Source organism: Xenia sp. Carnegie-2017, unplaced genomic scaffold (genome assembly GCF_021976095.1).
Source record: "Xenia sp. Carnegie-2017 unplaced genomic scaffold, XeniaSp_v1 HiC_scaffold_24, whole genome shotgun sequence".
NCBI lineage: Eukaryota > Metazoa > Cnidaria > Anthozoa > Malacalcyonacea > Xeniidae > Xenia > Xenia sp. Carnegie-2017.
The window spans coordinates 7627364-7771542 of NW_025813487.1; the positions used below are offsets into that span (position 1 = coordinate 7627364).

Consider the following 144179-nt stretch of genomic DNA (forward strand, 5'->3'; position numbering starts at 1 on the left):
TGTTTATTATAACATGTGATTTGAGTCTTTTCTAATCCATGAAGCTTTTTATTTTGACAATTTGACTGGAATGGTATTAAACCTGAGTATTTCACATACATGAAATGTTGTCCCATGTCACGTATTGTTCCCTTTTCTAACTGAACACCTCATGTAGAGATGTCAAGGTGTGTTGATCTACAGCTCATACCAGATTGTTTGCAATAAATTCCAAAGGGCTATTGATGTATGAAAAGCATTTTCTATAAAGTAAAAATGTGTTTCTATGTATGCAGATAAACCTTGAAATTTGGCAAAACAACAAAGTATTTTTCTTGATCACTAGGTAATTTTTCTGATGATCATTATAATTTCTAAGCTAAATTATTTCAGATTTACCTTTAAGCAAGCTTTTATCATACGAAAAGATATTTATCATAACCAGTAAGCATGACACATGAACCAATTTTAACATTCATGTAATTATATAATTATATACATGTTGGTTACATTCTTTTTGTATTTGAAAATACAATGCTACTAGTGATTGCTCTATAGCACACCTTGCATATACTTAGAGAAGATAATAGTCTAGTGAAATGCCTAATAAACATTAATGGCATTAAGCTGTCCTTAATTGCAAATTTTCACTCTGATAATTTTTGCTTAACCCTTGGCAAAAAAAATATTTGAGTTTTCTCTAGAAAGGTGAATTTGCTGGCACTGTATGTGGAGATGGATAAAAGGTTACAATAAACTTGCATGTTTTGAAGTCTGAGCTTTTCTATATCTATGAACTGTCACTTGTAGTACCAAATTTCTAACTTAACTTATTACATAGAGGTTTGAATGGAGGTCTCTAGGGGGTCTATGCCTGGTAACTTGGTAGAAATTTTTAAAGACATGTCCTTTTCGGAATAGTAATATTGTAAAATGAATTTTGCGTTCCTAGGCATGCTAATGGGCCATATATTTGGCAAAACATTCAAGTATTGTCCACTTCATTTATTTTTGAAAAAAAAACGTAAGCAAAATGTGTTGTATTTACGCAAAAACGATGCCCACAAAATACATTTTGTATTGATCTAAAACGCTGAATAAGGCATTTTCAAAGCTCTTAAATTCAAAATTTCTCAGGGGAGAATACCTCAGACCCCCAGGTGAGAAGCGCCTACGTCGTTTCATGACTGATGTTTGAAAAATCCTAGATCTGCCCCTGAGTATTCTGGTTAGTTATTGCTTTTGTTAATGCTGCTGTTATGTTTATATCGTTGAGATTAGACTATATACGCTTAATATTTATAATTGTGTATGTGGGGGCTATTGTTATTTTATTCCTGTTCGTCATTATGTTAACTCAACAGCCTAATAAAGTAAACTCTCAAGATTACTCACATTTTTTACAAGTAGGATTATTTGTTATATTACTATTTTATATTTCACTAACCAATATCCCTAAATATATCAGCAATCCTGTGATAGGATCAAGAACTAACATTGGGGCAATTTGAAGTCATCGTTATACTACTTATTATGAATTAGTAATAATTGCTAGCTTCGTGCTACCAGTCGCTATGATAGGGGCTATATTATTAGCTAAACAGCCCAATTCACCTTTTTTATATAATTCCCACAAGGAATCATCTCGTAGTAGGCAAGATCTTTTCCTACAAATCAGCAGAAGCCCCTTCAGGTGCTGTCTGGTAAAGTGCTAATGCACGTCTCCGCTTAGGAATATGGAGAGGAACATGGAATTCAAAGGAATAATAATACTATTTATCATTAGTGGGGCATTATCAATTGTAGTTTTAGGAGCATCTTATCTATTACGATATAAACAACCCGACTTGGAAAAAGTGTCAGTTTATATATGTGGATTTGACCCTTTTGATAATCCGGGAAATCCCTCCTCCGTTAGATTTTTCTTAATTGGTATCTTGTGCTTAATATTTGATCTAGAGTTATCTTTTTTATTTCCTTGGGCTGTTACATATATGGGTTTACATTTATTTGGATATTGGGTTGTTATGTTATTTTTATTTGTCTTAACTTTAGAGTTAATTTATGAATGGATAGAAGGAGGTTTAGAGTGGGAAAACTAGCTTCTAATTAGTATTGGCGCATAAATTATTTAATGTTATCAATTATCATCTTATTAATCGGAATGATTACCTTTGACTCTGAAGATGACTACCGCTAAGGTTGTCGAAACGTCAGTCAACAACAACAAAAACAGTCCTTCTCAGGACTATATCAACCTGGACGATCTACATTTACAAACATGTAGAAGTAATTTAATTATTATGTTAATGTGTGTAGAGCTAGTTTTACTGGCTTCTACTATTTTACTTCTATTTGAATCTCGTGTGCTCTATACGCTTTTTGGTCAAATTTTTGCGTGGTGCAATTGCTGTTCGAGCCTAAATTTATTGAGAGGTTAACCCTAAATTAAAACGAATCAAATACCTATGCAATATTTTCACTTAGCAGAGGAGAATTGTTCTAAGTATGGATTATCAGTCATCCAGCTTATTCAAATTGGTAAGTTCTATGAACTTTTGCATGAGCCTGACACCCCCAGTAGAAAACAAGCATACTCTCAAGCCGAGTTATTAATTGAGTCCTTCATGCGGAGTAAGCCTTTAGAGGTGATACCTTCTATTAAACAAGTTGCCTCTTTACTTGATATGAAAATCATTAGAAGATCTTTACTTCAAATGGGGTTTCCAACTTATTCCCTTACTTCTCAGTTTTAAGTACTTTATTGAATAAGGATTGGACTGCTATAGTTATTGATGAATTAGTTACTGGTAAATCGGGGCCAAAACAACGTGCAGTATCTCAGGTTTATTCTCCTAGTTGTAACTTAGAGGATTGTTCGGAATTACCATATGTATTATCAATCTATTTTTCTCAGGACGACTTATTGGGTATTACTTTATTTCAGCCATGAATGGTCATAGTATAATGTTTCTTGTCTCTTGGATGGACAGAGATAAAGTAGTTCGGTTATTAATTAATTATCGTATTAGAGAAATAGTAATTTGGGCAAATTCAGATGGTGATTCAGAAATTTTGATAAATAAAGTTATTTATTTTGAGTTATTTTCGCTTTTAGAAAATATGATTTCTAGAATAGATATTGCATTAAGCGGAGCTATCGCGGCTATTAAATTTAATTATACTAAACCTTTTTTGGAACCAACAAAATCCCAACAATCCAAGGGTCTAATTGAAGTAATTAATTTACGACATCCATCAGTAGAATAGTTAAACACTCAAGAAGAATGTGTGGCTCATATTATAAGTCTAGAAGATAAAGGAATGTTAATATTCTCAGTAAATGGTGCAGGTAAATCCACTTTACTTAAAGCAATTGGAGTCAACGTAATATTAGCTCAAGCAGGAATGTATGTAGCTGCAGATTCATTTAGGTTAAGACCTTATCATTATTTAATTACTCGTATTTTAGGGGGAGATGATCTTCATAAAGGCCAAGGTACTTTTGAGGTCGAAATGAGAGATCTTTCAACTATATTAAAGCTAGCTAATTATAACAGTTTAATTTTAGGTGATGAAATTTGTCATGGAACAGAAGTTAGTTCAGGAACAGCGATATTAGCTGCAACAATTGAAAGATTAACAACTGCACAAACTAGTTTTGCTCTTTCTACTCATTTACACCAAGTTTATTCTTTAATTGATTTACCAGTTCGGTTCTATTATTCCGAAAATTGATCTCCGTCCCAATATCTTCGGAACACGAAGAATAATCACAATTACAACTTTGGTTTCTTAAACAATTTTTATTATTACTCCTCAAAAGTGGCGTAGCTAGCGGTCCCGCTACTCCCGCCCGGCGGGAGTAGAAATTTCCCAAAAAAATAATAAATATTCTATTTGGACATAAGATATACATTATTTCACGAACAATTTGTAATATTATGTTTTATTCGTTCATATTTACGCTTTTATTAGGTGGTTCGTAATCGTAATACAACAAAATCTCAAGATTTGTTATGTAACCTAGCAACCGCCTTTTCTCGCACATTGCATACTCGCGCGATTCTCCACGTATTCCGCCCATCTTCAGAGGGCGGAACATACAATATAATTCTATATAAGAAGTTTTGAATTCTGGTTGGCTAAGGGACTTGACGCATGCTTAAATCTGCTGTTTTTATAGTCGAACTCCCGCTATTTTAAATTGGCGGAGGTTGTAATTATTCGACCTTTTAATACGAGTACAGCGATTAGTGATCATCAAATTACGTGTCATTGTCGGTATTAATTTTCCATTGTGTTTACTCTCAAATTGCTATTTTGTGTTTGTGTATGACACAATGGCTTCAAGTGCGACTGCGATTTGCTCAACTGATGTTGATTTAGTAAATAGCTTATTAGCTAAACCGTTCTCTGCTCGATCGTCGGTCGAACAGAATGTTATCGTTCATGAACGGCCTACTTCTGATTTAACTATCCAAAATAAGGGAAGAGCATTTCAGAGAGATTGGTATGAGGCGAAGGACTGGCTGTGTGGCAGTACAACCTTGCAGAAAGTGTTTTGTTGGCCATGTCTAATGTTTTCCCAAAACATCGCCATCGTGGACTAAGAATGGCTACAACGATATGCGGAGAATTATGTCTGATGCTAAGAAGCATGAAAATCTAAATCGCATTTGACTGCATTTAAGACATGGAAAACGTATGGAGCTAGTGAACGAATTGATTGTCTTATGTCCCTCGCTAGAAGAAATGGATTCAGCGTCACAATGAGGAGGTAAGACAAAATCGAGAAATTTTAAAACTGTTACTGAGGCCGTGCTGTATTTGTCAAAGCAAGAGTTGCCATTTAGAGGTCACAATGAGTCCGAAGGTAGCTTGAACAAAGGTAATTATAGAGAGTTGCTCGAATGTTTTGCTAAGTTTGATTCTGTATTTGAGCGTCGACTGCACAGTAGACTAGCAGAATCTGATATAGTTGGTGACAGAAGATTTACTGGAGTCTCCCAGAAATTCAAAATGGTCTTATCAGCTGTCTTGATTCAATTATTGAAGATGAAATCAGAAAGGAAATAAATGATTGCACATTTATGAGTATTCAGGTTGATGAAGCATCTGATGTCTCCACCAAAGAGCAGCTAAGTGTTATTGCTCGGTTTGACAAAGCAAGTGAAATTATGGAGAGGCAATTAGGATTTGTGGATGTATGTATGAACAGAAATGCCACAGCAATATCACAAGTTGTCAAAGATAAACTTGGTGAGTATTCTAATATAAAAGAAAAACTGGTTTTACAAACATATGATGGTGCTTCTGTCATGTCTGGCCATATCAATGGTGTTCAAGCATTGGCTCGACAAGAGTATCCTTTGCTCATTTTGTTCATTGTGCAGCTCATAGATTGAACCTGGTCCTATGCCAGTCAGCCTCATCAATTTCTCCTGTTAAAATCTTTTTATTAATATAGCTACATTCAGCACATTTACAAACAATGCCCCAAAAGAAAAGCTTTTCTCACATCTAACAACCTTGAGTTTCCTGCCCTGGTGAAACAAGATGGTATTATCGCTCTAGATTAATCAATGTATTGCACAAAACTATGAAAAACTTTTAGATATTTTTGAGGGGTACTTGAACAACCAGCTGGGTGGGATGATGAGTCATTAAGTAAAATAAGTGGCTTACTGCATTATCTTGATAGCTTTCTCTTTTGTTTTCTAGTGTGTGTTTTTTACAGGATTTTAGAACAGTCCACAATTTTGTATTCCATTCTTCAAAATAGGAAACCCATTTTAACTATGGCATAAGCAAGATTGACAATTTCAAGCAGTTTATTGTGTCACTTCGCACAGATCAAGCTTTCACCGAGTTTTACCAAACTGCACTAGAAAAAGTAGGCCCACCAGCAACCAGAGCAGATAGTAGATACAATTACAAACAGCTTTATTTTGAGATTATTGATTCCATTAAAGGCATGTTAAGTGAACGATTTCAAGATATTAATCAGTTCGAGTTTTTAGACCTTGTAAATCCTAAACTATTTACTACATGGAAGGGCATAGTTCCACAGGAGAAGATCAATCTTCTCAAAGATAAGTATAGTCCTCTTTTGACATCCAAACTTTGGAGAGTCAACTTTCCTTCATTTACAACGACAAGGACTTTCACAAAGAGTGCAGTAATGAGGTTCTTAAATACATCTTCAAATTTAATCTCCAGTCGAGTTTAGGTCAAGTGGTAAATTTGTTAAAATTGAATGGTGTGTTGGCAGTGGCAAGTGCTTCAGTAAAGAGGTCGTTTTCTTGCTTAAAAAGGGTAAAAAGTTATTTAAGAAATAGAATGGATCAAGGTCGGCTTAGCTCTTTGTGTAGAATATCTATTCACAAAGATATCATTGAAAAGAAAGAGGAATCAGAGGTGTTGCATAACGAGGTGGTTGAAAATTTGTAGAAAACCCAGGAGGCTGGCCTTTCTTTATAAATGATGAGTATAGTATGTGTTTTGATATTTGTTCGTATAATACATGGTACTTCATTGAGAAAATTAAGCATAACTTTAAAGAATAAAGCCATCCCTGTCTACTTGCCCCAATCTAAACAAGTTTAAACTAACAAGTAGAATGCTAAGAAAAATCTCTCTATGCACTTTAGAAGTGTCGTATACTATATTATTTTTGTGCTAATACAAATTTCTTCTGTTTATGCAGGGCAGTGATGAGTAATTTATGTTTTAGGGGACAATTGTCTCCTGCGTAACGTTTCTCTGAGCCACCTTTAGTACCTTTTAACTAGTTGCAGTTTCAACGATTGCCACATTAAGAATGCAGCTAACAAAATGGGTTTTTATAAATTATTGTACAACAAATAATTCGCCCTCGAAATGGCAGGAAATGCTGTTTCCAAGGCTCTGGATTTCAAAATTTTCCGGGGAGCATGCCCCCGGACCCCCCTAGTGGGGTCGCGCCTCAGGCGCGACATGGATTGGCGGGAGTGACTATTTTTCCTAGCTACGCCACTGCTCCTCAAAGTATCTCGCTTCTCTCGCTTCTCTCGCTTCTCTCATTCGTCTCACTTGTATCACTTGTCTCACTTCCGTTCTCTGCTCTCTCTACTTCCGTTCCACTCATGTTTTCTATATTGTTCCTTATCGTCCCCGACGTACTCGAATGTACAATTGAAACCCAACACATCTTTAACATAATTTGCAACACTATCATTTATCTGTTATTCACCACGAAGATTTGGGCCTAATTTATGAACGTAAATTAAAACTTGGCCCAGGACCTTCGCAAAATGGCATTGACGTTATCGGCCACAAAATTAATGACAAAAAATTTTATAATAGTGCTTTAAAATATCGTAAGCTTATTAAATGGAAACCACCATCCCGAAGTGAAGCAAGCTCTTTAGCAATATTCCGCCTTCTAAATATAATCCTCAAGTTTTTATTGATTCATGTGAATTATGCGGAGCTTCAGCGGAGGGTATCCACCACATTCAACCTAAGAAATTAGGTAGTAGAAGATTAAATCGAAGGTCAAACTTAGTGCCAGTTTCCTCAAGCTGTCATTTAGACATACATAGAAATAAAATTTCTATTTTATGTTGGAAGGAAACCCCAGGACATAAGAAATTATATTGGGTTTATCTTATTGAGCCTTAGTGGAACTGAGTAAAGTCTAGGGTCTATCGATAAGGACGTAAACACGAAATAACAAGGGAGAGAGTCTGAACTTGTTTATCCTAACTGAAAATGGTAAATTGAATAGTTATTTGAAACATCTTATTAGACTATGAGGAATACATCAACTGAGATTCCGTGCGTAGCGGCGAGCGATAGCGGAGGAATTGTCTCAAACAGATAATTAAGATGATTGGACATCTAGACTTAACACCGATAGACACCTATAGAGAAAGTACCGTGAGGAAAAGACTCAGAATTGGTTCTAAAAGGCACCTTTTGCATAATGGCCTGCAAGACAAAATTTGGCAAGCTTAAGTATTAATGAAGGCATAGTGAAAGCAAGAGAAAAAATCTCTTAAGTCAAATTTCCCGAAACCAAGTGATCTAACCATGGCCAGGTAGCTATTTGCTGACCGAACCAGTGATTGTGGCAAAAATCTTGGATGAGCTGTGGTTAGCGGTGAAATACTAGTCGAACTTGGATATATCTGGTTCTCTACGAAACTTATCTTAGTAAGGCGCCCCAAGCTGATTCGCCCCCAAAGCCGGGGGCTTGAATTACTGGTGCAGTAAGACTATAGCGATAAGGCTTCTAGTCAAAAGGGGTAAGCCCTAACCAGAAATTAAAGTCACTAATACAGATTAAGTGTATAAAGAGGGTTCAACTTAGACAAACAGGAAGTAGGCTTGGAAAGAGCCATCTGTACAGGAAAACGTAAAAGTTCACTGAATGAGCTAGAAAACTCTAAAAATTAAGGCGGCTAAATCTGTAACTAAAATTCTAGAAGTCAGACCATAAGGAAGCAACTGGCATGGTAGTAGAGCGTTCTGTAAGCACGATATGTGCATACTTCATGAGACAGAAGTGATAATGCAGGCATGAGTAGTACAAGATTCACTCCCAAATAAATCTATATACAGCTTCTAGGGGTATTACCCTCGATGAATTATAATTCTTGTACTTGTTCAGGAAAATATTATGGTATTTTGCACCTGCAACTGTTATTATGGGACTTTGATCAAGGCATAATTTCTCTTAAGGAACTCGGGAAAATAACATCTCGATTGTTTACCAAAAACATAGCTCTCTGCTAAAGGTTACTGATGTATAGAGGGTGAATTCTGCCCAATGGTTGTATAGTAAAACTAAGCACTAACCTCTAAAGCGAAACCCAACTGAATGGCCGGGGAAACTCTGACCGTGATAATGTAGCGCAATAAATAGCCAATTAATTGTTGGCGGGTATGATGGGTCCACGAGGGTATTACTGTCTCAAGAGGAAAGCCGATGAAATTATAGTTGTAGTGAAGATACTACATAATCATTGTAAGGCGAAAAGACCCTATCGAGCTTTACTGGATACCAATAACGATGACTAAAAATGATCGATACAAGTATCCTAATTTTGAGTTAGTAATTTTGTTGGTAAGACAGTTTAGTTGGGGCAACTACCTTTGAATAAGAAACGAAGGAGAGCTTATTGGTGTAAAAGCTAATCTCATTAGCCTGACAGTGAGGGGGAAACCCCTAGCTAGCACAAGGACATAGTCCTATGTGGGCGATAATGACCAGATATCATAGTCCAAAATAAATATCGAAAGCTGATAAAAGCTACCGTAGGGATAACAGCGTAATATTGTCGGAGAGTTCTTATCGAGGACAATGTTTGCGATCTCGATGTTGAATTGCGGTGCCCTGGTGCTGTAGAAGGTACCTTAGGTTGGTCTGTTCGACCATGAAAACCTTACATGATTTGAGTTCAGAGCGTGGTGACACAGCTCGGTTTCTATCTAAAATGATCAATCCCAACTTTTCTGAGTCCAAGTACGCAAGGAATGGTCTCAGTGATGCTCGACTATATTGGCCATATCGACGTAATCAACTTCTGGCTGCTGCAAAGAAGGAAAACAAAAGGTTTAGGGATTAACAAGGCATATGCCATGTGGGTGCATAGCCCCTGGCATATTATGGAATTAACACTAGGGCTCATTATACTAATAGTGTTGACATATGGATTAAAAGCCCCGACTTTAAGATTAACTATACTACTTGCGGGCGGGGGTTGTGGGGGCTACTGAGTTATTAACTGAGCCCCATTTACTATGTTGGATACAGGCTATTAAAATGTTGGTGATGATAAGTGGATTAGCTGTACTATGTATGCTGGACCATCAAACATCGCATTGATCAAGCTCTTTATTGATTTTATTAGTGATCTTAGGTAGTTTATTAATTAAAGGCTCAACAAATTTAATTTCTATATATTTAGCATTAAAGATGCAAACATTATGTATGTTTATCTTAGTGGCTTATAAAAAAAGCTCATTGTTATCGGCAGAAGCTGGACTGAAATACTTTGTGTTAAGGGCACTATCTTCGGGGTTGTTTCTGTTCGGTTGTGCTTTAATTTATGGCTCCACAGGAGAACTTTAATTTCAATTTATTCGTATGAGTTTAGAGTCTTATGGTGTATTAGCTGGTAAGTGTCTTATTACTATCTCATTGTTATTTAAAGTGTCTGCAGCCCCATTTCATATGTGGGACCCCGATGTATACGAAGGTGCTCCAACTTGGGTAGCTGCGCTCTTATTTATTGTACCTAAATTAAGAGTACTAGCTATTATAGTACAAATAGGCTTAAATGAAATTGGCTATTAGTAGCTGGGTTAATCTCATTGATTGTTGGAGCTATAGGAGCTTTGAATCAAACTCGAATAAAAAGACTACTAGCTTATAGCGGAATAGGCCATATGAGGTTTGTGTTACTTGGAATAGCTATTGGGTCTATAGAAAGTCTTAGGCGAGTTTAATGTATGTAGGTGCTTACATAATAACTCAAGTATTACTTTGGTCTGGAGTCCTAATTATATCCCCTAAAAGAAACATGCTTATTGAATTTAGTGGTGTTTCAAGATTAAACCCAATGTTAGCATTAGCATTAGCTACGGTTTTATTGTCTACTGCAGGAATTCCTCCTTTAATTGGGTTTCTAACTAAATGGTATCTAATTTTAGCAGTTGTTGGTCAAGGTTACTATCTCAGCGCTTGACTGGCTTTAGTTTGTTCTGTGATAGCTGGAGTTTATTACATTAGATTAGAAAAAATTATGTTCTATCAACCTTTGTCTACGCCTTTATTAATAACAAACATCTTAAATTCTCCATGTGGCAATGTAACATCAGAGGAAACAAGTTTAGGCAAGGCAATATTAAAGGAGGCAAGTTTATATTTAGTGTTAAAAATTATAATATGTCCTAGTTCATTCTTTCAATTAGCACACTTGATTATCTTAGATTTGTTCCCATGTATCTTCTAGTTATATTAATACCATTACTAAGTGCAGTCGGAAGCGGATTAGGGGGTCGATTAAATTTTCAAACAAATAAAAAACCTTTTTACTAATTTCTATAATTTCTGACAGAGGAATCAAATCAAGTTGATGATGCCAATTTACTCCAGGAAACAAATCAAGATGAACTAAATGAACTTAATAGACCTTCAGGTCAGCAATCTCTTTGAGGACAGCAGGCAGAATATGGACTGTCATCTTGATTTTATGTCGGTTCCTCCATAACTTTGATGACTGTTATATGTTATGGCATGTCGAAATACAATTTGTCTTTTTACAACCATTGAATTTGTTAAAATGATCATAAATATTACATCCATATGCAATTGTTTAGCAACCTCAATAATTGGGGAGAACGTATTCATACATGCAAGTGCTGCAGAATTAAATTCTTTTTAAAATCCATTTTTTTCTATAGATTAAGACATGCATTCATAAATTTGAACCCTCCCCTCTTCCTCATCAACGAGTTTGCTACGCAAACTCGTTGATGAGGAAGCAGGGGAGGGTTCAAAGCAGTTTGAAATGTTCTATTTATGTTCTAATTTACTCTGTCTATTCCTGTTATGGAATAGACAGAGTAAATTAGAACATAAATAGAACATTTTTATCATTAGTCCATAGTAAAATGTAGACTTACTCAAGTAAGTTAATTGATATTCAAATATTGTCACGTCCAATATAATGCAAATGTCATTAATAGGAAAGTACATACAGGTTAGAGATATTATGGGGAAAAACAACGTGATATTTTTTTGTATCAAATAATTTCTAGTCAAATAAGGAGAGGCATCCTATCTGTTGTAACCAAATAAGTTTTTTGTTGTCAATAAGTTATTGGAACTGTCAAGGGTAGCCGAGAAGTTCATTAAGAATTCAAAAAGTAACAAATTCAATAACCATTGGGAATAATCAAGCATTGTAACCGTATCAAGCGTTGTATCGACAGTGTCTTTATTGGTCATAAGTAATTATAATTGCGTGCAGTTGATGTTTGCCACGTATTCATAAATTACAATGGTTTATTCAATAACAAAGGTTTTTTATAATATGAACTGACTTATGCAAGAATATACAAGTATGGAATTTTGGATTAATGAAGGGAAAAAATCCATTCACAGTTTTGAAAAGCGTGTCTTAATCATTGGTATTTAAATCCCATCTTAGATAGGTGATTCACTATTCCTAAGTTAAAACTTGTGAAACTTTATAAGATTTAGCATTAGTCCTTTAAAATTTGACTAATCTCAATGTTATAATGTACTCTGCATGAGGTCCTTATTTATGTATTTTTATTTCTATAACAATTGTTTTTAGTCAGTGATGCATACTTAGTTATATAACTAGAATGTTCTACATAGATGTCATCAATGTTTTATTACACTGTTTGTTAAAGGAGGCTCTGATTCAATCTTCATTTTCGTTCGCTATTTAAATGTGTTTATGTAACAAAACTTATATGGATGAAAGATTGATGTAACAATAAGGTATGAATAATGATCACCATTTTTTAAGTAATATGTATGTGGTCGCGTTGTTTATAATAAATCTCTCATCCGTTTGTTGATTATGTGACATGTAAAGATCTAAAGCAGGCATAATTTTGTTCACACGGTCGTCTTACTTCTAAAACGATGGTAATTTTAGAAAAATTAAGCGATATTTTAGAACTACATTACCGACATAACAAATTAGCTAAAGCAGCATCTCGATAAAGTATGACTAAACATGCATGAGCAATCATATCGAAAATGATATACCAACTTCTAACTATTGACAATAAGCTGAATGGTAAATGAAAGCAAAACCTGTTCAAAGGTATGGGAGAGGTGAAATAGCATACTTGTCTATGGAAAAAATGGGAATCTGTGAAAATTTATGTAGGGGGTTAGCATGTCCAATCATGCATCACCTCCCTTTTATACCAACGCCACTTTTGACTAATCCCTGTGTGTCTAACAAAATGTTGTTAATTGTATTGAACAAACCATTCATTTTAAAAGTAAGAACATTTTTAAAATGAGCAAATGTTAAACATAGGAAGAATGTTTTTACACGTAGAAAGGACGCAACCGAATCTATTTTTGTGAAATGTTGATTCATGCAACACTGTGAACTTCTAAAATTATACTTGTGACGATGTTTGTTTAACAGTTTAAAGGTTTACTTTCATTGCAACCTTTACTGTTGTATCTACAGTGTCTTCAATGATCATACGTAAATATAATTGCGTGCAGTTGATGTTTGCCTCGTATTCATAATTTACGATGGTTTATTCAATAACAAAGGTTTTTTATATTATGAACGACTTATGCAAGAATATACACATATGCAATTCTTGATTAATGAGGGGAAAAAATCCCTTCACAGTTTCGATAATCGTGTCTTAACCATTGGCATTCAAACCCGTCTTAGATAGGTGATTCTCTATTCCCGAGTTAAAACTTGTGAAACTTTATAAGATTTAGCATTAGTCCTTTGGAATGTTATTATGTACTCTGCATGAGATTTTTATTTATGTATTTTTATTTCTGTAACAATTGTTTTTAGTCAGTGATGTATACTTAGTAATATAACTAGAATGTTCTACAGAGATGTCATTAATGTTTTATTAGACTATTTGTTGAAGGAGATCCTGATTCACTCTTCATTTTCGTTCGCTATTTAAATGTGTTTATGTAACAAAAGTTACATGGATAAAAGATTGATGTAACATTAAAGTATGAATTATGATTATGATTTTTAAACTGATATGTATGTAGTCATGTACTAATTCAATTTATTTCAGTAATTTTCAGTATAATGTGCTATATATATATATGTACCAGGACACTTAATTTAGCAAAGATGAGCATTTATACACATTCAACTTTCACCCATACACATTCAAATCTATGTAATTTGACTAATCAGTTTTCTTTGATCTTGTTTGATGAAACTGGAACAAGCTCTATTTTCATACATTTTGTAGATGGACGAATCAGACTCACTTTTTTGTGTTCACAGGATCCGTTTCTAAAATCCGAAAATTTGTCAGTAAATATGTAATAAACTAACAGTTCCACCGAATTTAATCGTTTTCAAGTAACAAACAATAACACCGATTTCATTAAAGTTAAAATACATAAACGCTTCTTCTCTCTTGTCATTGTCAATATAATAAGCATGCGAGTGAATTATATTAGTAAATATGAAACATGGCAGTACATTTTACACTCTTTGAACATACCTTATTGTTCATTTTGTATGAGTGTAAACATACAATACATTAAAGGAAAAAACACACTCCAAAAAACACCATCTTGTAAACTCAAGATTCGAGTTATAAAAGCAAGAGACAAGATTCAAAGCAATATTTTGACTTTAGTTCAAAGTCATTATCAAGCTAAGTCATTGTTTACAAGTATGCGTAATCTTAAATAGTTGTTACAAAGAAATGACGTAAGCAATGTAAAGAAAAAAAGGCGATGAAAGGAGGTGTTACTGTCTAGAATTACATCAATGGAATTAAAATATAGCAAGTTCTTTAGAAGCCTTTGGTCCAGAAATTAGCACAGGCTTTTTGAGACGTATATATATCGCCTCAAGAAAAGGAGATGAGCTAGGCCCTTAATGTTGAAGTTAAACTTGCCTGAGGATCATTCTCTATGGCGTTGTGAAATACAATTTTGTTTCTATTGGAGAAGTACTTTGCTTTTTGAAGTTGTCAATAGTATAGAAATTTTCGATGAAGTCAGTTGACACTGGATCCGTCTAGTCACGAGCAGCTTTAGAAGTTATTGAACCGTATGAATTATTATTCGTGGAACTAAGGAATATGATTATAATTCAAACGTGATTGAAATATAGATGTAACTTATATACAGGTATAAAGCATTATCTCTAAACTAAAAAGATCACTATGAATGTGCGAGCTGTTTTCAGATTGAGCCATTAATAGCTGCAGAAAACTACATTTGGCAAACTAATTTCACAATTTGATCAACTGAAACTCAGAATTCAAGAACTTCGAATTGAGAGAGGTGATAAGGATGACAAAATCGAAAAATGGGTAAATGAAATCAACTTAGAGTTGGAAGGATTTGATTGTAAAAAATTGACAATCAATGTAAAGCAGACCAACGGAGCTAGAGAGGAAGAAGAATAAAAAGAACAAGAATTGCTAGAAGAAAAGAGAGCAACAAAACTACGTCATGACATACTCTAAGAGCAACTGAAGCGCGAAAGTTGCCACAAGAACCACGGTTGAAATATGAGTTGAAAATGGAATCCTTGCGAAAAGACCATGAGAAAGCGAAGAACACCAGACCAAAGTTACCCAAGCACATGTGGTCACCAAATTTGATTGTACAGCAACAGATTAGATGCCATTTTGGAATCAATTTGAAGTTGGCATTGATTAAGCGGATGTCCCTGCGGTGACAAAGTTTTCTCACTTGAAAAAAATACTGTCTCCCAAGCAGTGGCGGATCTAGGGTTAGTCAAAATAAATTACTGTCTCCCAAGCAGTGGTGGATGTAGGGTTAGTCAAAATAAATTACTGTCTCCAATGCAGTGGCGGATCTAGGGTTAATCAAAATAAATTACTGTCTCCAAGCAGTGGCGGATCTATGGTTAGTCAAAATAAATTACTGCTTCCCCATTCCTTTTGGTAGGAGACTACATACGCAAAACAACAATTGGGAGCGAAAACAGGCGAAGAAACAATTCCTGGGTCATCATGGACAAAAAGAAAAATCTTCTCAAAGTTCAGATACCTAAGGACATGTCTCACAACACGAAGCGTGAGATGTTAGCTAAGACAGCGAAGATTTATGACCCACTGAGTTTGGTGTCTTCCTTCACGTTGTTGGTCAAGCTCCACCATCGGGACTGCCGTGATGCTTAGTTATCGTGGAACGAGAAATTAACACAACAAATCAAAGATAAATGGTCATCCTGAGAAATATGTTTTCCACAATCTTTCAAACTTCCACGAAGCATCGTGTGTTTCCAGGAAATCATTCAAAAAATTGAGCTGCATACCTTTGTTGATGCTTGCAGTCATGGAGTTGGGGCAATGGTGATGGCCATTGTCCATCAAAAGAGTGGTACGTTCAAGGACCTGGTGGCTGCCAAATCTTGTCTTGGTAAGAAGGACCTGACAATACCACGCTTAGAACTTATATCTGCACATAAGGCAACAACTCTTTTTTTTAACGTCAAGGAAGCGCTGGACGGGTTTTCAATTGGCAATGTTTTTGCATTTCTGGACAGCAGAGTAGCTCTCTATTAGATACGGAATGGTGGAAGTGAGGATCTAAAGTAATTCGTAAGGAATCGAGTGAGGAAGATACAGGAAAAGAGCTACATCTAGTAGAGACGCAATCCTGAACAAGATAATCCTGCAGACCTAGCGAGCAGAGGTCGTAAAGTGAGTAAAGGAAACGATCGGTGGTGAATGGATCCAAATTGGTTGACAACGAAAGACAATTGATTAGAAAAGATGACAACTATAGTAACGGATGAAAGTCTGGACAAAATAAAACCTGTAACACAAATATTTAAAACTGCAACCCTGCTACATAAAAAGTTCAAAGAATTCCTTAAGAAATACGATCACTGGAAACCTTGAAAATTTGTGAATGGATCTCAAGATTTATCCAGAACAGTAGAAACAAGGACAAAGGAAGAGTGGTCCATTGACAACAAAGAAAATCAACAATCAAAGAAATTGGTGGATAAAACGAGTCCAACATAGGTCTCAAAAAACCTATCATAGGCTTTGAAAGACCGGCACAGGTATTGAGAAACATTTGCTATGACAAGCCCTTAAAGCATTCTCGTTTTTCATATGCATTGTAAAATGGTAGTAAATTCATTCGTTATTATTGCGTCCTATTTTTGTCGTGTTTTACTATTTACATATGAGACATTTTAATGAACGGTTGGTGAAAGTGTTTGAGTTAACGGTTGGTCATATTGTGGTGAGAGTTGCCCAAAGTATAAAATCTTTGACTATACATACGTGGAGGTCACGCGAGATCACACGCGTAACACATTGCACATAAATAAGGAGCGTTAGCCTGCTGTGAGAGTATTTAAAAGTCTTTATGTTATCAAATATCATCCACGTCAACGTAAGTTGGAGATATTTTTCTGGCAATATATGATCATGATATCAAGAAATATTCCTTCCATCTAATAAAACGGTAATATAAACATTTTGCTTCTCTAGATGGCGACTCGAATTAATTTTAATTTACGTATCTATCTAAGTGGAACAAAGACAGTTTTTTATTTAAATTTTACTTAAGACTTTGACTAATGTAGGTAAGATTCGACGTTAAAACAAGTTTGCTTTGTTATTCTTGATAAGTATTTAAACATGGTTATTGTTAAACCATAAAATACAACAAACATAAACAAGATATTCAAGTTAGATTTCAAACATTGTACAGGAAATGAATATAAGTGAAGCAGAACATTAAATCACTGTATTTAAGATGATTTGTTCCTGTTCGAAAGTAATTTTTGTCATCGTTTAATCTTAAAATGATCGTTGTAGAGGGTTTTCATCACTTAGTTACGTACATCAACATATTTTGAACTTTTGATATGATAAAACTTGTTTGTTGATATGTGTTGATTTGCTACTGAAATAACATACTAAAGTCAATATTTTATATGTGCCTTTATCTTTTATAAATGATCAATGATTGTGGACAATGTGTGGTCGCTAAATATATTTTTGTTACAAGATTTATCTATTTATTTGGATTCATTCATGTACAGGAAGATCAATAATTGTTGGGTGGTGGCTCATATTAATTTATGTATACCTTAATATACATATTAATACTTTATGTATATCCTAAAACTTGCATTGTTCTGCATGACTGTTAGGGTAATAGGAATCTCCAAGACTCCTTGTGGTAATGGGGATCGACGAAATTTGATGTCACACACACATGCTTCTATATTGCCCCCATATTCAAAAAATAACTTGCAAAATCGGGAAATCTCTCGAGGCAAATGTCCGACCAGTGACAATGGTTCAATCTTACCTCTGATTTTAGTAAACAGACCAATAGCATGTGGGTCGAATAGGTTTCCTGATTCTGGTTTTATTATTAACTGCTGGTTGATTCTTGGAGCCCAGATTTTTCTGTATTCATGAAAACCTCGTGATGCGCAAGACAGAGAAAACGATGTCCCTTTGGGGCTCAGTTTCACTGAATTAGAATCATCCGTTCCTGAATCGTGGGTTTCCTGAAGCAAGCAATCAGATGCGTAATTTTTTTTCGCGTCGCACGCTTCACATAAAGCAACACTCGAACCACTTTTCCATCCAGGATAGTTTTCAGATGCAGGGATTGAACACATGATTCCTCGGTTACAAACAAATGATTTACATTTTAGACAAGTGTATTTTTGTCAAATCATTGCACACGATGCAAATGCTTTCCATTTCTTCAACACAATAGTCAATGATGAGTCGCGTTTCTCTAGGTGTTAGATATGATGTTCTATTATTATTTTACTGACTGATTTTACTTCCTTATTAACTAATTGCCGAATACGTCAAACGTTTCCGCAACACATATTCTACCGTTCAATCGCGGGAAATCAACGCACATGGCTCTGTTAAAGTATTTCAAAAAGGTTTCCCAAGACGATATTTCGGTCGCGTCGTCTGACAGCAAATTAAATGCTGCCGAAGAAAATGCAGTAAAACAGCAATTATTTCTTGACGCTCCAGAACCAAAGAAAAGGAGGGTCAAATATGGAGCATATGATGCTTTTCAACGAGCAGAAATTGCAAAATGGGGAATTGTGCATGGAATAAGACCGGCGGCAAGAAAGTATTCCGTACCAGAGTCAACTGTTCGTGGACTTGTCAAATCGTACAATAAGGAACGAAAAGAGCGCACTGAACTCGAACAATTGCCAAGAAAACATCGTGGAGCAAAAACTTTGTTACCCGAGAACATCGATGAGAAAGTTATCGCCATGATCAAGAGCATGAGAACGGCCGGTTGTGTTGTCAATTACAACATTGCTATTTCCATAGCGAAGGGGATAGTACTGGCTAATGATCGGTCTTTGTTGAAAGAAAACGGAGGAACCCTAGAATTCCACTGTACATGGTGCCAGTCAATTTTCAGAAGATTGGGTTTCAGTAAACGTAGAGCAACAACTGCAAAACAACCCGTATCACCTGGCTTCTTAAAAGAAATTCGCTTCACATTTCATCGTTCTATTAAGGAAGTGGTTACCGCTTAGGACGTTCCCGACGATCTCATTATAAACATTGACCAGACCCCTCTCCCGTTTGTCCTCATCAGCAAGTATACAATGGACAAAACTAACGAGAAGTTTGTGCCGATCAGTGATAGCGCCGATTATCGCCAAATTACTGGAACATTCTCAGTCACCGCGTCGGGAAAGTTTCTGCCAATTCAACTAATCTACCAGGGGAAAACAGACCAGTGTCACCCTAAATTCAGATTTCCAAAAGAATTCCGCGTTACCCACACGGAAAATCATTGGTCAAATGAAACGAAAGCAATTGAATTAGTCAATCGCATTCTTATCCCCTATGTTAAGCAAATTAGAGAAGAGCTTGGTTTTCGCGCAACAAAACAATGGGTTTTGATCGCCGATGTTTTTAAAGCACATTGGACGGATGACGTAAAGAAGATCATTTCCGACAAAAATGGGAAGATGATACCTGTTCCCAATAATATGACATCATACCTGCAGCCCTTAGATTAAACGGTCAAACGCCTTGCAAAGCTTTCCTTCGAAACCAGGCGCAAACATGGTACTAAGAGCAAGTCCAAGCCCAAATAGAGAAAGGTATTCAACCTGATAAAGTGTCTGTTGATTTGAGAATTAGCGTGCTCAAACCACTTCACGCAAAATGGATAGTGCAGTTCTATGATTACATGCAATCGAACAAGGACATTGTCGTCAAAGGTTGGCAACGATCAGGTGTAAGGGCCTCATTAGAGGAACCACGACGAAAAGAGGATCCATTTGAACTGTAGCTAAACTTTTGTTTGACTTATAAAGTATGTTGTTAGGCAATATCATTTATTACATTTTTTAGTTCTTGTTGGGATAGTGAACTCACGCTTTATTTTGAAGCCATTTTTAAGGCCACCCAATCGCTTTTTTGATGAATGTTGAGGTATTTCTTAATAAAGAAAGCTCAATATAAATGGGTTAATTATTAGTAGTTCTTTTGAAAAAACCAAAAAGAACGAGCACATAAAACTACTTGCGCGAATTTAAAGCTGCGCGAATAATTGTCAACAAAGTGCGCGAAATTAAATCGCGCGAATTTAAAGCTGAGCGAAAATGAGTACGACTCGAATTTTAATACAAGTAAGGTATGAATGTTTTTAATCTTCAGTTCCTTGCTATTTCATGTAGTTTGCATATTTTTTTAGATTAATAATCTAACCAATGAAAAATGGTTTTGGTCATAGGCGTACAGATTCTTACATCTTTTACACAATTTTGAGTCAACTCTAATAAAAATTATGCCAACTAATTTTCCATTGATTTTCTTATTAAAATGTTTTGTTGACCATTTTTACATCTTTCATCGTAATTGAGCTTTCCTGTGCTTCAACACTTTTTGTTCGGCTCGATTAAAACCAGAGGATTTGGAGCGTCAGTTTAGTAGTTTGCCGAATCAAACGAACGCTAATTTTCCAGGGCTAAAAAAAGATGAGATTATAATTTGTGTCTTTCCGACCATCCATGCTTTGGAGTCAAAATCCAAATCATTATCGCTCAAGTTTCATTGCTTTCAGAGTTTTCTGTCACATATCCCGGTAAAATATTTTTGTTAGAATTATCTGACTGAACACTTAATTCTGATTTTGATTCATCGCTTTCTTGGCAAGACATATTTTCTCAAATATTATAATAAAACAGCGTGAAAGAACGTATATGTTTAATATAAGCTAAATATGCCCGAATGCTGACTATGTTGGATAACGTCAAAATACCTTGTAGCGCCATTTTCGGCGTGGGCAAAAAAAGCGCAATTTAAGATGCCATAAATGCTTGTTGAGTTAACCAAATTTCCAAAAATTTTTCTCAGAAAGGCTTAAAATCATAGAAAGATTTCATATTGCTAAAATATTTTGGTGGAAATACTGAAACGTGTCTGAGTGAGGCAGTGTCTGTCTCTCCGTCGTGATATCTTCGGCTGAAGAGATTTATAAGATTTATGAGATTAATAAGGACATGGCAACTATATTGTTTTTTGCATGCTTCCTTGCACGATGTTAGCACGTGAACACCTGCACACATAACATGCTCTGAGCGTAGGAGAGCAATAAAAAGGAAAGATGATGATAATTACTGTGCATTTTTATTAAACATTGAGCACAGAGAACGTTTTGTACCAAAGAGAAGTGACAAAGAAAGGAATTATTTCATTTTGTGGCATTTTGACATGAAAATATTTTTTGTTATTTTACATATGTTATTATTACGGAATGACCTTTGGACTTGACTTTGTGAATGGCCTTGGGACTTCACTTAATTTAATGAAAAATACAACACTAAGCAGTTGGACTACTGACTACTGTTCCATGTACAGTAACTCTCGTCAAGGCTACCGACATGTACACACTCGTACCTATTTTTTATGTACCTGGTACATCTGAGGACAGTTGCAGGAAGCCTGGATAGCATTGTTTGTCGGATAGTAAAATTTTCAACCTTGTAGAAAAAGGTGTTTATATTTTAGAAGCAATATTTATAAGAGTTATAATCTTAGAAGCAATATTTTATTTTTGTGATTGCTCAGTTCAAATCACATATTATTCCCTCGTAAGAGTTTTTGTTAAAGTTCAAAACAATTTGCCATTTAATGGATAAAACTATTCTGCCATCTTATAACCAACGCCAGGATTCCATTATAATCACAATAAATTTGCACCATGGAAGTCTTACCTACTTTTTTATTAAAGGTAGCGACATGGGGTCTTTCTGGAGCTCAGACAAGAAAACTAATGGTTTTAAGTTGATGAGATTAATTGTTGATGTTGGTGGAGAAGCTTTAAGAATAACATTAAGGAAACAACTGTCAGGTACTGATTTATTTAATGTTTTGAATAAGACAGAAAATTATGATAAGCTTTTGTTGCTAAAAGATAAGCAAATAAAGCAACATCAATGGGATCTACTGTATCCTCCTCCTCCAAAATTACAAAATGAAAATAAGTTTGACATTACTTTACTTTGTATTCTCCTGCGTAATATTTGTGGTTTAAAACCACCTCATGATCCAATATGGACGTCAGTAAATGACCCCACTGATTATTCAACTGAAGCAGATATTACCCGTATCAGGTTATTTCGTAATGATCATTTTGCTCACTTACCTGACACTTCAGTAAGCTCTGATGACTTTAAAAATCATTGGCTGGAAATAAGCAAACCATTAGTTCGTTTAGGAATAAGTCAGGAAGAAATAGATAGATTGAAAAATGAGTTGTTTGGTAATGAAGAAATTGAAAGAATTTTGAGAGAATGGGATGGATTTAAGAGCGATTTAACTGACATTAAAACTGATCAGAGAGGTATTAAGAAAACAATGGAGGGTGTAGAGAAAGATTTACAACAGGTAAAAGATAGTGTCACAGTAATTAAAGACGAAGTACATGAAATAAGACATCACCCTCACTTAGGTCCAGAAGAAGATATTTTGACAAAAAACCTTGTTAGCTGTAACTTTGAAAGTGAAATTAGGTATCATTTTAAAAAATATTTGCCTGGAACACGGGAATGGGTTTTTAAAGAGTTTTTAGATTGGTTTAAAGACGAAAATTCTCAAAATCGTGCATTTATCATTTCTGCTGTTGCTGGTATGGGTAAGTCTGTAATTGCAGCTACTTTATGTGAACGTTATCCACAGTATTTGACTGCAATTCATTTCTTTCAACACAACAACAGTCGTTACAATAAAGCCAATGTACTTCTTCAATCTTTAGCAATGCAAGTTAGTCGTAATTTTCCTGCTTACAAACAACTTCTTGTGAAAAAACTTTCAGGTCAACTCTCTGATCCTCTGAATGACATGAATGTTAAAGGATTATTTTCCCTTCTTTTTACTGAGTTATTTGTTAAAATTTCGGAGTTTCCTAATCGAATTCTAGTGTTGTTGGATGCTCTTGATGAATGTAGTTATCCAGAAAGAGATGACCTTGCTAATTTGATTGCTAATCACTTACACGAACTTCCGCCTTGTTTTCGCTTTGTAATTACAACCAGACCTAACGAAGTTGCTTTGAATAAGTTCGAAAAATTAAATCCACTGTTCATTAATTGTAGCGATAAACGCAATTTAGAGGATATTAAATTTTTGATTGAAAAAAGAATTGGCTCTACTAAAAGCTCTAATTTTAAAAGTATTTTGGCAAAAATAGCTGACGGACTTATGTTGCTTGCATGTCTTCTTACCAGTGCTGTTAAAAATCAGGAACTATTGATTGGATCCTTGCCAAAGGATATTAACGAGTATTATGAAACTTGCTTAAAAAGGTTGGGCGATGAATTAAAGCGTTTCGATATCAATGACGAAAAATTTCTGTCAGTTTTGGATGTTTTAGTTGTTGCTAAGGAACCTCTTCCTTTGGAAATAATTTTAGATGTGCTTTGTTTAAAACGCACCTCATATAGGGTTGAAAAAATTATCTCATGCTTGTTTGTTATTAATGGAGAAGGATGTGTTTCGTTTTTTCACAAATCTTTAAGCGATTGGCTGGTTTCTAATCATAAACATGATTACTCAGTAAAAACTTCTTGTGGTCATCGACTTGTTTTAGAATTTTGTTTAAAATCTTTGGATAATCTCAAAGCTGGAGGTGTAAACTATGACGTCATCAAACATGCGTCAGTGAGATATTCAGTCAAGTATTGGTTGCATCATTTACTTGCTATTTCTGGTAATGATTATATCGTTGAAAATGTTGTTAAATATCTTGTTGACTTGAAAGTTTTAGTTGCTTCTTTCTTTATTGATGAAAATCTTATTTTGAGAAACTTCCGCTTAATCGAGTCACATGATGTATTCACTAATCATCCTGAAGACACTCGTTTTTTATTTAATGAGGTTTCCTGTGTTCTTTCGTGGAAATTTTCAAATATGAAAGGATTTCTGGCACTTCTTGTCAGTGGAAGGTCCCAAGCTTCCGCAATGTTTCAAACAAGTGTGAAAAACCGCTATTTTAGAGAGCTCATCGACACAGGATTTGTGAAGGCTCGGTTATTACGTTTAAATAAACGTTTGTGCTGGGTCGATGTTTCACGAAATCATGATTATGTCATCTGTGGTTATAAAGATTTCACCGTGCAACTTTTTTCATTGAGAACAAACAGGTGTTTATGGATAAAAAATATTGCTGATCAGCTTAAGCAATATACAGCGGGAAAATTTTGCGTTGTCTTTCATCCATTCAATGATTTGATTTTTGCTTCCCAGCTTGATACAACACTAGATATTAACGGTGAAATATCTTCCAGTCCCTTCCATTGTGATGATTCTACTTCCAAGTTTTTTACCAACAAATGTTTTTCCAAGGATAAGTACACAATGGTCACATATTTCAAAGGTACTTTGACAGTATGGGATGTAATGAAAGGTGAGAAGAAACGCAGTATTAGTTGTAGTAGTGTGATCTCACTGTGTTTTTCTCATTCTGGAGAATATTTGTGCGTTACTAGGCACAGAGCCGGCGTTGTAATTTATAATGTGGTGAATAACTATGAAATACTTGTTTTTAACAACGAAAATATACCTGATGGTACGACAAGAATCGAATTTCCTGTTGGTTTTCATTCTTGGTGCTGCGCTTTGTATAGAAGGAGCAAAGTATTCTTTGTAAATCCCACTCGTGAAACACTTCCAGATTTAGATCTTAATAGCAATCGCTTGTATCCACTTGATCCATTTGATGACTACATATCAAGTTTTTATCGTAATGGTTTTCTAAGCTATTATTATTGTTATTTATTGACTGACGACACTGTTCTCTTATTTAATTTCGGACCTACTTTTTATATTTTTTTAATACCTTGTAATTTTTTAACAAAAACTTTCCCTGTTGACGAAGAGGCACATTTCCACATTGATTATTTTCTGTCACAAGTAGATAGACCAGAAAATTGGACGCATCCATTAAACACGGTTAACATTAGTAAAATATTTTGCAGCAAAAATTGGGAGGCATATCTTAAAATTATTCGTTTGCCTAAACTAGGACGCACAAATAATTTTTTATGAGACAACTGGCGTATCGATATCTTATAATAAAATTCTAAACATGGGAATTCCACATTCTATTTTGAAATGTTTAAAATTATTCTTGTATTCTTTTCGCGTATAACGAAGGGAAAAGTTTGTGTGTCGCTATAATGGTTACTCTTCTTGGATGTATTAAAACTTGAAAAAATGGAGAACATTTGTTATTCGCCAAGGAAAACATAAACAAGCTAAATTACTTTACCCACTGAAAGAAGTATACATATTTGAAAAAATATAACTTAGGCTGTGGTATTGAAGATGATGCTATCAGGCTATTTCCTTCTTTTTGGACTTACGAAGATTTATTTTTGTTGTAGATAAAGGAGTTTTAGCACGCTTTTGCTTTGAACAGTTTTAACTTTTTCATTGCATTATATTAATTATCGAGTATGTTAATCCTGACCACGTGAATTTATTCACGCCAAAAACATGACGGAACAAAAATGTAAACAAGGCGATTTTTATTAGGTGATAAACAAAAAGCAGTGAAAATTTAGACGATACGTAGATAATGGCGATGCCAGCCTGCATGTTTGTATCCTTCTACGTAGATTTCAAAGCATCATAATTCATTTTCTTCAGTGGCGTAGCCAGCCTGTAATTTTTTTCATGCTATTTAATTTTTTCTATGTTCACTTGCTGTAAAAACAATGCAAATCTATAGAAATGAATGAAAATCATGATCTGAAATTTACATAGCACGACCAAATTTTCTGGCTGGCTATACGCTATTGATTTTGTTTTAATATTTTTGTTTTTGCAGTGATTGAAAACAAAAAAAACTAAAAAAGGACGACTAAATTAAGCAGGCTTGCTATACTAGTGTAGACAGAACTCATTGGAGAGCATTGCTAAGAAAACTTTCAAAGATGGTCAAGAGAAAAAAAATAAAATAAACAAAAACAAAAACAAACAGCTTTATAAATCCACCATTCTTTTTCCAATGCCCAAACTTGTAGCGGACAAAATTGATTTTTAAATTATTAACAGAGTTTTTATACTCTAGTGAAAACGTCTTGGACAAATTTATAAAAGCGGAAATTTGTACTCTCCAGCGGACGTCGTGACGACATTAAGCACAACGTTAGGCAAAGACGTTCCATGGCTTATACTTCATGAAAAGACATTTGGCGGAATGTAGCTAGCTAATAGCTATATCGTCAAGGTTAAATCCACGTTTTAAAGTAATTCTTTACTGGCACCACATAATGAATAACATTTGACATATTATTGAGGAACGTTCTTGCAACTTTTTTACACGTTGTTGCGACGTTCGTATACATTTATTTTTATAGTATCTATTCATGTGAAGCGATATATTTTGATATCTTGCAAATATGATTGGCTGCAGCAGCTGGCAGCTTTTTGCGATACTTTGACCGTTGTCAAAAAGTGATATTTTTCGAAATGTGATAATGTGAAAATTTTTTTACAAACTGAAAGTTGAATTTAATTTTTTTTAAAGCCATGTAAATTCTTCAAGGAATAAACAGAATGTACTCAGACAGTAGTTATCATAACGAGAGCTAAATTGTCATTTGGTAAAGAATTTTAAATAAAGTCGAAATAATGCTAAATCCTGTCTCTTGCTATTGTGTAATTCAAATCTTGAGTTACAAGACTATGTTTTTAAAGTGTGTTTTCTCATTTATTTTTTCAAATTTTCTGCTGGAAAACGTTTTTCTTTTTCTCAAAGTATGTATTTACAATTTCCTGATGATTCACACTCGCTGTTTCCTAATTAATGGTTTGATGTCATCAGTAGATTAGCCAGCCCGTTTTTTACCCCCGCTATGCAAATATTTTGTGTTCACTGACAGTGAGAAAAATAGATTTCTAAAGAAATAAATAATGGCAATCCTTCAAAATTTCCATGGCGGGAGTAAATCTTCAGGTTGGCTACGCTACTGGATGTCATCTTTGCACAAAACAACTCCTTTCCTTCCTCACGGAACAAATTGTGTATAAATAGATGTAAATAATTTTAGGTAGTGATTGCTGGCAAAATTTTGCATATGTGTTAGATAACGTGTTAAAAGATACAGTTGCCAGAGTGTTATCGAGCCCAGCAACTATAAAACTTGGTGGAGTTTCCAATAGAGCTCGCTCTCTTGCTGAGAGAGTGAAGAAAAAAATTGTAGACTACACATATAAAGACTTTATGACTGATTTTTGTCATCGTCATTTCCAAAGTAACCATTGTATTCCAACGGGCCAAACTGACTTGTTGTTTAACAGGAAAAGTAAACAAAACTTATGAAGATTTTGCAAGTAGAACGACGGATAATTAGTGAAAATTTCCAAAGACACATTTATGACTTTTAATAAACATAGCGATACCAAGATTGATGATATGACAATATGCGACTTTTCATTCGATATTTCGTGTGTGTCGTTTCTCTAAAAAAAAAGCAAGCATCCTCAATACTGGTTGATCAACTAACATACTGCAAGTAACACAACTTGAAGTTGTTATTCATTTATGGCTTTACCAAAAACTTCCATTGTCCAATTTAAAATAATACGAGGAGAAACGTCAATATTTCACAAGTACAAAGTTACTCTTAAAACTATTAAACATCCACCTGGATTCCTTGTGGGATTGTTGTTGTTTTTTTGCTGTGTCATGGTGTCACTGGCCTGCGATCACAGTTGGAAAATATCGCAGTATACTTTTATTCAATTTTTTCTCATACAAAACTATTATCTTTATGTGGATATTTTGATGGTGCCTTGAAATACGATAACGTTACTGGATAAGTGATCGCAGAATAACAATAGAAATAAGATTTCGTGAAAAATCTGGCTAATGAACTTCTTCAAAGGTAATTTTGTTTTAACTTCAACAACTCAAGAAGCTTCTTGGTATAAAAACACTACCAGTGTAAAAAAATGTGTCTCAATCACCTTTGCGTGGGCTCCAAATATATATTTGAATCGTATAATCAGATCTTATTGTTTCGTGAAAAGTTGAGACAAATTTATGGCAACAATTTTTGCGAAGTAAAAGCTGTTAGTCGTCTAGTTTATATGAGTGGTCCAATAATCAGTTGCAGCAAAAGTCATTTACATATATAGGAGCAACTTCAAGTAACATAAATAAGTTTTTGAACATCAGAATGTCTTCCTTTTTCTAAATTTACTTTTTCTTTTTTATACAATTTTTACATTTTTATTTAAAATTATCTTTCATTTTGTTGTGTACATAGCTACGTATAGTGAATAGTTTAGTTGTAATTACATAATATCTATTATATTTCTTTACTCAAACAACAATAGCATTGTGATGACTTTTTTATGTATTTTTGTCTTTAAGCTCTGAGTTTGCTTTTCAAATAAAGTATTGAGACACTTTATGAGCAAGCTAGCGTTAGCCTGGTTTGGTATCTGTAGCACAACCTGAGCGCTCTGTTGTGCAGGTGCTGGATTGCGATGCAAGATACATTGGGACTGTATTTTACTTCTGATATAATTTGACAAAAACACGATCTTTACAATTTCGCGACATTTGACGACAAACGTATTTTTCGTTACCACGTGAATTAAAATAAATTGTTTTAATCCTTGAAATTAGATATTTTTTAGCCGCAAAGTTACAACTATGCGTAAGCTGCAACATTGCTCAATGCGTAAAATGTGAACAAATAACAACAATGCGTTTATCAAATGAGTGTCGAAACAAAGTTTGCGTAGCCTCTATGAAATATGATTGGTCTATAGCCGTGCTTGCAATAGCCAGTGCAAAACACATCAGAACTCAACAAATCATAAAAATCAATCTGTCAAAGAGAATTTGCAAATCGTTCGTGAATACATTTTAGAGGAAAAATTAAAACGTTTACTTTAATTTTGTCTGTTTTTCATTATTGTTATTTTATAAAAGAAATAAAAGATGTTTTTCGTGTTTGCACTGGCTTTTAAAAACCTCGGAAACGTTTGTGAGAATTCTCGAGCAGGTGCAACCTTCGATCTTCGGTCTAGGGCTTTCACTGTTTGTTAACAATGAAGAAGGATGTGTTTCGTTTTTTCACAAATCCTTAAATGATTGCTTGTTGGATGATCAAAAACATGCTTACTCAGTAAAAACTTCTTGTGGTCATCGACTTGTTTTAGAATTTTGTTTAAAATCTTTGGATAACCTCAAAGCTGAAGGTGTAAACTATGACGTCATGAAACATGTGACTGTGAGGTATTCAGTCAAGTATTGGTTGCTTCATTTACTTGATATTTCTGATAATGAATTTATCGTTAAAAATGTAGCTAAATATCTTGTTGACTTAGAAGTTTTAGTTGCTTCTGTGTTGGTTAACTTTCGTCGTACTTTAAAAAATTTTAAATTATTCATCGCACATGATGTGTACTTTCTTATTTCTGAGGACATTCGATTGTTATTTAATGAAGTTTATTCTGTAATGACGCACTCTATGCTCTTTCACAATAAAGTAATTTTTTTGCAAAACGTTGCCAACAAGGTCAAAAGTCTGTCGTCTCAAGCCACCACAATGCTTCAAACACGTTTCAAAGATTCACCATATCTAGAGTACAGAGATACGGGTTTTGAAAAGGATCGATTATTACGTTTATATCTAAGTTTGATCTCTGTTGATGTTTCACGAAATCGTGATTACGTCGTCTGTGGTTATGAAGGATTCATCGTGTCTTTTCCGCTGTCTTTCATCCATTCAAAGATTTGATTTTTGCTTCCCAGCTTTATAAGACACTATATAGTAATGGTAAAATTTCCTCCAGTCCGTTCCATTTTATGATTCTACTTCTAAGTTCTTTACCAACAAATGTTTTTCTAAGGATAAGTACACAATGGTCACCAGTTACAAAGATACTTTGACAGTATGGGACGTTGAGATAGGTGAGAAGAAACGCAGTATTAGATGTAATAATGTGGCGACCTCACTGTGTTTTTCTAATTCTGGAAGATATTTGTGTGTTATTAAGGAAAGGTTCAAATAGTTGATGTAGCGAATAATTATGAAACATTCGTTTACGACGATCATAAACCGTCTGATGAATTAAGTGAGTATGGTGTTTTGCTCACTGTTGGTCGTCATTCTTGGCGTTGTAAGCGTCGCTTTTATCCGAGTGGACATTTCATTGTAAATCCCACTGGTGAGAAACTTCCTGACTTGAATCCTCATCTGCAATTTTTTCCGCATCCTCTCGATCCTTTCGATGACAACATATCTAGCTTTTCTATTTGTGGATTAAATACGTGTTATTTTATTTTGAATAACGACAATGTTTTTTTGTTTCGGTACGAAAATGACATTTATCTTTATTTAATACCGCGTGCATGTTTAACTAACAGTTACAGTTTTTATAAGGAGAAATTTTGCGAAAATGAAAAACCTCTGTATCGGAGCAATAAAGAAAAATCAAGAGTATTTATACACAATCTCAACACATTTGTCTTTGTTGTCAAGAAATTTTTTTTTAGTGACATGGTTGCTGTAGAAAATGGAGTTATTTTGCTTACCTTAAAAAATATTTCCAAGCTTTGGAATAATAAATTGACGAAACTTGTTTATAGTTTCGATGAACTAAAAGGTACAAACAAATATTTTGAGGTGAGTGATGTATCATTTGCTTGTCAAAAAACTGATTCTTTTGTGTTTTTCAATGTTGAAAGGAAGCGAAAAGAAATATCAATGAATTTTGAAAATTATAGAAATGTGCACGTATTTACATGTAGTTCTAAGTATCACGTGTTTGCTAAAGTTGAATTTAAGGATCAGATAATTTACTGTATGTGGCATGAAGACAAACTTGTTAATGGTTGGGATGACATAATTAAGGAGGAAATCGCCTATTTAATCGCCAACAAAGACGTTGGAGAGTACCTACGTGATAATACTCCCTGTATAAATTACGCTGCTTTTTCACCTTCAGCAGTAAAATTATTAATAAGTGACAAGCGCTGGTATATGAAAGCATTTGATGATAAAAACTTACAAATTAGTTATAGTTATACTAACGTTTTTTCTAAGTTTTTCTTTGTTGATGATAGGTATATAATTAGTTGTAACTTAGATTTGATTGATTTGAAATATTTTAAGAATGTAAAGTTAATTATCCCGCGTCTGAGTACACTTCCAGATACTTTATATTACTGCCGTAAACGCAAGGTCATTTAAAGGTCAGATAATTTACTGTATGTGCCATGAAGACAAACAAGTTAATGGTTGGGATGACGTAATTCAGGAGGAAATTTCATGTAAAACTTACGCTGCTTTTTCACCTTCAGCAGAAAAATTATTAATAGCTTACAAGCGTAAGTATGTGAAAGTATTTGATGTTAAAAGCAAACAAATTATTTATAGTTGTATTGAGGATTCTATTGAGCCACAGTTTTTCTTTGTTGATGATAGGTATATAATTACTGATGAATTAAAATTGATTGATTTGAAATATTTTAAGATTGTAAAATTATGTCTGCCCTTTGTGAGTATAATTCCGAGCACTTTTTATTACTGTCGTAAACGCAAACTTGCTTTACATTTTTCTTCCTTTAAGGTCCCGCAGGTACAAAGCGTAAAAATTATCTTCCCACGAGGATAAATTTGGTCTTTAATGATAAAATTTCTCACAAATTTGGATAATAACTATATTATTTTTAAGAAAATCTTGTTCAGTTTTTATGCATGATCCCTATCATTGTTGACATTTCAATTAATGTCTGTTTGCGTATGATTTCATAAAACAACCTTTGTCTAATTTTGATTGTTCTGTGCAGAGACCGCAGTGTACGATAATGTCAACATTTAGAGAAATCATGTTTAAAAGCTTAAGTTAATTAAAGATTAAAATTCAATAACAATAAAGACAAACCATAAACACAAATGATTTCGTGTCTAAGATAATAATTTTCTTTGCACAAGAAAATAATATCGATTTTATCTTATCACACAAACATATAAAATGCAAACTATTGTTAGTTATTGTACCATAGGTTGTATTTTGTTTATATCTACACCATGTAAACATATAATTTTCATTCAAATGTATTCAGTGTAGTATGTTCTAACATTGCACGTTTTTCCATAGTCTTTTATACCAAAAACAAGTTGTTACTAATTAAATAAAAACTCTCTTCACTGAAATAATTTCTTAATACTTTTTAATTATTGCATTTTAATATAAAAGAATAACTATTTGTTAAGTTTTCACAAGAGACAAAGGCACCCCTATTGTTACTTCGGTTATAAGATTATTTTCATTTTCATCAAATTGAAAAACGTAAATTTTTAATAAAACGATGGTGTCTTTGCTATTTTTTGAAGAAAAACTACAAATTTGGGTGTCTTTGTCATTGACTGTTAAAATGTAAATCGTAAACTCCACAAGAAAATGACTTATGATTGACGTTTATCATCGTGATAAACAATTTAACCATTGTGACTGAACACTCCTAACCATGTGTTATTGTACAAACAGGAAAAGTTAGCAAAAGTTAGAGAAAGTTTTGCAATGTAGAGAGAAAGAAAACAAACGACAATGTTGCATATCGATGTTTAATGACAAGTTTTTCACTTTTAATGAAAAATCAATATCAAGCATTGTTAAAGTTTGAACACTTTACTTTGTGAATCGATACTTTAAGGAAATTACTTTTTAACAACATCAACTCAAATATCAGTGGACATACTGCAAGTTTTTTTGCCAAAGTTTGATATGTTTATGGCTTGCCTATAAAATTCCATCGTCTACTCTTAATTCAAACGATAATACAAGAAGGAGAAGCTTTATTTCAGGAAGTGACGTAATGAAAGAAATGACAAACTTTTGTACCATGGTTCTCTGTGGATTTATTGTTGTACTTTGTAACGTCACCCAGGTCACGTGTTCATTAAAATGTCATCTGTTGTCAAAATTGGAAGATATCAACTTTTACATTTTTAAAGTGGTGAAGCTGGCTGTTTATTTTGTTCACTTTTTATGAAAATGAAACGTAAAAATTTTTATCTCATGTGGACGTTTTGATGTGAACATAACGCATAAGTAATCATGAGAGTGAATAAAAAGAAATTGATTTTATTACATTGTGGTTATTGGAGATGGCTAAAGGATATTTTTGCTACATCTATAATGAAGCTGCTTCTTGATACAAACACACTGTCATTGTGAATATTACGAAACTTGATTGCCTTGGCGCATGCTCTAAAATATATATTAACTTGAATGATACTATAACATTTGTGATATAAATTAAGATCATAACAGCAACATTTTATGAAAATTCAAAGCAAACGTCAACTATGGATGGTTGTAAAATAAAGTGATCAGTTTAGTTCATATAAATGGTCTGCAAATTTACAACAAAAGTAACTTCAACATCTAAGAACTACATCAAGTTATGAGAATGAAAAATATGGAAAGATTTCAACGTCTTTCTTTTTCGAGATGTCAAATTTCTATATCCGTTGTGTTTAATTTTTATGTAGCGAACAATTTAGATCATTAAATTTATTACATTTTGTTGTGTACATATCTATGTATAGTGAATAGATATCTTTTATAACATCCCATAAACGGACATCTACCGTAAGCAGACATTAGGTAGTGGTCTCAATGATGTCCTTTTACGAGTAGCTTGACTGTATGCAGACTTTTCATTACTGCACTTTTTCTTTATGTTTCTAGATTTTTCTTTTCCTTTTTAAATTTTAAATGCTAAATAAATGATGGTGATTTGCTAACTGCCATGTGAAGATCACTGGTGCTTTAGAAATGGCGGTGTCGTATCTTCAATTCAAAAATACCAATTTTTAAAATTAGCATTCGTTAGTTGTACAATAACTTTCACTCACAATCAACAACATTATTTGTTGGTAACTGTCATCTTGTAAAGAATGTCGAAAAGCACCCACATTTTATCAAAACAGAACAATTGCAGTTGCCATTTTAAAGACTGGTTGGGATTCATTTATTTAGCACTTATAAAAAATTATTTTGAGAGAAACTTTCTTTTTGCGCAATGTTTTGTGGAACTTTGTTTTTTAACACATATTGACGTAGTCTTATTATATTAGTATGTTAATGTAGGAAATAATCGTTGTATAAATATGTTTTCTACAAAATTGTTACAATATATGTGTGTTGATCTATATATAGTGTCTTAAATAATTTTCACATTTGTCCACTACACCAAACCTATATTGGGACTCTCGAGAAATTAGGCTAACTATTTCCCGAGGGAGAGTACATTAAGTGTTTTGTTATATAGGAAAAAACCATAACTTTCGATTATATTAGTTTTATTATATTAGTATGTTAATGTAGGAAATAATCGTTGTATAAATATGTTTTCTACAAAATTGTTACAATATATGTGTGTTGATCTATATTTAGTGTCTTAAATAATTTTCACATTTGTCCACTACACCAAACCTATATTGGGACTCTCGGGAAATTAGGCTCACAATATTACCCGAGGGAGAGTACATTAAGTGTTTTGTTATATAGGAAAAAACCATAACTTTCGACAACTCTTCAATAAAATCAATGTCTTTCGGGGTGGTGGGAAATTGGCCGGCAAACTTTCGTTACAAAATGCTATGATTGACCACAGCAATTTAGGTTGACTTCCGAGTGTTTTCTTAGGTCTTTTTTATTAATAGTTGATTTTCGTCGCTTAATAAGTTCGAGAAAAGTTTTTTAGTTTTCGGTTTGGTGGCTGTTTTATTCGTTATGATATTAAAATGAGCGGGCAACAACTTTTCACTTGTTTTACTGGCAGGAAATCGTGTATTTATTTCAAGTCATGTGACTAATAATGAACCAATCGCAATTACTATACACAGCACCTATATAACAATACAACTATAGTTATAAATAGACATAATTCAAAAGATATTTCCCGATTTAAATGGTTTGCAGGATTCCAAATCTAAATCAAACGACTTTCATGCACATCGTTAGTCTTTTAGAATTTATTTCAGAAAAATGCATCAGTGGAACATTGTGATCAGGAATTGAATTTTCAGAATAAGGGGAACACCCCGTATAATGTATATATGTACGTAAAGAATGGTTCACAAGATGAGATCATGAGCTACAATTGTATCTTTTACACGTAGAATCTTATCAATTTCTTACATTAAAGTTGTAGCAAACAGACACTTTAATACTAATGACTTAATAATTTAATATCTAATTATATTTAATAAGAATCAGACATGTTGACAGGAGCTATAATTAGGGATAAAAGTTGTGAGAAAACAACAAAAGAACGTACGTAGAACTTAAATATGTTTGTGCTGTGCCGGTGCAGTGCTCTGACCAACTGAGCTATGAAGTCACACAGTGGTGAGCAGGTCAGTATTGTTGGGCTCATGTTTTCTCGTGAAAGGAATGTAGAATGACGTTCAGGTGAAAAAATCAGGTGAAAAAATCACCTGATTTTTTCAGGTCCTGAGGCGATTGCTTAAATTGTCCAGCAAAGTGCGAAGACCATATCTCATTTAAATTCAAACACCGCACTGCATAAAACATTCATACGACATTCCTTTCACGAGAAAACATGAGCCCAACAATCTTGACCTGCTCACCACTGTGTGACTTCATAGCTCAGTTGGTCAGAGCACTGCACCGGCACAGCAGAGGTCATGGGTTCGAATCCCGCTGAGTCACCTGATTTTTTCAGGTCCTGAGACGATTGCTTAAATTGTCCAACAAAGTGCGAAGATCATATCTCATTTAATACACATTTCCTGTACACCCAATACAATGACGCAAGAACCAGATAACAAATACTGCTAACCTGACGTTTACTCCTCATTTGACTCTAACGATGACTACCGCTAAGGTTGTCGAAACGTCAGTCACCAACCACTAAAACAGTCCTTCTCAGGACTATATCAATCTGGACGATCTACATTTACAAACATGTAACGATACTCCCTGGTTCAAACCATTTACTTTATTAACTAAGACATTTATTTAATTATTTGAAATCAAACTAATGGTTTTTAAATTCAAATTGACGCGTTACTGAAATGTGTTTACTTTCGTTTTATCCCCAGCAGTTCTATTTTTGAATAAATATCTAAATGCGCACGCGCTAAAAATTAATTTTGTGTGAACTGCAGTGAACTGTAATTAGGCAAGAAGATTAACAATAATATGTCCACGTTCTGAAGATTTTATAAGTCTTATAAGATTTTAAATTGAATACATAGACTACAGCTGACACAACACTGTTGCCACAGTACCATTTATAGCTATGAACTTAAAGGTGGTCTTCCCGCTTTCGTAGTTTTTTCGCAATATCCATGAAATAAAATGAATTTTACCATATTCTCCACGGAATTGACAAGGGAAACAAATGACTAAGGAAATTTTGAGATTCTTATTTTAAAAGTACACTAATAAATCAATATTGCAGCCTGTTTATTAGCACCTACACGTGATTTCATTTCGTGTTGTTAAACATGTCTTTAATATCATAAATGACAAATTTTTGGAAGGCTTAGAGCATTATCTCGTGCTTGACATAAATTTGAATACTGATTAATATGTGCGAAGACGTTATGATTAATCACTCAATAAACAATTTAAAAATCAAAAAATTACAGGCTCTAAATTAAGATGTGTTCTATCTACATGCCAACTTTCATCCTTCATCATTAAATTTTAACAAAGTTATCATGTCACAATTATTGCCCATAGCATCCTCAGGGAAGAAGTCAATTTCGATAGAGTGGACGCTTTTAAAAACTTTGCAATATATTTTATGAGACAAAAAGTTGATCTTTTTTTGACTTTTTGGTCCTTAAAGATTGGTTTTCTCGTGTATGACGGTGAGGTGCTGTGATTGGGTCTAATTCACCTAAATTTATGCCAAAATAATTGTAGCCAATCTGCAATGCCTTTGAACATTCAAAAATATGACAAATGACAGGGTAAGTGTTCCATGCATAGGTTTTGAGAAACATTTTTCACAAACCCTAAAAACAATCTCGTTTTTCATTCGGATACAAATACATTTTGATGTTAAAAATCTGCAAAAATGTAGTAAAATTACTCGTTATTATTGCACCATATTTTTTTTGTGTTTTACAATTTGCTCATGAGATATTTTAATTTACGGTTTTGTCAAACTGTTTTAGTTGTCGGTCGGTCATTTTGTGTTGAGAGCTAACCCGTAACCAGGGGGTTACGCTCGGTGCACGTGCAAGTGCTAGTTCACTTCACAGAAGTAAAAGAACAATAAACATTTGTTCAAGAAGGCATCGTCGTCGATTTTAATTTGACACTACATTTTAAATTTACCATGAAAAGGAAATCGTAGAAAAGACTATTTGTTCTATTCGAAGGCATTGATGTAATTCTAAATTCCATAAATATATAGTTGTGTTATATATGCCCCTTTTTTTCCAATGCGCAACCCCCCTTGAAACTTTCTGGTTACGTCCCTGCTACTACCTTGTCAAAATACAAGACTGTTTAGGTTTGGATTTAAACATACATACGTACGTGGAAGTCACGCGAGATCACGCGCGTGACAAAATGTACATGAATTCAGAATGTGTCTTGTGTGGGATGTTTTCCGCACATTGAGTTCTACTAAATTACCTGGAGAGGAAACTTAGCTTGGGAACTGTTGTGAAAAATATGGAGGCCAAAAAGAAATTTCCACTTTAAAAAATTATTTGGACACCAAAAGGAAATTACCACTTGAAAGTTTACAAGTGCTGCATTTAATTTCGACGCAACTTTATTCATAACTTTTGTTTCATATTTTCTGAATGAAGTTTTGAAAAGATCTTAATCCGTTTCCTGTGCCTAAACTCAATTCATATCGAATAGAGGAATTTTTTTAATTTTTTTGATGCAAGATATGAATATCTCAAAAAGATTTGGAAAATTCATGTATCTGAAAAGCATTTTAGTAATAAATATAAATTATTGGACCAACATCAATCTTATAACTTTGTAATAAACAGCGTTAACCACTACAAGTTTTGTAAAAACAATACGGCAAACAAATTAGTGAAAATACTGAACACTTTGATTAAAAAACAACATTATTTTGCTTGCCAGTCTCATAAAACCATTGCAATGTTTCCTTTTCTTGCGCGAAATCGGCATCAGCACACCACACAAGTTTTCAGTATGTTTTAGGTTCTCTGTGGATCTATTGTTGTATTATGTAATGTCACCCAGGTCCTGTGTTCTTTGAAATGTTATCTGTTGTCAAAATTGGAAGATATGAGCTTTTACGTTTTTAAAATGGTGAAGCTGGCTGTTCACTTTGCTCACTTTTTATAAAACTGAAGCGTGAAAATTATCATCTCCTTTGGAAGTTTTGAAGTGAACATAACGCATAAGTAATCACTAGAGTGAATAAAAAGAATTTGATTATATTACTTTGTGGCTATTGGAGATGGCTAAAGGGATTTTTATGTTGCATCTATAACGGAATCTCCTTTATGATACAAACACACTGTCAGTAGTATATATACTGCCTATTCTGGCGCACCTCACACCTTGAGACCTAGTATACGCAAATTTAAGCGCCTCAGCCATTGTTCGCGTACGTATTTACTATGTATGTCTGAAAGATGCGATCGTGTTTTTCAGCTTTCTTGGCCAATCTGCGGCTCACGACCCGACCAGCGAAAGTGGCCGTGCTGCAAATAGCTACTAGGCCTTCGAGCGCGATCCCGACAGGAGTTAAGACGACGGTACTGAGTACAGCCACGCCGCTAACAGCGCTGCCCACAGTGATAGCAGACAGGGCATTTTCCGCGCCGTCTAACCCGTTTACAGCTATTTTGTACTTTTTGTAGAGCGTTTGGCGGGATTCCATTTCCATGTGCAAGCGAGCTTCGACCTCTAAAATCTTTTGTAATCGGTACGTAATTCCAGCATAGCTCACAGTAGGCAGCGTAGGATAGAGAGGCGCCGTCGACACCGGAGGTGAAGAAGGGGGCGCGAATGGCTCACACGAGGTCATACTGCTCCAATAGCAATGTCACTATAAAACAAACGGTAGCGTCTGTTGAAGAAAACCCAATAACGCCCCCCGCGTCAGCCAATGCAGGGTTGAAAACTGTGAAGGCTGAAACCCACCCGCGTGGCTTGCACACTTCGAAAGTTGTCTTCTCGACATCGTTCACCTTCAGCTGGACTGTCGCAACATCGTTTACAGCAGCCGCGATCCCCATGCAAAACACCCGACTTGAGCTGATAACCTGGCCAAGCGAAGACCATAATACGCGTAGAAGGGCGTCCCACCTTCCTCGCAGGGCCATCAGAACGACGATACACAAATGTAACGCCATGCTGATGATAGGTATCAGGCAAATTCAAAATAATACACCCTATAGATACGTCTCCAATTGCATCCGTACGAGCCCTGGTGGTCCGAGTTTTCCTGCGGGACCGCGGCATAGCGAGTGAGAAGAGAGGTGTTAACACCCCGCGTTTCTACGGACGGAAGCGTTAGGAGCGCCTACCAGAGGCGTGCTACAGTCATGCGGGGTACTGGCGTGGCCTGCTGCTATCCCAAAGCTAGCTAAAGAGGCTGGCGTGGACAAGGATGTGGCTCATGAATGGCTAACAAAACAGGCCATCTGGCAGATCTACTTGCCCGCACCAGCGCGAAGTGCTATCCCCCAACCTAAGTTTGACATCAGCACCCCGAATGAGGTCCACCAGGCCGATCTCTTGTATCTGCGTCACGATCGATTCGGAAGACGCACATTCAAATGCGCATTGACGGTCGTCGACGTAGCAAGTCGGTATAAGGAGGCCCAGGCAATCACAGACAAGACAGCGACCCAGGTTGGGAAGGCGTTAGAGTGTATTTATGCCCGTGGGCCTCTTCGATGGCCTAAAGTTTTACAAGTCGACCCTGGCTCGGAGTTCCGCGAGGCTGTGGAGAAAGCGTGTGATAAAAATGGTGTCACGATTCGACGGAGTAAGGTCAGGGTTTATAAAGATCAGGGGATCGTATAAAGATTTAACGTAGAAAGATCGTAGAAAGATTATGTTTTAGCTATCCACAAGAATTGTTAAAGGAGATGGAGAACTATGTGATATCATCGTAAAGAAATGCCCAGATATTCATATTACAATATCATCAATAATCACAAGAAATGACGACTTAGACCAGAAAGCAAATGAGGTAAATTGCAAACTTCAGACACGTTGTTCAAAGAAAAAATTTAATTTCCTTCATCATGTAATCAAGCAATGCTTGAGCAGATCCGGACTTCATTTAAATAAGCTCGGAGCCTCTATATTAGCAAAAAATCTTATACATGTATAAACAATGGAACGTCTTTAACGTAGAAAATTGCTGTTTTCCAAGTTTCAGCATATCATGAAACGTTTTTACCTCTGTGAGTACACCTGAATATTCGTCTACATATAATAACGAGCGGACAAATAAATTTGAGCGGAAAAATAGATTGGAAAACTTAAAAGGATTTAGGATTGCACATTTAAAAATTACTTCTTTACCTAAGTATATTGAACAATTAAGAATATATCTTGTGAATAAACCATTAGATATACTAACCGTTAATGAAACAAGATTGGATGATTCTATTAACAACATAATGGTTGATATTCCATGATATAACCTTTTCAGAAAAGACAGATTTAGACAAGGTGGTGGAGTTGCCATTTATACTAGGGATATCTTAAATTTTAGAGAGATGTCGCAATGTGTACCTGAAAATATTGAAGCTATCTGTGTTAAAGTTGTTAAGCCTAAAATCAAACCAATTTTGGTGACAACTGTTTATAGACCTCCAAATTCTAACGTTAAAATTATGGACGATTTAGAGAGCTTTTTTCATGTATTGGATGAATAAGACAATGAATTAATTCTTACAGGGGATTTAAATTGCGATCTCTCTCTCACAGTATTACATTTTCATTCTCGTAGACTCATTGATATACTAAGCCTATTCCAAATGAAACAAATCGTCCCGACAAAATTAAGGAAAGTGGTGTATTACATTTGGGAATTAGCGATCATAGTTTCATATACGCATGTTTTAAAATATCATTGCAGCGTGAAAAACCTAAGATTGTTGAAACTAGAAATTCAAAAAATTACAACATTGATAATTTCAATAACCATATTTTTTACTTATTGAGAGACTCTACTTGGAATCATTGTGATCCTGATATTTTATGGGCACAATTTAAAGACATTTTTAATCACGTATCAGACATTTATGCTCCAATAAAAACTAGGAAAGTCAGAAGCACTTATGCTCCTTGGCTAACAACTTTGATTAGATGTGAGATGATGATTACTTGAAAAAGCGAGCCGTTAAAACAAACTCAGAAAATGTTTACCGAGCTTATCAAGCTAAACGTGACGAAGTTAAGAAGTTGATTAAGTCTACAAAATCATGATAATTTAAGGAAAATATTGAAATGAAATAAAATAATCCAAAGGAATAGTGGAAAATATATAAATCAAGTCATTAGAGGAAATTTTCGATGTTCCAAAACTACCACCATTACAACAATCAAAGATGAAATGGGCAATAATATTTATGATGAAAAATCAATAGCTAGTCAATTTAATAAAAATTTCTTAGAAATCGGCCTTAAATTATCAAATAAACTTCCAGAAAGTCCTAAAGAATTCTCTGATTATTTAAATCCGTTAGATTGTGAATTTCAATTTCTTACAATTTCTGATGAAACAGTTTACCAAGAAATATCAAAACTTAAAAGCGATAAAGGTGCTGGATTAGACAAAATATCTTACAAATTTTTGAAAGATTCTGCTATTCTCATCACTCCATACCTGACCCACATTTTTAATCTATCATTAGATGAAGGAAAATATCCTAACGACTGGAAACAAGCTAGAGTTTCTCCAATATTTAAATCCGGAAATAGAGAGGAGTGTAATAATTATAGACCCAATAGCATTCTATCTACTGTTTCCAAAATTTTTGAAAAAATTATTTTTGACTAATTAAATCATTACCTTTCTCAAAACAAGATTTTATCGAACTATCAGTCCGGCTTTAGAAAAGGATATTCTACTTGTTCCTCCTTGTTGAGAACAACAAATGAATGGTTATTTAACATGGACAAGGGGTTAATAAATGGCGTAGTTTTCTTAGATTCACAGAAGGCTTTTGATACCGTAGATCATAGTATCTTGATAAAAAAAAACTAGAACTTTATGGCATAAAAAATAATGCGCTTAGCTGGTTCATCTCATACCTAATTAACAGAAAACAAGTAAGTAAAGTAGGAGTGTCTATTTCAAACAGTAAAAATACAACTAAGGGTGTACCACAGGGTTCAAATCTTGGTCCTATTCTTTTCTTACTTTATATAAATGATTTACCGAATGATCTTAGTTCCTCCGTACCAGCATGTTTGGCAGAAGATACAAATCTCACAGTTGGTGCCTTTACATCAAACAAGATTCAAAAAAATTTGGAAATTGAAATACTTAAAGTCCATATGTGGTTTTTAAGTAATAAGCTGACCTTAAATGTCAAAAAAATGAGTATATGTTATTTGGAACAAGACAAAAGTTGTCCCAAGTTAGTGCTGATCGAATTTTATCGACAGAGACTGAGGGTATTAAACGTGTTTTATCCACCAAGACATTTGGTGTAGTTGTGGATGAGTGAATCACTTGGAATAATCATATTGAAAATGTGGGCAAAAATGCTGCCAAGAGAATTGGCGTACTGCGTAGATTAAAAAAAATACTTGATAAAGGCACGCTTAAAGTCATGTATAATGCTTTTGTATTGCCAAATTTTGATTACTGTTCTATGGTATGGAACAACTGCTCCAATAGTTTACCGATTAAATTTCAAAAACTTCGAAATAAAGCTGGCTGAATAATTACAAGTGATTCCTATAAATCTGCCTCAGACTTTGTAAGAGCTAAACTCTCTTGGGACGCCTTAGAGGCAAGGAGAAAATCGCAATTAGAGAATTTAATGATACAATTAATAAAAGGCATTTCTACAAATTATCTTCGACAGTTTTTCTCAATACCTACGAATGAAATGTATGAATTACGAAATAATAGTCAGGTTCTCAACTTGGCAAAATCAAAAACAAATGCCTTAAAACGTAGCTTTGCATATAGAGGTGCAGAGGCTTGGAATAACATTGAAGATAAAAGAAAATATCCATTGCATGCATAAACTTTATAGATTTAATATTTTTATTTTCATATAGCTCATACATTGTTTTTTTTTTGTTTATTTTATACCTAGATGTAGTATACTTTTTCATTTTATTTCATCACACGGCTATCTGAAAATCAACTTTTGTATTTTTATATGTAGTTGTTTAAATAAATGTAAATACTAATAATAATGATAATAATTTAACCGAACTATGGCGGAGCTATTGTTCGGTTATCAGTATCATCGCGAGCTGGCTGAGCCCGGAACTCGGAACAAAGAATGGGAATCAAGATTACCTGAGCGCACTCGTCCTTCATTTTCTCCAGCACCTTCTTGTTGGCTGTGCTGAACAGCGGATGGTCTTTGGGAAAGCTGTGATAAAATAATCCGAAGCTTTGGTTTATAGAAAGAAGGTTTATTCAACAGTATTAACTTCACATAAAGCAGGCACGTGTAGAAAGCGCCATATGACAAGCAAAACAGGAAAGTTATCAAGTTACATATTACGGAACACGTGATTACATTATGACGTAACTATTATATTCTAACACTCCCACTTAATAGTTACATATTGTTCCAGTGTTCTTTAACAAGATTGAACGTTCAATAAATTTCTGAGTTTTTGGAATTGATCTTTAGATAATCCTTTGGTCATTATATCGGCTATCATATCCTTTGATGGACAATAGCAAACTTTTACTTCTTTAGATAACATTCGTTCGCGAACAAAATGGTAAGCAACATCGATATGTTTAGTTCGGTTATGGAACTTTGGATTTCGTGCGATTTCGATGGCACCTTGATTGTCCTCGTGAACAGTAGTGAGCGACACTGGTTTAGATCCCAAGTCAGACAACAATCGTCGTAACCAGATTACCTCTTGGGTAAGTTGGCTTAGGGCAACGTATTCAGCCTCTGTTGTCGATCTGGCGACGGTACTTTGTTTCTTGCTAGACCAGCTAATCGTTGAGTTGGCTAACTTAAAAACATATCCTGAGGTTGAGCGACGATCATCCAAATTACCGGCGTAATCAGTATCCGAGTACCCATGTAATTCGTCATTTTTATCACAACTGAATTTCAAACCATAACTCATTGTCCCTTTTATGTACCTCAAAACTCGCTTCACTCCTTGAAAATGAGTTTTGCTGGGATCTGACATAAACTGTGACAGGACTCCGATAGATGCAGCTATATCTGGCCTCGTGGCTGTGGAAACGTATGTCAAGCAACCAATCATCTGCTGGTAAACACTCTGATCGGATTGTTCCTCACCATCGCATCTCTTTTGAAAGTTCTTCCCAGTTTCAATTGGTGTTGTGGACTGGATTGCTGTTTTCCATTCGAAACCGATTCAGGACACTTTCCAAGTATTTTTCCTGATTTATGAATATTTCCTTTGTCGTTCGATCCCTTCTTATTGACATCCCGAGAACAAAGTGAATTTCTCCTTGATCCACCATTTCGAATCCTTTGCAAAGCCTTTTCTTCTCAGCATTCAGCATTTCGATGTTGTTAGAAACTGGGATTATGTCATCAACGTTTATTGCCAGTATCACAAAACTAATGTAACCATGTTCCTTTCGTTGAGTCTTCGTGTATATGCAGCTGTCTGCACCACTCTTTCTGCATCCGTTTGAAACCAGGAATCTATCGAGGGTTTTGTTCCAACAACGTGCGGACTGCTTTAAACCATACAAACTTTGCTTGAGTTTACAGACATAATTGGGGTGTTCTTCGTCAGCAAAGCCTTCAGGTTGAGTCAAATAGATGTCATAATCAATTACTCCGTTTAAGAAAGCGGTCTTTACGTCCATTTGGTGTATCTCTAAATCATGGAAATTTGCCAAAGCGAGCAATGTCATGATGCTGGAATACCTTGGTACTGGTGAGAAGACTTCTTCATAGTCAATACCATGTGTTTGGGAGTAGCCTTCTGCTACGAGTCTTGCCTTATACCAGTCGATATTGCCATTGGCGTCGCGCTTGCCTTCATCATTCATCTCGATCCAACTATATTGCCATCTTTCGGTGGCGACACCAATTCCCATGTTTCATTCGTCAACAGAGAATTATATTCTGCTTCCAATGCGTGTTTCCATTTTTCTTTGTTGGCACTTGCCATTGCTTCTTTTAGAGATTGGGGTTCATCATTTTCAGACGTCAACGAATTGGTCAGCAAACATTCATCTGGACGGAATCTAACGGGCGCTCTTCTCTGTCTGGTAGGACCAATGTCTTTTACCTGACGCATAAAATTTTCTTCGTAGGTATCTCTCACTGAAGGTATATTCTCTACTGGGTCTTGTGTACCAGGATTTTCTGGATTGGCTTCAGGCTCTTCATCTTCTCTTGTTTTGCAGATGAAGAAATGGGTGCTATTAGAGCAGCTGGTGTCTTGGGAAGAATGAAACTTATTTTCATAGAAGAGGACATCTCTGCTTCTGATGAATCGCTCTGCCTCTAATACCTACAACTTGTATCCCTTAGTATTCTGGGGATATCAAACAAATATTGCTTTCTTAGCTTTGGGTTCGAGTTTGGTTCGTAGACTACCTGGGGTATGTATGAAACACACGCATCCCAATACTTTTAAATTCGAAACATCCGGTTTCTTCCCGAACCATCTTTCAAATGGCGTTTCATTCTTCAGGGTACTTGTTGCACTACGATGAATTAAATAAACAGCAGTATTTATTGCTACGGCCCAAAAATGTAGTGGTAATTTGGCATGGTAGAGCATTGAGCGAGAACCTTCTAGACTTCAGACTTGTTCGAAACCTTCTAAAATTCAGACTTCTTAATCCTATTACAGATTATTCTGAATTTAATTTTCGTTATGAAGATTTTGCTACATTTAAACAATTAATTAGCGAGAAAATCTTTGACAATTCCGAGTTAAAACACATTAAAGATTTATCTTCTCTACACCTTCAATGGGAATATCTGCTTCAAGTGATATTATCTTACCACCTAAAAAGCTTACTCAAATTTATCATTCTTATTTATTTGCTAATCAAATAATAAACAAATTAATAAATAATATTCAATTACCCCCCTCAATTAAGCCCAAATTAGAATCGTTAATGAAAGCAATAGGTCTAATTTTCTAGGTAGATAATCTTCCAGGCGATTTTAAAGATGTATTACAACAATCTGATAATCTAACCAAGCTTCTTTCACAACAACAAACTTTAAGGGCCCAACTCACAAAGTGGCCGAGCAGACTTCAAACATTGTGTTTCAAGATACAATTTCTATTAAAGTTGATTATTTTAATAAAGAGGGTTATGCTTTCTTTATTTTATCTAAAAATCTAACTAAGTTAGAACATTACATGACTAGTGCCTCTATATCTGATAATTCAATTATTGTGTTGGGCAAAAGAAAAAACTACCTTATAGTTACTAGCCCCACCATTCAGAAAGTGTCAATCGAATTAAATTTATTAGAAGAGTAGATTAATGTTTAAGTAAAACAGACTTATAAACGAGAACTTAAAAGATTATATTTTAGTCATTTTGAGTTATTTTCGCCTTTAGAAAATATGATTTCTAGAATAGACATTGCATTAAGCGGAGCTATCGCGGCTATTAAATTTAATTAAACTACACCTTTTTTGACACTAACAAAATCCTAACAATCCAAGGGTCTAATTGAAGCAATTAATTTACGACATCCATTAGTAGAACATTTAAACACTCAAGAAAAATGTGTGGCTCATAATATAAGTGTAGAAGATAAAGGAATGTTAACATTCTCAGAAAATGGTGCAGGTAAATCCACTTTACTTAAAGTAATTGGAGTCAACGTAATATTAGCTCAAGCAGGAATGTATGTAGCTGTAGATTCAATTAGGTTAAGACCTTATCATTATTTAATTACTCGTATTTTAAGGGGAGATGATCTTCATAAAGGCCAACGTACTTTTGAGGTCGAAATGAGAGATCTTTCAACTATATTAAAGCTAGCTAATTATAACAGTTTAATTTTAGTGATGAAATTTGCCATGGAACAGAAGTTAGTTCAGGAACAGCAATAATAGCTGCAACAATTGAAAGATTAACAACTGCACAAACTAGTTTTGCTCTTTCTACTCATTTACACCAACTTTATTCTTTAATTGATTCACCAGCTCGGTTCTATCATTTATCTGTTATTCAACACGAAAATTGGGCCTAATTTATGAACGTAAATTAAAACTTGGCCCAGGACCTTCCCAATATGGCATTGAAGTTATGGGCCACATAATTAATGACAAAAAATTTTATAATAGTGCTTTAAAATATCGTAAACTTATTAACTGGAAACCACCATCTCGAAGTGAAGCAAGCTCTTTAGCAGTATTCCGCCCTTCTAAATATAATACTCAAGTTTTTATTGATTCATGTGAAATATGCGGAGCTCCAGCGGAGGCTATCCACCACATTCAACCTAAGAAATTAGGTAGTAGAAGATTAAATCGAAGGTCAAACTTAGTGCCAGTTTGCTCAAGCTGTCATTTAGATATACATAGAAATAAAATTTCTATTTTAGGTTGGAAGAAAACCCCAGGACATAAGAAATTATATTGGGTTTATCTTAATGAGTCTTAGACAGTGGAACTGAGTAAAGTCTAGGGTCTATCGGTAAGGACGTAAACACGAAATAACAAGGGAGAGACTTTGAACTTGTTTATCCTAACTGAAAAGGGTAAATTGAATAGTTAATTGAAACATCTTATTAGACTATGAGGAATACATCAACTGAGATTCCGTGCGTAGCGGCGAGCGATAGCGGAGGAATTGTCTCAAACAGATAATTAAGATGATTGGACATCTAGACTAAACCCCGATAGACACCTATAGAGAAAGTACCGTGAGGGAAAGACTCAGAATTGGTTCTAAAAGTTACCTTTTGCATAATGGGCCTGCAAGACAAAATTTGGCAAGCTTAAGTATTAATGAAGGCATAGTGAAAGCAAGAGGAAAAACTCAAGTCAAATTTCCCGAAACCAAGTGATCTAACCATGGCCAGGTAGCTATTTGCTGACCGAACCAGTGATTGTGGCAAAAATCTTGGATGAGCTGTGGTTAGCGGTGAAATACCAGTCGAACTTGGATATAGCTGGTTCTCTACGAAACTTATCTTAGTAAGGCGCCCCAAGTTGATTCGCCCCCAAACCCGGGGGCTTGAATTACTGGTGCAGTAAGACTATAGCGATAAGGCTTCTAGTCAAAAGGGGTAAGCCCTAACCAGAAATTAAAGTCACTAATACAGATTAAGTGTATAAAGAGGGTTCAACTTAGACAAACAGGAAGTAGGCTTGGAAACAGCCATCTGTACAGGAAAACGTAAAAGTTCACTGAATGAGCTAGAAAACTCTAAAATCAAGGCGGCTAAATCTGTAACTAAAATTCTGGAAGTCAGACCATAAGGAAGCAACTGGCTTGGTAGTAGAGCGTTCTGTAAGCACGATATGTGCATACTTCGTGAGACAAACAGAAGTGATAATGCAGGCATGAGTAGTACAAGATTCACTCCCAAATAAATCTATATACAGCTTCTAAGGGTATTACGCCCGATGAATTATAATTCTTGTACTTGTTCAGGAAAATATTATGGTACTTTGTACCTTCAACTGTTATTATGGGACTTAGATCAAGGCATAATTTCTCTTAAGGAACTCGGCAAAATAAGATCTCGACTGTTTACCAAAAACATAGCTCTCTGCTAAAGGTTACTGAAGTATAGAGGGTGAATTCTGCCCAATGGTTGTATAGTGAAACTAAGGACTAACGTCTAAAGCGAAACCCAACTGAATGGCCGCGGTAACTCTGACCGTGATAATGTAGCACAATAAATAGCCAATTAATTGTTGGCGGGTATGAATGGAACCACGAGGGTCTTACTGTCTCAAGAGGAAAGCCGATGAAATTATAGTTGTAGTGAAGATACTACATAATCATTGTAAGACGAAAAGACCCTATCGAGCTTTACTGGATACCAATAACGTTGACTAAAAATGATCGATACAAGTATCCTAATTTTGAGTTAGTAATTTTGTTGGTAAGACAGTTTAGTTGGGGCGACTACCTTTGAATAAGAAACGAAGGCGAGCTTATTGGTATAAAAGCTAATCTCATTAGCCTGACAGTGAGGGGGACACCCCTAGCTGGCACAAGGACATAGTCCTATGTGGGCGATAATGACCCGATATGATAGTCCAAAATAAATATCGAAAGCGGATAAAAGCTACCGTAGGGATAACAGCGTAATATTGTCGGAGAGTTCTTATCGAGGACAATGTTTGCGACCTCGATGTTGAATTGCGGTGCCCTGGTGCTGTAGAAGGTACCTTAGGTTGGTCTGTTCGACCATGAAAACCGTACATGATTTGAGTTCAGAGCGTGGTGACACAGCTCGGTTTCTATCTACAATGATCAATCCCAACTTTTCTGAGTCCTAGTACGCAAGGAATGGTCTCAGCGATGCTCGACTATATTGGCCCCATCGACGTAATCAACTTCTGGCTGCTGCAAAGAAGGAAAACAAAAGGTTTAGGGATTAACAAGGCATATGCCATGTGCATAGCCCTGGCATATTATGGAATTAACACTAGGGCTCATTATACTAATAGTGTTGACATATGGATTAAAAGCCCCGACTTTAAGATTAGCTATACTACTTGCGGGGTTGGGGGCTACTGAGTTATTAACTGAGCCCCATTTACTATGTTGGACACAGGCTATTAAAATGTTGGTGATGATAAGTGGATTAGCTATACTATGTATGCTGGACCATCAAACATCGCATCGATCAAGCTCTTTATTGATTTTATTAGTGATCTTAGGTAATTTATTACTTATAGGGTCAACAAATTTAATTTCTATATATTTAGCATTAGAGATGCAAACATTATGTATGTTTATCTTAGTGGCTTATAATAAAAGCTCATTGTTATCGGCAGAAGCTGGACTTAAATACTTTGTGTTAGGGGCACTATCTTCGGGGTTGTTTCTGTTTGGTTGTGCTTTAATTTATGGCTCCACAGGAGAACTTGAACTTCAATTTATTCGTATGAGTTTAGAATCTTATGGTGTATTAGCTGGTAAGTGTCTTATTACTATCTCATTGTTATTTAAAGTGTCTACAGCCCCATTTCATATGTGGGCCCCCGATATATACAAAGGAGCTGCAATTTGGGTAGTTGCGCTACTATTTATTGTACCTAAATTTGGAGTACTAGCTATTCTAGTACAAATAGGCTTAAATGAAATGGGGCTATTAATAGCTGGGTTAATCTCTTTGATTGTTGGAGCTATAGGAGCTTTGAATCAAACTCGAATAAAAAGACTACTAGCTTATAGCGGAATAGGCCATATGGGGTTTGTGTTACTTGGAACAGCTATTGGGTGTATAGAAAGTCTTCAGGCGATTTTAATGTATATAGGTGCTTACATAATAACTCAAGTATTATTTTGGTATGGAGTCCTAAATATATGCCCTAAAAGAAACATGCTTATTAAATTTAGTGGTGTCTCAAAATTAAACCCAATGTTAGCATTAGCATTAGCTACAGGTTTATTGTCTACTGCAGGAATTCCTCCTTTAATTGGGTTTCTAACTACATGGTATCTAATTTTAGCAGTTGTTGGTCAAGGTTACTATTTCAGTACTTTAATAGCTGTAGTTTGTTCTGTGATAGCTGGAGTTTATTACATTAGATTAGTAAAAATTATGTTCTATCAACCTTTGTCTACGCCTTTAGTAATAACAAGTATATTAAATTCTCCATGTGGCAATGTAGCACCAGAGGAAACAAGTTTGGGCAAGCAATATTAATGGGGGCAAGTTTATATTTAGTGTTAACAATTATAATATGTCCTAGTTTATTCTTTCAATTAGTACACTTGATTATCTTAGATTTATTCCAATGTATCTTCTAGTTATATTAATACCATTACTAAGCGCAGTCGGAAGCGGATTAGGGGGTCGCTATTTAGGAAGAAAGGGGGCTGGCTTGTTGAGTTCTGTGTGGGTTCTCGTCAGTAGTCTCCTTTCTTTTGTGTTATGTTATGAAATCCTGATTAATGGGTCTACAGTATATATAGAGTTAGGCAGATGGATAGAGTCATATTTACTAATAACTAGCTTTGGCCTACAATTTGATATGGTAACTGCTGTAATGTTAATTGTAGTTACAACAATTAGCGGGTTAGTTCATGTGTATTCTACAAGTTATATGAGAGAAGATCCTCACTTACCTAGGTTTATGAGTTATCTGTCTTTATTTATCTTTTTTATGTTAATTTTAATTACTAGTAATAATTATGTGCAATTATTTATTGGTTGGGAGGGTGTTGGTTTATGTTCTTATTTATTAATCAACTTTTGGTTTACGCGCATACAAGATAATAAGGCGGCAATTAAAGCAATGTTAATCAATAGAATAGGAGACATAGGATTAATGCTGGCTATTATATTAAACTGGAAAGAATTTGGGGCAATAGATTACTGTAGTTTATTTCCGGCTTTATCACCATCTTCAGCTTGTACTTGGATTTTTATATTATTAACTATAGGGGCTGTAGAAAAATCTGCTCAATTAGGGTTACATACTTGGTTGCCGGATGCTATGGAAGGGCCGACACATGTTTCGGCCCTAAATAGAATTTTGACTCTGAAGATGACTACCGCTAAGCAGGGGCGAAACTAGAACATTATATAGTATTTAGCTCTGCCCTGCTGACTTCTTTTAAAATTAACATCGCAAACAAAAGAAATCAGCATTACAGAGCTGAATATATGAATATATACCCCCCCAATTAACGTTCTAGTTTCGCCTCTGCGGCTAAGGTTGTTGAAACGTCAGTCAACAACAACAAAAAGAGTCCTTCTCAGGACTATACCAACCTGGACTATCTACATTTACAAACATGTAAAGAATATATTGACCGTATACAGAAGATAAAATTCACAAGAAACAAAAAGAAAAACATTGGCAGAGAATCATTCAGTTATTATAAATCCCTACTAAAAGACTGTAAATTTTATTCTTACACTCACAAGCGCGTGAAATGCAAGACTTATGGAAAAAAATGCACGAAGTGCTTTAAGCTGAATCATTTTGCATTGTATGTCCAAGATAAAAGCAAAACGATCAACTATTTCAATCGTCGCTATAGTGAATTTGCAGGATATGATGCCAGTTGCTTTGTTTGGCATTTAATATAGACGACGAGTTTTTTGAAAATAGACATGTTTCGACAGCTCATGATGCCATCTTCAGTATGAGTGAATAAATAAATAAATACAGGGTTTATAAAAGTATTATGATACATTAACAATGAGAGATATAAATTTGGATAAGTTATAAGAATAATGAGGAAATGAGATAAATTAATGGGAGCGTGTTACAAACTAAACAAATCTTTTTCATTAATTTCATCAATTGTAACACCAACTTTCAAATAAAGAAGCCCTAGTACCTGTGGTCTGTGGCAAACCATGAGGTTGAAAAATGACTATACCTTTTCTTTTGTCATAGGATCTGTATTGAATGAGCTATTAGCCGAAAATACACATCGAAAAATTTCGCTCTTTTCACATGCAACCATCAACGGATAAAGAATATTATCAGCCAAAAACATTTGCAACGTTTCACCTCCCCCCTCCACTCTCCCCTTACAAAGCAATAGTCTTGGTGCTCATGCCAGCTGAAGTAGTCGTACAAAAACGTGTGGTTTAACTTTTCTTCATTTGTCTTGCGTTTTTGTCATCGTTTATGTGGTTGTTTGGTTGTGGGAGTTATGAAAAATTATAAGTGTGTATGAAATTTATGAAATGAAAGAGAAAAGAAATTGTCAGAATGTGCTCACGAGCGATGCAATTTTCAGACGTCGCATGCTTCATGATTCCGTAAACACATCGTCATTTATGTCTGTAAAACTACCGTGAAATTGGCACCACATTGGGCACAACATTCAACACAACATTCATCACAACATTCAACACCACATTCAACTAAAATTTATCATTCAAAATGATAAATCGAAAAATCGTCTTTAAAACACGTTTTCCATCAAATAAAACAGTAAAAAACAATTCTTAACTGTTTATTATTATTTTATTGTCCTTAACCATCACAAAAAATGTATAAAAGTCAAGAAATTGAAGAAAACACTAAGATTTATATTACTGTGTACTTTCCATTTCTCTTAATTAGCGTATAACTTAAAAACTACACGGTAGAATTTTTTAAACTTGGCCAGAATATAGATAATTATATTGCCTAAAATATATCCAAAATCTGGAGAGTGCACAAAAAAATAAGTTGTAGAAAATCATCGGCAAAGTCGGATGACACGAATGCGCGTAATATAATCTTGCATATTTAAGTTAAGAATTCGGGTTCTTTAATAAACAAAGCCTTGTAAATTAAAAACTACACGGTAGAATTTTTTAAAACTTAGCCAGAATATAGATAATTATATTGCCTAAAATATATCCACAATCTGGAGAGTGCACAAAAAAATAAGTTGTAGAAAATCATCGGCAAAGTCGGATGACACGAATACGCGTAATATAATATTATATAATTAACTTCCTATATCAAGGTATCTTTGCAAACAAAGGCCTGTTAATAAAAAACTACACGGTAGAATTTTTTAAACTTGGCCATATTGTAGATATTTTTATTGTCTATAACATATCCAAAATCTGGAGAGTGCACAAAAAAATAAGTTGTAGAAAATCATCGGCAAAGTCGGATGACACGAATGCGCGTAATATAATATTTAATAATTAACTTCCTATATCAAGGTATCTTTGCAAACAAAGGCCTGTAAATAAAAAACTACAGGGTAGAATTTTTTTAAACTTGGCCATATTGTAGATATTTTTATTATCTATAACATATCCAAAATCTGGAGAGTGCACAAAGAAATAAGTTGTAGAAAATCATCGGCAAAGTCGGATGACACGAATGCGCGTAATATAATCTTGAATATTTAAGTTAAGAATTCGAGTTCTTTAATAAACAAAGCCTTGTAAATTAAAAACTGCACGGTAGAATTTTTTTAAACTTGGCCAGAATATAGATAATTATATTGCCTAAAATATATCCAAAATCTGGAGAGTGATCAAAAAAATAAGTTGTAGAAAATCATCGGCAAAATCGGATGACATGAATGCGCGTAATATAATCTTGCATATTTAAGTTAAGAATTCGGGTTCTTTAATAAACAAAGCCTTGTAAATTAAAAACTACACGGTAGAATTTTTTAAAACTTAGCCAGAATATAGATAATTATATTGCCTAAAATATATCCAAAATCTGGAGAGTGCACAAAAAAATAAGTTGTAGAAAATCATCGGCAAAGTCGGATGACACGAATACGCGTAATATAATATTATATAATTAACTTCCTATATCAAGGTATCTTTGCAAACAAAGGCCTGTAAATAAAAACTACACGGTAGAATTTTTAAACTTGGCCATATTGTAGATATTTTATTGTCTATAACATATCCAAAATCTGGAGAGTGCACAAAAAATAAGTTGTAGAAAATCATCGGCAAAGTCGGATGACACGAATGCGCGTAATATAATATTTAATAATTAACTTCCTATATCAAGGTATCTTTGCAAACAAAGGCCTGTAAATAAAAACTACACGGTAGAATTTTTTAACTTGGCCATATTGTAGATATTTTATTATCTATAACATATCCAAAATCTGGAGAGTGCACAAAAAATAAGTTGTAGAAAATCATCGGCAAAGTCGGATGACACGAATGCGCGTAATATAATCTTGAATATTTAAGTTAAGAATTCGAGTTCTTTAATAAACAAAGCCTTGTAAATTAAAAACTGCACGGTAGAATTTTTTTAAACTTGGCCAGAATATAGATAATTATATTGCCTAAACTATATCCAAAATCTGGAGAGTGATCAAAAAAATAAGTTGTAGAAAATCATCGGCAAAATCGGATGACATGAATGCGCGTAATATAATCTTGCATATTTAAGTTAAGAATTCGGGTTCTTTAATAAACAAAGCCTTGTAAATTAAAAACTACACGGTAGAATTTTTAAAACTTAGCCAGAATATAGATAATTATATTGCCTAAAATATATCCAAAATCTGGAGAGTGCACAAAAATAAGTTGTAGAAAATCATCGGCAAAGTCGGATGACACGAATACGCGTAATATAATATTATATAATTAACTTCCTATATCAAGGTATCTTTGCAAACAAAGGCCTGTAAATAAAAAACTCACGGTAGAATTTTTTTAAACTTGGCCATATTGTAGATATTTTTATTGTCTATAACATATCCAAAATCTGGAGAGTGCACAAAAAAATAAGTTGTAGAAAATCATCGGCAAAGTCGGATGACACGAATGCGCGTAATATAATATTTAAAAATTAACTTCCTATATCAAGGTATCTTTGCAAACAAAGGCCTGTAAATAAAAAACTACAGGGTAGAATTTTTTAAACTTGGCCATATTGTAGATATTTTATTATCTATAACATATCCAAAATCTGGAGAGTGCACAAAAAATAAGTTGTAGAAAATCATCGGCAAAGTCGGATGACACGAATGGGCGTAATATAATCTTGAATATTTAAGTTAAGAATTCGAGTTCTTTAATAAACAAAGCCTTGTAAATTAAAAACTGCACGGTAGAATTTTTTTAAACTTGGCCAGAATATAGATAATTATATTGCCTAAAATATATCCAAAATCTGGAGAGTGCACAAAAAAATAAGTTGTAGAAAATCATCGGCAAAGTCGGATGACATGAATGGGCGTAATATAATCTTGAATATTTAAGTTAAGAATTCGAGTTCTTTAATAAACAAAGCCTTGTAAATTAAAAACTACACGGTAGAATTTTTTAAAACTTAGCCAGAATATAGATAATTATATTGCCTAAAATATATCCACAATCTGGAGAGTGCACAAAAAAATAAGTTGTAGAAAATCATCGGCAAAGTCGGATGACACGAATACGCGTAATATAATATTATATAATTAACTTCCTATATCAAGGTATCTTTGCAAACAAAGGCCTGTTAATAAAAACTACACGGTAGAATTTTTAAACTTGGCCATATTGTAGATATTTTATTGTCTATAACATATCCAAAATCTGGAGGTGCACAAAAATAAGTTGTAGAAAATCATCGGCAAAGTCGGATGACACGAATGCGCGTAATATAATATTTAATAATTAACTTCCTATATCAAGGTATCTTTGCAAACAAAGGCCTGTAAATAAAAAACTACAGGGTAGAATTTTTTAAACTTGGCCATATTGTAGATATTTTATTATCTATAACATATCCAAAATCTGGAGAGTGCACAAAAAATAAGTTGTAGAAAATCATCGGCAAAGTCGGATGACACGAATGGGCGTAATATAATCTTGAATATTTAAGTTAAGAATTCGAGTTCTTTAATAAAGCCTTGTAAATTAAAAACTACACGGTAGAATTTTTTAAACTTGGCCAGAATATAGATAATTATATTGCCTAAAATATATCCAAAATCTGGAGAGTGCACAAAAAAATAAGTTGTAGAAAATCATCGGCAAAGTCGGATGACATGAATGGGCGTAATATAATCTTGCATATTTAAGTTAAGAATTCGGGTTCTTTAATAAACAAAGCCTTGTAAATTAAAAACTACACGGTAGAATTTTTTAAAACTTAGCCAGAATATAGATAATTATATTGCCTAAAATATATCCAAAATCTGGAGAGTGCAAAAAAATAAGTTGTAGAAAATCATCGGCAAAGTCGGATGACACGAATACGCGTAATATAATATTATATAATTAACTTCCTATATCAAGGTATCTTTGCAAACAAAGGCCTGTAAATAAAAAACTACACGGTAGAATTTTTTTAAACTTGGCCATATTGTAGATATTTTTATTGTCTATAACATATCCAAAATCTGGAGAGTGCACAAAAAAATAAGTTGTAGAAAATCATCGGCAAATTCGGATGACACGAATGCGCGTAATATAATATTTAATAATTAACTTCCTATATCAAGGTATCTTTGCAAACAAAGGCCTGTAAATAAAAACTACACGGTAAAATTTTTTAAACTTGGCCATATTGTAGATATTTTATTATCTATAACATATCCAAAATCTGGAGAGTGCACAAAAAATAAGTTGTAGAAAATCATCGGCAAAGTCGGATGACACGAATGCGCGTAATATAATCTTGAATATTTAAGTTAAGAATTCAGAGTTCTTTAACAAAAAATAAATAAAAACTACACGGTAGAATTTTTAAAACTTGGCCAGAATATAGATAATTATATTGCTAAAATATATCCACAATCTGGAGAGTGCACAAAAAAATAAGTTGTAGAAAATCATCGGCAAATCGGATGACACGAATACGCGTAATATAATATTATATAATTAACTTCCTATATCAAGGTATCTTTGCAAACAAAGGCCTGTAAATAAAAACTACACGGTAGAATTTTTAAACTTGGCCATATTGTAGATATTTTATTGTCTATAACATATCAAAATCTGGAGAGTGCACAAAAAAAATTGTAGAAAATCATCGGCAAATTCGGATGACACGAATGCGTAATATAATATTTAATAATTAACTTCCTATATCAAGGTATCTTTGCAAACAAAGGCCTGTAAATAAAAACTACACGGTAGAATTTTTAAACTTGGCCATATTGTAGATATTTTTATTATCTATAACATATCCAAAATCTGGAGTGCACAAAAAAAAGTTGTAGAAAAATCATCGGCAAAGTCGGATGACACGAATGCGCGTAATATAATCTTGAATATTTAAGTTAAGAATTCGAGTTCTTTAATAAACAAAGCCTTGTAAATTAAAAACTACACGGTAGAATTTTTTTAAACTTGGCCAGAATATAGATAATTATATTGCCTAAAACATATTCAAAATCTGGAGAGTGCACAAAAAATTAAGTTGTAGAAAATCATCGGCAAAGTCGGATGACACGAATACGCGTAATATAATATTTAATAATTAACTTCCTATATCAAGGTATCTTTGCAAACAAAGGCCTGTAAATAAAAAACTACATGGTAGAATTTTTTTAAACTTGGCCATAATGTAGATATTCTTATTGTCTATAACATATCGAAAATCTGGAGGTGGCACAAAAAAATAAAATAAGTTGTAGAAAATCATCGACAAAGTCGGATGACACGAATGCGCGTAATATGATCTTATATAATTAGATTGAGAATTTCAAGTCATTGCTAAACATGATTTTGGATATGTTATAGACAATAAGAATATCTACAATATGGCAAAGTTTAAAAAAATTCTACCGTGTGGTTTTTTATTTATAAGGCTTTGTTTGTTAAAGAACAGGAATTCTTAACTTAAATATTCAATGACATGCACGTTGCATGATGAAATCGTTATTTTTTACAACGAAGTCGTCAAAAGAAAAACACAACGTTAATCAACAACAACAACATCTCGAATTCTTTTATTTTCAACAACAACTCCCCCCTGTGATAATCCCAAAATTTCAATCACGTGAAATGCACGCGCACGTCACAACAGAGCAAAATAAAAACAACTGTTCATCACATGCAAGATTATATTACGCGTATTCGTGTCATCCGACTTTGCCGATGATTTTCTACAACTTATATTTTTGTGCACTCTCCAGATTTTGGATATATTTTTGGCAATATAATTATCTATATTCTGGCCAAGTTTAGAAAATTCTACCGTGTAGTTTTTTATTTACAGGCCTTTGTTTGCAAAGATACCTTGATATAGGAAGTTAATTATTAAATATTATATTACGCGTATTCGTGTCATCCGACTTTGCCGATGATTTTCTACAACTTATTTTTTTGTGCACTCTCCAGATTTTGGATATATTTTAGGCAATATAATTATCTATATTCTGGCCAAGTTTAAAAAAATTCTACCGTGTAGTTTTTAATTTACAAGGCTTTGTTTATTAAAGAACCCGAATTCTTAACTTAAATATGCAAGATTATATTACGCGCATTCGTGTCATCCGACTTTGCCGATGATTTTCTACAACTTATTTTTTTGTGCACTCTCCAGATTTTGGATATGTTATAGACAATAAAAATATCTACAATATGGCCAAGTTTAAAAAAATTCTACCGTGTAGTTTTTTATTTACAGGCCTTTGTTAGCAAAGATACCTTGATATAGGAAGTTAATTATTAAATATTATATTACGCGTATTCGTGTCATCCGACTTTGCCGATGATTTTCTACAACTTATTTTTTTGTGCACTCTCCAGATTTTGGATATATTTTAGGCAATATAATTATCTATATTCTGGCCAAGTTTAAAAAAATTCTACAGTGTAGTTTTTAATTTACAAGGCTTTGTTTATTAAAGAACCCGAATTCTTAACTTAAATATTCAACATTATATTACGCCCATTCGTGTCATCTGACTTTGCCGATGATTTTCTACAACTTATTTCTTTGTGCACTCTCCAGATTTTGGATATGTTATAGATAATAAAAATATCTACAATATGGATAAGTTTAAAAAAATTCTACCGTGTGGTTTTTTATTTATAAGGCTTTGTTTGTTAAAGAACAGGAATTCTTAACTTAAATATTCAATGACATGCACGTTGCATGATGAAATCGTTATTTTTTACAACGAAGTCGTCAAAAGAAAAACACAACGTTAATCAACAACAACAACATCTCGAATTCTTTTATTTTCAACAACAACTCTGTGATAATCCCAAAATTTCAATCACGTGAAATGCACGCGTCGTCACAGAGCAAAATAAAAACAACTGTTCATCACATGCAAGATTATATTACGCGTATTCGTGTCATCCGACTTTGCCGATGATTTTCTACAACTTATATTTTTGTGCACTCTCCAGATTTTGGATATATTTTTGGCAATATAATTATCTATATTCTGGCCAAGTTTAAAAAAATTCTACCGTGTAGTTTTTTATTTACAGGCCTTTGTTTGCAAAGATACCTTGATATAGGAAGTTAATTATTAAATATTATATTACGCGTATTCGTGTCATCCGACTTTGCCGATGATTTTCTACAACTTATTTTTTTGTGCACTCTCCAGATTTTGGATATATTTTAGGCAATATAATTATCTATATTCTGGCCAAGTTTAAAAAAATTCTACCGTGTAGTTTTTAATTTACAAGGCTTTGTTTATTAAAGAACCGAATTCTTAACTTAAATATGCAAGATTATATTACGCGCATTCGTGTCATCCGACTTTGCCGATGATTTTCTACAACTTATTTTTTGTGCACTCTCAGATTTTGGATATGTTATAGACAATAAAATATCTACAATATGGCCAAGTTTAAAAAATTCTACCGTGTAGTTTTTATTTACAGGCCTTTGTTAGCAAAGATACCTTGATATAGGAAGTTAATTATTAAATATTATATTACGTGTATTCGTGTCATCCGACTTTGCCGATGATTTTCTACAACTTATATTTTTGTGCACTCTCCAGATTTTGGATATATTTTAGGCAATATAATTATCTATATTCTGGCCAAGTTTAAAAAAATTCTACCGTGTAGTTTTTAATTTACAAGGCTTTGTTTATTAAAGAACCCGAATTCTTAACTTAAATATTCAACATTATATTACGCCCATTCGTGTCATCCGACTTTGCCGATGATTTTCTACAACTTATTTCTTTGTGCACTCTCCAGATTTTGGATATATTTTAGGCAATATAATTATCTATATTCTGGCCAAGTTTAAAAAAATTCTACCGTGTAGTTTTTAATTTACAAGGCTTTGTTTATTAAAGAACCGAATTCTTAACTTAAATATGCAAGATTATATTACGCGCATTCGTGTCATCCGACTTTGCCGATGATTTTCTACAACTTATTTTTTTGTGCACTCTCCAGATTTTGGATATGTTATAGACAATAAAATATCTACAATATGGCCAAGTTTAAAAATTCTACCGTGTAGTTTTTATTTACAGGCCTTTGTTAGCAAAGATACCTTGATATAGGAAGTTAATTATTAAATATTATATTACGCGTATTCGTGTCATCCGACTTTGCCGATGATTTTCTACAACTTATTTTTTTGTGCACTCTCCAGATTTTGGATATATTTTAGGCAATATAATTATCTATATTCTGGCCAAGTTTAAAAATTCTACCGTGTAGTTTTTATTTAAGGCTTTGTTTATTAAAGAACCGAATTCTTAACTTAAATATTCAAGATTATATTACGCCCATTCGTGTCATCCGACTTTGCCGATGATTTTCTACAACTTATTTCTTTGTGCACTCTCCAGATTTTGGATATGTTATAGATAATAAAAATATCTACAATATGGATAAGTTTAAAAAAATTCTACCGTGTAGTTTTTTAGCTATAGAGCTGTTTGTCGAATGTGGTGCCAACTTCACGGTTTATTCTCAAGGAATACTATTCCTTTTATATTTTTGTGCACTCTCCAGATTTTGGATATATTATAGACAATAAAAATATCTACAATATGGCCAAGTTTAAAAAAATTCTACCGTGTAGTTTTTTATTTACAGGCCTTTGTTTGCAAAGATACCTTGATATAGGAAGTTAATTTTTAAATATTATATTACGCGCATTCGTGTCATCCGACTTTGCCGATGATTTTCTACAACTTATTTTTTGTGCACTCTCCAGATTTTGGATATGTTATAGACAATAAAATAATCTACAATATGGCCAAGTTTAAAAAAATTCTATTATGTAGTTTTTTATTTATAGGCCTTTGTTTGCAAAGTTACCTGGATATAGGAAGTTAATTATATAATATTATATTACGCGTATTCGTGTCATCTGACTTTGCCGATGATTTTCTACAACTTAAATTTTTGTGCACTCTCCAGATTTTGGATATATTATAGACAATAAAAATATCTACAATATGGCCAAGTTTAAAAAAATTCTGCCGTGTAGTTTTTTATTTACAGGCCTTTGTTTGCAAACATACCTTGATATAGGAAGTTAATTATATAATATTATATTACGCGTATTCGTGTCATCCGACTTTGCCGATGATTTTCTACAACTTATTTTTTTGTGCACTCTCCAGATTTTCGATATATTTTAGGCAATATAATTATCTATATTCTGGCCAAGTTTAAAAAAATTCTACCGTGTAGTTTTTAATTTACAAGGCTTTGTTTATTAAAGAACCCGAATTCTTAACTTAAATATTCAACATTATATTACGCGCATTCGTGTCATCCGACTTTGCCGATGATTTTCTACAACTTATTTTTTTGTGCACTCTCCAGATTTTGGATATGTTATAGACAATAAAAATATCTACAATATGGATAAGTTTAAAAAAATTCTACCGTGTAGTTTTTTATTTACAGGCCTTTGTTAGCAAAGATACCTTGATATAGGAAGTTAATTATTAAATATTATATTACGCGTATTCGTGTCATCCGACTTTGCCGATGATTTTCTACAACTTATTTTTTTGTGCACTCTCCAGATTTTGGATATATTTTAGGCAATATAATTATCTATATTCTGGCCAAGTTTAAAAAAATTCTACCGTGTAGTTTTTAAGTTATACGCTAATTAAGAGAAATGGAAAGTACACTGTAATATAAATCTTAGTGTTTTCTTCAATTTCTTGACTTTTATACATTTTTTGTGATGGTTAAGGACAGTAAAATAATAATAAACAGTTAAGAATTGTTTTTTACTGTTTTATTTAATGGAAAACGTGTTTTAAAGACGATTTTTCGATTTATCATTTTGAATGATAAATTTTAGTTGAATGTGGTGTTGAATGTTGTGATGACTGTTGTGTTGAATGTTGTGCCCAATGTGGTGCCAATTTCACGGTAGTGTCTGTAAAACGTACAGTGGTAAGTAAAGTTTTTTAATGATTTATAATATAGGTTTTGAACAAAGTTATCTGGCGAGTGCATTTTATTTTATATTTGGTTATAAATGAAACAGTAATCTTAAACATTTTATGAATTATTCTGTAGAATGTTGTCATTTTTATTGGGGTTTAGTTGAGAAGGACCTAAAAGGTACGGTGGCCCACAACTGTCACGGCAAAACAGTAAACTCACGGCAAAATAAAGAGCACTCACGGCAAAATAAAGAAAACTCACGGCAAAATAAAGAAAACTCACGGCAAAATAAAGAAAACTCACGGCAAAATAAAGAAAACTCGCGGCAAAATAAAGAAAACTCGCGGCAAAATAAAGGCAAAATAAAGAAAACTCACGGCAAAATAAAGAGATGAAATGGTCAGCGGTCATGATGTGCTACTTCCGCGCTATTTTCTCCGCACTGTTTATCCATGTGTTTATCTTATGATTTATCGCTATGTTTTGTTCAAATTGTGGACGATCATGTGGGGATTCGGATAGATTCTGTACAAATTGTGGTACAGGTGAGCTTTCCAAATTTCTGTATATTATGTCTTCATGGTATATCGTTGATATCGTTTACTTGTGACATGTTTAGGGATAAATTCAACCATACTCGAAGTAGTCGAAGATGATGTTGATGAAGAAAGAGAAGTTTGCATTGACGAACAAAGTCTCATCACGTACTATTTTCATCGTGGGTTTACGTACGATGAGATTATTCTGTTTTTAGCTAAAAGACATAACACTGAAATGAGCTACAGCACTTTGTTGAGACGACTGAAAGTCTATGGCCTTAACAGAAGAGGGTTTTTCCAAAGAGATGAATCTGAAGAAACATTTCACCAAGCAAAAAGGCGGATCAGTGAAATGATCAATAGACCGCAATCATCAGCTGGATACCAATCAATTTGGCACACCTTGGAAATGGAAGGGTTGAGGATTCCACGTGTTGTACAAGATCTTTTAAAAGAATTACATCCTGATGGAGTAGAAGCAAGGAAAGCTCACCGTCTCAAAAGAAGAGTCTATCACAACCCTGGCCCTAATTATGCATGGCATATAGATGGTTTTGATAAGTTAAAACCTTGGGGCTTTTCCATTCATGGAGCAATTGACGGCTTTAGCCGTCGGATTCTATGGCCTCGTGTCACCAGATCTAATAACTGCCCTGATAATATTGCAACATTTTATCTAAACACAGTGAAGCAATTGATGGGTTGCCCTGTTGAGTTGATTACGGATCTTGGAACAGAAAATGCAATAGTTGCTGCAGCTCAAAGCTATTTTCGAGAAAATCCTGATTCTCATAGATATTTCACTTCCCCTCGGAATCAACGCATAGAGAGCTGGTGGTCTTTTTTTTGCAAGAACAGAGCACATTGGTGGAGAAGCTATTTTCATGATTTGGAGTTTCAACAGGCTATTGACACTTCATTTGAACTTAGTAAAGAGTGCCTGTGGTACTGCTTTTCTGGTGTTATTCAAATTGATTTGAATATCGTACAAGAACATTGGAATACACATTACATCAGAAATTCTCGGCACAACACTGTTTGTGGTAGACCAGACTCACTTTTTTACCTACCATTACATCATAATGCAATACCTAATCTTCTTCACCAAGTGACCATGGCTGATATTGAATGTATAAGTTCAAGTATTGTTCCAAATGATGTTCCAAATGAATATGATGAATATTTTGATTATGTCTCTAGTGAACTTTTGCTAGAAACTCCAAAAGATTGGAGTGAGGCATATCAACTATATTGCAAACTTATGGATGTATCTAAAAATGGAGCTTAGAGTAGACATGTGAAAATATACATGAGTATGGGCTAATATTGCTCGTTGTAGACGCATTGTTTTAAAATGGCTCATACTGTATCTAACACTGTTAAGAAAGAATTTCAACTTAAGCACTCTCTAAAATTGAAAGTTCGCAATTATAATTTACACAAATAATATTTTCTAATAAAGTGTTTAGCAGTTTTTATATTAAGCTCGCTGCGCTTGCGCACTCTCGGATTGTAGAGAGTCTCATAAAGAGACGTTGACCACTTTCGCTTTATGCAAAGCTCACCTTTATAGGTTTGAGTGCTCTGATGACTCTACAAAACAATCCATACAATGTGTAACTGTATCACCATACCAGGTATCACCATAGTAAAATGGTGACTCTTGCACTTGGGACACAGGATGTATGGCTCTATGGGGCACTATGGTTCTATGGGTACTTGGGACACAGGATGTACAGTTTAAGCTTGAAAAATGGTAATCCAGGCATTGTATTGTTTAAAAATGAAAGTTTCTCTGGATTTTTATAAAATTATTTTTTTGAGCTTTTGACTCTGTGAAGAAGAAAATTCACAAAACTAAAATTTCTGACAAGCCTGTTTTGTGATTTCTGAAGAGTGAGAAATCACAAAACAGGCTTGTCAGGATGAAATTTTAGTTTTGTGAATTTTCTTCTTATCGATATTTACGCTCTGCTCTAACGCATCGAGAACTGTAATTACGGGAAATCAAATAAACAAAACTTCTTATATATATGACTTTATATGAAATTATATTTGCACAATAATTTGTTATGATTCACTATATGGACATGGAACAATGTGTAGTGAATCAACAAAATATTATTCAAATATATATTGCTCTATCTAAATTGATATTGAGTACTTCGTTAGTTTGTATACATTTTATTTGATATTATACTATATATATATATATATATATATATATATATATATATATATATTACAACAAAGATGAACTGTAAACTGGCATTAAATGCAAACAAAAACTATACATTTATCTATGATAAATGTTTAATCTTGTCAAAATACACCAAAAATATGAACTAACAGAACTATGAATTAATAGATTCTATAATAAGTATGCCTCTTTAGTATAAGATCTAATTTCTATGACTGTAAGCAAAAGACTGTTCATAAATCAAAACAATTTCTAAAAGCAACAGCTGAGTCAAAGTGAAACATAAACATAATCACTAATAACAAAAGATTGATAAAAATACAAGGTACATTCATTCTTATAAATGACGGTATCTATGCCTTACCAAAAGACTGGCTTTGGAAAATGCCATTAGAAATACTTCTTCAAACTCCTTTGCAGTTTTCATGTGCAGCACAGGTAATGTAAGAACCTTAGCACATGCACCCACTTGGGGGAAGCATATTTTGTGCTGCGGATTCCTTTTTGTGCAATCATGATCAAATTTAACTATTATAGAAATAAGTTCACCATTTAGTGGCTTATGTTTCTGTCCAGTCAACCACCCCATAATTCCGGCAGGGGAGAGATCATGTGCTTGAAAAATATCATCACCTTTGAATTGCTTTGAGACGTCATCCTCATCTTCACTGTGGTTGAACGAAATTGCTTCAGGGAATCCTAATAAGGTTTTATCATCTTCAATCTTAAACAGGAAGTCCTGCAAGTGATCCATAATAGCCTCTTCTACTTGCTTCATTGAGCTGCCATCTTCTGAATATTCAGGATTTATGATTGATAATAAAAAATTGGCATTTACTTCATTGGATCCCCTTACAAAAAGATCTCGGCAAGCTTCAGGATACTTCCATATGGCTTCAGACAGCCCAAACAACTTGAGCCCTTCCATAAATTCCCTTACCAAAACAAGTCGTCTTGAGACAATGCTAATGACCATGGAATTGATAATTTGTTCAACATGGTCATTATCAATTTTCCCAGTATATTCATGATCAATAATTGTGGATGAGAAAGCAGTAACATTACTTCGCACTTGATTTAATAGTTCCTTGTCAGACGGTGTTAAATGATTGTAAGTATCAAATTGCCGAGGACGCAAATTCTGAGCTTCCGCCATTAGATTAAAGACACTGTCGTCCAAACATTTCAGAGCTGGTCCTCCTTGAGCTAGACTTGCAGCCACAATCTGGCCATGCCTGAAAATCGCCATTTTCTACATGCAATGTTGAGTTGATAGGTGCTCCCAAGGGAAAAAGTGAGCTGTCAATCTTTCTTAATGTTTCTGTAAAGAACTCAAGTGCAATAGCACCAGAGTCTATGCCCTCTTCGCCAAGGATATGAACTCTAACAGCTTTAGTCAATGATGATGGGTTTTTTCTCACTTCTCTCTTCCAGATTGAAAGAATTCTTCCGACAGGAATGCCTCGTCTTATTACTATAAAGAACTCACCAACTTTATCCTCATTGGTGGAAATAGAATTAACAACTGATTTAGAATCGGCGAGTTCCAAATCGTGTACCGGTTCATTCAAGTTCAACTGATTTTGTTCTAGCTCAAAAACTTTATGAAGTTGTTTTTCAAATTGTGCATCATCTTCAGTTTGTGGTTCCTGTTCAATTGGCATTTTAATTTGTTTGGATGGGTTGTTTTTGCTACAAGTGAGGTCAACAAGGACTGGATCTGAAGAAGAGCAAGGCAAAGTAGTCGCTAAAGTGCAACTTTCATCTGAGCAATTGCTGTCACTGAGTTCAAAATCACCTTTAAAATACTTTTTCTTTTTTACCAAACTCTCATCACCACTGTTGTCACTGTCCAAAAGTCCTTCTGCCAACAAGAACTCGTGTTCAGAACATAGAAACATAGTTATTCTCTTGAAATCCTTGCCAATCTCATCTTTGTATCGTTTAAGAGAAAATGGCTCTTTATCAGTACCAGGTATCCATACTGCCATTCTACCATCCTCAAACAGTAAGTAGTACTCTTGGTTTTCATCATACATATTGCTATTAAAATTCTTCCACTTTTCCAAAGTTTGTTTAAGAAGGTTGACATAGTTTATCGAGGGCAATACACGCAAAGGAAGTCTTTTACCCCTTTTTGGCTTCAACGATTTATCCTTTTCACTGTATTCCATTAAGGATATATTAATAACAACATAATCTTCCTTGCTTTCCTTTTTACTGACTGTGGCACCAGACTTGGATACTCGTGATTTCCACTGACCACCCTTCTCTTTTCTGTAGTCTTCAAAAGACTTAACTGGTTTTTTTATTGTGGGCAAGTTGATCTGATTAGAATTGCAAGTCGATGTTGATCCTTCATCAGGGTTGGAAAGCAACAAGGCTTTAAAGAAAGAATAAATAAGTTATCACAATAAATTATAGCAGTTCAATTTTAAATTCAGAATACCCTTACAACTAAATTATTGATTACTAATTTTCAAAGAACAAACTTTTACTAATTAAGATATGTTGCTTTTCAGGTAGATTGCAACACAAGTATATCGAGGAATAAATTGTCATACCTTGTTTTGATTACTTTATTTAGGTTGCTGAGTTAAAAAGAAACATTTTCGCACGTGCAAGCTAAATTTATTCTCCTTTAATACAGGCAACTAGGATAGAAAAGTCTAAAGGATCATTTTATCATAATGTCAAATTATATCCATCAGTTTGTGATGAGTAATGCAGTTTGCAGTTAGTTTTTTCTTGTTTTGCTTCTTTGTTGTTTTTCAGCACAAATTTTAGGCATATTTTAAATTAGCTGAGAACTCATAATTTTAACAATGTGTACTTTTTATTGTTATTGTAAATTTATATGATATGTATTTGTAATATGTAATTTATACTTGGTGCACTGAATGCATTATCCAGGGGTGTATTGCTGGGGGGCTCGTCCCTCTTGCTAAAGACTAGCTGAAAATATATACATATTTCAAAGAGCCCTTGTTAAATTTTTTCAGAGCAATATTAAATATCAAACAGGTTATTACTGTTTATCTTCATATAAAACATATAGAAATTTGGAAAACTCACTTGTACCACAATTTGTACAGAATCTATCCGAATCCCCACATGATCGTCCACAATTTGAACAAAACATAGCGATAAATCATAAGATAAACACATGGATAAACAGTGCGGAGAAAATAGCGCGGAAGTAGCAGTTTTACATCTATTTTACATACAGTGACCGCTGACCATTTCATCTCTTTATTTTGCCGTGAGTTTTCTTTATTTTGCCGCGAGTTTTCTTTATTTTGCCGCGAGTTTTCTTTATTTTTTGCGAGTTTTCTTTATTTTGCCGCGAGTTTTCTTTATTTTGCCGTGAGTTTTCTTTATTTTGCCGTAAGTTTACTGTTTTGCCGTGACAGTTGTGGGCCACCGTAAAAAGGCAACACATTTCTTTTTTTTATTCATTTTATTTTAAATTTTAATTTATCAACGCTGCATATGTTTATGTGTTAAATGAGACAACACATCTTTGAATATAATGTTAGCAAAATATTTAAACAAAAGCAACGACCTCAGTTTGGATTTAATCAAATTAATGCCCAATACAATTATATTTTTCAAAACTTTGAAATACTTTGAGACTTATTATAAAGTTACCAGTCACACAACATCTCTTACTAATCTTACATTCTGAAATATCTGTAGGAACATGGCATTTTTTGCTTCTTCACAAAACACTGTATGTGCTGGTTTTATAAATTGTTATATGTATGTATGTATGATCTCAAAAGCAGCAGATTAATTATGAATTTGAAATAAACAATAAAATTTTTTATTATAAACATGTTTCGACTTTCCAGTCTACTGAAGTTGACTTAATGTAAGTTGATGTTTGTAATAAAAAAGTTGTTGTTTATTTTAAATTCCTAATTGTTGTATGTGTTGGGTTTTTAATTCACCCGACCATTTAATACAGTTTTGAACAATGAAAAATCAAATTTCAATCTTGGAAAAGGTGACCATGTCTACTTAATATAGGTGGACTGTTCAATAAAGGTCACTTAAATAGTATTTATATTTTGAATTTTTGGGACATTACCACACAATTACCAAAAATAACCACTGTATGAAAAAATGTATGCTCCAAACAGATGTTTTCAAACAAGTTGCTTTCTTACATAATTCATTCATATTTAAATTGTTATTCATCAAGATTGTCCAGTTGTAGGGAAAAGTGTTTCAGTTCCTAAGTCCCTGACATAAAACAACTATATTACAATAAACCAAGCACCCACAAAGTAATAAAAAAATTTCATTTAAGATAATTCACTTAAGAAAGGCTGGCCAAAAAATTCCAGTGCCACATCTTCCTCTATGGTTTGTCAAAACTACACATTATTATTCCCAATTGTTAATTATTGCTCTAACTAGTAAATCAAATGAATACAATATTTGTCACATTATCACTGTCTTGAGAAATTACATTTTTATTGTCTTTCACATGTATAAATATTGTGCTTTAGCACATGTTTCTCTTGCTGGAAACTCTTTAAGATGAAATTTCTTTACTCAAGAATTTTAAAATGAAACAAATGAACTAAAGACTGCTGAATCTTATGGCAAAGACAGTGAATATTCTGAAGATGGTATGTAAAAATAACAAATTTGTAAGAAATTTATAATGTACAAACTGACGAGTGGCGAACGTTTGACATTCTCTAAAGAAAAGAAATCTAAAAAATCAGCATAGCCCGATAATAGATGTCTTGTAAGCAGACTGTGATTTTTTCTCTGTAGAACAGAGCATGTGCTCAATACTGCCAACAATTACAAGAGATACTATGTAGCTATGTACAAGTTTAAACCGTTAGCTACTTATATATGACCAACAGTGAGATATTAATTATCGTGCTATTTCACGTTCTTTGCAAAGTTTTCATGTAGCTAATATTTTTCATTGTATATTTAGCACACCTATCTAAAATTCACAGACAACGTATGTAGTTCTGGGTATGTGGTTATTGAGCAAAAACATGTTTAGATCATAACTTACGTTCATTCGTATGCAATATAAATTTCTTCAAGACATGGTGTATGTTGAACTTTCATCTTTGAAAAATGTTGCTTAAGAAAGAGTGTCGCTATTTGTTGGCAAGGTTAAAATTTAACTATTACGAATTGGAATAAAAGTAAAATAATTATTCATATATCGATATTTACTATTATTACCATTTTAACTTAGTAAGGACTTTATTTGAAGAGGGGGACACGTAACAACTGAAAAGCTGACTAACCTGTGGCCCTCTAACTAGATTATACAGCATTGCAAAAAACTGATAAATGAGTAAATATATAAATAATTACAAAATTCTATGATAGAAATAGCAGGATATATTAAAAATATTCAGAAAGATAAAATTAATTTATAAAAAGTTAAAATTAGATAATGTGCTATTACTTAATATTGTTTCAAAGTTTTCCAGGTTTTTATATGAGCTTATAAAATGCTTTTTCACAGCTGTTTTGAATAGTTTTTTACTAGGCTTTTTTTGATATCATGAGGAAGGCTGTTTCATAACTTAACTACGTCAACACTGAATGCCTTGCCACCATCGTTATTTCTCAAGTATTTGGGACACACTAAATTTAAATTGCCATGTCTGGTAGACCTATTGTGTACAGAACTGCTCGTCTTGAGCAAGTCTCTGATGTAGATCGGAACATCGCATTTAAGGCTCTTAAAAATCATTGTACACTTATTTAGTTTGATTTCATCAAAAAAAGGCAACCAGCCTAGTTTACTAAAGTTTACAACACTTCTAGATTAAGGTTCCACTCCAAGAATTACTTGGGCAGCCCTTTTCTGTAACCTTAAGAGACAGTGGAGTGCTTTAACGTCGCAAGTATTCCAAACCATGCTCCCATACATAAGGACGGGTTTAATCAAGGCGTTATAGTATAAGAGTCCTTCTTTTATTGGAAGGTATCTCTTTATCTTTTTCAATAAACCAATAAATGTGGTCACTAAATGTAAGATCTTGATCGAGTGTTACACCAAGCAATTTATAAGAGGTAACTTGTTGTATTTCGGCCCCATCAAGGGTCACTGACAGATGATTTCCATCAACTAATGATGAATGTAGCCTCTTTCCGGTGATAAGGAATGCTTTGGTTTTAATGGCGTTTAGGACCATCCCATTTTCGCTAGACCATTTACTTAATTTATCCATGTATTCTTGAAGACGTCGTTCCAATTTCAAAGGTGGATTATCGATCTTAGCGCCGGCTTTAAATGTGGTGTCATCCGCGTAAACATGAATAGTTGAGTCCGATCCAACAGCTTCGGGAAGATCATTGACGAAAATTAAAAACAGTAGAGGTCCTAATATGCTACCTTGAGGAACTCCATTCGTTAGCATAAGTTGTGACGAAGTCGAGTTATTTACAGTAACACACTGTTTGCAATTGAGTAGATAGCTCTGCAATAGCTTTACAACATTATCTGGGAATCCATATGATCTTAACTTTACTAGGAGAATGTCATGATTGATCAAGTCGAATGCCTTGCTATAGTCCACAAAAACCAAGCCGCTGACATTGTTTTTATCAAGGTCAAGAAGGACTTGGTCCAGAAGAAACAACAAAGCAGTATCCATGGAGTGGTTTTTACGGAACCCTGATTGGAAGCGGTATAAAAGGGCATTTTCTGTTAAGTAAGTGTTCATTGCATTAAAGATGTGTCTTTCAAAGACTTTAGAAAGAATAAGCAAAATACTAATAGGACGATAGTTTTGAATATCTTACTTGTTTACTTGATTCTTGAATAGAGGTTCAACCTTTGCCATTTTCCATTGTGAGGGAAATGTAGAAGTTTCAATACAGTGATTTATAATTTTAGCTATGGAGCATGATATTTCAGGAGCTGCAATCCTTAGAACTCTGGGACCAAGCCCATTGATTCCCGTGGCTTTGTGTGTAGGTATACTTAGAAGATAATCGTTAACCTCACTAGGATTTATTTGCGGAATAAGATTCTCAATTTGACTGTTAGATTTGTCTGGTGGACCAGGAAGAGCATCATAATGAAGTACAGGGAGAATTAGTATAAGAATTGTTTCCCTATCGACGATGTAAGTTTTCTTTCAATGAAAAATTGTTTTTTATTTCATATTTGTAGAGTGATTTACTGTAATCCAAGAAAACAAAAGTATTTTAAAAAAACTTTCAGCTTAAGATAATCACTATAAAACATGGACAGATTTAATGAGGAGGGGTACATGGGGGGCACGCAAACTTTAGATTTATCTCTCAAAAATAAATTGCACACCCCTGTCGGAAACATTTTAACTCCCTCAATTTTTAGCGAAACAAATCAGTAGTACAGTTGAACTGAGTTTTCTGGGCAATGTTTCAACTTTCTTTAATATTTTTGGTGGCTGCACTACCTGACCTCCCCTAAAATCTACACTTTTATTGTCGTCACTTCTTTACCAATTGACTATTAAATTAGCACTTTTAATTTCCATTGTTTTCTTGCGTGTAGCATTTACTGTGAAATAAAATATTTCTCTACCTAAGTCTTATGCTGTATATTGTGGAATAATTCTTGTGAAACCAAAAATTCTTTTATCAAATTGACTAATTCTCGTCAATTATTGAAAGAAATTAGGTTAATTAGCGTGAGTTTATACACATGATATTTAATCATATAGTATTTCTAGTCACACAGAGATCATATGACATTCCTCCTGAGATCAATACTAGTCATCGTATTCATTGGAAAAGACGACTTACAAAAATTTCGGCAAAATTGTGCAAAGCATTTTCATCAAAAGGTAAATATCATGTATTAAGTATTTGTTGTTCGAATTTCAGTGACATAAGTAAAGTACATGGGAACGAACTCCTAAATTCAAATTCCAGTTTGTCACAGATTGTAAAGATTATTTCCGTGAACATTCGCAATCTATATGTTGCTAAAAGTTTCATAAATTGTATGAATGATTGTAAGCAATGCAAAATTTCATGCGATCCCAAAGACTAGTCAATGTAAATCACCGTTAGTTACTGCTTGTGATTAAGAGGTTAACTAAAAGCAGCTTCTACAAGATCGAAATATCTTCGAGTCTTCGACAGAAGATAAAAATCATTTAATAAACATTCGCTCCTAAAAATGTTGGGACATAACACTTCCCAAATTTGAATTTATTGTTACATGTTTCGTTGAACTAATCACTGCAATGTTTGATGAATTTTTGATATTCGTTTTTTAAGTAACAATAGTTGATATATGTGATTCTACAGTTGTTTTGATGTGAAATGAACAAACGCGCGCCATGCATGATGGTTGTTGGCAAATTGGCAAATTCTATTTCAAAAATCAAAAGAGTTTGTGAAAATTTATCTGTTGAAATTCAATTTTATTCTTAAGGTATCGAAAGCAGTAGACCGCATTTTATTTTATTGCTTAGAGTCATCAGTCAACATATTTATTTGAGAAATGACAAAATGCTACTCTCCTTAACGGCTTTCACTTTTATTATGCACCACGTCTGCGTCCGCAAAGAATGATGGGGTTTTGTTACGACATAATGACGCATTTGCACATGTGATATTGTATAGTTTGCAATCCCTTACTTCGTCATGATCATTCTCGTTGAACATAAATTATGCTCGTTATTGACTTTAATGCTTGGCTATAAGCACGGTACTTGGTACGTAGTTGCAACTCTAGATGATTTGTAGTCGATGTTTATTAAAATTAAATGATATTTTGAAGTCAAAATTGACCAATTCATCTAGTTTGACGTTTTTTTCTTTATACAGTTAATCATGTCCGCCGACGACGACGTTGATAACGTTGATCAACAAGAATTAGACAGTGTTTTATGTACTGAACAAGGTAACATGTTTGAAATATTAAAGAATTTTTATTAAATTATCACCCTAAAGGTTAGAGTCCAACAGATCGTTTTGAAGATAACCATAAGCGTTCGATTTCTTTGATATTTATTAAAACAAAGCAAGTGACGTTTGTCGTTTCGTCTCGACTCAAGACATCTTCAAATGAGATGTAATTACTTTGATAGTTAAGGTGTAAGGTTTGTGTGGATGTGTACTTACAGTGTAATGCTGATATTGAGTATTGTAAGGAAATGTGAGAAAGATTGTACAAGATATAAGGATGGATGAGTAGTGGAGGGAAATTTACCATCAAAAGAGCTGAGGTGGCATGCATTCTCCCTACCCAACCCAACTATTCCAAAGACCAATTTAAAAGTTTTTAAGATGTGAAGAGAAAAAAAGAAGGGAGTTATAGATAGTTGCTTCCTGTAAAAGGGCACACAGCAAAGTAAAAGTAACAAACAGAAACTTTACTGCATCGTAGTAAGTCTATGTAATTAGTCTTAGATGTCTTGAGTCAAGACGAAACGTCGCTTGCTTTTTTAAATAAATTCTTGCCTTTTTAAATAAATACTTCTCAAACACCATCTTTTGGGATCTTATCTTTATATTTAGAATTCGATTCACACCTTTCACCTCACTGGCAACATTGAAATTTTATAAATTCTTATTAATTGTTGTCCACTCATATTAACAATGTATTTGACATGTTTGACGTATTTTTTAGTTACAACCGATTGTTGAAATTCATATTCCATTGGGATCCTACAGTGGCAGTACGGCCTCACGAACGAACGATTTGTCTCTGAATCGAGACAGTAAATATCAATATGCTGTCCTGTTGAAGTGCTAAAAATCCTACGGAGGCAATGGTTACCCCAAAGGATTGGGGAAAATTGAAAAAACAACACAGTTGAGAGAACGTTGCTAAATCGATCAGCGTACAAGGTTCGCAAAAACCTTTGTTGGAAATAACTAGTTTGACTTCCAATGATTTATCTAATGTCAAATTGTCACATGTTTGTAGATGTAGATCGTCCAGGTTAGTAGAGTCATGAGAAAGACTGTTTTTGTTGTTGTTGACTGACGTTTTGACTTCCTTAGCAGTCGTCACCTTTAAAGTCAAGTTGACTTTTTCAGGACTCTACTAACCATGACGATCTACATCTAAAACATGTAACGATACGCCTGGGTACAAACCATTTACGTTATTACAGTTAAATTTTCGTAAATCATAATCTTTGTTAGAGTAAAAAATTTGTAACCGAGAAACTATTTTAAAATAGCTTGCACCAAAAATGACACCAATAGATTGCAATTGAAACGCATAAGGTTAAAATATGGCATATGTTGTTCGAACTAATAAAGTTTCAGTAAATTTGGACGATTCTTACGCGAACGTTCATTTTCCGAATCGTAGATTAATTTGTGTTTTTCCCTTTATATGACATTTTACATAAATCATCATCAATTTTTATGTTTATAATGATTCAGATTTTTTGGAAACTAAAATTTATACATAATTGAAGAGAGCTATAAAAAGGTATTCAAAAACGAAAACAAAATGATCTTTGATTTGGAAGCTAATTGTTTGTGTACGCTTTTGCCAAATTCCTTAAAACTTCATTTGCTTGAACAAAATGTGACCTATTTTAATCCTATGTGTTTCAATTGCTTTTAGCTTTGTCATTTTTGTGCGTGAACTACTTCAAAATCACTTCTCTGTAACACATTCCTCCGTCTAAAATGGTTATTATTTGAAACAATTTTACTTAACTATCAGCTGAACCATTGGAAGTCCAACTGCCTATTTCCACTTAAAATTTTTGCAAGTATTGCGCGCTGATCAATTTAGCAAAGTTTTTCGTCACTGACTATGTTTTTGATACCCCCACACATGCATCTCACAGTCACGGCCACCTGGTAATCGTTGATTGGTGGGGGAAGGTGTGTTCTTCATTTATTCAGCTGTGCATGACTGATTTTTTTGAAAGCGAGTTGTTTCATTTCTTAAAGTGCCTATGAAACGAAAATTTGCTATCTGAGTAATACTTTATTGAAGAGATATTTTAAAATTCTTGGGATATTGAGGTTCTTGCTATGTCCGATATATCTAACTTGTGACGTCACATTGCATAATGAGAAGTAAAATTATTAGGTATATTTACTGATACTTTACTTCACAGCGACAGATTCCGTTTCATTGTGACGGAGTTAATGGTATAAAATGCTGCCTACTGGTATCAAGTTGAAGTTGTCAGGAAACTGAAGAGTATTTGAAACATTGTGGGAACTCGTTATGCAATATGACGTCACAAGTTAAATAAGTTGGAAATAACAAAAACGTCAAAATCACGAAAATATGCATTTACTGTTTTAGAAAGTACACTGTAATTTCAAAGGTTCTAGTCATTGCAAACATAATTTAACTTGCAAAACTTTTGTTGCCTTGGCACTTTCAATAAATTGCTTTCAAAAGAAATTAGTTGTGCACAACTAAATATGTGAATAAGAGCCCCCCCCCCTCCATTAACTTTCTGGGGACAGCCCTACTCACAGTTCACATGGCCTGCCCTAAAGTGATCCATTTGACAAATCTGGTTGTGCTTTTGATTCTGTCATTTTTCTTTAAGCTTGTTTACGATATATTCCACTATGACTTTCACGAGCCAATAGATTGGCTTTCTCTCACTTCATATCGTTCTCGACTACATTTTCAAACAAGTAAAAAACCTTTTTAATAATTTCTATAATTTCTGACAGAGGAATCAAATCAAGTTGATGATACCAATTCACTCCAGGAAACAAATCATATTTATGGTGCCAATTTACTCCAGGAAACAAATCATATTTATGGTGCCAATTTACTCCATGAAACAAATCATATTGATGATGCCAATTTACTCCATGAAACAAATCATATTGATGATGCCAATTTACTCCAGGAAACAAATCATATTGATGATGCCAATTTACTCCATGAAACAAATCATATTGATGATGCCAATTTACTCCAGGAAACAAATCCTATTGATGATGCCAATTTACTCCAGGAAACAAATGGACTTGAATTAATGGACCTTGAGGTCAGCAGTCTCTTTGAGGTCAGCAGGCAGAATATGGACTGTCATGTTGATTCTATGTCGGTTCCTCCAGAACTTTGATGACTGTAATTTGTTATGGCATGTCAAAAAACAATTTGTCTTTTTACAACCATTGAAATTGTTACAATGATCATAAATATTACATCCATATGCAATTGTTTAGCAAACTCAATAATTGAGGGAGAACTTATTCATACATGCATGTTCTGCAGGATTAAATTCTTTTTGAAATCCATTCTTTTCTATAGATTAATACATGCATTCATAAATTTGAACCCTCCCCCCTTCCTCATCAACGAGTTTGCTACGCTCCTGTTATGGAATAGACAGAGTAAATTAGGACATAAATAGAAAATTTTTATCATTAGTCCATAGTAAAATGTAGACTTACTCAAGTAAGTTAATTAAGGTTCAAATATCGTCACGTCCAGTATAATGCCAATGTCATTAATAAGAAAGTACATACAGGTTAGAGATATTATGGGGAAAAAGAACTTGATATTTTTTGTATTCAATAATTTCTAGTCAAATAAGGAGAGGCACCCTATCTGTTATAACCAAATAAGTTTTTTGTTGTCAATAAGTTATTGGAATTGTCAAGGTTAGCCGAGAAGTTCATTAAGTATTCAAAAAGTAACAAATTCAATAACCATTGGGAATAATCAAGCATAGTAACTGTACATTAACTTTATTCGTAAGTATGCTTAACTTTTGGTCAATCGGCAATGTTTAAATTGGTTATATTCAACGAAATTTTTTGTCCCTCGTTTTGTTTCTAAGCACAGTAGATCGGGGATTCATCGTATATATTAATCACATTCTGCTTCTCCTAGCCTTGATAACTTTCTTATGTAATCAACACCTTGGTCATTTGGGCTTTTAATTCATGGAAAAAGTGTTTTTGAAAAAAAATTTTCTAAGATGTTGCTATTTCATACAGCAAGTAACATAATGACTTTAAAGTTATTAATAAAATGGCCATTTTCAGCCGTCTAGAGATCTGAATTTTCAAAGTTTTCTCATGATTTTGCCTCCTCTGCTCATTTGCTCATCTAATCATCTAGAGCATATATTTCTTGAACTAAGAATTCCCTTTGGAAAAGGAAAATATCATGTATCACAACTTCGTAGAGCATTGTAAACCTTCGTAAGGGCCTGACGGGATGTTAAAGTAAAATAACACGTGACATCATCATTGACATGCGTGGGTGATTAATGTGTGGTATAAATATGTCAATATAGCGTCGGCCTTAGGGGCTTTATCTTTTTTTCTAATACGAAGAACTTGCTGTTCTATTATTTTCTTCTGACATTCTAAGTAGCCTTATGTCATTGTCGTGAGTTACATTAAGATCTGACGACGCATTTCACCAAAGTATTTGTATAATATAAAATAATTTTTTACGTACGTCGTCATTGTTACAGCATGCGCCTGTGTTTCGACTTTGGAAGCCAACAACAATATTTTTGAATTTTGATTTGAATGCTATAATTTTAAGTCGTTCGAAAGTAATTTGCTAAATTGGTGAGTGAACTATTGCCGTAAATTCGAAGCTTAAAATTAAAACTGTAGGCGAGGTTTGGGCCTGCTTTATACGTCACATTTTACATGAGCCAAATACATTTAAAAGATAATGAGGAATTTTATCTCATGTTCTTTTTTCTCTAATGCATTCGGCGTATGTAAAATGCGACGTATGAAACAGGCTTTGATATCTCATAATTCTCAGCTGACAGCACGCTAAAGCGCGAAAGTTTTTTTTAAATCTTGTAAAATCGTGTCTTGTGGTCTTGATTCTTGAGGAAAAGTTTATTTCTTTAGATCCAGGTGAAAGTACGTAACACAACATGGTCTTGACTCTTGAGGAAAGTTTATTTCTTTAGACCCAGGTGAAAGTACGTAACACAACATGGTCTTGACTCTTGAGGAAAGTTTACTTCTTTAGACCCAGGTGAAAGTACGTAACACAACATGGTCTTGACTCTTGAGGAAAGTTTATTTCTTTAGACCCAGGTGAAAGTACGTAACACAACATGGTCTTGACTCTTGAGGAAAGTTTATTTCTTTAGACCCAGGTGAAAGTACGTAACACAACATGGTCTTGACTCTTGAGGAAAGTTTATTTCTTTAGATCCAGGTGAAAGTACGTAACACAACATGGTCTTGACTCTTGAGGAAAGTTTACTTCTTTAGACCAAGGTGAAAGTACGTAACACAACATGGTCTTGACTCTTGAGGAAAGTTTACTTCTTTAGACCCAGGTGAAAGTACGTAACACAACATACTTTCTCTTGACTTACCAAGTTTTATAATAAAAAATGGTGGCCACTTTTTACGAAGTAGTCAAAACCAAACGGTCTAGAAACTATGTTAGTAACGAATAAATTGTAGAATCAAAATTATTTTTATTAAGAGTTCTTGAAAAGTTTCATGACTTTTTGATAAATTATGGCAAAATTTCAAAATTCCAAATGTAAGTCAAGTGTGAGTTGTCAAAGTCTTTGCAATTCTATTATTCCTGCATTAGTTTTGCAAATTCAGATTCAAATTCCGAACAACTCCGTAGTCCGTACTAAAGCAGTAGAAAGTGAAACGTTTTCACAAATTATGTATTTTAAGCTGTGAACAAGCGATTTATTGGTCTGTAACTAAGATAACGCGGAGCAGGAGAGTCGGGGGGGGCATACCATTACTTCGTCTATTATCAAGCAATGAATTGAGTAAAATTCAACGTCCTTTTAAATAGTGTATACTCTTGTGCTATTGTGCTCCCCCCCTCTCTCCACTTGATCAAGCTTTCCTCATGAAGGAGTGGGTTGTTAGGTCAGTTTCAAACGCAGAAATTTACATCAACCGAATGCATTGAAAATAAAAGAATTTGAGATAAAACTCCTCGTCATCTTTTGTTTTAAATGGTTTTACTGTATGTAAAGTTCAGATATTTGAATCTTTGGTAGCGCACTATCTGTCTGAAGTAAATGCAAACACTTGAGTAACAGAATTTGAATGAATAAGAATAAATCAGCGTAGCTTGTTCCCAATGCGACTTTAGACGCAGCAGGATTAAGGGACTGTTCACATGAGCCAGGTAACCGGGATACAGGGAAGCGTTAAATCATTTTGGCAAATGAAAAAGATTAAGTACTTCACAATAAAAACCTTATTTGAGCAATTTCTCTATTCTCTGACTTTGCAAATTTACAAAACCTTTAAAAATCAAAAGAAATAATTTAGTCTTATTTGAAAATTGAAACTGAAATGACTTACGATGCTTAAGAAAGATTGTAAGTTTTGTACTTAAACTTTTTACTCCTTTCACTTCCTAAAAATTATTTCACGCCTCGCTAAATCCCGGTTACTCGGGCTCATGTGAACAGCCCTTAACTAAAAGTTTTTTATGGCTACCTGCAAAAAGAACAAATATACAGGTATAAATTATAATCTGTAGAACCAACGTAATTAATCCTGTCGTAGCATAAAACCACAGTATATAGAACATGCATTAGAGCAACTCCAATCAATTTTTTTGTGCCACGCGAATCTCATTGCGCATGTGATTATCATAGTAGCAGCCAGTCAACTGCTTTTTTTGACTAATAGTTGCACTGAGCTAGAAAATGACAACCAGTAATCTAAATAAACAGCAGCAAGTTGCACAGCAAAGAGGACCTACTGTATATTCCCTATACTGTGAGAAAACAATGGAACATGTCGTGCATCGCAGCTTAAATAATTAGTAACGTTGTGAGATGAGTGCTCATTGCTGTCTTGCACTGGGGAGGGACATTGGGCTTTCGAGTGATGTAACAAATCCAACTGCACTATTACAAGCAAAGGCAGCATAATTCTATCTGCAAAAATTCCTGTGAAAACCAACCTACCATCGGTTCAACGAATGATCAATTACTGAATACTAAATGCAATGAGTCCAAAGCAGTAGTTCATCAAGTTGTTGCTGGTAAAGTAAATGGGTATAAATGTCGTGCTCTAATTGATACGGGTGTGGGAAGCTCTTACGCCTCCTCAAAATGTTACTCGACATTCTTAACCAACAACTTAATAAGAGGGAAATCCGATCTGTTGAGATGACCTATGGCAAAACAACAAAATTGGTGGTAATTCATCAGCTAAAAATTACTGACGTAAAAGAGGAATTTAAAATTCAAGCAGAAGTAAGACGAGAAGCAAAAAGAGAACTTTTAATACTTGACAATCCAAAGTATGCAAGCTTAATTTCAGAGTACACGAATCTAAGTGGCATAAGCATGAATGATGATGACGACAAAGAAAAACTCCTTGTACGTTTAATGTTAGGGGCGGAGAAAAGAAATAGTAGAGGTAGCAAAAATGGAGGCTCGAGGCAAAGAGTTCTACTTGCATTGTAAACCAGTGTTTAATCAGTCAGCAGAGACAACAGAGTTATGGATCGTATATGACGGATCTGCACGTGATAATTATAAAGCACCATCTATGAATGAATGTTTACAAGCCGGTCCACCTCTGCAGAATCAACTGTGGAAGGTGATGGTGAGAGGAAGATTTCACCCGGTTGCGTTAACAGGAGACTTAATGCAGGCATTCTTCCAGGTAAGAATATGAGACGAAAATCGGGATGTGATGCGCATTTATTGGTATAAATATATATAAAAAAGATAACCCTGCGTTTCAGAAAAGCTCTGTTTGGTGTGTCTCTTTTCCCGTTCCTTTTGGTAGGAGTAATCAAACAACACTTAGACAACTACAAACAGAACAACCCCAACATTTTAAAAGAGATTAGAGACAGCTATACGTTGACGATTTATTCAGCGAGGGAGAAACCATTGTACGTACAAATAAAGAAATTAATCTTCGCAGACGAGCAGTATACCTTGCACAAGTAGCACTCCAACGTACCTGAACTGGAATCGGTACAACCGCAAGAATCTTCGACGGATGAGACTACATATGCAAAGCAACAATTGGGAGCGAAAACAGACGAAGAAACAATTCCTGGGCTATCATGGACAAAAAAAAGATTTCATCAAAGTTCAGATACCTACGGACTTGTCTCACAACACGAAGCGTGAGGGGTTAGCTAAGACAGCGAAGATTTATGACCCACTGAGTTTAATGTCTTCCTTAACGTTGTTGGCCATGCTCCACCATTGGACTGCCGTAATGCCAAGTTATCGTGGGACGAGGAATTACCACAACAAATTAAAGATATATGGTCATCCTGGGGAACTTATTTTCCACAATCTATCAAACTTCCACGAAGTTTCGTGTGTTTCCAGGAAATCATCCAAAAAATTGAGCTGCATACCTCTGCTGATGCTAGCAATTATGGAGTTTGGGCAATAGTGATAGGCATTGTCCATCAAGAGAGTGGTACATGCAAGGGCCTGATGGCTACCAAATCTCGTCTTACTAAGGATCTGACAATACCACGCTTAAAATCTATATCTGCACATAAGGCAACAAATCTTATTTAAAACGTCAAGAAGAGTTGGACGGATTCCCAATTGGCATTGTTTTTGCATTGCTGGACAGCGCAGTAACTCTCCATTAGACACGGAATGATGGAAAGACATCACAACCACAGCAACAGACGAAAGTCTGGCGGAAACAAAACCTGTAACACAAATAGTTAGAACTGCAACCTTTCTACATGACAAATTCGATGAATTGCTGAACAAATACGATCTCTGGAAAACCTTGTGGATGGATTTCAAGATTTATCCAGAACAGTAGAAAACAAGGACAAGGGAAGAGTGTCCATTGACAACAAAGGAAATCAACAATTGGAGAAAATGGTGGATAAAAGTAGTCCAAGCCCGAAATCTAGACATGTACACTGCAAAATTTTGTAAAGATCAGAAGAGGCTTGAAGAAAATTTTGTAAGGATCATGAGAGGCGTCAAGTGTTATGGACGAATCCAAGGAGATTAACAAATTTACTTGCCCAAAAGTGATGTGCTCACAAAAAAAGTTGTTCATCATTCCCATTATGTCATCCTTCATGGGGGAGCAAGTTTAACAATAGGCAAAGGTACGTGAAAGTTACTGGGTTCCAAAATTAAAAAAAATTGTGAAACGAGTCATAAAGCGTTGTAACGAATTTAAAACAATTCAAGCCGTTCTTTACGCAAACACTGTCCCAGAACATCTACCTAGAGACCGTACTGATTGGCGTTTACTTTTCCAAGTAATTGGTGCATGTGAACTACGGTGGCCCGATAAAGTATCGTAAAACAAAAAATACTGAAGGAAAAGCCTAGATTGTAGTGTATATATGTGAAGTCACGAGAGCATTTCATCTGGAATTAATAAAGTTTAGGGACATTCTATATTTTCGCTCAAATTTCAAACAGCTAATTGCGCGAAAAGGTCGACGAATGAGTGTAAAGTTTCCTGTGGGGTGTCAGTAATAGTGTAAAGAATCTGGGGAGTGTCTAGCATCAACGCACATTTTATGTTTCACTATCTTTTACAGATTTGTTATTAGTGCTAAGAAAAATCCAAATGCGCACTCACAAACTTTCTGTTAACTGTAAAAGCTTACAACAGTATAAAGAAATTGCTACAAACAACAAATGTTATAGAAAGTTTATTAATCCAAAAAAATTGCGATTTTACTTTAACGTATTTCGTTAGTGCTTGCACAATGTTAACATTCTGAAGTTTTTTCAGGCTCGAGTTTAGAATGTTATCAACTCTGGACCAACTACACTCATATTCTACAAATTGGTGAGTTGATCTTTGACATAGGACAGTGAAATTGAAAGTTGCGCAAATATCTGCCTTCGTATGAAACATTAAAATTTAAATTTATAATGTTTTGCTTATGACTGAAAATTGATCAATACATTGAATACACGGACTACAGCTGACACAACATAGATGTGACATTACTATTTATAGCTATGCTTTCAAAGGTGGTCATCTCTCTTTTATGGGTTTTTTCATAATTTCCATAAGATAAAATGAATTTTGCCATCTTCTCCAAGGAATTGACAAGACTGAAAAACAATTGACAATAAAAATTTTCAGATTCTCATTTTAAAATTACACTAATATTCATGAAGGCCTGCTAATTAGCACTAACGTGTAACATAGATATCGAAAAACCTAGCATAGGTTTTGAAAGGCCCAGCACAGGTATTGAAAATTATTTGCTATGACAAACCCTAAAAACATTCTCGTTTTCATATGCATTGCAAAAATGTAGTAAAGTCATTCGTTCTTATTGCGTCCTATTTTTTTGTGTTTTACAATTTACATATGAGATATTTTAATGAACGGTTTGGTGAAAGTGTTTGAGTTAACGGTTGGTCAAATTGTATTGAGAGTTGCCCAAATTATAAGACCTTTGACTATACATACGTGGAGGTCACGCGAGATCACGCGCGTAACACACCTTGCAAATACATAAGAAGCTGAGCCTGCTGTAAGAAATATTTAAAATCTTTATGTTGTCAAATATCATCCACGTCAACGTAAGTTGGAGATATTTTTCTAAAGTAAATGGTTTGAACCCGGGAGTATCGTTATATGTTTGTAAATGATGATCGTCCAGGTTAATAAAGTCCTGAGAAGGACTGTTTTTGATGTTGTTGACTGACGTTTCGACAACCTTAGCGGTAGTCATCTTCAGAGTCATATTTTTCTGGCGATATATGATCACGATATCAAGAAGTATTCCTTCCATCTAATAAAACGGTAAGATAAAGATTTTGCATCCTTAGATGGCGACTGGAATTAATTTTAATTTACGTATCTATCTAAGTAGAACAGAGACAGTTTTTCATTTAAAATTTACTTAAGACTTTGACTAATGTAGGCAGTGGCGTAGCTAGCAAAAAACATTTGGTCGGGCTCACGAGGCGCGAGCGAGAAAGTTTTCCGAATTTTCTCCCTAGAACTAGACTCCCTAGAACGTCGGAAACGGCTATCTTAGAAAGCAAATGCGTGATATTTATGCAGGAAATAGAACCATTTTGGTTAATTTAAATTGCCGAAGGATCTTATAGTAAAGCAGAGAAACAGTTCAAAAATAGTTGCAAATATGTGATTTATTTTCTCAACACCACATACATAAATAGATACCTATGTACATCTTGTAAAGAAACTTTGACAAAAGAACCGAAAAAGGCTCAGATTTGTCATCAACAACTATCAAAAGTTGTGATGAAATTGTCGTGCTGAAATGACAATCATTATTGACTGCATTAAAAAGTTCCCGGAAAAATTCTCACATGCCATGGACGTAAGACATCATCAGCTTGCTATCAGCCATATATGAATACCTCTTTGTATAAGAAAGCAAGTCTTCGTGGTTTTTCAATGAACTTCTTTACTACCTCATCATGCAATGTGTTGGCGTCTTCTTTCTCTGACAGTATGTCTTTGTGAATGGAAATCCTGCAAAGAGAATTTTTTACCCTCTTCAAACAAGAAAATGACCTCTCAACTGAAGCACTTGTAATTGACAAAACCCCATTTATCTTTAACAGTTTTACAATTTCTGGAATACTAGATTGATAATGGAACTGAAAAATATATTTCAATAATTCATCGCATGAATCACAGTGAAAGTCTTTATCTCTGTAAATAAAACAAAGTTGGCTAACTAGCATTGGTATGTCAAACATATCACCATAAACCTCCTTTAGAAGATTTATCTTTTCTGAGGGCACTTCACCTTTCCACATCTTAAACACCCTAGGGTAAACAAGGTCAAAAATCTAAAACGCTCCATATCCTGAAATCACTCAGTAAGCATAGTCACAATTGTGTCAAGAATTTCAAAATACATTTGTTTGTAATTATGCCGTTGGTCATACCTGGTTACTGGTGGTCCCACTTATTCAACAGTGTCCTTGTCTTGCAAGATAGAATAAAGTATGGATGACTGCTCAAGAATTCTCTGGAAAACATGTACCAAGAAACAAAACAAGAAGCCATTAAGGTAGCCAAGTAAACCAGTAACCTTACTTAACGTTTCATCATCCCAACTTATTGGATTATCAGTAAGATTTTCAAATATGTCTATCAGTTTCTCATAGTTAGAATGCAAGACATTGATGACATGAGCCCTATAACATCATCTTGTGTCACAAGGAATAGGAAACTCAAGCCTATGGGATGATAGTAAAGCTTTTCTTTTGGGGGGAATTGCTAGTAAAGGTGCAGAAAGCACTAATATTAACAAAGAAAATCTTAACAGGTGAAATGGAGGATGCAGCTTGACATAAAACAAACAAACAAACAAACAACATTAAATACAAGACATAATACTAGATTTAGTCTATGGGCAGCACAGTGAACAAATTGAGCATAAGGATAATCCTGCTGAACTTGAGCTTGAACACCATTGAGATGACCAGACATAACAGATGCACCATCATAAGTCTGTCCAATAAATTTCTCTTTCACATTATTGTATTGACTTAACTTACCTTAACTACTGATGATATAGCAGTTGCAGTCCTATCACAACTGACATCAACAAACCCAAGCTGTCTTTCATTGACACTTTCCCCTTTGTCCATTCGAACAATTACACTGAATAGTTCTTTGGTAGAAACATCAGTTGCCTCATCAACCTGTATAGTTAAGAAAGTGCAGCAATATATTTCCTTTAAAATCTCATCCTTTATTATCTTATCAAGACAATCAATCAAATCATTCTGAATATCAGGAGAGACTCCAGTAAACCGCCCTTCCCCAGCAAGGTGGGCTTCAGCAAGCCTTCCATGTAATCGCCTTTCAAAAACAGAATCCATCTTGGCAAGACTTTCAAGTAGCTCTTTATAATTTCCTCTATTCATGCTGCTACTAGATTCATCATGCCCCCTAAATGCAAGCTCTTGCCTAAACAAGTATAAAACAGCTTCTGTTATGGTTTTCAACATTTCCCTGTTTTGCCTTACCTCCTCGTTATGACGCTGAATCTCTTCACGTCTAGTTTGTGACATGATACAGTCGATACGAGGCTGAAAACCGTAGTAAGTCTTCCAGGTCTTGTAGGCGCCCATGTGCGATTTTGCCTTCTCATGCTTCTTACAATCGGATAGGAAATTCTTCATGTTTTTGAATCCCATCTGCGTCCATGAAGATGACGATCCAGGGCAAAATAAAAGACAAGGCCAACAGAACAATGCATTCTTTTCTGAGCTACCACAAAGCCAATCTTTCTTCGAGTACCAACTTTCCTGAAAGCTTCAAATGCCTGCAGTCGCTTGTAAATTTGGAATTGGCCGCTGCTTTACGAGTATATTTTGCTCGCCTGATTGTCGAACAGAAAAGGGTTTCTTTTGTAGTTCACTTATTATATCGATTTCATTAGCCGAAGCCATTGTAATGTAAGTTATCACGATTTCCGAACGTATATTTCGAAAGCTCAAAATTCAAGTCACGCTTTTGAAAATGAGATGTTGTTAAACGTTTGAGTGTGTTCACAGCTACTCTCAACCAATCAGATTACAGATATTCCCACTATAGATTTTACTATTTGGTCGGGCTGAGTTTTCAGAGCCCGACTAGATGTGACGAAACAGCGCATTTGAGTTTGCTCAGTTGCTGTCAACCAATCAGATTGCAGATAATCCCACTATAGATTTTACTATTTGGTCGGGCTGAATTTTCAGAGCCCGACTAAACTGCGTAATGCCTGGCACTAGAAATGCACTAGTCATTGTTGCTAAGTAACGTTTAAAAATATGATAATTTTGCTAATAACGACGCAATTTAACAAATATTACACTAATAGACTGTGGATTATTCCAAAAAGAGTCGCAGAATTTAAACATTTCGCAAATCCAATTTTAAAGAAAACAAATTTTTCATTTTTGGGAAAATATTTGGTCGGGCTGGGCCCGACCAGCCAGACCGCTAGCTACGCCACTGAATGTAGGTATGATTCGACCTTAAAGCTAGTTTGCTTTGTTAAGCATTTAGACATGGTTATTGTCAAACCATAAAATACAACAAACATAAACAAGATATTCAAGTTAGATTTCAAACATTGTATAGGAAATATATACGAAATATATGAATATAAGTGAAGCAGAACATTAAATCACTGTGTTTAAAATGATTTGCTCTTTGTTCGAAAGTTATTTTTGTCATCGTTTAATCTTAAAATGATCGTTTTAGAGGGTTTTCATCACTTAGTTACGTACATCAACATATTTTGAACTTTTGACATGCTAAAACTTGTTTGTTGATATGTGTTCATTTGCTACTGAAATGACATACTAAAGTCAATATTTTATATGTGTTCTTCATCTTTTATAACTGATCAATAATTGTGGACAATGTGTGGTCGCTAAATATATTTTTGTTACAAGATTTATCTACTTACTTAGATTCATTCATGTACAGGAAGATCAATAATTGTTGGGTGGGGCTTCATATTAATTTATGTATATGATATGTTTTTGTTGCTAGCTATTTCATGTAGTTTGCCAATTTTTTTAGAATAATAATCTAACCAATGAAAAATGATTTTGGTCATAGGCGTACAGATTCTTACATCTTTTACACAATTTTGGATCAACTCTTAAAAAAATTATGTCCACCAATTTTTCATTGGTTTTCTTATTACAATGTTTCGTTGACCATTTTTATTGCTTTCATCACTTTTGTTGATTTCTTGACACACTCCCTTTTTTAACAAGAAAAACTGTGGCAGGACTGTAGGATGATTGTTAATTTGGAGATCATATTATGTATGCATAATATAGGCTACATGTGTTAAGTTCCTTTGAAAACCATTGTTGTCTAGGGATCTTTACATCCAAATATTTATGTCACCCCAACCACAGTACAGAGAATATACAGTAGGACCACTTTCTGTGCAACTTACTGCTGTATATATAATTATATTACTGGGTATAGTTTGGCAGCTCTGTGCACCTATTGGTCAAAAAAAGCCATAGAATGGTTGCCACTATGATAATCACATGCAAAATTAGATATTCATGTAATTACCTGAAATAATATTTGGCTCTGCTATGTATTTTTTCTGTTTTTTTATGTGAAAATAATAAATTTTTAAATAATGTTATCATTCTAATGTTTTTGTTAACATATTACCTTTCAAGTCTTAACCATAGTTTTTATGTACGTTGTACATCTGGATGCAGTTGCATCAAGCGTGAATATCATTATCCGTTGGATAGTAAAATTTTCAATCTTGTAGAAAACTGTGTTTATATTTTCCTTAGTTGAAAGAAATTCTGTAATCTTGGAAGCAGTATTTTATTTCAATGATTGCTCAGTTCAAATCACATATTATTCCCATTTAAGAGGTTTTGTAAGACTTTAAAACATTTTGCTATCCAATGGATAACGCTATTTGGCCTTTGTGCAACCGGCCCCAAGTTTTCCATTGTAACCACAATAAATTTTTACCATGGAAGTCTTACCTACTTTTTACCAAAGGTAGCGACATGGGGTCTTTCTGGAGCTCAGACAAGAAAACTAATGGTTTAAAGTTGATGAGATTGATTGTTGATGTTGGTGGAGAAGCTTTAAGAATAACATTGAGGAAACAACTGTCAGGTACTGATTTATTTAATGTTTTAAATGATCCCGAAAATGCGAAACTACTTTCAAGTCTAAAGAGTAGACAAATCTATCCACATCAATGGGATCAACTGTATCCAGATCCTCCAATATTACCAAATGAAAATAAGTTTGACATTACTTTACTTTGTATACTCCTGCGTAATATTTGTGGTTTAAAACCACCTCATGATCCAATATGGACGTCATTAAATAACCCCAACGATCATTCAATTGAAGCAGATATTACCCGTATCAGGTTGTTTCGTAATGATCGTTTTGCTCACTTACCTGACACTTCAGTAAGCTTTGATGAATTTGAAAATCATTGGCTGGAAATAAGTGAACCATTAGTTCGTTTAGGAATAAGTCAGGGAGAAATAGATAGATTGAAAAATGAGTTTTTTGGTAATGAAGAATGTGAAAGAATTGTGAGAGAATGGCACAAATTCAAATTTGATGTACAGAATCATTTGTGTGTGACTAAAAATACACAGGAAGAAATGAAAATGAATCAGGAAGAAATGAGAAGCAATCAGCAAGAAATAAAACGTCAAATTCACTCACGTCCAGTAGAAGATATTTTGACAAAAAAACTTGTAAGTTGTAACTTTGAAAGTGAAATTAGACATCATTATGAAAAATTTTTAGAGGGAACTCGGGAATGGGTTTTTGATGAGTTTTTGGCTTGGTTCGAAGACGACACTTCTCAAAATCGTGCATTTATTATTTCTGCTGTTGCTGGTATGGGTAAATCTGTAATTGCAGCTACTTTATGTAAACGTTATCCACAATATTTGACTGCAGTTCATTTCTTTCAACACAACAACAGTCGTTACAATAAAGCCAACGTACTTCTTCAATCTTTAGCGATGCAAGTTAGTCGTAATTTTCCTGCTTACAAACAACTTCTTGTGAAAAAACTTTCAGGTCAACTCTCTGAGCCTTTGAATAACATGAATGTGGAAGGATTATTTTCCCTTCTTTTTACTGAGTTATGTGTTACAATTTCGGGGTTGCCTAAGCGAATTCTAGTTGTGTTGGATGCTCTTGATGAATGTGGTTATCCAGAAAGGGATGACCTTACTTATTTGCTTGCTAATCACTTACACAAACTTCCGCCTTGTTTTCGTTTTGTTGTTACAACAAGACCTAACGAAGTTGCTTTAAATAAGTTCGAAAAATTAAATCCACTGTTCATTAATTGTAGCGATGATCGCAATTTAGAGGATATTAAATTTTTGATGGAACAAAGAATTGGCGCTACTGACAGCCTTCTTGATGTTAGAAATATTTTGGTAGAAAAAGTTGACGGACTTATGTTACTTGCATCGCTTCTTACCAGTGAAGTCAAAAGTCAGGATTTGTTGAATGCGTCCATACCAAAAGATCTCAATGAATATTACGAAATTTGCTTAACACGATTAAGTAAGGAATTAGATTCGTTTGATATCAGTAACGAAATGTTTCAGTCAATTTTAAATGCTCTGGCTGTTGCTAAAGAACCTCTTCCTTGGAAAATGATCAATGACGTTCTTTGTTTGAATTCGAGTCGCGAATCACTTAGGGTTAGAAAAATTATCTCTTGTCTGTTTGTTACCAATGAAGAGGGATGTGTTTCGTTTTTTCACAAATCCTTATATGATTGGTTGTTGGATGATCGAGAACATAATTACTCAGTAAAAACTTCTTGTGGTCATCGACTTGTTTTAGAATTTTGTTTAAAATCTTTGGATAACCTCAAAGCTGAAGGTGTAAACTATGACGTCATCAAACATGTGTCAGTGAGGTACTCAGTCAAGTATTGGTTGCTTCATTTACTTGATATTTCTGATAATGATTATATCGTTGAAAATGTTTGTAAATATCTTGTTGACTTAGAAGTTTTAGTTGCTTCTGTGTTGGTTGACTCTCGTCGTACTTTTAAAAATTTTAAATTATTCAACGCACATGATGTGTACTTTCTTATTTCTGAGGACATTCGATTGTTATTTAATGAAGTTTATTCTGTAATGACGTACTCTTCTTTCTCTGACAATGAAGTAAAATTTTTGCAGTACGTTGCCAACGTAGTCAAAGATCTTTCGTCTCAAGCCACCACAATGCTTCAAACACGTTTTGAAGATTCACCATATCTAGAGTACAGAGATACGGGTTTTGTAAAGGCTCGATTATTACGTTTACGTAAAGACTTGATCTCTGTTGATGTTTCACGAAATCATGATTACGTCGTCTGTGGTTATGAAGGATTCATCGTGCAACTTTTTTCATTGAGAACAAACAGATGTTTATGGATAAAAAAGATTGCTGGTCAGTTTGAGCTATTTAAAAAGGTGGAATTTTGCGTTGTTTTTTATCCATTCAAAGATTTGATTTTTGCTTCTCAGCTTGATAAGATACTAGATATTAATGGTAAAATTTCCTCCAGTCCGTTCCATTGTGATGATTCTACTTCTAAGTTCTTTACCAACAAATGTTTTTCTAAGGATAAGTACACAATGGTCACTAGTTACAAAGATACTTTGACAGTATGGGACGTTGAGAAAGGTGAGAAGCAACGCAGTATTAGATTTAATAATGTGACCTCACTGTGTTTTTCTAATTCTGGAAAATATTTGTGTGTTATTGAGGAAAGAAAAGTGATTCAAATATTTGATGTAGCGAGTAATTATGAAACATTCGTTTACGACGATCATATACCGTCTTCGTTTTTAATTGTGTTTGCTGTTTTGTTCCCTGTTGGTCTTCATTCTTGGTGTTGTTGTTGGCATCCTCTCATTGCGAAGAGACATTTTATTGTAAATCCCTCTGGTGAGAAACTTCCTGACTTTGATTCTGATTTCCAAACTTCGCTTTTTCCTCTTGATCCTTTCGATGACATTAGATCTAACTTTTTCTTTATTAGAAGAAGAAAGAATTATTTTATTTTGAACGACGACAATGTTCTTTTGTTTGAATACGGACGTAACTTTTATCTTTATTCAATACCGCGTGCATGTTTAACTAACAGTTACAGTTTTTATAAGGAGAAATTTTGCTCAAATGGGAAATTTCTGTATCGGAGCAATGAAGAAAATTCAAGGATAATTCCATACAATCTCAACACATTTGAATTTTTTGTTAAGGAATGTTTTTTTAGTGACATGGTTGCTGTAGAAAATGGAGTTATTTTGCTTACGGCAAAAAATATTCCTGAGCTTTGGAATAATGATTTGACAAAACTTGTATATAGTTTCGATGAACTAAAAGGTACAAAAAAAATTTTGAGGTGAGTGATGTATCATTTGCTTGTCAAAAAACTGATTCTTTTGTGTTTTTCAATGTTGAAACCAAGCGAAAAGAAATATCAGTGAGTTTTGAAAGTTATCGAAATGTGCACGTATTTGCATGTAGCTCTAAGTATCACGTGTTCGCTAAAGTTGAATTTAAGGATCAGATGATTTACTGTATGTGGCATGAAGACAAACTTATTAATGGTTGGAATGACGTAATTAAGAAGGAAATCGCTAATTTAATCCCTGACGAAGTCATTTTAAGGTTTCATTTTGATATTACTCGCTGTATAAAATACGCTGCTTTTTCACCTTCAGCAGATAATTTATTAGTAAATTACTTTAATGGGTATGTGAAAGTGTTTGACGTTAAAAACATACAAATTATTTATAGTTGCACTGGTCATTTTTTCGAGTCAAATTTTTCTTTGTTGATGATAGGTATATAATTTGTCGTAACTTAGATTACTTAGATTTGATTGATTTGAAACATTTTAAAAGTGTACATTTATTCCTCGGCTTTTGAGTATAGATCGAAAAACTTTATATTACTGTCGTAAACGCAAGCTTGCTTTAATTTTTTCTTCCTTAAAGGTCCCGGTACAATGCGTAAAAATCATCTTGCCACGAAGATAAATTTGATTTTCGATGGTAAAATTTCTCACCATTTTGGATAATAACAAGATTATCTTTAAGATAATCTTGTTCAGTTTTTATACATGATCCCTATCATTGTTGACATTTCAATTAATGTCTGTTTGCGTATGATTTCATGAAACGACCTTTGTCTAATTTTGATTGTTCTGTGCAGAGACCGCAGTGTACGATAATGTCAACATTGAGAGAGATCATGTATAAAAGCTGAAGTTAATCAACTAAAGATGAAAATTCAATGACAATAAAGACAAACTATAAACATAAATAATTTCGTGTCTAAGATAATAATTTTCTTTGCACAAGAAATTAATTTCATTGACTTTTATCTTATCACACAAACATATAAAATGCAAATTTTTGTTAGTTATTGTACCATAGGTTATATTTTGTTTATATCTACACTATGTAAACATATAATTTTCATGCAAATGTATTCAGTGTAGGATGGTTTTAATATTGCACGTTTTTCGATACTCTTTTACACCAAAAAAAGTTGTTACTAATTAAATCAATACTATCTTGCACTGAAATAATTTCTTAATAGTTTTTAATTATTGCATTTTGATGTACAAAGTATCTATGTGTTAAGTTGTTAAGAGAGACAAAGACAGCCCAATTGTTACTTCGGTTATATGAATGTTTTCATCTTTATCAATTGTAAAATGTAAATTTATAATAAAACAATGGTACCTTTGCTAATTTTTTCAAGAAAAACTTAAAATTTGGCTGTCTTTGTCACTGACTGTTAAAAAGTAAATCGTAAACTCCACAAGAAAATGTTTTCATGATTGACGTTCATCATCGTGATAAACAATTTAACCATTGTGACTGAACACTCCAAACCATGTGTTACTGTACGAACAAGAAAAGTTAACTAAAGTCAAAGAAAGTTTTTCAATATAGAGAGACAGAAAACAAACCACAATGTTGCATATGGAAGGATGTTTAATGACAAGTTTTTAACTTTTAATGCAAAATCTATATTAAGCATTGTTAAAGTTTCAACATTTTTACTTTGTGAATCGATACTTTATGGAAATTATTTTTTGACAGCATCAACTTAAACATCAGTAGACATACTGCAAGTTACTTTGACAAAGTTTCATATGTTTATGGCTTGTCTATAAAATTCCAACGTCTACTCTTAATTGAAACGATACTACAAGAAAGAGAGCTTTATTTCAGGAAGTATCGTAATGAAAGAAATGACAAATTTATGTACCATGTTTCCCTATGGATTTATTGTTGTACATTGTAACGTCACCCAGGTCACGTGTTAATGGAAATGTCATCTGTTGTCAAAATTGGAAGATATGAACTTTTACATTTTTAAAATGGTGAAGCTGGCTGTTCTCTTTGTTCACTTTTTATAAAACTGAAACGTGAAAATTATCATCTCATGTGGACGTTTTGATGTGAACATAACGCATAAGTAATCATGTGAGTGAATAAAAAGAAATTGAATTTACTACATTGTGGCTTTTGGAGATGGCTAAAGGATTTTTTGCTGCATCTGTAATTGAAGCTGGTTCTTGATACAAACACACTGTCATTGTGAATATTATGACACTCGATTGCCTTTGCGCATGCTCTGAAATATATATGTACTTGAATGATACTATAACATTTGTGATATGATTTAAGATCTTAACAGCCACATGTCATAAAAATTCAAAGCAAACATCAACGCTGATTGTAGAGTGAAAATGATCAGTTTAGTTCATATAAATGGTCAACAAATCATTCACAAAAAAAGTAACTTCAACATCTAAGAACTACATCAAATAATGAGAATGAAAAGTATGGAAAAATTTCAACGTCTTTCTTTTTCAAGATGTCATTTTTCTATATCCACTGCGTTTTATTTTTGTGTAAAGAACAATTTTAGATCATTAAATTTATTTCATATTGTTGTGTACATATCTACGTATAGCGAATAGATATCTTTCATAACATCTCATAAATGGACATGTACCGTAAGCAGACATTAGGTCGTGGTTTCAAGGATGTTCGTTTACGAGTAGCTTGACTGTATGCAGACGTTTCATTACTGCACTTTTTCTTTAGGTTTCTAGATTTTTCTTTTGCTTTTTAAATTTTAGATGCTAAATAAATGAATCCCCCATAACTCAACACCATTTTTTAAAGTAATAGTACTTTTCCAACTGCCATGTGAAGATTACTGGTGCTTTAGAAAAGGAGATGTCGTATCTTGAATTCAAAAATACCAATTTTTAAAATAAGCATTCGATAGTTGCATAATAACTTTCACTCACATTCAGCAACATTATTTGTTGGTAACCGTCATTTTATCAAAAAAGAACAATTGCATTTGCCATTTTAAAGAGTGGTTGGGATTCATTCATTTAACACTTGTAAAAACTTATTTCAAGAGAAACTTTCTTTTTGCTCAGTGTTTTGTTGAACTTTGTTTTTTTAACACATATTAACATAGTTTTATTATATTAGTATGTTAATGTAGGAAATAATCGTTGTATAAATATGTTTTCTACAAAATTGTCACAATATATGTGTGTTCATCTATATATAGTGTCTTAAATAATTTTCACATTTTCCACTACACCAAACCTATATTGGGACTCTCGGGAATTTAGGCTCACTATTTCCTGGGGAGAGTACATTAAGTGTTTTTTTAGATAGGGAAAAACTCATAATTTTCCACAACTCTTCAATAAAATCAATGTCTTTTTGGGGGGTTGGCAGCATTTCGTTACAAAATGCTATGATTGACCACAGCAATTTAGGTTGACTTCCGAGTGTTTTTTTAATTCTTTTTTATTAATAGTTGATTTTTGTCGCTTAAAATGAGCGGGCAACACCTTTTCACTTGTTTTACTGGCAGGAAATCGTGCATTTATTTCAAGTCATGTGACTACTAACGAACCAATCGCAATTACTATACACATAACCTATATTACAATACAACTAATTGTATAAATAGACATAATTCGAAAGTTGATTTGCCGATTTAAATGCTTTGCAGCATTCCAAATCTAAATCAAACGACTTTCATGCATATCATTAGTCTCCCAGAATTTAGTTCAGAAAAATGCATCAGTAGGACATGGTGAACAGGAAATAAATTTTCAGAATAAACTGAATTTTATAATACTGTTTTTTGATACATTCCGTATTTGTTCCTTTTTGGGAACACCCCCGTATATTGTATATATGTACGTAAAGAATGGTTCACAAGGTGAGATCATCAGCTACAATTACATCTTTTACACGTAGAATCATATCAATTTTCTTACATTAAATTTGTAACAAACAGATACTTTATACTAATGGCTTAATAAATTAATATGTAATTATGATTAATAGGAATCGGACATGTTGACAGGAGCTATAATTAGGGATAAAAGTTGTGAGAAAACAACAAAAGAATGTACGTAGAACTTAAAGTGTTTGATGTTACTTAGGCCTTGTTCAAACCTTGAACTTTACATGAACCGAACGCATTTAAAACAAAAGACAATAAGGAAACTCATCTCATTTTCTTTTATCTTTAATGCGTTCGGTGGATGTAAAGTTCGACGTTTAAAACGGGCCTTAGATTGAAATTAAAAGATATCACAAAACCACTTCAATCTTGAAAAAGAAGTAACATTTATATTTTTTGATAAGCATACTGAACACCATGTGATTTTTTTATTGTGTCTAGAATTAATTAAATTTTGTTGTTAGTCATGATTTCAGGACTTTCGTACCGATTTGAGGAAATGGCACATATGCCATGTTGTTCGTCATGGTCATTTTACCCAAAAACAGTTGACATTACTTCCAATAAATGAAGTGAATACAAACCCTTAAACGGGTTTTCTATTATAGCCCCATACACTAGTTTCTATCTGGTTTTCTCATCGTGAAATGTTTGGGTGTCAAGGAGAAGCGTCTTCTTTCAAATTTTGCTTCATTTCATTATGGGTTAGCCGTTAGTAGTTAGCATTTGATATACAGACAGAAAATTGAGTTTATATGAAATGTAACAAATTGGATGTTTCTTAAATTTGCCATGAGAGTTTTGCCAAATATCGACAACCTCTTTCCCCTTTTCCCCCGTATGTTTAAAGCTCAGTTAATATTTCTCGTGTCATGGGCGTGTATGCTACTGGACGTAAGTAAGGAACCAAGGCTGTTATACAGCGCGAAACGCCCAGGGTGGTATATCGATTACAGCCGAGGTTCTATAAAAGTCGTTGATTAACATATTATACGATGGAAAACGTTTTCCCGAAAGAATCATTTGATTATAGTTGTGCAAAAAATTGATTGTATATCGAAGGTAATTATAATATAAACATAACACGTGAAACCATAAACAATAGAGAAGTGTACATTAGTGTTTGAGTCAAATGAGTGATGAATCCCAAAGGTGCTTGGTTTTCTACTCTATTTAAAATTCATATTTTTGCATGCTGTTTTCATGATAGCTTTGCTTCCATACACTTGTGTTTCATTTGAGCTGTGTCTTTGCTTGTTATGGATGTCTGAGACAGTGGCCAGTTTTGAATTTTTTGGAGGTGCAAATTTTAAACATTTCTAGACACGATTGACTCTGAAATGAAGCGCTAACAACACAAGATAAGGATTCAAACGTAAAGCAAGTTGAATCATTCATCGTAAATGTGGAACTTAAAGCTTAAAGATGCTAAAAGATCATTCACTATGGCGATGTCAAATACAATCTTGTTTCTATTGGGCAAGAACTTTGCTTTTTGAAGTTGTTAAGTCAAGTGTACAGAAATATGAGATGAAGTCAGTCGACATTAGATCCGACATGTAACGAGCAGCCTGAGAAGCTTGTGGAGCGTGTGAAATAATTTGTGGTGGATCTGAGGAAGATGATGATAATTCAAACGTGAGTGAAATATGAATGTTAACCAAATTCAGGTTTAAAGTGTCATTACCCAACTAAAAAAATTAAAGCTGACCTTGAAAGCTTCATTATTAAAATTATTTCTACTGTTGTTATTTGGTAATCAGAAATGAAGTCAATAATTAATGTCGAATTTTGTCCATACAATCATTGCTGTGTAGTATATATAAATGAAAAGGCAAAATCCTGCACATAAATACGGAAATATATGTTCGTCTTGGGGTATTAATGGCTTTCTTCAATCTATGTTCAGACTTACCTACCTTTCTTTTTTCAAGAAGATGGAAAAGAAGCTTTTGTCTATTACTTTTTCTTCACTGGCTCCCTGATGAATTTACTCTCCTGCTGCTAGAGTTATCATTTTAATAACTTTTACTTTTTAGTGTAAAACTTCCGTGAAAACTTTACAGTATTGTGGTGTGTGCCAAAAGTTTGTATGAGTTAGACAGTCCCCATGTCAATCGTAGTGTAAATTTTCCGTGGGATGTATAGTATCAACGCTCCTTTTATTTTTTATGATTTTTTAAAGATTTATTATAATCACCACAAGCTGAGTTCAACAAACTGCTTAACAACTACGCCATCGACATCACATGCGTACAAGAGGATCGTTTCGTGCATGCTGACAACGATCCTGACATAGTTATTCGTAACATAGGATTATCTGTTCTGTTTACATCGACAGCCAGCCGCAGCTCTATTGGAGCCTCAATACATGGTGTTGGTATAGCAATAAATGCAAAGCTAGTGCCATTTCTTGAATCAGTCGATAAACATGACAATCGCACCATCTCTTCTATATTGAAAGGCAATCCTAAAACTATCGTTGTTGCTTGCTACTCACCTCACAACGTTCTTGATGAACCCATCGTTTCTGACTTTTACCAAAAACTGAGTCAAGTTATTGAAGATGTGCTATCTCACTCCATGTTATTTGTCGGAGGAGACATGAACGCTCAAGTCGACACAGGTGTCTCATACCATTCATCATCAAATCTTAATGGTTTCCTACTCTTTCATTTCATCCAACAACATAACCTTCTTATCGGTAACACTTTGTTTCAGAAAAAGCAAAGCCAGCTCTGGAGCAACAGATCGCCATCAGGGTCACTTTCACAAATTGACTTGTACTGTACCGCAAACGGTGGAGAAACAGCATTAGTGAGTGTCGTGCCTTCTTGTAATCTAATCATGTTGTAATCTAATCATGTTGTTAGTGATCACCGTATGGTAACTGCAACTGTCAAACTTAGTTTACGCCGCCCTGCTCTTCCAGTGAAGAAAAAACTTCACTGGAAAGCGCTATTACTTGACAAAGAACTTGCTACTAAAGTTGGCAGCACAATTTCAGAGCGCTTCAACAGCCTCTCTCCGCCTGAGCAAGACTACTCGACATTTGTTTCAGTGGCAACAGATGCGGGCGCTGAGCTTCTTCCAAAAAGTCTACCAAGAGCCACGAAACAAAAACTGTTGATATCGAGCCTGTCGTGACAGCACGCAAGCTACCCTCCGGGCTTCAACCCAAAACATGCAGTCTACTCAGAAAAATCTCCGCAAAACGTATGACAGCTATGAAGACAAGCGGATTAACAACATCTTACGCTCATTTGAAACGCCAGCGGCAGCCTCTGTCATTAAAAATGCATGGGATTTAGTGAAGACCCTGTCAGGGAAAAAGTCACGAAGCACTATATTTATTGAAGGTGATGACCGTCTTAAGACATGGGAAAATCATTTCAAGAACTTGCTAAAGGCTGATGTTGGTGCACAGCCTGATCTCTCTCCAATTCATAAGACATTCGACACCTTCGCTGAAATAGACTGTGGTGATCTAACACAAGATGAAGTTGACTCTGCCACACGGATTCTGAAGAATGGGAAAGCGCCAGGGCTGGACGGTCTTCCACCAGAGTTTTGGAAACTACCTGAGGTGAAGAGTACCCTGCTGAAGTTCTGTAACGAAACCTTTCATGGCAATCGCCCAAAAGAATGGGGTGTTTCTGGTCTAACTCCCATACCGAAGAAAGGGAATCTCAAGAAGACAGACAACTATAGAGGCATCTCGCTCACCCAAATAGCAGCGAAAATCTACAACTGCTGCCTACTCAAAAGAATCCGGCCAGTCATCGACTGGGTGTTATGAACTAATTAGAATGGTTTTTGCAAAAGAAGATCAACCACGTCTCATTTACTGGCTCTAAGGCGTACAGTTGAGGAGCTGAAAAATCACGACAAGGAAGCAGTTATAACCTTTATAGACTTTCGAAAGGTTTTCGACTCCATCAACCGTGATCGAATGTTTGAAATCCTCTTAGCATATGGAATCCTATCATGCGTTGTTGATGCAATTCAAGTAATGTACAAAGACACCTGTGCTAAAGAACTCACCCCGGAAGGAGAAACAAACGCATTCAAGATTGACACTGGTGTTCTTCAAGGTGATCACTTGGCGTCTTTTCTATTTATCATTGTTGTTGATTACGCACTCCGCACTTCCATCACCAGCAGTGACGGCCTCACACTCATGCCTCGCCGAAGTAGCAGATACCCAGCTGAAAAACTTGCTGACTTGGACTACGCTGATGGCATTGCACTTCTCGAAGATTGCGTGTAGAGAATGCCTGTCAAGAGGTTGGTCTGCGCCACAACGCTCCAAAGACACGATACATGCATCTGAATCCATCATCTGTCACTCCCCTTTTTGCATCAAATGGCTCTAAAATCGACTGTGTTGAAGACTTCAAGTACCTTGGTGGTTATTCAGATACTGAGCATGATATGTCTGTCAGAATAGCGTTGGCATGGAGTACGGTGCATTCTCTTCAGGCAGTTCGGAAGTCTCCAATCAAGAAGTCAACAAAGACTAAAGTGTTCAAGGTTTGCATTGAAACCATCCTTCTCTACAGCTCAGATTCATGGACGCTAAATGTGAAACATAAAAAGCGTCTCGAAGGCATATACACAAGAATGCTCAGACACGCCTATGACATATCTTGGAAAAGCCATCCTACCAACAAATCTCTGTACGGTACGTTTCCTCGTGTGTCTGAAAAGGTTCGTCAGCGGCGTTTGACTCTTGCGGGCCATATTAGTCGTCATGAAGAGCCCGCTGGTAGGCTTCTGCTATCGACACCCTCACAAAAAGAAGAATTGGGCACACGTTTGTCACCGTCAAAAACATCATTGAGGAAGAAACTGGCTTCTCTGGACAAGACCTGTTGACTGCAATGGCAGATCGCCAACGCTGGCACTTGGAATACTTTCATGTTTCACTTAAGCCATCTGGCATTGGATGACAAAAGCGAAGCGAATTATAAGTTCTTTGCCGTATATTGAGACAGAAATTTACATTAACTCTAACTTACATTAACTAAGACATTTATTTAATTATTTTGAATCAAATTAACAATTTTTAAAATCAAATTAACACGTTACTGAGATAAGTCTACCTTCGTTTTATCCCCAGCAGTTCTATTTTTTGAATAACTATCTAAATGCGCATGCGCTAAAAAGTAATTTTTTGTGAACTGCAGAGAACCGTAATTAGGCAAGAAGATTAACAATAATATACGTCTATTTGAAGTATATATATTGAGTATGGTCTGTATTGTAGGACATTCATAAAACCAAAAAATTGTGCTTAACTATAACGCTTGTAACTTAACTATAAATCTTCAGAACTGTTGTCAACGCTCTGAAGATTTTATAAGTTTTATAAGATTTTTCAATGAATACACAGACTACAGCTGACACAACACAGATGCTACAGTATCATTTATAGCTATGAACTTAAAGGAGGTCATCCCACTTTCATGGGTTTTTTCATAATTTCCATGAAATAAAATGAATTTTACTATATTCTCCACGGAATTGACAAGGGAAACAAATGACTATAGAAATTTTCAGATTCTCATTCCCTAATGAATCAATATTGCAGCCTGTTTATTAGCACCTACACGTGACATGATTTTAAGTTGTTAAACATGTCTTTAATACTATAAATGACAAATTGTTAGAAAGCTTGAAACATTATCTCGTCTCTGACATAAATTTCAATAATGATTGAAATGTGCGAAGACGTTATGATTAATCACACATTAAAAAAATGTAAACATCAAAAAATGTCAGCCACAAAATTGAGATGTGTTCAACCTCACTCAAAGAAGACGTCACACTATCACGTGAAGCCAAACTGCAACGACCGTTAAGGAGACTTCTAAAGAAAGACTCGATCAACAACAAAGTTTACAATGAAATCTTCCTTAGAGATTCTCAACCCTCACGCTTCTATGGCTTACCGAAACTCCCCAACAAACGAGAACCAGAAAAATCGCCTTCACTACGACCGATAGTTTCATCAATTAACTCGTACAATTATAGTTTAACTAAGTATCGTAGTTCTTTTCTAACACCACTCATACCAGATGACCACTCCACTAAAGGTTCTTTCACTTTCCTCGACGATTCTCATCTTTCAAACTCATCAACTTCTGGTCACAAATTCCTTATCTCCTACGATTTTGAAAGCCTATTTACTAATATACCACTTACAAACCAACTTTTTTACCTCTTAGATTGGTTTATTAACTTAGCCCATTTCTTTAGTAAGCTTGCAATGTCAGCTAAATTATTTTTTCTTTGTTGCTTAGAGCATTTTCCATTTGTTGTTGTTAGCAAGTAAACTATAACGTTATACTTAAATTTTTAGGGTTATAGATAAATTAGGTATGATACATGCATGTAAAGAAGAGAAGAAGTTACAAATGATTGAGGAGACATATAAGTTACCATGACCTGTGAATAAGACTGATCATTTTTGCTAAATGTTGTGATCACCAGCACTTAGGGGGAATGGGTTGTAACATTAGGATATGTTTAAATCAATCAAAAATAAATAGAGTGACAGTTACATTTTATTATTTATTTTAGTTCATATCATAATGAAACGTAATCAGGCGCAATACAGAAAAACTGGACTGCTGCTAATAAAGCTTTAAGATGCAGTGATGCAATGCCTAATAATGATGGGTGTAGTTATCTGTTCAATAATGTTTTTAATAATGACCTTGAACATTCTCAACCTTTACAAAAATCAGCTCGAATCATTGCTAGTCCTAAGCAAAGTTCTTTCTCTTTGCAAGTTGGTCTTAATGATTGTGGTGTTGGGAGAAACGACCGTGCTGTTTCTGAGGAAGTTGATATTTAAGATGTTTCTTTTTGCCATGGAAAAGGGGATTCTTAATATCTGTAGTGAAATTGTAGTAAATGTTAGCACCATTCCTGTAAAGAATATGAAAATTTGTTCGAAATCATGCTGTTCCTCACTTTCCTGGATTGGGAGAAGGGGGTTTATGGCAACAACTTGTTCAAAATCATGCTCTTCCTCACTTTTCTTGGTTGGGAGGTGTGGGTTTATGGCACCATCTTGTTTAAAATCATGCTGTTCTTCGCTTTTCTGGGTTGGGAGAAGTGAGTTTATGGCAAAAACTTGTTCGAAATCATGCTCTTCTTCACTTTCTTCGATAGGAAAAAGTGGGTTTATCCCAACACCTCCATCAAAATCATCCTGTTCTGCAATTTCTTGAATAGGCAGAGGTGAATTGATTTCAATACCTTGATCAACATCGTCTTCCTCAAGCTCAATGCTATCATTTACCCTTGCATTTGGTTCTGCATAATTTTCACTTTTCACCTGCAAATACTGTGGATGTTTATCGTTGTCATTGTGGTCATTTTTGGAATGTAAAGTTGAGAAATCAGAATCTGGTAGATGAAGTAATCCTAAATCATGTGGATGGATTAACATGTAATTTAGATGGATGAGAAGGAAGAGCTGTATTAAAATCTCTTAAGTTCGAGTCCAATGGATCAGAATGTTGTGGATTAGGAAAGTTACTTTTAAATATGAATCATAAGATAGAGCTGATAAATCAAAATGTGATGGATTCGGTGAATCAGAATCAGATTGATCAGGTGAATATGCTAAATCTGATTCAAATGAATTTGAATCCAATTCTGGTGGATCTAAATCAGAATCACATGAGCATGGCCAATCTGTTGAATTCAACACTGATTAACCGGAATCTAATAAATTGGTTGTATCAGACTCCAATGAATCTTAATCGGAAAAATCTGATGAATCAGAACCAGATGCATCAGGCTCATCTGGTGCATCTGATTCAGGTAAATTTTAATCAAAACTGTTCACATCATCAGACGAATCATTTAAGTTAGAAAGTAATGGATCTAAAGAATCAGAATCAGATGGATATGATAAATCTGAAGTAAGGAAATAAGGAATAGTGCTGACAGTGTCTTTGTCATCAATTTGGTCCAAGTCGCTTGGACATGTATTGAATGCTTCAGTGTGTAATGTTCTGGACAACTGAAAGTCATATTGATGAGTTGTTATAAATGAATCACAACTTTGAAGTTCATTGGTTGACACAGGAGTATGTGAATTGTTGTCTATATCAATATGTTCATCACTGTCTTGAGTAGTCTTTAGTAGCAGTTCTAAAATCGAACCCAGTAACTTGGTCAAACTCCTCTTTTCCATACTCTTCTCTATATTTTCCTATGGTATGTGCTGTCGGCTGGATAGAGTGATGACTGTCTATATCATTTCCTTTATCATCATCATTGTCCAAGTCATATGGGCATGAATTTTCCCACTCATATTCAGGCGGATTGCTTGAATTCAAGTTTAATGAGTAGAAATCTGTTGAAGACAGTTTCAAATCAGGTTGACCATGTAGAATCAAGTAATTCAGTTGAGAATGAAATGGATTAATTGCATCAGCTGTGTGTGAATGGCAAACCTCTTCAAGTGATGTTGGTGTGTTTACAAATGAAAATTTTTACTAGTCATTCTTGATTCACATGTTTCATCATCAACATATTTCTTCATTTCTACAGATAAACAAGATCTCGGTGTCTGTTCTTCGTCATTAACAAATATTGAGGCAGGTGCAATATAACATGAACAATTAACGACGAAAATTAAAGTTGACCCATGGTTATTGGTATCTAAAATAAGAATTCAAGCTATATTTTCCTATCTTGAGTTCCTCTTTTTGGAGAAAATTTCAGAATAGGAAAATTGAATAAAGCGCGTCAATTGTAACTGCAATGTGATTCAATAAGCAAAACAATTTCTAATAATTTCCTATCGGCAAAAGCAAATAGCATTGTTAAAGTTACTGCGAAATTCAACTGAGTTACCCTTCTTAGTTTGAAATGTCAATTGCATTAGCAAACTTGTTACAAAATGTTATGACGCAATTTTCAGTACTACAATATATATACTAAAATCGTCCTAAAAGTTTGAACTCCAGCTGAAATCAACTTTATTTAAGGTAGAAAAGCATTTGCTGTGTGATACTTTAGTCGATTTTACAAGTTTGGTAGATAACTTTAAACGGTTTGAAATATACGTAAATAGAAATTATGTATTGAAATTCAAAGCCCGAATGAGCTGATTCCGATCAATTTTCTTAACTTAAATGAAGTGTTACTCCACTTTTCAGCAAATTCGAATCCTAGCTTTGATGCAATGCCAACATTTACGAGTGATCGATGAATTATTTCCTAGATACACAATCCTTTAGAAAAAATTGACAAGCAAAAAGTTATGCACCCGCAGCCAATTTATATGTACAGAAAATGAACTATGGACCCAGCGGCTAGATTTGCTTTCGCGAGTATATCTTAGGAATTATAAAGAACATATCTTTTAAAACTGTGTTAAGATTTCTTTTTAACATTATTGGTGGCGTTCTTAGTTGTGAAGTTTGAAAAGATTTTGTGATATGTTTATCATAAATAATGTAAGATTATTAGTACGAAGTACATGGTCAATCCATCACTTAGCAAATAGGAAGCACGTGTAATATTTTCGCATGTGTCACGTGGTACAAACTGTAAACTTTGCGTACATCCTTAAAAGCCTATTATATATTCTTATACACCGTTGACTGTTTTAACTTAAAAGTTTTCAAGTTTTAATGTGTTCTTTTGGCAGTTTTATGATACAAATATCCTTTTAAAATTGTTTTAAATAACAGTGATTACATAAGTGATGTAAAAAGTTTGAAGTGAATGATCTCGAGGTGACATGAAAAGCGTTGCGTTATCTATAGCCCGGTTTCTATATAATCATCTCGATCGTCTGTCATCTGAAAGCGTGTAGGGACGAAATCGCACGCTTCGAACAGAGCTCTATCCAGACAACTGTAATCGCTTTGATCTCTTCGTTCGTTTCGATCGTGTCGAAAATGTTTCCATTAAATCACTCTAATCGTCTCTGCAAGCTTTTAAACGACTGACGATCGAGACGATTAGCTATATGGGAACCAGGCTTATGTGACTACAGCGTCTCTAGTGTAAACAGTGCAGTTAGATAGAAACTCTGATTTGGTGCAAAATTTGACTGTTGTTACGCCCGAAACTTCATAATAGCTCGGTGAAGTTTCTCTATCTCAGAGTCTGTCCACGACTTTAACAATTTGGGTGTTTGCGACATGTTATTTAATGTTGGCACACGATTCGAACCCAAACTATTCATTACCAAAAATAAGAAACATTTGGAACAGCTAAGAGGCCATATACTGTGAACACTTAATCATATAAGTTTCTATCAGATAGAAAAACAATCCGATGCGAAAGCAATCTGATATAGTGTAAACGAGTCTGAATTAAGAAAACAAAACGGTGTCTACAAAGTAATATGCTTGGGGTACTTGTAGATACGATTCTTACAATCCAAAGAAATAATGTGAAAATAGTGACTCTGTTTAGTTGTATTAGTTCCCAACGCCAAAGGGCTCGGCACACAAACGTTCGTAATGTATTGATTCCAAATGGCAAATGTAGCTGTCTTTATCTTCTATAATTCATTCCCAAGATGAAACGCACACACTATTATCCAGCGGAAACATTTCTGCGGCCAGCGCTTTTGCACTGAAAACCGTTGAAACGCGATTACCATTTTCATTCTTTTTCATCAAGTTTGGATAGCGAGAATCGTTGTTACAAGCACAACAAGCACATCACGTTTTCGCCATCGTTTTGGCTACTGAATCGGTATTCACTTTAACGCTATCCGGGCTTCACGCAACCAGTCCCTGTACTATATCATCCAACTAATCAGTAGAGCCCTTGAGTTTCCCCATACAATTTGGGGTAGTTTAATGTGACAAAGTTTTTTCTGCTTTACTAATGACTTTCGACTCATTTATAGTAACTTTTTCTTGGTGATGAAGAAGCATTAAAAGAGATCTTTCTTTTTAAACAATGATCAATATTTGCACCTTGTTTGTCCACAACCATTCAAAATACTCAAAAGCTATTTGTTATCGTGTCAGATTCAGTAGCCTAGCCAGCTCGACTTTTTACTTCTGCTATGCAAGTATGTTTGTGTTTACTGACTGTGAGAACAATAGATTTTTAAAAAAAGAATAGTGATTATCCTTCAAAGTTTACATAGCGGAACTAAATCTGCAGGCTGGCGACGCTACTGGTCAGATTTAGTACTTTAACTTACATATCAATCAAGTACTCACATGATAGTGGACATCATATGTATGTTAAATGTACCTGGAACTTGTATTAAGAGGAGGAAAACCATCAAGAACCAAGTTTAGTTTTCCAAGATTTATTTTGCAAAAAATCCTTTCAACATAAATATCAACATAAATATTAGAGCAAAGCGAAGACGATGCAACAAAAATTTCAATATCCAATGAGCATATGCTCTTTCCTGCCCCATTCCAATAGATTACATTTCATGGAAAGTTTATGTGTGGCCGCAGCAATTTTTCAACATTCTTCATATGAAAAACAATTTTTTGTTCCACCAAAGATTGATTATCTATTGGTCTTCCATCAATGACATGAGCTTCATCAGTTTCTACCACTTAGGTCTTGGTGTAAACTAACTTGGTTAAAAGATGGGGTTTTATTTGCCTTTGAGATAATACCAGTGGCAAATTTATTAAAGAACACATGTATCTTCTTGGTTTTTATCAACTGGAATAACTAGAAATGGGCAAGCCATGTTTGAAACAGGTTACACTAAAAAATATTATATTTGAATATAAGCTGTTGCAAACGCAAAATGAGAAGTATGCCACATGCTCTAGCAATAACTCAGTCTGTAGAATTACACCAACAGAAATTGAAGGATGTATTCAAAACATGAAATTGTGTGCTATAGTGCCTAGTGCTAGTGTAACTCTACATTATTACAATAAAAGTGTATGCCACTATAAATATAGGTCTATAGATACGAAAAATATAAAGACCAAACTTAATGCAGTTTGAAAGAGAAACAATAAGCAAAATGGATGAATAAATATTGACATACTATACACTACAATTACTAGCGTCTTAGTACAGGGATGGCTATCCTGAAATATTTTAAAATCAGCAGATAGTGCAAATAATAGTGCAGACTGTGTCCTTGTAGTTTGTGTTCACATGAGAAATATCATTGGAGAAATATTTGGCGAGTTGAAATTTGTGTTCTGCGCATCGAGAATGTACACGACGACAATTCCTTGCGCTTCGTAAAATTAAGTTCCGAAACGCCTCTTTGCACACTTTTGGTTGCTTCTACGCTCGCTTCGATTCAGACTCGCTCGCCCCGCAGCAATAATACTATAAAAAAAATAAAAGATTGACATGCAAAACTTGAAGATGAGATTTTGAAACATAATACTATATTAACAACGGATGAGTAGCGATTTTTTTTCAAAACAGAGTTTTACAGTTTGCACTCTCGCAAATTAGTGAGCACAGAGTTCCATTGGGCAGCTCCATCAAAAACAGAACTTTTTTCATTTTATTGGTACGTGGTCTAAACAAATAAACTAAGCTGTTTCTCCCAAAAAGATTGTAGTTTAAATTTTAAAAGTTCATTTTTGAAAGTAAATAAGCCTCGGAAGCAATTTGGACCCTTGTTATTTTGCATTTTAAACATCGTTTTTGCTTTCCTATTAAATCACTGTTCTTTTAAAGGTTCCCAGTCTAAAGCATTTAAGACAGTTTCTTGATTACATTTATTAGGCAAGTTTGCTATTTAAACGTGCTGCTCTATTTTGAAGTTTGTATAAACGTTCAGATTGAGTTTCCACCAAAACACTCCAAATTTCGCAACACTAATTGAAGTATGGATGTACTAATGCATTATACAGCGTTTATCAAAAAATATCAAATCAAACTTTGTTGAGTACTGCCGAAAGCAATCTCGAGAAAAGCATATAATTTTTACATCGTGATAAAAAATAACCCATTATGCTTCTGTTTATACCACTTTACATTCAAGATTCTCTTAAAATTAACCAACCAGTTTTCCGTTCAAATTTGTTGCGTGAAATAAAAATTTTCCGTTGAGGGAATATTGAAGTGAGACGTAAAGACAAAATATAATGCAAGTTTAGCATTCAAGAAATTGTTTTTGAATAACATTTTCATAATTTTGTTACGATTTAGACTTATTCCATTCAGCTGAAACTTTTTCATATTGTGCCAGTCTACCAGATGATACCGAGGACCAAAGCTTGCAGTGATGATTATCATTTAAAAGCTTTGTGGGAATAAATTTTAAAAGAAAAAAAATACAATTTCCATCGTCGGAAAATTGTGATTTCTATTAATTTTATTTTTCGAAGAAAACTCCTTCATTTTTCTGCTGAAGGGTTCATACAACATCATTTGAAAGGTAAACAAATGGACTTAACAAAGACGCAAAACTCAAATGATTTTCTCAAATCTACTTTACGTTATTTAACCACAGATTTGAATTTAGAATTTTTCGATGCGCCCTGTATAAACGTTTAAGGGTATTTCGATTAGCAAATTGTGTTATTACTTTTAGAGCATACAGACCACATGAAACTTTTTTTTGATAATATCTGTATTCATCTTCCAAGGTAAATTTTCATCAACAATATCATCCAAAGTCTTATATTGGGAAACTTGCTTGATCGGTTTGTTGCAAATAGTAACTTTTATTTAAAAATCACGGATTTTACTATGCACGGGTTTAGATCCAATTACAATAAATCCTGTTTTTGCCCCATTTAAGCTCAGTTTATTTGCTACTGCTATTCTCTTAAATTTACCAAATCTGAATTCGCTACAAATTCGATATCTCATATGCTATCTCGTAGGGTATAACTGTTGATTAAAGAGTATATGACGGTGGATCACAGGGTACTACAGTAGATTAGGTTCATGAAGAAATCAGCAAGGTTTCTTTTATATATTGGCGTATATATAACATGAAATTATTTACAAAGTTTTATATAAATAATGAAAAATTGCTTGATGGCACGTAATGTATACAATGGCAATTTCCATTTTCGACAATAGTTACATTATTTAAGTTAGAGGTATCGAATTACTAAATGATCTAGAATTATTTACTACACTTACTTAATATTCTTGACTATAGTGCTTGTGTGACGTATTTGTTTATTGAGGTCCAATTTAAGTTTTCTTTTGTTAAGTGCTTCCTTAAGCTTGACAGATGTTTACTTTATTGATAATTTTTGTTCACTTGAAATGTTTAATATGTATCGTTCTTTTAAGAAATTATGGAAGTTGATCAATAACTTAGAGGATGGAATGTCATTTGATTCTAAAACTAATGACAGAAAATAATTTGTTACTGGTGTCGCTATCAGATAAATCATAGAATGTCACTGGCGTGGCTATCAGATGAATCATAGACTGTAACTGGCGTCGGCATAATAGAATTGGATGTCACAGGAGTGGCTATCGGATGAATTGTTAGAAGATGAATTGGAAGAAGATTGAATTTCTGAGAACCCAGAATCATTGTTGTTACTGGAGTATTTATCAGCAGAATCCCAATTTAAAGATTGATTTTTAGAAGACTCAGAGAAGTTGTTCATCCAACCTGACTGAGCCTCAATGAACAGGACACCTAAAATTGACGATGGATACCCTATTAGGTCAGCCAATTCTTGACTCTTTATGCAAATCTGCTCAACACTGTTGTTTGCGCAATTTAGACTAGCACCACGACAAGAAACACGTCCTCTGATGTAATCACAATTTCTTATCTGTGACCGCAAACTCTGGCTTAAATTATTAACATTTTTCTTGCCAGAGCGAAAATACTGAACAATTGACTTCCAGTCTTCTATTTTTTCAGAACTAGATAAATTCATTTCTTTGAACTTGCTCTGTTTTGTTGGAGTCATGTCAAACATGAGAATAGCTATATGTGAACTGGTCGTGCCATGCTGTTTTAATACGTATTGTACGTCATTTGCCACATAAAAACCTTCTCCATCAGAAAAGTCTGATTTCTCTCGACTATAACCCAGGTGAATTGAGTTTTCCAAGATATTTTCAGCACTCTTGTGATCAGTGCAATGGAAATACACTTCCATTCCCGGATTACTTTGCCAAACTTTGATTTCAATCTTTTCAATCTGTTGACGAGCATCTTCCTGAGATTTAACATTGATTATGTTAACTGAATGAGGATGGGAATTTCCCTCTTCATCAAAGCGTGACACAGACTCTTGAAACCATTTATCTAAACGATGTTGTTTGTAAGGGAAATCCAAGACTTTATCATTTAAAACGGTATCATACTGAAAATGATTTTCAATGTAAATTTCCACCCAGGATAAAATTGATTTGTGATCTGGATCATCCATGTTTACTATCCAGTTGGCAATAAAATCAGATCGATGTTTTGTAAATCCAATCCTTTGCAAAATTACCGCAACATCATTTGAATTTCTGAGGTTATTAATGCTGTCATCTTCCTCAAACTCTTTCAAAAGCTGGAGTAAGTTTTTCTTGTCACTCTTGTGTTTTCTTATGTAATGACTTAGATCGTGAAGCCTGCAAGCGACCTCACGTTTCAAACCAAGCACTGAGCACAGAATATCATCTTTTGTGAGTTTTAAATCATAGAGATGGTTTATTTCAGGAAGTTTACGGATGTCATTTCTAATCTTTTTCACTACTTTTTTTATTTTTTTAATTTTTTCCTTCCTAAATGCAAATTTCGAGTAGTGAAGAGATATTTCATCCAAACACTTAGTTAAGCGGGTAAGGTTTTGCTGCAGATTTTTTAATCTTCTTGTGTCTTTGCGGTTATTGTCAACTAACAACTTATTTACCTCCATCAGCAAGATATGACTAAAGACACAATACTGATGAATAACACAAATGGCAGCCAGGAAAGTATCCCATGGCTTAACAATATGGTGGTAAAACACGGTATAGTTTGTCTTTAGATTCAACATCTGTGAGTTTGAAAGTTTACGCACAAGTGTTTTTAAGTATTTATCTGCATTCTTTTGACGAGGTTCATCCGTTTTTTCCATGTTAGTTGTTATTGGATAATTTTCCATCTAAAGCGTAGAAAAAAAAATTAAGGCACGTTTAAATTGTATATCAAAAACTAGCAAGTGCATATTACTAGCAAGTACTTAGCAATTACAAGTGCTTAGGGGTTAGGGGGCAAGCCCGAAAGACACCCGAAAAAAAATTATTGGATGACATATTACCAACTGTATTCTTTCTAATGCGTTATTTCTATTTCGAAATTTGTCAACCCTTATTCACTTCATCACCACCTAGAACAACAGCTGGGTGATGAAGACGCCCTTTGCCCACCCCCCTCTGCCAGCTTGTCACTGTGTTTTAACTTACTAGACCGATAACGAGTTACATGAAAGATATTACTGCAGTCGACAAACTATCTAAATCTAAACTATCAGGGTTTGTACAAAACCTACTAAATTAAATTGAAAAGTTCAAGGGCTTAAAAGTATTTTTAAATTTAGTATTATGTGTTTGAAATTGTTTGAATTCAAAATATTTTATCGCATTTTAGCAAACACGTGATCACACTACTTTCTTTCCATAAGTGGAAATTGTATTTTTAACTCCTTTTTTGCACAAAAGTAACTCGTGTGTTGAAGGGTTAGTGTCAGAAGTGCGAAGTAATCTAACAACATGGCAGCTTTCAAGTCATGAAAACACACCATTTGCTCTCGATTTATTAGCAAAGTTCCTTTTGTTTTAACTTTGATAATTTTTTACTTTAGTTGTGTTTTGAGTTGAATTCAAGGTCTTTGTACTGTCTGATACCAATCATATCAGTGTCTGATACCGAGAGAAACAATGTTGGTTGAAGTTCAACAAAACCATACTATTTCTAGCTACTATATTTCATATACTTTCCTCCGCTTTTTAAAATAACAAAAAACAGTTTTTGCTGGTAGCTGCTGAACGGGCAATAAAGCATTCGAAAGCTAAGGAATACAATTTATTACTCGTAATCACTTGCATTGTGCAGAGCCCAAACTTTTAATAAAATATGTAGTACTTACAATCTCTGCAGAATCGTCAGAAACATGTCTTTCAAGCTAACCGAGTAGTAACCCATGGATAGCTAATAACATGAATACTTTTCAAAAAAGAAAAGGTTTTTATAAAGATTTATATGTGGTTTCTTACACCATTTCATAAACTTATTACACATTACCACCACAACACAATCATCGCACTCCAATTACCCAACAACAGATAGTTTTCATCTACTTTTGATTAAAATAGAGTACTATATAGCGCTATGTGTGATTTTAGATTTGAGTTTATGGTAGGAATATTTAGCGCAATATACTAAATTCTCAAAATTTATTCTCATTGATGTTCATATTTGTAATTTTTTTTACGATGTTCTTTTTTCTAAATGACAACTGAGGTTGGTACATAGCTTAAGTTATAATGAAAGTTACACCTTTTATTAATAAATCAGTTAGAGGAGTATTTCTCTTGCCCAATTTGTATATCAGTTATCTAGCATGCAAGGTCATCATATATGTTAAATGCTATATAATATTTGATAAGTAAATGATTAAATTCTGAATATATGTAACAAAACCCTACTTCACTCCCTATACATTGACCCAACAACTTTATTACTGGAGCATAAGGCATAGGAAAGGTTTGAACAATTATCCTTTTGCTACAACAGACTAACCCAAAAAACTCATCATTTATTTGTTTAGAACACAAAAGAAAGAAAGCCTGCACTATTCCTTAATGGTGAGTAGCAAAGTCATTTATGCAAATATAGCCCATTGTGGCTAAACTTGATACATTTACAATCATACTTCATTATTTAAAAGCTTCCATATAATCAACGTCAGCTTATACAAGTTGAATCCAAATTTTAGATGAAAGCAGGTTGCTAGGAGTTGAGTTATTACAACTTTCCTCAAAAAAGGTGAAGATGCAGAGTTTACTGGAACATTAATAACATATGGACAAGATAAAAACTAAGGAATTCAGCAAGCAAAATCACTGTCAGTGCCAATAAAGTAAAATATCAAACATTAGAGCTAAAATATGGTTGCCGAAATTACATACAGAAATATGAAAAATACTGTAGCCTTTAGCCTGTTAGTCAGTCAAGTGATGTTTTGATAAATTAGAAATGATCAAGTAATTATATATTACAAACTAAATACTTATTGTTTAGTGTAGAATGGCAACCTCATGACTTCAACATATTTATCTATATCATCATATAACAAAATTATGACCTAGCCTGCAATTGCATTACCAATTACATTAACAATGTATAAAGAAATATTTATATCTGCAAAACTAGAATGAATGATAGTATGACGTTTACACATATTTACTATAAGAGCCTTGTCCTCATGTCCTGGTCGTCAAGAGCATGATTTTGCCGCGTATTTATTACTTCACAAAAATTCAGCTAAAAGCCTTAGGTGGCTTAAATAATACACAACAGGGGTTATAATAATCCGTTTACTCACTCGAAAGCGCATTTTGCGAACGCAGTAGTCGTATGTAAATTTTAAAAAGTATATATGATTTACAGTTGCCTATAATGCCTATAATGCGGCAAGACCAATTTACGTGCTCTGCAAGAAAGGTCATAATAATTCAGAGTGCTGGATGAAAAACGGAAAATGGTGTGCCAAGTGCAAAAGCAAGACTCACTATACAAATGAGTGCAAGGCAACGAAGAAGGACACAGTAAACAAAGGAAAAGAGAAAACAAAAGAAGACGAACATTCATTTGTAATCACAATACAAGAGTACAAGAACAGAAGAAGAAGCCAAGAAGAAACAAATTTGCTAGTGGACACGGGAGCAACGAGTCACATAATTAATGACAATACCAAATTTGAAAGCTTTGATAACTACTTTGATAGTTATATTCATTTTATTGAGTAGAGCTAATGTTGTATTAGGAAAGGGAAATGCTAAGGTTTAGTTATTTGATGTTAATGGTAACTTGCATGATGTAATCCTGCATAATGCGCTCTATATTCCGACGTACAATCAAAATATCTTTTCAGTATCCGCAGAAATAGACAGAGGAGGAATAATTAAATTAGGAAAACAATTAAGTGAATACACAACAGAGGAAGGCAGTGATTTAAAACTTGAGAAGAAAGGTCGATTATATTACTTAAATAATATTTCTTTGTCGAGCAACACAGCAACGACACTATACGATTGGCACAAGGTATTAGGTCATTGTAATTATGGTGACATTAGAAAACTAGGAAAGGTAGTCAAAGGCATGAAGATTACTGACTACAGCGAAATAGAATGTGAAGTATGTACCCATGGCAAAATGTGTCAAACCAGAAATAGGGAGCCAGGTCTGAGAGCAAAATATCCATTAGAATTTGTTCATTGTGATTTAGCTGGGCCAATGAGCCTACTGCTAAAGACGGCTTTAAATATGCTTTATCATATTTAGACGATTGATTTATTTCTTGAGAAGGCAAAGTGATACACTTGAGGCTATGAAAAGGTTCTTAGCTGCTGACGGTGCACCTTATGGCAAAGTTAAGAGACTACGAAGTGACAACGGAGATGAGTTTGTTAATAGAGAATTCAAATCTTTGTTAAGAAATCATTGTATCAAACATGAGACAAGTGCACCTTATTCTCCGCATCAAAACGGCACACTAGAAAGAGCATCGCAAACTTTATTTAATATGGCAAGATGTCTCTTATTAGAGGCAAAGCTACCCAAATATTTGTGGACTTATGCTGTGATGACTTCAGTCTACATTCGAAACAGATGTTTCAACTCACGTTTAGGAAAAACGCCCTTCGAGGCTTTGGTTGGTAAGAAACCAAACTTAAGCAACATGCATGTATTTGGATCTACTTGTTATGCATATGTACAAAATGGCAAAAAGTTAGATAATCGCGGTCGAAAAGGAATCTTTGTTGGTTATGACAAAGAAAGCCCGGCATATTTGATTTATTATTCAGAATGAAATAAAGTAGAGAAAGCACGATGTGCCAAATTTCATGATAAATTTCAGGCAGAACAATTAAATGATATCGACGATATGATTTCAGATAGGGTACAAAATGCAAATAGTATGAATGAAAAAAAAGAAAAGCCAAACACTTTAAAAGAACAAAAAGATATTTCATAAAATAACAATCCTGAATTAAGTAGTGACACGCACGCACAAGGCAGCATGAACAAGAACAACTAGTTAGATATACCACACGAAAACGAAGCAAACCAAGTTATTTTGGACAAAACTAAACCAACGACAATTTAAGTCTTACAGTAGACTATTGTTATAGGGTTGAGGACATTAACAGTAAAATTCAAACAGCCTGTTGAAGCACATGATGCAAACAAATGGCAAGAGGCCATGAATATTGAAATGAAAGCCATTGTAGAAAATTATACATATGAGCTTGTACCAAAACCAAAAGATAGACAGACAGTTGGGGCGAAATGGGTTTGCACAAATAAGACAGATCAAAACAAGGAGGAAACGTATAAAGCCAAATTCGTAGCCAAAGGTTGCTCTCAAATGCAGGAAATTGATTATCAAGAAACATTCGCACCCACAGCACGCATGAGTTCAATTCGCACACTACTACAACGCACTGTGAACAAAGACATGATCATTTACCAAATGGATGTCAAAACCGCTTATTTGAACGCACCTATTTATTTGTGAAATTTTCATTGATCCACCAGAAGGCTATAAAAAGTTAGGTGAAAATGGTGAAAAATTAGTTTGTAATTTAAAGAAATCACTTTACGGTCTTAAGCAAAGCGGCAGGAGTTGGAACAATTTGTTGCATGAATTTTTAGTAAAAAAAAAAATTAGTTCAATCAATTGCAGATCTATGTTTATATGTTCGTACTATTGATAGTGAACAATGTGTTATTGTCATAATTTGGGTGGATGACATCATGTAGCTGCAAGCGACATTCATTCTTTAAACAGCATAAAAGATTCTTTGAGCAATTGATTCAAAATGAAAGATCCAGGCGAATGGATCTTTCATTTTGTTATTGAATGTGTTATTGAAAATGGATCTTAGGAATAAAATTTGAATGAAGTGAAAATTGTTATAAGATGAATCAAAGACGGTATATTCAGAAAGTTCTTTTAAAATTTAAAATATCCGATGGCAGACAAAAACTGACACCCTGTGCTTTAGGAATTGAAAAGTTATGAGCAAAGAATCACTGTACCATCAAATCCAAAATTATATAGAGCAATCGTAGGAAGCTTAATAAATGTGATGACTTGAACCAGACCAGATTTATGTTATATAGTTACTAAACTATCTCAGAAAATGTCTGAACCCACACAAGCAGATTTATCTATTGCCAAACATGGTTTAAGATATTTAAAAGGCACAAGACAGCAAGCGGGGGTGTTAAAATATGCTCTCATATTCTTCATGTAGTTAGTAAATAATTATGTCAAGTACAACTAACTAAATGATTATTTTAAGAGATACTTATGTGCCATAATCACAATACTTTTTATAGTTCCTAGTAACTTTCCGTTGATTGTAAATGAACCATATTTAGTAAAAAAAACAAATATATCGTAATATCTTGTATAAGTAAAAGTAGTTTAACCATTGTAAGATAGATCGTAGACCATAGACAATGACGTTGAACATTAAATGTGATCATAACAGTTATCTGTAATATCTCTATTTGTTGGTGTAAGTCAATATATACTAAAGAAGGTAGATGGCTACATCACAAAACCTGACAGCCGAATTGCATCGTGTCGTTTAATTAGAACTATTGGGTTAGTGCTCTTTACTTAAAACAGTTCTTTCAGGAACTAGCAACTTGTTATCAATTACCGTAATCACCTCAAGATCAAAAAACATGTATTTAATCTGTATTTTGTGCTATCTGAATTTAACACTGAGTGTATACAACCGGCCTCAGAATTTTTAGTTGTTTCCATACAAAATACGTTACCACTGCTTTACAAACAGAGAACCTTAAATTGCTCTGGCAAAGGCACATTTAATGCCCTACAAAAACACATACCGTTCAGTATCAACTCATACCTTTCGAACCAAATATAGCACAAAGCGTCTTGTTCCACCAGCACCAGTTTTAAGTCCAGTTTCATGAACGTCAGCATCAAGTCAAACAATTTTTTTTTTGCCACCTGGATTAAATTTGTCAAAAGCTTTGTTTTGCTGTTTTCGATTCTCAAATCCTGTACTTCAATTTTTGTCCTCCAACTCTCGATCCTCGGAATTCTTCTCTCTCTTCTTAAAATTTACTTTGCAGTTCAAGCATCAAATCATGCAACTATTTTTGGTATTTGAATTGAAATGCTAGCACCCTGACTGAGCATTATTTACAACAACAAGACGCTTACTTATGAAATGCAATTGCTGTGTAATTAGCCCACGTTGTAAGACCCATGTTGCGTCGGGTCTATGCAATATTGAAGAAAGCTTGCCCCCGCATGTATATGGGGTGCCAAATGTGACCTAAAAAGATCACGCAACATACAGAAGGTAAAAGTAAAAATATATAAGACATAAATTGAACACGAAAAGTTAGAAAAAATTCAAAGAAAATGTATGTAGATTGCGTGCATTTATACACACAGTGTAATGAACAGACAAACTAGCTCATGAAAACGAGCTCTGTTGATTTTAGTCGTCACTTATTTGCAATTACTAAAATAACCTGACGTCATTACTTTTGTCGAAATATTTTCGGTTCCTTCAACAGAGCTCGTTCTCGTGACAAGTTGTTTAGTTTCTAACTAAACATATTCAATTTATGCCTTTTATATTTGACTTTATATATGTTTGCGTGATCTTTTTGGCACGTTTGGCACTCCATACAGCAAACGTCATATCTGTGTAAGCTTTTGCATAAATGAGCTGCGTTAGACAAAATTTATTCACTTTATGTCTAACGACTTTACTCTACAAGAAACCGACTATTTCGACTAAGGAATTTCTCAGACTAACTACGAAACAAACGATGCTTATGGAAACATATTCCTCGTCGTAAATACTAAGCTCTCTTTTATGCGCCGGTTCAGCCACTTTGTATGAATATTTTTTGTATTTTCGAGTTTTGTTATTACTACTGAAAATTATATACCCATTCGCACGAAACTTTTCGTGTCGAAAATTATCGTTTTGTGCGAAAAAAATCAATTGCAAGTAGAAAACTGGCTTTAAAAACAAGCTGAGCAAGTGCCAAGAATATTTCTCGTTTTTACTGCGCAAGCTAACCACAAGTTACAGCGAAACCAATTTCTACTAAAGCGGATTTTGAATAAAGTGAAACTGATTTGTCATTAGTTTCATTTTACGGAATTTTTTTGTCCTGCCGCTAACTACGCCACTGTTCCACTAACACTAACCCTTCCCATTCATACAGATAGGCGCCTATACCAAAATGTAAAAGAAAAATAGATCACCTATTTTTAAAAAACATTCGAGAGTGTACATTTAGTTAGCCTATCAATAGATACATGGCGATATAAAATAAATGAGCCAAACAGGCAAAAGTATGATGTCGTAAACATCAAACTTTGAAGAATAACAGAATAAAAAAAGTTTTATTGATAATTTTTATCAACATCATTAGTGTTGTAGACAAAACGTATTCTTCTATTAGCTTAATCGTCACAGTCATAACAGGATTCCCGATGACAGATAGCTACGAGAGTACAATGTATTAACATTAATCAATGACCAAGTTGATTGTGATAGGATATTATACGTGATAATTGAACATATTTATATTGATATTTCATATTCATATTTGTATTTGGCGATATTTGAAGTGTAACTAATTTACGTTTGTGGTGATGTTAGGAATTGTTGTGATCGGTGCCAGCTGTTGTAATCTCTGTTGTATAAATAACAAAGTTCAAGAAACAAAAAATAACTAATACTACATAGTTAGAGTCCTCAAACTTTTAAACTCATTTATATTTACAACCCTTTAAAATACTGTATATAACATTCAATTTACCGGGATTATCTGCTCCCCAAAACATGGGGAGTAGATAATCCTGGTAAATCGAATGTTATATACAGTAATCCCGATAATCGTTGCACTAAAAAGTACAGAAAACAGTAGACAAAGGGGGGGATGGGTATTAAGATGAAATTTGAGAAGACACATCAACTTTACATAATACTATTTTCACACTCAGTCCTCTTTTAATGTCTAGTGCAGTTAGTGTAGATATGTTCTTTGCAATGAGTTTGTAGACCTCTCATAACTCTCCTACATTCCAAATTCAATATTTAAATGATTTTATTTGTACCATAATTTTTTGTTAGAGGTGCAAAGGTTAAGTCTACTACTAACCTAACAGGTGTTTTATTAGCTAGTCAAATTGGTTTTCATACTTTAAAACTAATGATACAACTTTTTATTCTCACTAAACTAGCTACGTCATTATGTATAAGAGGGAACGGGAAACTGCTTATTCTTTTATTGGTTTGATGTTGCTAAGAATTTCTTTACTTGACGTGCGAATGCCTAGAATAGATGCAAATTAAACTATTTTATTTTAAAGTAAAGTAAATTGAAGTTTTCTAGTGATGTCTATTGTTCACCAACTAATTAGGTTTTATAAATATTGCAGCAACCAATAATGGGCCAATACTAATATCCTCAGCCATTTTTTTGCTATTTATACAAATCTGCAGGCTCTTTATGTCTTTACCATAAATGCCATCATTTTTTATAGGGCTTTTGATATGATCGTACTTCCTCAAATCTCCAATTAATTTAGTTGTATCCGTGGATAGTTTTTTTCTTAACTTATTGTCTTGACTTGACTTATTGTATTTAATAAATTCATTAAGAGTTGTTTCATTATTTTTCCCGCACAAGTTGCACTCTTTAAAGTTCTTTAAATTTTCGGAACTTAGATGAAAAATGAGAATTGCTGGCGCTTTCTTTTTCGGGAAACATGAGAAGTGTTCTAAAGAGTACGTAAAATTATTTGCCATGTAAAAGCCGTGCTTATGAGACAAGTCACAATTTTCTCCACCTTTACTCAAATCAATACCGTGCTCGAGAATATTTTTAGCAAACATGTGACTAGTACCATGGAAGTAAAATTCTTTACTTTGGTCTTCATTTTCATAATTTATTTCTTCCTTGATACGGTCGATTGCTTTCTTTTTAGAAGATGTATTAATGATTTTTATTTCGTGGTTAGTTATTTCCCCTTTATTATTTGAACGTTCAAATTTCATCTTAAACCATTTATCCTCGCCTTGCTCATCAAAAGGAAAAAGTGCAAACTCGTCACTCGTAAATATATTGGACTTGAAATTGCTGATCTTCTCAATGCAAATTTCAGGCGACATTGAGATTGATTGATTACCATGGCGAGATAAAATCAACGAGAAGAGACAAGTATCCCTTTCATTTTCTACTATTTCCTCTTCAACTAAAACATTCAAGATGTAAAGGAAGCTCACAGTCTCGTTCTTTAGTGATACAGCGTTATGGGAATTAGAGGAAGCATCCCTCGTTGTAAACTTTGACAAACGTGGAGGCATTCTAAAGAACATGGAAGAAATCCTTTCAAAAATAACGAAAAAAAATATGCATTAAAGCATTTCAAATAATTAATCTAGCACGCAAACTTTCACCTTTAGCAGTTTGTGTGACTTCAGTTAGATATGCTGCTTACAGTTAATTTCATATTGATTATTTCGGGGGGACGTTGCGTAACTGCATAACTTACTTGTTTGAAATTTAAGTTTTGCTTCCAGAATTAACGTAATGTCATCAGAAAAATTTAAAATTAGATAATGAACTTTAGAGAAAACAGGATTTTTGAACAAAATTTGAAACATTAAGTGGAAAAGTAAAATGAAATTGAAGGTTAACATGCATAATGTCTATCTATGATACGGAAATAATAAACATTAGTGTTATGTTACCAGTATTAACAAATGAATTGTTCTTGGAAAGCAAATTCCGAGAGAGAGAAAGACCAACTTAAACAGGTGGCTTATAATCCAAATTATACACTTAGTATTAATGATTTCACTGAACATTATAAGGCAATTTCATGCACTAAATATATTATCATTACCTAGGATGCTCAATTGATTTGTTACAATCAATGCAAAAGAGTTAATACATTCTCTGGATGTTGGAACACTATTCGTACCTAAATGCGGCTAACAAAAATTGAAATAGCGTCATAAGCTTCGATGATTAAGTTGTTTAAATATGAAATCATGTACCTGGCTCTGTGCCGGTAATAGGAAAGCGGAAGTAAGTCCTATATTTCAAAGCTAGGTTAGGTGACAGTATTTTTGCTAGGCTGCACGATAGCGAATGACATAACGAGCTTTCTAGTTTTTTAGCCGCTTCAAAAAGTTTTTATAACTCGTGAGTTTGTAAGGTGTTGGTTGTTCGTCAGTGTTTTACATTATACGCTTGAACTGGTTTGCTTTAATAACAATTATTTGAAGATTAACGACATGATATACAGTATCACGATGTTTTTGTATGATAAGCATTATCGCATTTACACCCAAAATTGTTGAAAAATATTGCATTTACACTCACTTACGAGAACACATATTTATTGCTTCCTAATAATCGACGCTCATTAACGTCTGTGTTCATCAAATAATACCAAATTCCATTTAAGTACTAAATGAGAAACTTTACTTACTTTAACAGAAAGATAGCAGGTCTGTCTTACATGTGTAAAAATCGCAGATTGAGAAGCTTTGAATCTTGCATTAGTTCCTAACCAAACAGCAGGAGTTGGGTTTGGTCGAGGGTTTAATGTCGAGGGTTGAGAGTTGAAAGGTTAACTGTCCAGGGGCTTCCGCCTGTTCATGATCAAAATTCCTAAACTATTGTCGGTATTAAAAGATGTCAACGAATGTATATTTAACATAGATGACGCATTCTAGGTGAGAAAATACAAAATCAAATGACTCGATGAAAGTTATATAATTCTTATAACGTGCATTTCATTGGTATTTACCATCGCTTTGCGCTGATAGCAATAGGAAAACATTAAAATACTTAGAAATAGTAAAATACGTCAAAAATATTGTAGAGGATACTTATATATCGTCCCTGTCAATCGAACTGGGATTCTAGTGCGTAAGTGAGTCGGCAAAATACAAAAAACAACATTTAATTTATCTAAAAGTTGACTTCACTCTTTTTAAAATATACTTTGCAAATCAAGCATCAAATCATGCAACTATTTTTGGTATTTGAATTGAAATGCTAGCACCCTGACTGAGCATTATTCGCAACAACAAGACGCTTACTTATGAAATGCAATTGCTGTGTAATTAGCCCACGTTGTAAGACCCATGTTGCGTCGGGTCTATGCAATATTGAAGAAAGCTTGCCCCCGCATGTATATGGGGTGCCAAATGTGACCTAAAAAGATCACGCAACATACAGAAGGTAAAAGTAAAAATATATAAGACATAAATTGAACACGAAAAGTTAGAAAAAATTCAAAGAAATTTTATGTAGATTGGTGTATTTATACACACAATGTAATGAACAGACAAACTATGTACGGTTTGGATATACTGTCATGAAAACGAGCTCTGTTGATTTTGGTCGTCACTTATTTGCAATTACAAGGTTAAATAGTTGGAATGTTATTAAACAAAAAGAATGATAGCACAACGCTAGAAACCAACAACTACAAACAGTAACGACCTTGTATCGTTTACAAAGAAGAGGAGTGGAAGGTTAATTTCTCAAATGTTGTTAGATAAGGTCGTTATTGTTTGTAGTTGTTGGTTATAGCGTTGTGCTATCATTCTTTTTATTTGCAATTAGTAAATAAACTTGATGTCATTACTTTTGTCGAAATATTCTCGGTTTCCTTCAACAGAGCTCGTTCTCGTGACAAGATGTTTAATTTCTAACTAAACATATTCAATTTATGCCTTATATATTTGACTTTATATATGTTGTGTGATCTTTTTGGCACATTTGGCACTCCATACAGCATAAGTCATTTCTGTTTAAGCTTTTGCATGAATGAGCAGCGTTAGACAAAATTTATGCACTTAGTAATGTCAAAATGGCTAGATCAAGGAGTGTGATAATGCTAATGAAATGAAACATAGATAAACAATGAATGTTTTAAGCAATGAATTATTTCTGTATATTGAAAAGTTGGGTACCTTTTGTTCTCGCTGAAATAGTGACCTGGGCAAAGTGATCAGTACTGTTCTACTTTTTAACCGTTTCCTTTGATTATTCACTCAAACGATATCGTCAAACTATATATCCTATGCACTATCTTAAATTTTTAGTGCGATTTTTAAGAACATTTATTCTAACAGCTTTATTCAGAATAAGAAAAGCTATATCTTAATGGGTGTCTTTTTTACGTCACATCCGGTGCGGAGTAACCTACTGCAGGTCAGAAAAACATATGAAGATGAATCTCTCGTCATATTAAATCTATTGCAAATGCTCTTAAATTTGAGCAAATTTTGTTAAATTTGATTTTACTATGTATGAAGAAGTTATTTTTCCAATCCTGATGTAGATGTAAAATGTGAAAAGAAATAAGGTCAGGATTGAGGATGTTCTTTGTACTCAAAATATGACGTCTGCCGTCTGTAGTCTAAGAAAAACCATGTAAGATCAGGAAATTTTTCGCAGCAGACTTACAGAAGTTACGAATGGATTCCAACCAGGTCAAGTTAGGCTTTCATGTTAATAACCCATCGTGATTTCTTCACATTTATCCTCTTGTCACAAACAAATTGTTTTCTATTTATTCTCAGCTGTTTTTTTATGCCATAAAAATTCATCTAGTAAGAATTTGTGTATAATGGCCACGCTCAGAATACTTTTCATAACGTTTCTATTTTTGTGGTATGGCTACAATGTCTACAATACATGATCCGCGTCTATCGTGGTAAATGGCCTTTTAGCTGATGGATTGTTCATCACGATTTATGTAGTTCTAAATGATTACAATCTGGTACAAATTTAATTTTATATTATTATAAATACACTTAACTTACCTCCTCATTTGAAATCTTAGCATCAGTTAAACCTTTGTTTTATTATAAAAACTGACTTTCGACTCAGATTGCAAGATATGCTAATCTAAAGCACCATAGTACATTTGCGTACAAGGGAATGGGTAGAGCCTAGTATCTTACATTAATGTATAAAGTAGGAGGGGTTATCTAAAATTCGGAAAATTTTGAGTTTATACTAAATTGACGATCCTCTTATTACGTTTAATCGTTACCATTACTGCCCAAGACCGTACGAAGATTGACAATTGGGGTGGGGGCATATAATAGTCCGTAGAGAAAATGTATTTCAAAGGAACATACGGCATGTACTCAGTGTATGAGTATTACCTCAAATTCCGCCTCTCCCCTCCCAATTATTAATCTAAGCAGAAAAGTTTTGTTAAGTGGTTATTGCAATGCATTTTTGAACACAACAGGGCTCGTGCTGATGCCTAAAGCCCTTGAAAAGTCCATGAATTGAAAAATCAATATTAAGGGCACTTAGAAAGTCCTCAAAAAAGTCAAGATCGAAGAAATATCTTGAAAAGTGCGTGATAATCTAAATTGAAATAAAATTAACTACGTAAAGTCCAGACATGAACGGGCACCCTGATTTGAGCTGCTAAAGTTTTAATAATACTTCCATTTAACTAACTATATAGCTATGGTCATATTGATTTTCATGTGTATATTTTTTATTTATTTTTACTAAGTTCTTAATGACCTTTCAAACATCACTTGTTTAAATTATTTAATTTGTTTGGAATCCCATAAAATTGAAAGCTACCTTCCCATAAAATGTCAAATAGAGAGAAAAATTTTGCGATACCCAATTTGCTTATTTGCTCTAAAAATTCGATGCCATTGATCGGTGCACTTCAATGCTATTGTTGTATGACCTTATTTAACCGACATTAAAGAGAATATTGCCCGAAATATATCCCTAAATAATAACATAATGGCCATTTTAATACTAATTCAACAGTCTTTTGCTGTACCCTATTATTGCTTCTCCTTCTTCATCTTTTTCAAATCCACCCTTCAACTGATCATCTTCGATGCTTGCCCAAAACATTAGGCGAGTAGAAAATTTCTTCAAAAAATTTCCATTCTCGTCAATTGCAATGGCTCCTCCTGATCCCATCCGTTTTTCTCTAAGTAAATTTATGGCTAATTCCGTCGCTTCCTTTAAAAAAGAAACACAAAGTTGACATGAAACTTGATTTGGAAACGTCTTATGCCAGAATTGCCAAAATGATTCAACAGAGCAACTTAACAAATACACGTAGTATAGTGATATTTTTAGCTAAGTTGAAGAGTGTACTTTTAATAAACTTTTTGTTGTATTTTGCACTTTATTATTGGATCACACCTTAATTCTACAGCGTTAAACAGCAGCGTGTTCTCCAATATACGTCATAGTGAGGCGGATATGTGCAAAATTTGAAGTTAATAGTTCCCATTATGGTATGACGTTTATCTATAACTCAGAAACGGTTCCTCGTTTTTGCAAAAGACAGATAAGTATCATGGTTTAATAATTAAATTCGCAATTCTTTTCTATAGATTGCTTTGTGTTTGATTTATTTAAGGAAAACCACAAACGAACTGACTGGTATCGTGTTAATTATCAGAGCAAAAAAGCGAGTAAATACAAAATCAACATAGGAGCCGGTTATAGAACCCTTGCCCAAAATATTAGTGAGCTATCTGACCTTGGTTGCCTCCCAAAAGATCTTGATAGTGTGTCAAGTTTGGACAAAGGGAAAGGAATAGAAGAGACGTTTACTCTTCATCATGCCAAATGGCATCACACTTGCTATGGCAAGTTCGATTCCACAAAATTTCAACTAGCTAGAAAACGATGTGCTTTGAGTGATAAGCAGGCAGTTGGTTGGAAAGTATACAAGATCTAGTGCCACTACCACATTTACAAGTTCGACTGGTGAACCCGGAAGCATTACGCCAAATTGCTTCTTTTGTGAAGAACCGGTGACGCGTCAGCGGTCACTGCATTAGGTAGCCACTCTTACTCTGGATGCTCGAGTCAGACAATGTGCTTTTACACTTCAGAATAAAAACTTTTAGCAAAACTTAAAGGTGGTGATCATTGGGATCTTTAAAAACATAGTTTGTAGTAAGACTGAATGGTCATTTTTGTTAAAAAAATAAAAAAGTTAGTTTATTCAACATGAAACCATGGATGCTTTTCCAAACGAAGAAAAAATTTATCCATTTTTTACACTACCTGAGCACTTCTTCCATTTTCCATTTTAGCTTCCACTTGACGTGCTAGAGTCAATTTTATCAACTTCTCTCCATGACCAGTTGTTGCAGCTGCTCCTTTATCATTTGCATATCCACCACAACCAACTAATGCAGTGTCACTAACACGACCTTTAACTTTCCCACTCATACCTCCTGTGATTATGCATGTAATAACGGCGATGATGTTGAATTCTGGTTGTTTAAGGGCGCTCATATTATATATGCAAGTAACAATCAGTAAAAAATAATGGATTTCTAAAAAAACTTATCATGTATAAATATTACAGCCCAATATTGCGGTACTGGTTTTGAGTAATGAGTAATGAAACCCAGGAGAAATCATTACTTAAACAACTCAAGAAAGCGAAATCAATTGATAAACAAACTTACAATTAATTTTATCCCAGTGGCTCACACATATGTATACTGTATGGACTTCCGAAAATTCACAAACCAACTATTCCCTTACGACCCATTCTATCTTCTATAAATCACTATTCATATAAACTAGCTAAATTTTTCATTTCGTTGCTTACACCAATCTCCACAATCTCTTTCATGACAAAGGACTCATTCTCCTTCCCACAAGAAATACTTAACACCAACATCAACTCTAACAAAGTTTTTATAACTAGTTTTGACGTAACTTCCCTTTTCACCAACAATCCCCTTAATGAAACAATCAATATCATCTGTGATCTTCTTTTTACTAATTATAGACAATTTCATGGACTCACTTGCGTCGAATTCTTTGATCTACCAACGCTATCTGTTAAAAATTGTCGCATTATGTTTAACGACTGTCATACCACGAAGTTAATGACGTTGCTATGGGTAGTCCCATTGGCCCCCCTTTTTTACAACATACTCATGTCTTTCCATGAACAAAATTGGCTGAAAAACTGTCCCCACAAATTCAAAACTATTCTCTACAGACGATATGTCGATGACTGATTCCTCCTTTCTAAATCTCTTGATCACGTTCCTCTCTTTTTAGATTACATCAACCATCAACACCCCAACATCACTTTCACTTTTGAGACGGAAAGTAATGGACGTCTGCCATTTTTAGACATTGACATTTACCGCTCTAACGACAAATTCACCACCTCTGTATATCGTAAACCCACATTCACCAGTCTGTTCACAAACTTTCACAGCTTTATCGCATGTTTTTACAAACGCAACTTAATCTTTGGCTCATTACACTGCTTTTTCAACCTTTTCCCCAGTTATGAGACTTTTCATGCCCAAATTGAAACCATTAGAAAACTACTCAAACTCAATTGCTATCCAACAAATATGTTCGACCACATTTTCCATCGTTTCCTTGACACGAAATTGGAATAGAAACCATCACTCCTTAGTGTGCCAAAGAAAATAGTGTAATTCTGTCTCCCATTCACAGACTGTCACTCCTTACAAACCCGCAAACAAAATTCCTAAGTCTCTGAGATCTGGTGTTGTCTATTTATACTCGTGTTTATGCTGTTCCGCGTCGTATGTGAGTCAAATCAAACGCCACTTAAACACCAGAATCTCGGAACACTTGGGGATCTCTCCTTTGACTGGAAAACGCTATACTAACCCATTAATGCAAGTATTCTTTCTCATAGTAAATCCTCCAACCACCCTGCTTCTCCTGACGACTTCAAAATCATCTCATCCTGGTTCGGCACATTCGACCTCATAATCTACAAAAGCCTCCTTATCTTCGCTTAACACCCAATTAAGGCAATTCCATCCCTCTTAAGCTTTTCTGGTCTTAACACATCACCTGCCTAGTGTGTTTCAGCCTTTATAGTTCTTCGTTGTTTAGAGTAACTGGTGGTTTGTGGCAGAGGTTAGTGTTGACGTTGTGACGAAATTTAGCTGCTCTATCCATTAGTCAAAAATTCACCACCTAGAATCAGAAACGCCATCACCTTCCTCGCCAGCATTGACAACATAAAACTACGACCACACGAAGCAATAATATTCTATGACGTGACATCACTCTTCACATCCGTACCACTACCCAGCTAGCACAAGACGTTTTCTTAAACTTGGCTGAAGGTGGTATTTACGTTACGTTATGACATAACGTTAATAAAACGTTCTTACCACGTTGTTTTTCTTATTCAAATTTTAACCAAGTTGTGTCAACTTGGTTAAACGTTAACATTAACATTAGGTAGGGAAGTTATGTTGTAACGTTAAAACAACGTTGTCTAAACGTTAAGATGAACGTTAGTGCAAGGTGATTTATTGGTCGCGTGCCCGTCGTTATTGTCTGACGTTGTTTCAACGTCGGTTAAACGTTAGGACGAACGTCAGTAAAAGGTGATTTTTTGGTCGCGTGCTCGTCGTTATTGTCTGACGTTGCTTCAACGTCGGTTAAACGTTAAGATGAACGTTAGTTTAAGATGATTTTTTTTGGTCGCGTGCCCGTCGTTATTGTCTGACGTTGTTAAAACGTCGGTTGAACGTTAAGATGAACGTCAATTCATTTGTTGTCTTGTTTACGTCGTGTATGGAAAGCCATAGCTGTCTTAAGTCGTGCAAATTTATTTCAATGGGTGCTTTGACCATTATACGCGCTGCTTTGACCTTTATACGCGGTGCTTTGGTCATTATATTCGGTGCGCCGCTATTGATGGTCAGCGCTGACGCATCAGCTTATAAATTCTTCATTTTATTTTTTTCATAGTTTCAAAATGGGGTCCCAAATGTCATTTATTTTACAAAAGTTGCGACTAGATCACTTATGGAGCGATTTACTTTTGAGAAAATAACGCCAGACTTAGTTTGTAAGGTTTCTCTCAATAATTTCAAAGAGTTAAGGATCCAAAACCATTCCAGCATTATGTCAATACGAGTAGAGTGTGTGAAATGTGAATTGAGCGAACCACCAACTAGAGCACGGAATGCATACGGAGCTTTACAGTTTAATATACCGAAGCTTCTTCTTGAAGGCTATTTGGAACAAGATTTCACGATAACAGAAATTGCAAAACTACTCTCAGTTTCTGAGAGCATATTATACCGGCGAATGAGAAAGCTTGGCCTCTGTAAGAATGAATTCTCTGTAATTACGGACGAGGATTTGTGTGAAGAAATTGCTAAGATCGCCCAAACGTTCCCCACTGCGGCGAGAACATGTTAAAGCAGATTCTTATTGGAAATAGTATTAAAGTACAGCTGTGGCGTTTACGTGATAGCATACATAGGATTGACGAGGAGGGCGTTGCTCAAAGAAAAAGGAAAGGCTGCAAAGAAGGGTTTATCACGTCCAAGTGCTAAACCACCTATGGCACATAGACACAAAGCACAAACTTATTCGTTGGAATATGATAATTATTGGAGGGATTGATGGTTTTAGTCGCTTACCTGTCATGCTAAAATGTTCAGACAACAATAAAGCAAAAACTGTCTTCACCTGCTTTTGTCATGCTGCACACAAATATGGCTTGCCTAGGAGAATTAGGATAGACAAGGGTCTTTAAGATGCTGGGATTGCACAATACATGATTGAGAAGAGAGAGACTGGTCGGGCAAGTGTTATTGCAGGAAAGAGCACACACAGCCAGTGAATTGAAAGATTATGGAGGAATATCTATGATGGTGTGCTCAGCTATTTTTATTAACTTTTTTATTTCTTGGAAGGAGAGGGTGTGCTTGATCCATTAGTTGAATCACATTTGGCATCTTTGCATTATGTTTATTTGCCTTTTGTGAATGTAAAGCTAGACACTTGGAGAATGGCTTGGGCTCATCATCGCATGCAAACAACTAGCAATTCCTGCACAAATGTGGCTTGCAGGTCAATTTCAAAATCCAGTTGGCTCAAGCAGTTACCCAGACAGAATGGGAAGTAATGGTGATCTTGTAGATGAAACGAAGAGCAAACACAAGAGAACGACCAATTATTTTGCTTTTGCTATCCTCATTGCCTGCAGCTTGTCTACAGGAACTGAACAGGACTTCTTCAAACTGGACTTAGTTAAACCATGGCATTCAAGATTATCTGGCAACTTTAGATATCATCAAAAGGCACCTTTGAAATTTCATTAATTATATGTGTTACAAATGGAAGTATAAGCAAACGATAGTTAAACAAACTAATGTACTTTATAATGTATTATAAATTAAATTACACAAAGCAACTACCCTTGCTCATGCGTTCACTTTTTAAGATAATAAGTGTCACATGTTTTCTCTTGTCACTTAACAGTTTTTCATGTGCAGGCAATATCAGACTGCAGACCAGCAATCAAAAGCTTGTTAAAATATGTTACAAATAACAAAGAACACATCAAATGGTTTTAATGAAAAATTCCACTGCGTTGTTTACATGTTTTTACATATTTTCAAAGAAGGCATTTGCAAACGCATAGTCGTATAATGAGTAAAGTCTATCAGGTGTAGGTAGAGGAATTAGGGTTGTGGCATGTGGAAGACTAATTGCACAAATACATGTATTAGCTGTTGGAACAAATTTGCCATCTTCTTGTGCAGGAACAAATGTTATGCTTGTTGATATAGTGAAACCAATGGGTGACTCCTCATCTGCACATGTCACAAACATCAATATGTGCTGCAATTTGATATCTCCCCGTCTTCCACCTAAAGTTGTAATGTCCTACAAACCTAAATTTCTTTTATCTCAATTGAATATCACAATGATATAAATATCAGTATGTAATTGTGATGTAATTTAAAAACCATCAAAAGTGATTTTCTCTCTTTACTTACTTGCTACTTGTCTAATATATTTCATGAACTCTGAATATATTTGATTTTCAAAAGTTCTTTTGTTTGAGCCTTGATCACTAAATTTTGCTCGTAGCCAGCTTGTCAACTTTGTGATCGTCAAAGTTTCAGTATGACATGGTTGAAGAAGACTAAAAAATTCTTTTAGTTTTAAAGCCAAGCTAAAAATTTTACCAAAAGTAAAACTTGCCAAAATAGAAAAAATTGTGTTCTTAAAAAAAGCAAGATCAATGCATGCCTTTGCTTATTTTATCTACAGAAGATAAAGCACAATCTCAGAAATAATTGTGCTCATATAATTAGTATTGCAAACATTCTTATATGAAACATGCCAACTTTCTTCAAACCTCCTCCTTGCTCTGTGATGCATGATTCTGATGTTTGCTCAGAAAAGAATATTGTGCCACATAAATCACCAATGAAAGTTGGTATTTTACCATTCTGAATAAAACTCAATCCTTAAATGAACAAAAGTATTGGACTGGTCATTTTTAAGAATGTTTTGCAATAAAAATTTTCCTACTAATTCTTTAGATAATTATTTTCTTGTGAAAATAATCAAACGTGCATCACCTAGTAATATGCCAACTCCAATATATTGCTCACTCAGCAAATTGCGTAGTCCATTATCAAAGAATTTTTCCTTAACTTCTTTTAACACCAGTCGAAAAAATTCTTTCCTTGGTCCACCCTGGTCTACAGCAACCTAACTGAAATATACATTATTGTACTGTATCAGACAAATAGTCAATGTCTCAAATGCAAACAAGACATACTTTCCCATAAAATTAAACTTGCAATGTTTTTCGATAATCTGTTAAGCACAATATTTCATCCATGGCTGTCTTCAAAACATTGCCACGGTCAACCTTCTTTTTGAAATAGCGCAATATTTCAACAGAACTCGATACATTATATAGTTTACAATAGGCTACTGTATCATCGACAATGTCGTCCACAATCCATGTGAGTGATTTCTGATTCTTTTACGGCGATGTCTACGACCTCACTAGACATTTGAAGGGTGGTTGGTACACTTGCTATTGTTTCCGTTTCGGTATGTGACAAAGATGCTTCAGATGAGGCAGGAAGTGACATTAAGGAGTTGCTTGAGGATGGTGCTTGACCAGATATAAAAAATTCTTGACTTTCCTCCTGAGCAAACAGACCAGGTTCCGCGTCTTGGCCATTATAGTGACCAGTCCTTCCATACATGACCATAAATGGCTCCGAAGCCAACGAACAAGAATCTCCTGGTTGCACATTTTGCATCGCTCCTTTACTTCCGACTGGCTTTGCTGGACCAATGGCTCTTTGGACAAAGACATTTGAATTGGTCGTAAATATATCTTACCTTGACCGCCACCCAAATTTGCACGAAGGTCCTTTGCGTTCCATGAGCAATCAAGCACCGCCAAATCACGACAGTTGGGGGCACAGCGCATCATTTCAAAGCCACCACATGTCTTAAGTTGAGGAAAACCTAAATGAATTCCATTGTTGTCCAGAGAATTTGATGTTATTTTACTGACAACATTTTCTTCATCATTTCCCATGTCGAGTTTTATCGTTTTTACTCCTAACCCGGCCTTAAAAATATCTCCTTATCCAGCGACGATGGCGCTTTGCGAGCGGGATGCTCAGCCAAGCAGACAAAAGTCGATGTCCAAGGATAGCTCTTCGATAATGAACGCTTACGAATACTCCCACTCCTACTCCTACTTGAAGAGTGTCGTTTGTTCGGCTTGTTGAAGGTTCGGTTTCATCTAATTTCTTTTGACTCGCATCACGAAGGCGAATTCGCTCTCCAACTGTTCGGACGCAGCCAGAACAGCTGGTGGTTCCATTCTTTGTTCGTGGAAACGACTTACTAAATTTCCCATTTGCAATGACTGCAATACAGTGGCGTGGTGGCAGGGGGGACTAGGGGGCCGAGGCCTTCCCAGCGTTGATTTTTGGAGGGGCGCAGAAATCAATATGAGTCATGAAGTTTTAAATTTGTGCTAGAAAAATGAATTGAAGCAGAAAAGTTATTTCCACAGTTATAATATACAGTTAATAAAGTTAACTTTGGGAAAAGGAAGACTGATCAAAATGAAACCTTGTAAGGGGGCTCGTTTTACAGTCAATTAAGGAATAAAGTAATTGAGGAGCATTCTAGATGTTTCTTATGTGGCCACAACACCTGACTTGTCAATTGTCACAATGACTGTAGAAAACATACAGGGCCAAATTTAATGTCTTCTTAGAGGCGCAACAAGGCCTAAAAATGTATAATTTTTTGCCTATTTCAATCAATTTTCTTGGCTTTCTCCCACAGACAGGAATCTTTACTGGCATGCATCTTATTATTAATCCAAGCTTAGTAATATTCTTTTGTGGGTAGCCTGTTCACAGGCTAACCACAATGTTATACTAAAAAACGTCTAGATGTCCAGGTGCTAGGACGGCAATTCAAGAATTGACACGACTACATGACGATGATGCGTTACGGAAAATATTCGAAAGTATAAAATTAAGGAAATTCGTAAAGTTTTACTGGCAATAGTTGAAATAAACATCTCAAATATCATACAGGTATACTAAAGGTTAGTATTAATACTATACATCATCTACAATTCAAGACCTTTCGTAGGATTAAAAATAGAATTATAATTGTATAAAATTCTGTTGTGAAGATTCTCTATTGAAGCGGAAAAAAATCAATTTGTTGTTAAAATTTTTGAGATTTCTTGAGGACGTCGCTACTCTTGTTATTGTTTCTAGCCTACTTAGTAGGTCTATTGAGTCATTGACTGAAGCCTGTCTCTCAAACAGACGTCCTATTTGTTTCAGTCGTTTAAGTCAGTCGTCCATAGAGCGCAAGCTAATAAACTAATAATACGGACTTTTAGTTGGTGGTAATTGGAGACAAAATTATCATTTTTGTTGATAAATGATCTATAATATTTTGGTTATCATTACAAAAAAATGACCGTGATTTCTTGTGTAGGTAATTAAATATTAGTCATTTACCCTATTTGCGCACCTATTTTTAATTTCTAGTGGTAGCGCAGTCATCGGTAGAGTGTAATCAAAATGCAAAGGCTAACATAAAGTATCGCGACTCAATACTGCGGCATGTACTGCAAATTTCATTAGTTCAAACGTGAAGGGAGCGCGAGATTTGCTTTGGCCCCCGCAGTCAAAATTGAACCACCACGCTACTGCTGCAATATCTCCTATGGATAAAAATCATCCATAAAGAACACCAAGAGAAAGACTGCTTTACATTGCTTTGTAATTTTTCAAGCGCATCTTCATTAAAGTCATTTCAAGCCTTTTAAAATTACAATCTTTATCTAAAGTTTGCTTCTGTAAGACAAAGCACAAAAGTAACTTGAGATTTTAAGTACAGACTCGTTGATCTTCAGTTTATTTTTTGGGAAAAGTGGTGATCTTCAGTTGCAAGCGAAATAGCCACGTCGTATCTCTTAGCTAACTTGCTTGTCAAAAGTTTAAAAGAAAATTTAGTTAATTTCTACTAAAAGGACGAAAGTCATTTGTACAACAAATTGCTTTTAAATAGCCAATTATTTTACAAAGCTAACAAAAACGGAGCAAAAAATTCATTTTAAAAACATGCCATAAAAGTGGCGTAAAACGAGTATACAAAGTCATGACAAATTTTAAAAGCTTATATTTACTTTTTTTCTTTTAACAATTTTTATTTCACTCTTCCTCCTGAGAAAATCGAAAAACAATATTCATAGAAAAATAGTTAAGATAAATCTAAACATAAAAAAATAGTTAAGATAAATCAAATACAATAAAGTGTTTTCATCAATCACCATTTTGGGGGAAAATCGCATCTAACGAAAAGAATTTATGTTTATTTTATCGTCAGTTGAACATCGGCACGATGATGTACTCCCCCACATGGCCGCTTAGACGTCACATGCAAACACTCCTTTTATATAATTATATGGACAAAATAGACAAATATTTGCATAGAACTATTTCAAGAGAGCATAGTGATTCCTTGAAGGAATAAAAGATTTAAATAATCCATCAATTTTTAGTAGACGGAGTTCAAAAGCACGTGTGTCATGTAAAATGAAACATTTATATTAATTTTTGTAAAAATCTATTGTTTTTACAGTAAGTGAACCAAGAAAAATTTACAACATTGCATGACCAAATAAGGGACCTGACCACGTCACTGAGTTAATGAACAAATACACAGCAAAAACTCAGAATAAAGTGACCTTGATTTCAGTTTATTTCACAGTTCATTAGGTACTCCCCCCTTTTCATAGGTACAGTTCACCAACAAATCATCACCCTCTTCCCCAGTCTCCTGAATAAGACGTCGGAGTAGGTAATCAATTGATTCACTTGCAGAGGACTCACAATCTGATAATTCGCTGTAAGAGGATTCACCATCTCATGATTCATTGTAGGAGGAGGACTGTCCATTATATGATTTGCTGCAGGAAAATTCACCATTAGATGATTTGCTGTCGTAAGATTCAACGTTAGATGATTTGATGGTGGAGATTTCACTGGCTGATGATTTGCTAGCGGAGAAAACGCTTTTTGATGATTCTCGGTTAGAAAATTCACCATAAGGTGGTTCGCTTTCACAGGATGCCACATCAGATGATTCGCAGCCCCAATATTCTCCATTGTATGATTTGCTGTAGAAATATTCATAATAAGATGATTCGATGTTGGAGGATTTACTATCTGATAATTTTTCATCTGATAATTTTCATCTGAGAATTCACTATCTGATGTCATACTAGAAGAGGATTCATCATCTGATAATTCGCCATGTGAGAACTCTCCATTTGATGATTCGACATCTGATGATTTGCCATCTGATGATTCGCAATATGAGACTTCTTCATCTGATGATTCAGCATCTGATGATTCACAATCTGATGATTCACCATGTGATGATTCACCATCAGATGATTCACCATCTGAGGATTCACCATCTGATGATTCACCATATGAGACTTCTCAATCTGATGATACATCATCTGATGATTCACCATCTGATGATTTGCTAGCAGATAAATTGCCATCGGATGATTCCTCAATGGAGGATTCACCATCTAGTGACTGGTAAGTGGAAGATTCACCATTAGATGATTTGCCAGAAGAGGATTCTCTATCTGATGATTTGCTAGTTAAAGATTCTCTATCAGATGATTCATCGTCAGATGATTTGCAATTAGAGAAATTTTGTGTGAGTTGTGAGATGAATGGTCTGTACCATCTGGTGTGAATCTACGTTCATGATTCACCTAAAGAGAGTTTAAGTACTTAATGTTAAGAAAATATGAGCATAACGACATATTTAAAGTATAGAAATAAAGAATATCTCAACAAAAACTACCTAATTGTAAACGACTATATTATTGTTTTGTTTTGTTTTGATTTAGCCATGTGCACCTTCAGAGGTGATGGGTTTGTAAAAATAAACTCAAAGTCAAGGCCTGTTTACTTATAATGTCCGCAATTTTATTTGTCCTGTCTGTTTTTAGTTTTACTTTCTAAGTTTTTATGTCCTCTTTAAGCCGGGGTATTCTTTTGAAATGTCAGAATGTCAATGTGCAATTGACATTATATAACAATTTTGTAAAATACAACTCATGCATGTGTGTTTGATTATAAAACGAACCAATTACAATGTACTAATTGGGTTCCCTTATCCCTCGACCGCGTGAAGATCAATTATTAATTCACGCTGATCTGCTCATCAAATATATTTTGCGTAAAACTTTTTGCTTCATTAAGGACACTGATTTATCACAATTTTGAGTTATTAGTGACAAGACGAAACTTTGTTTTCTCCTCCTCACTGTTTTGCAAGAATTGGTTTTCACTTTTCTAGTGTTCATTGTTTCACGTAAATAGAAATTAGCTTTTACAATATAATAATAATTTTTTGTTCAGCAAATATGTGAAATGCATCCCTAACCATCACATGAGAAATACTTTATCACATCAGACAAGATAGGCAGAAACTGGGCTATTTTACAGGGCAATACAGGAAAACTTGGACTTCACGAAACAAATTAGAGAGAGTAAATTCGCTAAAAAAATGGATGACCTATCTACATTCTCGACATTCGACACTCATGTTTCAGCCAAATAAAGATTCACTATCACAGCAAATACTTCCAGTGTTTAGAACTCGCTCCAAATGGCATTAGAAAAAGCTAGAACACGAGCAAAAAGGCTGGTCATCTCATAAAAATTTAGGATTAATTTGAACAAAATAATATAACAGTCTAAAAGGACAAATTTAAAAAATCACGTGGACCCATAAACACCGCCAAAATTGCAGAGAATTCTCACCAGAAAAACAAGATATTGATGGGTCCTATTTCTCAGACAGCGAAGAAATCGAAGTTAAAAATGACGGTTACTTGAAATTTAAAAGAAAGATAGATAAAGTTTATATGCACAAAATACTGTATACGATATAAATTATCTGCTCAACAAGCAATCATATAATTTGGACAACGTAAGTCTTATCTTACTGTCAGAAGCTGCTTCTAGAGATTAGAATTATCAAAAATCGTTTAAGCAAGACAACAGCCTTAGTACTGCAAACCAACGACAACTTGCAAAATTGGCAATCTAACGTTGGATAAGGAAAAGTCTTGGACCAGAACACTTTGTACAAAACATCCAGCAAACCTCTCTAAATATAGCCCCAATCACTGTAAATTTTGATTTATAGTCATCACTTAAAAACATCAAAGAAAGCGGATCTTACTTTTGCAAATAATCAACAAATCTTGGGAAATGTTGTTTTTGTAAACCTGAAAATTAAAAATAAAGGCTGAAAATAGACGAACCGTAAACCAAACTTCTTCTCATGAATTGTATAGATTCTGTCGCCTTTTAGACTATGTGTATAATGTTGTATCTTGCGTACGGCGAACCAGTATAAAGGCAATTTCGAAAGCTTATTAGACAAACACATGTAATAATACTGAAAACACAAGCAATTTGCTTTTTGGAGACGATATAGAATGCGAGATTCTAAAGAAACAAGCAAACTTAATTCGATGTTTGCTAGCCCTTATATAGCTGGAAAAGATCATATTCTTCCAGGTTCTCTGTTAAAACAACTATAATCAGGGCGTATTTTCAAGGAAAAAACACTTTCACTTGGAGGACAACCGAGAAACAGGAAATAATCAGACAGCGGAAAGAATAAAGCAAAATGTAAAAATTTTGGTTCTTATATAGTGCCAAGCTCACATAAAATATTCACAAAGAAGTGTGGAAAACTTTCAGTAGGGAAATCTGTCCATTTTTCTGTATGGCAAAAATACCACTATCATTTCTTATATTATGGGTATGTCAATTGAATACAACCGGCAAATCTTACCAATGTTTTTAAACGTAATCTCGAATCGGACTCATACTTAACCCAATACTTAATCGTTCTGTCGCAAAATTGGTCATCTACTGGTAAATTTTTTTAAATTTCAATATATTTTCAGTAACTACGCCCAAACCAAGATTATGCCACGCCCACTTTGTTGGCAAATTTGACGCTCTGACCCCCCTACCCCTCAAAAAAACACAGACTTCACTCTCCACTTCTTTACGCTCCTGAGTGCGTGGAGAACTCAACTACCACAACAGTGTTATTAACAGAGCTTAGATTCATCATTCACCGTGCCAAATCATCATTTATCCCTCAAACAGAAATAGTTATTCTAGGATTTGTGTTGAATTTAATAACAATGACTGATAAAATCACCAAAGAGAAAGCTCTTACGATGAAGAAGCTTTGCTCTGAAGTGTTGCACACGCAGTCGATCACAATTTGTAGATTAGCTAGAGTCGTTGGGAAGTTAGTCTCCGATTATCTTGGGAACTGGGGTTATGTCTGGCCTGCTTTACTTCAAAAACAATGATCAGTTTGAAACACTTGCTTCAAAGAAGGAAAAGATAAAGTTTAACGAAACGACAATACTTTCCCTATCTTGCACACAAAGAATTAACTTGGAGAGTGGAGCAACGTCGCAACTTACAAAAATGTAACATGTAAGAATGAGGTCACATTTTTCATTACAACAGACGCATATCACATCAAGCTAATGTATGGGACATACAATGACAAAAGGACTACCGAGAGGATGCACATCAACTATCTAGAAATCTTTCTCTTAGGCTTAAAAATATTTGGTCAGAACAAGTTACATGTTCACATTCGATTAAGAGTGGACATTACGTTAGCAATGAACATAACAAATAAAATAAGCTTCCGAGCTTAGCTCAGGAGGAATTTGGAAATGGCGAATAGCACACGTATGGATAAGTGATTCTCATTCCTGGCAGCAAATAGTTTGTAGCCGATTATGAGTCCACTGCTTGAGACAGTTAAACCATTGTCAAACCAGTTACATCCCGTTTTACGATGCATACCGACCAGATTACGAAGACTAAATACGCATGCCGAAGGGTTCTTACGCGACTCCTTCGTTCTTGACTGATGACTTGTAGCATCCAAATCAAACTTCAACCTTTGCTAAGTTTTGTTTAATTTAGATGTATGCTTGGGTATAGCGTGGTATATCCCTGGGCTGTATCGAGATATTAGTTAGAGATTGTATTAGTGTTCAATTTCGTGTATTGCAAATTATTGTCATATTTGCGTCTCATGTTTTTGCTACATTATGTTCAGTAATTATCATGACTCCTGAAATCAACCAATCATCGTAAAGAATAAACAGTACTACCACTTTTGGTATGTAAGACGTCATTGTGTCTTGTGGTTATGTACTTATGATTGATGTTTCTATGGCGTGTTCTCGTGTGGAAGACGATAGGAGGGAATGGAAGTGGAAGTCCAACACTGTGTTACTGCAAAGCAGTTTGTTAGGTAATTTTGATAATTTAACATGTTTAAACCATTGTTTGTTGCTGAAAGTGTTCATCAAGGAAATGAAATGTGAACGACCAATGTTTAAATAATACGTTTGATGTTTATAAAACGATTATACAATGAAAATTACCACCTACATTTCGTAGCACTTCATTGTCTAATGGATATTTCTCGTTGATGTATTTTATTTTTACATTAAACAATACAATTTAGGCTGTTCGAAAAACGTGCGAATTGCACATTGTTTGTTATAGATTCTAAAAGTTTAACTTTTGAGTAAAAAAGTTGCAGTACATTCTTTTAAACTGCACATTTTTTGGTGTATAATTATTGTATTGTGATTTCACCCAAATGCAGATGAGAAAAGCGTTGAATCCGTGTACGAAATTATTCGGATAGGTGGCGTGGGATCTTTCTAAACGTAGGGAATGACTCGTCATAATTTCCTTGGGAATATTTAATGTAAGGAGTAAACGTGTTAATCTCGGCATGATTACTAGTTTCAATGTAAACAGGTTATTTGTACCAAGAATCGAAGATAGTACAAAGGTTTCTTTGTGCTTCGGCTTTTGAGATGAGTCGTCATCCGTATCGGAATTATTAGTGGAGGTCTCAAATATTTTGATGTTATTAGCTTGCGAGCATTGGTTAATTATTGTCTTTCTTGGATGTTGGTATTCTCGATATTCTCTATTTTGTCCTTAGAGATGCGAACTTCTCAGGATATAACTAGTTATAGTGTTGTGATACTTTACTTTGTTGAAATATTATTATACATATATAGCACTGTTAAAATATATAGTTTATGATCATTAACTATTAATATTTCATAAATATTTAATTTGTTTTTACTACTGTTCTCATTTCTCATTTCAGGGACTTGTGGCTGAAATTGTGTGAATGTGCACTCACTGTTACACTGTATCTGATGGCACTATTTGGTTTATTTTGATTTGTTCACTGTGAATTTTACCATTTGTCTCTTGGTTAAAGTTTATGTACTCCCAGGTCATCTTATCATGGTTCTATTGGTTCAGTGTTTATGTATTCCTGTGTGTCTCATCATGGTTCTACTGGTTAATGTTCATGTATTCACTTTATATCTCATCATGGTTCTACTGGTTAATGTTCATGTACTGACTGTATGTTTCTCATAAGAACTGAAAGGTATGATATATGCATATACATCATGTAAATCTACACTAGCTAAACTAGCATTAAAACTTCAGAATAGCTTTAAACATTTTTAAGCAAAATTGGGTTTAAACTTTGAAACATCAAAGTCTCTAAGAAATAAAAAGGCTTGTCTTCAAGTAGAGACCCCCTGCTGTCAAAGTTTGACATTTAATTACCATAACTGC

At 34.3% G+C, this 144179-nt stretch overlaps 6 protein-coding genes and 4 long non-coding RNA genes across 18 annotated transcripts in view; 4 read left to right on the top strand and 6 right to left on the bottom strand.

Moving 5' to 3' along the window:
• LOC124450685 overlaps positions 1-3691 on the bottom strand; it is a 9272-nt gene extending 5581 nt beyond the window's left edge. The window contains exons 1-2 of the long non-coding RNA XR_006950172.1: positions 3538-3691; positions 1337-1344 (exon numbers count right to left, since the gene is read on the bottom strand). This is a non-coding gene — a long non-coding RNA (uncharacterized LOC124450685). The remainder of the gene's footprint in view (positions 1-1336; positions 1345-3537) is intronic.
• Positions 3692-12309: 8618 nt separating this feature from the next.
• Positions 12310-100709, top strand: LOC124452060. Its single transcript, XM_047002653.1, has 5 exons — positions 12310-12502; positions 21992-22111; positions 90558-90677; positions 91551-93491; positions 100060-100709. The coding sequence occupies exons 2-5, from the start codon at positions 22000-22002 to the stop codon at positions 100707-100709; spliced, it is 2823 nt and encodes a 940-aa protein (XP_046858609.1). The 5' UTR covers positions 12310-12502; positions 21992-21999.
• Positions 19353-19772, top strand: LOC124452058. Its single transcript, XM_047002652.1, has one exon. The coding sequence runs from the start codon at positions 19353-19355 to the stop codon at positions 19770-19772; it is 420 nt and encodes a 139-aa protein (XP_046858608.1).
• Positions 63377-79329, top strand: LOC124450678. Of its 7 annotated transcripts, XR_006950161.1 has the most exons (7): positions 63377-63395; positions 63522-63566; positions 70697-70768; positions 73887-73957; positions 74949-75024; positions 75754-75974; positions 77790-79329. XR_006950161.1 is itself a non-coding variant. In XM_047001313.1 (3 exons), the coding sequence occupies exons 1-3, from the start codon at positions 73859-73861 to the stop codon at positions 75877-75879; spliced, it is 315 nt and encodes a 104-aa protein (XP_046857269.1). In that variant the 5' UTR covers positions 73731-73858; the 3' UTR covers positions 75880-76082. The 7 variants fall into 7 exon arrangements, 1 of the variants encoding a protein (XP_046857269.1); XR_006950164.1 differs by lacking the exon at positions 63522-63566 and having other exon boundaries at positions 63379-63395; positions 77790-79135; XR_006950162.1 differs by lacking the exon at positions 63522-63566 and having other exon boundaries at positions 63380-63395; positions 70646-70768.
• LOC124450681 lies at positions 71371-83968 on the bottom strand. Its single transcript, XR_006950168.1, has 3 exons — positions 83958-83968; positions 73573-73577; positions 71371-71492 (listed from the first exon to the last, which is right to left on the bottom strand). It is a non-coding gene; the product is annotated as an uncharacterized LOC124450681 (long non-coding RNA).
• On the bottom strand, positions 86201-88617 carry LOC124450676. 3 transcript variants are annotated; one of them, XM_047001310.1, is made up of 4 exons: positions 88043-88617; positions 87569-87715; positions 86954-87036; positions 86201-86531 (listed from the first exon to the last, which is right to left on the bottom strand). In XM_047001310.1, exons 1-3 carry the CDS (start codon positions 88211-88213, stop codon positions 86974-86976), a joined length of 381 nt encoding a protein of 126 aa, XP_046857266.1. In that variant the 5' UTR covers positions 88214-88617; the 3' UTR covers positions 86201-86531; positions 86954-86973. The 3 variants fall into 3 exon arrangements, with proteins under 3 accessions (XP_046857266.1, XP_046857267.1, XP_046857268.1); XM_047001311.1 differs by lacking the exon at positions 86201-86531 and adding an exon at positions 86543-86831; XM_047001312.1 differs by lacking the exon at positions 86201-86531 and having other exon boundaries at positions 86543-87125.
• An 11029-nt stretch (positions 100710-111738) lies between the features above and the next one.
• On the bottom strand, positions 111739-124686 carry LOC124451062. The gene is made up of 2 exons (XM_047001695.1): positions 124547-124686; positions 111739-113911 (listed from the first exon to the last, which is right to left on the bottom strand). The coding sequence occupies exon 2, from the start codon at positions 113909-113911 to the stop codon at positions 112238-112240; it is 1674 nt and encodes a 557-aa protein (XP_046857651.1). The 5' UTR covers positions 124547-124686; the 3' UTR covers positions 111739-112237.
• On the bottom strand, positions 122134-123403 carry LOC124451063. Its single transcript, XR_006950327.1, has 2 exons — positions 123333-123403; positions 122134-122379 (listed from the first exon to the last, which is right to left on the bottom strand). It is a non-coding gene; the product is annotated as an uncharacterized LOC124451063 (long non-coding RNA).
• Positions 124687-127869: 3183 nt separating the features above from the next.
• Positions 127870-129378, bottom strand: LOC124452061 (isoaspartyl peptidase/L-asparaginase-like). Its single transcript, XM_047002654.1, has 2 exons — positions 129145-129378; positions 127870-128082 (listed from the first exon to the last, which is right to left on the bottom strand). Exons 1-2 carry the CDS (start codon positions 129376-129378, stop codon positions 127870-127872), a joined length of 447 nt encoding a protein of 148 aa, XP_046858610.1.
• Positions 129379-142770: 13392 nt separating this feature from the next.
• LOC124451177 overlaps positions 142771-144179 on the top strand; it is a 5064-nt gene continuing 3655 nt past the window's right edge. The window contains exons 1-2 of the long non-coding RNA XR_006950351.1: positions 142771-142815; positions 143695-143985. This is a non-coding gene — a long non-coding RNA (uncharacterized LOC124451177). The remainder of the gene's footprint in view (positions 142816-143694; positions 143986-144179) is intronic.

Excerpts from the sequence above, each read along its gene's own strand:
- LOC124450676 (XM_047001310.1), bottom strand. The coding sequence starts at position 88,213 with ATGGGATTCAAAAACATGAAGAATTTCCTATCCGATTGTAAGAAGCAT. Across the intron at positions 87,716-88,042 it reads TTCAGCGTCATAACGAGGAG|GTTGATGAGGCAACTGATGT; the intron begins GTAAGGCAAAAC and ends TTAACTATACAG. Across the intron at positions 87,037-87,568 it reads CTATATCATCAGTAGTTAAG|AGAATTCTTGAGCAGTCATC; the intron begins GTAAGTTAAGTC and ends CATGTTTTCCAG.
- LOC124452061 (XM_047002654.1), bottom strand. The coding sequence starts at position 129,378 with ATGAGCGCCCTTAAACAACCAGAATTCAACATCATCGCCGTTATTACA. Across the intron at positions 128,083-129,144 it reads AAAATGGAAGAAGTGCTCAG|GAAGCGACGGAATTAGCCAT; the intron begins GTAGTGTAAAAA and ends TCTTTTTTAAAG.
- LOC124452060 (XM_047002653.1), top strand. The coding sequence starts at position 22,000 with ATGGGGTCTTTCTGGAGCTCAGACAAGAAAACTAATGGTTTTAAGTTG. Across the intron at positions 22,112-90,557 it reads ATTAAGGAAACAACTGTCAG|GTAGCGACATGGGGTCTTTC; the intron begins GTACTGATTTAT and ends TTTTTACCAAAG. Across the intron at positions 90,678-91,550 it reads ATTGAGGAAACAACTGTCAG|CGATGCAAGTTAGTCGTAAT; the intron begins GTACTGATTTAT and ends TTCAATCTTTAG.
- LOC124450678 (XM_047001313.1), top strand. The coding sequence starts at position 73,859 with ATGACATTCCTCCTGAGATCAATACTAGTCATCGTATTCATTGGAAAA. Across the intron at positions 73,958-74,948 it reads CAAAGCATTTTCATCAAAAG|TTAATCATGTCCGCCGACGA; the intron begins GTAAATATCATG and ends TTCTTTATACAG. Across the intron at positions 75,039-75,753 it reads AACAAGGTAACATGTTTGAA|TTACAACCGATTGTTGAAAT; the intron begins ATATTAAAGAAT and ends CGTATTTTTTAG.
- LOC124452058 (XM_047002652.1), top strand. The coding sequence starts at position 19,353 with ATGGACAAAACTAACGAGAAGTTTGTGCCGATCAGTGATAGCGCCGAT.
- LOC124451062 (XM_047001695.1), bottom strand. The coding sequence starts at position 113,911 with ATGGAAAATTATCCAATAACAACTAACATGGAAAAAACGGATGAACCT.